The sequence below is a fragment of the Brachyistius frenatus genome, unplaced genomic scaffold (genome assembly GCF_029030835.1).
Source record: "Brachyistius frenatus isolate BFR_SWC_R1_liver_20210118 unplaced genomic scaffold, ASM2903083v1 Contig_490, whole genome shotgun sequence".
Lineage (NCBI taxonomy): Eukaryota > Metazoa > Chordata > Actinopteri > Embiotocidae > Brachyistius > Brachyistius frenatus.
In genome coordinates, this window is record NW_027211089.1 from 1 (window position 1) to 113258 (window position 113258).

Here is a 113258-nt window from a genome sequence, read left to right on the forward strand (position 1 = left end):
AACATCTCAACATCTCAACATCTCAACAACTCAACATCTCAACAACTCAACTCAACATCTCAACATTTCAACATCTCGACAACTCGACATCTCGACAACTCGACATCTCAACAACTCAAAATCTCAACAACTCAACATCTCAACAACTCAAAATCTCAACATCTCAACAACTCAACTCAACATCTCAACAACTCAACTCAACATCTCAACATCTCAACATTTCAACAACTCAACATCTCAACAACTCAACATCTCAACAACTCAACAACTCAACATCTCAACAACTCAACATCTCAACAACTCAACATTTCAACAACTCAACATTTCAACAACTCAACATTTCAACAACTCAACATCTCAACAACTCAACATCTCAACAACTCAACATCTCAACATCTCAACAACTCAACATCTCAACAACTCAACATTTCAACAACTCAACATCTCAACAACTCAACATTTCAACAACTCAACATCTCAACAACTCAACATCTCAACAACTCAACATCTCAACATTTCAACATCTCAACAACTCAACATCTCAACATCTCAACAACTCAACATCTCAACATCTCAACAACTCAACATCTCAACATCTCAACATCTCAACATCTCGCAGCACGAGAGTCAAATTCTTACAACAGAAAAAAAAACTCCCTTTAAACTGGGAGAACATTTGAGTGATTTTAATGTGCAAATGATGCTTTTTGGAGCTTTGTTGAGATAACAGAACAAGTAAACAGCATCATTTCCTCAAATATACATTTTTGTTGAATATTTTATTTGGTAAAAACTGTTTTTACATATTTACTTTTACAACCATCTACTTTAACAAAAATTAAAAAAATTCAAAATGCTTCCGAGTGAAATTTAAATGTGTATTACATCATCTACATGTGCACAACACTGAATAATTGTGAATACTCACTAGTGTGTTTCACTCTGAACACAATACCAAGCAAACTGAAGACGAGCAACACCATCTCACAAACTGAATCAACATCAATATCAAACATCAGATCTTCACCGTTACAGATCTGATCAAGTTTGCTTTGAGAAACGTTCCCGTGTGTGAAGATGCCTGAAGACATCAGACTTTCTTTAGTTTTGATCGTTACATGTGTGAACAGATCAGGTTTCAGACATCTGGGCTTTTATTTATATGTCAAAGTGGGAGAGATGTTTTATTAAAGAAGGTCAAATAGATTAAACACATTTCCCAATGACTCATACAGCAGCGTATAAAAAGCTTAAGATTTTATAACTTTACATTCCACAGAAATGTCATCAAGTTTAACGACAACTTTCTCTCCTGATGTTTTCAATGTGTCCCCGTCATCATCTCTCAGGCTCCACCTCCACCTCCATCATCAAAGTTCTCTCTAGTGGCAGCTTGTGTACGAGGCGTTCAGGGGACGTCTGTTCATTGTAGGGACAGAATATAACCACGATGTGTGAAGCCATTTTCTTTTGGTTAAAATATATTTTATAGGTCTGGTATTAAAATAAATATCTTGTTCAAAAAAGATTGAAAAATGTCAATGATTTCCAGCCATTTACAGAAAAACTATTTTACTACTTTGAATTTCCACACGAATTCCCCAGATGTCCCCGTTTGCCACGAGCACTCAAACGCAGCACGCCTCGGTGGATCCCTGTGGAGCTGGAGGTTGTAAAAAATGTTTCAAGTATCCACACAAACATAACGAGATCTGTGCACACACGTTTATTAACCTGTAAATAAATACAAAAGGTGTCTTGGTCTGTGGACGCTTTTTGAAAGTTCCCAGACCTGTGAAGTTGAATTTAAAAGGTGAGACCAGCCGTCTCCTGCTCGCCTCGTCTTCAGACTGCTGCTGGTGTTCAGATGTCTCACCTGTGTTCACGTCGCCCACGGAGGCCTGTTTGAACAGAGAGTACACCTGCAGCATCTCCTCATCCGCCGGCTTCGCCTTCAGCTGCTTCACCTCAGCTGCTGCTGCGTCAAACTTGGCCTGCGGAGGAGAGGGCGACAGTCTCGTAACCACGGCAACACCAGCGGTTTGTCCACACACACACACACACACACACACACACACCTTCTCTACAATATTATACTCTAAACTGGAGCTGAATGCAACATGTGACTCAACGACTGAAGTCCGAATCCACCAAGTTGACTTTCATCACCAGACCGACCTCAGGAACACGGCCTTATGGGTAGCCTGAGGTGGGTTCAGTGGGCCACTCCCCTGAGAAATGTCGGACTGTCCCACCTTTCCTCTCGCTGGTGAACTTTGCCCTACATACACCAGCGGCCACGCACACGTCATCCCGGTCTAATGAACGAATAAACGGAGAGCTCATAACGGCGGGGGGGAGGGGGGGACGTTTCATAGATTACAGAACAAACACGCTCTTTTACTCTGTTATACGGAGCGCGCGCAGGATAACCACCGACGGGATTACCGACGGGATTACCGACACAACCGGTTACAGCAATCTTTTGTTCGGCACGTGTTCGCTTGAAGAAACCGGACCGGAGGCTCGCTAAAAACTAACGGCTATCAGCTAACGGCTTCCGTTACCGCTTGTTTAACGGGACGCGGCGGAAGATAAACAAGCGGTTCGATTTCCTCCAACCCATTTCCACCCACCTGGACGTCAGCCATCTTCAGAGTTCGGGTGGTACCGGTGCTGCTGGCGGCTCCGCGGACAGACGGTGGAGGACAGACGGTGGGGGACCGGAGGGAGTCTGAGGTCCACTGTCCACCTGGCTCCTCCCCCTCCCTCTTCCCATCACCGCGACCAGTGAGCTCGACCCCCGTGCGCCTGGACACGCCCACCCTTCGACGCTATTGGCTGACTCCAAGACAGACGTGCTGTCCCAATCATTCATTGGGTGGCGTGAACTTTTTAACCAATCACGCGTCTGGAACAGTCAGACCGTTATGAAGCATTTCATGTACGGAAAACAGGAGCCGCCATCAAGGCACGTAAACGTACGCCATTAATTTACAGTCAATAATACACTGATAAAAACTGGAGTAAATAAACGAAGCGATTGAGGAAATCATCTCACCAACTTCAGGTTATTACACAAGCAGAACAAAAACGAACAAAGTAGAGCAGTTTCTGTTGAGGCCGCAGACTTAATAAAAGAGTTCTAGCTTCAAGTCTGAAAAATGGTTCTGATCCAGAAGTGTCTTCAGCTGCAATAAAACGGTGAACGCAGCAAATTCACTAATGTTTCTTCACTTTTGCCAAGACAATCCATCCACCTGCCAGGTGTGGCACATCAAACGGTTTGTTTCACAGGTGACCTTTGGACTGGACCGACCGTCAGCAGCCGTGTCAGTTCAGCTCGTCGTCCTCGATGTCTACCCGGTAACGGGGAATGGTAGACAGCGTGAGCTCCTCCGTACCCATCTGAAAATAACACAACTACTTGCCTGTTGTCAGAAATGAAAACCTTTTTTCTGCTGAACACAGCCCGGAGGAATCCTCATCATCATGGTGGTTCTTATTCCATCCTTTTACTTCGTGATATTGCGATATGCTTCACATCCACCGTCTGCTCTTCTGCCTGCTGTGAACTGAGCTTATGGGTCTTATAGTGTAATACCACCGAGGGCCAACAGGGGCTGGCTCCCATTCAAAACGTGTCAACTTCTCCCATCAAATACAAAGTCGGTAAATGTCCACGAGTCATTATGACGTCATCATCTGCATTCACTTCTTATTAGTTTTCCGGAGGTCCATCTGAAAATATTTCAATCATTGATTAGATATTAGGCCTACATTTATTTATTTTTTTCCATTTTTGGGGGCATGTCAGTTTGATTGACAGTCCTGTGGTGCAGTCAGGTTACAGCTATCGGTGGGCGGGGACGTAGTATCGTCAGGTTTCCAATCAGATCCTTAGATACACAAGTGTCATTACACATCTTTATGACCTTTTTAAGGACAGATTATAAAAACAATTTAAAAACATTTTTATTGTGTATTTAGACATGACAAGATGTTTAAAAGAGAATAAAGAGGTGGTTTGTTGGTGGTGTGTCTCTGACAGGAGATCAGGAGGTGGATAGATGCTGAGGAGTAGCTGCTTTATTTGCACATTTAAAACACTTAAAATATTAATTAGTAATCCTTCAGTTAAATTCTTTAAAAAAACCAACAGGGAACACAAAGTCCAGAAACCAGACGACACAGTAGAGCAACGATACGCAGTTTCTGTTGAGGCCACAGACTGTTTCTAAAAGAGTTCGTAGCTTCAGGTCTGTAAAATGTTTCTGATCCAGAAGTGTCTTCAGCTGCAATACCAGCGAGTGCCACTAGAGGTCGGCTCCAAAAAGCCTCCGGCTCCATAGACTCCCATTCAACTTCTCTCATCAAATCCAAAGTGAATAAAATGTGTCCATCAGTTATCTCGGTGTTGTTAGCTAAAGTCACTCCTTCTTATTAGTTTTCTGGAGGTCCATCTGAAAATAATCCCTCATTCATTAGAAAAGAAGATTCAAGAAGACCTGTTTTTGGGGGCGTGTCTGTTTGATTGACAGGCCTGTGGTGCAGTCAGGTTACAGCTATCGGTGGGCGGGACGTAGTATCGTCAGGTTTCCAATCAGATCGGTCAGATCCACCGTCGGCTCCTCCCCCAGCTCGTCCAAATATGGTCACTTATGGCATAAAAAAAGCAAGATGGCGGCAGCCAAATTACCGAACTGGAGGCTTCAGAACACACAAAGCAACGGGTTTGGTCACTGCTGGCTTCTGATTGGTTACAGAGACATGAAGACGTTGTTTCTGGTTCTGTCGTTTACTTTTTCCTGCATGATGAGTTTTAAGAAGGAGATCTAACTTGTGCTGTGTTTTAGGGGCAAAATGAAAGAAGGGAAACAACTGGAGCCTGACTGTTCACATTATTCAGTCTTCTCAGCAGCCAGGTGCTTTGCTGCATGCATGTTCTTAAAGATGTGAGATGTGTCATACGGCGGATCCTAACACGAGGATGTCTTATTGAAGTGTCCACATGTTTATTTTGGTGACATTGGGGGAGAAGTGAGAACCAATCCCCTGAGATGAATGTGCAGCCGAATGTTAGTTAATGAACAGTTGAACTCACTGGCTCCTGTGGGTGAGGTCGTTGTGTCTCCACTCCTGGACACACATCCCCCACGTGGTTCTGCTGCAGATTTTTCTCAAGCTCTCCTCAGTAATGCGTTTTTGTTCTACTTGTGCGTTGGGAACATTTTCTGTGGTGATTTAAAATTGAATTGAGTATTTAGACCTAACCTAACCTAAAAATTAAAAAAAAAAAAAAGACTTAACAAACTGGTTAAGAAGGCCGGCTCCATCATTGGTTACAAACTGGACAGCCTGGAAAAGGTGGTGGAGAGGAGGACGCTGAACAAACTATTGTCCATATTAGATAATCCTGACCACCCTCTCCACCTGCTGCAGGGACAGAGGAGGACGTTCTCCAAAAAACTCCTCCAGCTCCGCTGTCACAAGAACAGATACAGGAGATCATTCCAGATACAGGAGATCATTCCAGATACAGGAGATCATTCCTGATACAGGAGATCATTCCTGATACAGGAGATCATTCCAGATACAGGAGATCATTCATACAGGAGATCATTCCTGATACAGGAGATCATTCCTGATACGGGAGATCATTCCTGATACAGGAGATCATTCCAGATACAGGAGATCATTCCAGATACGGGAGATCATTCCAGATACAGGAGATCATTCCTGATACGGGAGATCATTCCTGATACAGGAGATCATTCCAGATACAGGAGATCATTCCAGATACAGGAGATCATTCCTGATACGGGAGATCATTCCTGATACGGGAGATCATTCCTGATACAGGAGATCATTCCAGATACAGGAGATCATTCCTGATACAGGAGATCATTCCTGATACGGGAGATCATTCCTGATACAGGAGATCATTCCAGATACAGGAGATCATTCCAGATACAGGAGATCATTCCTGATACAGGAGATCATTCCAGATACGGGAGATCATTCCTGATACAGGAGATCATTCCTGATACAGGAGATCATTCCAGATAAAGGAGATCATTCCAGATACAGGAGATCATTCCTGATACAGGAGATCATTCCTGATACAGGAGATCATTCCAGATAAAGGAGATCATTCCTGATACAAGAGATCATTCCAGATAAAGGAGATCATTCCAGATACGGGAGATCATTCCTGATACGGGAGATCATTCCTGATACAGGAGATCATTCCAGATAAAGGAGATCATTCCAGATACGGGAGATCATTCCAGATACAGGAGATCATTCCTGATACAGGAGATCATTCCAGATAAAGGAGATCATTCCAGATACGGGAGATCATTCCTGATACGAGAGATCATTCCAGATAAAGGAGATCATTCCAGATACGGGAGATCATTCCTGATACGGGAGATCATTCCAGATACAGGAGATCATTCCAGATACGGGAGATCATTCCTGATACAAGAGATCATTCCAGATAAAGGAGATCATTCCAGATACGGGAGATCATTCCTGATACGGGAGATCATTCCTGATACAGGAGATCATTCCAGATACAGGAGATCATTCCAGATACGGGAGATCATTCCAGATACAGGAGATCATTCCTGATACGGGAGATCATTCCTGATACAGGAGATCATTCCAGATACAGGAGATCATTCCAGATACAGGAGATCATTCCTGATACGGGAGATCATTCCTGATACGGGAGATCATTCCTGATACGGGAGATCATTCCTGATACGGGAGATCATTCCAGATACAGGAGATCATTCCTGATACAGGAGATCATTCCTGATACAGGAGATCATTCCTGATACGGGAGATCATTCCTGATACAGGAGATCATTCCAGATACAGGAGATCATTCCAGATACAGGAGATCATTCCTGATACAGGAGATCATTCCTGATACGGGAGATCATTCCTGATACAGGAGATCATTCCAGATACAGGAGATCATTCCAGATACAGGAGATCATTCCTGATACAGGAGATCATTCCAGATACGGGAGATCATTCCTGATACAGGAGATCATTCCTGATACAGGAGATCATTCCAGATAAAGGAGATCATTCCAGATACAGGAGATCATTCCTGATACAGGAGATCATTCCTGATACAGGAGATCATTCCAGATAAAGGAGATCATTCCTGATACAAGAGATCATTCCAGATAAAGGAGATCATTCCAGATACGGGAGATCATTCCTGATACGGGAGATCATTCCTGATACAGGAGATCATTCCAGATAAAGGAGATCATTCCAGATACGGGAGATCATTCCAGATACAGGAGATCATTCCTGATACAGGAGATCATTCCAGATAAAGGAGATCATTCCAGATACGGGAGATCATTCCTGATACGAGAGATCATTCCAGATAAAGGAGATCATTCCAGATACGGGAGATCATTCCTGATACGGGAGATCATTCCAGATACAGGAGATCATTCCAGATACGGGAGATCATTCCTGATACAAGAGATCATTCCAGATAAAGGAGATCATTCCAGATACGGGAGATCATTCCTGATACGGGAGATCATTCCTGATACAGGAGATCATTCCTGATACGGGAGATCATTCCTGATACAGGAGATCATTCCAGATACAGGAGATCATTCCAGATACAGGAGATCATTCCTGATACAGGAGATCATTCCAGATACGGGAGATCATTCCTGATACAGGAGATCATTCCTGATACAGGAGATCATTCCAGATAAAGGAGATCATTCCAGATACAGGAGATCATTCCTGATACAGGAGATCATTCCTGATACAGGAGATCATTCCAGATAAAGGAGATCATTCCTGATACAAGAGATCATTCCAGATAAAGGAGATCATTCCTGATACAAGAGATCATTCCAGATAAAGGAGATCATTCCAGATACGGGAGATCATTCCTGATACGGGAGATCATTCCTGATACAGGAGATCATTCCAGATAAAGGAGATCATTCCAGATACGGGAGATCATTCCAGATACAGGAGATCATTCCTGATACAGGAGATCATTCCAGATAAAGGAGATCATTCCAGATACGGGAGATCATTCCTGATACGAGAGATCATTTCAGATAAAGGAGATCATTCCAGATACGGGAGATCATTCCTGATACGGGAGATCATTCCAGATACAGGAGATCATTCCAGATACGGGAGATCATTCCTGATACAAGAGATCATTCCAGATAAAGGAGATCATTCCAGATACGGGAGATCATTCCTGATACGGGAGATCATTCCAGATAAAGGAGATCATTCCAGATACAGGAGATCATTCCTGATACAGGAGATCATTCCTGATACGGGAGATCATTCCAGATAAAGGAGATCATTCCAGATACGGGAGATCATTCCAGATAAAGGAGATCATTCCAGATACGGGAGATCATTCCTGATACAAGAGATCATTCCAGATACGGGAGATCATTCCAGATACAAGAGATCATTCCAGATACGGGAGATCATTCCTGATACAAGAGATCATTCCAGATAAAGGAGATCATTCCAGATACAGGAGATCATTCCAGATACGGGAGATCATTCCTGATACGGGAGATCATTCCTGATACAGGAGATCATTCCAGATACAGGAGATCATTCCAGATACGGGAGATCATTCCAGATACAGGAGATCATTCCTGATACGGGAGATCATTCCTGATACAGGAGATCATTCCAGATACAGGAGATCATTCCAGATACAGGAGATCATTCCTGATACGGGAGATCATTCCTGATACGGGAGATCATTCCTGATACGGGAGATCATTCCTGATACAGGAGATCATTCCAGATACAGGAGATCATTCCTGATACAGGAGATCATTCCTGATACAGGAGATCATTCCTGATACGGGAGATCATTCCTGATACAGGAGATCATTCCAGATACAGGAGATCATTCCAGATACAGGAGATCATTCCTGATACAGGAGATCATTCCAGATACGGGAGATCATTCCTGATACAGGAGATCATTCCTGATACAGGAGATCATTCCAGATAAAGGAGATCATTCCAGATACAGGAGATCATTCCTGATACAGGAGATCATTCCTGATACAGGAGATCATTCCAGATAAAGGAGATCATTCCTGATACAAGAGATCATTCCAGATAAAGGAGATCATTCCAGATACGGGAGATCATTCCTGATACGGGAGATCATTCCTGATACAGGAGATCATTCCAGATAAAGGAGATCATTCCAGATACAGGAGATCATTCCAGATACAGGAGATCATTCCTGATACAGGAGATCATTCCAGATAAAGGAGATCATTCCAGATACGGGAGATCATTCCTGATACGAGAGATCATTTCAGATAAAGGAGATCATTCCAGATACGGGAGATCATTCCTGATACGGGAGATCATTCCAGATACAGGAGATCATTCCAGATACGGGAGATCATTCCTGATACAAGAGATCATTCCAGATAAAGGAGATCATTCCAGATACGGGAGATCATTCCTGATACGGGAGATCATTCCAGATAAAGGAGATCATTCCAGATACAGGAGATCATTCCTGATACAGGAGATCATTCCTGATACGGGAGATCATTCCAGATAAAGGAGATCATTCCAGATACGGGAGATCATTCCAGATAAAGGAGATCATTCCAGATACGGGAGATCATTCCTGATACAAGAGATCATTCCAGATACGGGAGATCATTCCAGATACAAGAGATCATTCCAGATACGGGAGATCATTCCTGATACAAGAGATCATTCCAGATAAAGGAGATCATTCCAGATACAGGAGATCATTCCAGATACGGGAGATCATTCCTGATACGGGAGATCATTCCAGATAAAGGAGATCATTCCAGATACGGGAGATCATTCCAGATAAAGGAGATCATTCCAGATACAGGAGATCATTCCTGATACGGGAGATCATTCCTGATACGGGAGATCATTCCAGATACGGGAGATCATTCCGGATACGGGAGATCATTCCTGATACGGGAGATCATTCCAGATAAAGGAGATCATTCCAGATACGGGAGATCATTCCAGATACGGGAGATCATTCCTGATACGGGAGATCATTCCTGATACGGGAGATCATTCCAGATACAGGAGATCATTCCAGATACGGGAGATCATTCCAGATAAAGGAGATCATTCCAGATACAGGAGATCATTCCAGATACAGGAGATCATTCCAGATACGGGAGATCATTCCAGATATGGGAGATCATTCCTGATACAGGAGATCATTCCAGATAAAGGAGATCATTCCAGATACGGGAGATCATTCCTGATACAAGAGATCATTCCAGATAAAGGAGATCATTCCAGATACAGGAGATCACTCCTGATACAGGAGATCATTCCTGATACGGGAGATCATTCCAGATACAGGAGATCATTCCTGCCGACCGCAATTAGTCTGTACAATAACTCACCTCTGGCAAAATCCATCACATAACAATAATACTGTTGACTGTGTTTCTTGGTTGTTTGTATATAATATATATATAGATATATACTGTACTGTATATACTGTGCATTTTATATTTTTACTGCTATTTTATTGCTTTTCTATTGTTCTATTATTATCTTATTGCTTCTGTATGCTGCTGTAGCGAAAAAATTTCCCCTCGGGGATTAATAAAGTAACTACCTAACCTAACCTAACCTAGAGGTTTGTTCAAGCGCCAACCAACAGTGACGTTAGCCACTGGTTTGGAACTTATCGTTATGAAGCCACCAGTTTGACTTTGCATAATAATAATACCATAAGTGACCATATTTGGACAAGCTGGGGGAGGAGCCATCGGTGGATCTGACTGATCTGATTGAAAACCCGACAATACTACGTCCCGCCCACCGATAGCTGTAACCTGACTGCACCACAGGCCTGTCAATCAATCAGACACGCCCCCAAAATATTTTCAGATGGACCCACAGAAAACTAATGAGAAAGAGTGACTTTAGATAACACCAAAATGATTGTGGAAAAAAATGTATCTACGTTGTTGTTTTTTTACTCATGACCAAAGACACAGAGTGCAGTGAATATTACTCTGTTACCTTAAAAAGAACAACATTAAAACCACTTTAGCTGTCAGAAAAGTTTATTCAGCATATTTTAAAACAACATTAACAACAAATGGAAGTCCTAAGTCAGGAAAACAGATAATAAAAATAAAAAGGCACACTAGTCTGGTGCATAAGCTTCCACTTTAAATAGAACCCCACAAATCAAAACTCTTCAATATAAACATGATATCACGTTTTATTTATTTTTTGTTCCAGCATGCTGACCTTTGACCGCTGTCCTTTTCCAATCTCTGCTCTCACCAGGCAGTTTTGGGGTTTGCTTTAAAGAGACCGTATTCGTCTTTACCGAAGAAGGCCACTTCTGTTTCATTAGCTGAAAGGACAAACAGACATGTTAGCGTCAACACGGTGCTGAAATCATCCGGGTCAAACCTCCGGGGCCGGAAACTATGCAGAACTTATTATATTACCTGTGCACACTAAATAGAAATCTGTGCTCTCAGCATTTTTGACAAATGAAATGTTCAAGGCTCCATCGGGGTCAAACAAAGCAAAATTCGTTGGATTTTATGAAGGAAATACTTGAAAAAGTCTAATTTCTCAGAAACAATTTAGTTTTGCCAGAAGAAACGTAAACAAACGAATCAGAATGATTTTATTATTCTATTCATCTGGTAAAAAAGACTGACGAGTACTGCGGCTGAAAAAAAATCCTACACTTCATCTATATTTAGACAAACAGGTTCCAGGAAAGTAAAAATACTGAATGAGTAACTATAATTAACAACTGTAATGACAACGTCTATATGCGCAGCAGACTGTTTGAAGCAGTTCGCCTCGTCATCCAGCAGAGGGCGCCCTAACTATCCAGCATGACCTATTGCAGCCCCTATTCGCCCCAGTATGATCATCAGTGATCAGACGGAGGTAAAAATGGAGGACGCTAGCGAGTAAAGCCGGGCAGAGCTAAACATAACGACACCCAAACCTCTGAGAAGCAGTGAGTGGAAATATTTCCAGTTCAACACCGTAGAAGTCACCAACAAAGATTCACTGTTTATAAAAGTGTTCGTAGATTTCGGGTCTAACAAATGAGGCCAATGCAGAAGTGTGTTAAGCTGCAATACCACCGAGTGCCACTAGAGGTCGGCTCCAAAAAGCCTCCGGCTCCATAGACTCCCATTCAACTTCTCTCATCAAATACAAAGTAAATAAAGCCAAAAGAATTCATGAATTAACGGACAGACGTCATCCTTAAATCCTTCTCACGATGGCTGAACAAAAGGACGAGAGAAGGCAGATTGTTCACGAGTTCACAAATATACTGTCTGGAGTATTTATTGGACAACAATGACAAACTCTTACCGACGCCAGCAGCTCGAAGGGTTTGGCCGTCTTGCAGAATGAGCTTCTCGTCGTCCTCTAAGCTCATCACCAACTCATTAGTCTGAAAATAAAAAAATGACACTTTCATTGTGCGTTACGTCGAGCTAACAGCATCTTTTAAAGTTAAAGTGACTCTGAGCATCAGGATTCTTCTTTGTGAAGGCGTGTCAGCTCCTCGGCAGCTGTGACCGTGTTTAACTGGCAGCTTCTAACATTAAAGGATGGACCCTTCTTATAAGCAGCTGTCACTCATCAATATGTTATGTGTCCATTAGAGCTCCACTTCATCATGAGCTGCAGGAAAACTGGCTCAGCATGGGAATATATGTGAGAATCACAATTATCATTCGATTTAGCATAATAAAACTGGAGGAGAGTTTCTTTTGGGGATCAGGCAAGAGAATGAAACGCACATATTAACTCTGGGAAGGGATCGAATAGAGAAAACAAAGGCAATAACTTTATACATAAAACATTTAAACTATCACGACGAACAAATAATGCATGTCTCAATAATGATTAAACACATTTGATATGTTGTCTTTGATCTATGTTCAATTAAATATTAGTTTACAATCCGTTTTCATTTACATTTCACACAGCGTCCCAACTGCTTAGTTGTACATGATTGCACTAAACATTTGTGTTAAACTGTAGTCTAATTATCAAGTTACAGCCTTCATGTGGAAAGTGACCCGAGATGCTTATGTTGTGATTTGGGCTTTTATAAATAAAACTGAACTGAAATAAGATTTTCTTTTTGGAAGACTTTTGCTTCAGTGGGTTTTATTCTCTAAAATTCTTACTTTTGTCACAATTCTAACTCCATAGACGTCCGCAGACGCCCGCAGACGTCCGCAGACGCCTCCTGTCCCTGCAGCCTGTCACTTCCTTCAGATAGATACCTTTGCTCCATGAGCTTGATGGATGATCTTCATTGTGTCTGAAAAATACAAGAGAATGGAATCAGATGCAGTTGATGGATTGGATGAACACACTGATTTATAATCATAATTACCAGTACAACACCTCAACTCAGCGATTACTGTTTTAAATGTGTTTTTATGCTTCTCAGATGCAATAATGTGACAAAGTGATTGTACAGGTTTGAGGTGTGGCTGGTAGCACACAAGTGGCTCTTTTGACTCAATTAAAATATATTAATATATGATAATAAAAAGCCCAACTGGCACTTTGACACGTTGTCTGATTACATACTCACACTCAACAGCACATTGCTTCAACAATCAACTGTCAATAAAAATAGAGTCCGGCATACGTACCATACGGGTGTTTCCTGAACGGAGGAGGGAGTCCTGGTCTCGTAGAAATATCTGGAAGACATCGGTAGGTTTATCACGACTTTATCCTCCGATTCATTTTCAAAAACACACGTTGTTTCAACACATTCAGGTCACCCACAGTTTCACTCCAAGTAAGTCAGCAGCGATGTCAGAGGGTTGTTCAAGAACACTGATGTCATTAAAGAATCCCTAAAGACTCCTTTAAAGGCTTCATGAAAAGAGGTTTTGTCTGTTTTCTAATCACAGACCTCAGCTGGAACTTTGTCTCCTGATGACACAGAACAATCGATCTGTAATTCACATATCAGAGCGTGGAAGTTATTAGACGTCTCACAGCTCCAGCAGGGAAACGCATCAAGATGCAGCGAAACAAAACCCGTCATCCGTTCAGCCATGTTGCTCAACTGGAAGATCTTTAACATGTTCACACACCGGTTCTCATCAGAGTCCCGGACAAACCTCAGGTACGTCCAGCTGTCCTCACACCTGCCATCATCACCACGGTGACTGTGGTCTGATCGGATATCAGTGCAACAGATGAGGCTGTGACAGCGTGACCTGCATGACTGAACCTTCAGACATAAACAAATGAACCTACGTTATCGACTAGTTGTTGAATGAACATGAATTAAACAGCATCTAAAGCTCTTATTTTGACAGCTGATGTCGTCCTTCTTTCTATATTCCAGTCACAGACGGTCTGTTCTGGAAACATACGCAGCTTTTAGGACCTTTTATCACCACGGTTCTCCAAGTTCAATAAATACATAAAAAAGATTAGAACTAAAATATTTCTGTGATCTGCAGCAGGATTATTATCACAGTGATTACATATTTATTCTGGTATCAGGTAGTGCTTAAAAAAATAAAAGGCATTTTTCTTTCTCGAGTTGCAATTTTTTTTAATTCATGCAATTTTACACTAAAAAAAACTCACTTAAAACTCCACAAATTACATCACAAATTTTGAGAAAACATTTTTATCACAACAATCACAAAAATACTGAAATCCTGGCACGACTGCACATTATTTTTCAGACCCAGACGTTACGTCCACTTTAACATTCACTCTATATATTATATGTATGTAATACGGCTTGAGACGAGTTCAGGGACCGTCTACAAAGTACAACACTGAAAAAAAAGAGCTACAGCAAAAACATTTATTATCTCCAACCTCATTCAGTGTCGTCATCAAAATCACTTCAACGCTCTCCTGCTGGTTTGGAAATTTTGAGAAGCTTTTTATTTGGAAAAACTTGATGATTTCACATACCATAATCTCCTCTTGTTTTTTTTTTTTAATTTAAATCCTAAAAATTATGAGACAACACTTCTTTTTTTGTTTTTCAAAATAAGACGTAGAATAACCAAAGTCATTAACACGTGAAGGGATGTTTGTGACACTAAAATTAAATGAAATTATAGAAAAGCCTTGAAATCATGAAAATGAAGTAAAAGCACACGATCCTAAACTAAGTTTCATAGTAAAACCAGCAGGAGGTGATTGATGTGTGACGTGAAATTCAAGAATGAAGCCCTGGGAGAATGATTGACAGCTGATGGATGTGAACAGCAGCTGATTTGAGTCAAACACTTAAAGCTTGTTGGTCAAATCCCATTTTAATTTGATGATTTTACTGTATAAGGATGGTTGTTGAAATATAATGTTTGTTCAGTACTTGGCAATAGTTGTTGTAAAGATTAAACTTTTATTATGTTCTATAAAAGTTTATTTTCCAAAGCCAGACAGACTTTTTCCTGCTTATTACTGTGCACACACGTTCTGAACAGTATGAACAGTACGTAAAACTCAAGAGTGTCAAGAGACACAGAAACCTCCCGGCTGATGTGTTTTCCACTAAATCACCTTTATATCCACTATATCACCTGTATATCCACTATATCACCTGTATATCCACTATATCACCTGTATATCCACTATATCACCTGTATATCCACTATATCACCTGTATATCCACTATATCACCTGTATATCCACTTTATCACCTTTATATCCACTATATCACCTGTATATCCACTATATCACCTGTATATCCACTATATCACCTGTATATCCACTTTATCACCTTTATATCCACTATATCACCTCTATATCCACTATGTCACCTTTATATCCACTATATCACCTGTATATCCACTATGTCACCTTTATATCCACTATATCACCTGTATATCCACTTTATCACCTCTATATCCACTATATCACCTCTATATCCACTATGTCACCTTTATATCCACTATATCACCTCTATATCCACTATGTCATCTTTATATCCACTATATCACCTGTATATCCACTATATCACCTGTATATCCACTATATCACCTGTATATCCACTATATCACCTGTATATCCACTTTATCACCTTTATATCCACTATATCACCTCTATATCCACTTTATCACCTTTATATCCACTATATCACCTTTATATCCACTATATCACCTGTATATCCACTATATCACCTTTATATCCACTATATCACCTGTATATCCACTATATCACCTGTATATCCACTATGTCACCTCTATATCCACTATGTCACCTTTATATCCACTTTATCACCTGTATATCCACTTTATCGCCTTTATATCCACTATATCGCATTTATATCCACTATATCACCTTTATATCCACTATATCACCTCTATATCCACTATGTCACCTTTATATCCACTTTATCACCTGTATATCCACTTTATCGCCTTTATATCCACTATATCGCATTTATATCCACTATATCACCTGTATATCCACTTTATTACCTTTATATCCACTATATCACCTGTATATCCACTTTATCACCTTTATATCCACTATATCACCTGTATATCCACTTTATCACCTTTATATCCACTTTATCACCTGTATATCCACTTTATTACCTTTATATCCACTATATCACCTGTATATCCACTATATTACCTTTATATCCACTATATCACCTGTATATCCACTTTATCACCTTTATATCCACTTTATCGCCTGTATATCCACTATATCACCTGTATATCCACTTTATCACCTGTATATCCACTTTATCACCTGTATATCCACTATATCACCTGTATATCCATCCTGATTATTATAGTCTCTGCTCCATCCTGATTATTAGTCTCTGCTCCATCCTGATTATTATACTCTCTGCTCCATCCTGATTATTATACTCTCTGCTCCATCCTGATTATTATAGTCTCTGCTCCATCCTGATTATTAGTCTCTGCTCCATCCTGATTATTATACTCTCTGCTCCATCCTGATTATTAGTCTCTGCTCCATCCTGATTATTAGTCTTGGCTCCATCCTGATTATTAGTCTCTGCTCCATCCTGATTATTATACTCTCTGCTCCATCCTGATTATTATACTCTCTGCTCCATCCTGATTATTAGTCTCTGCTCCATCCTGATTATTATACTCTCTGCTCCATCCTGATTATTATACTCTCTGCTCCATCCTGATTATTAGTCTCTGCTCCATCCTGATTATTATACTCTCTGCTCCATCCTGATTATTAGTCTCTGCTCCATCCTGATTATTATACTCTCTGCTCCATCCTGATTATTAGTCTCTGCTCCATCCTGATTATTATACTCTCTGCTCCATCCTGATTATTATACTCTCTGCTCCACCCTGATTATTTTAGTCTTACAGTATTATAGTGTTTTTTTTTAAATTATTTTTTGTTCATCAACCTGTTCCGTGACTCCCGCTGTTGTAAACGGACTCACCGTCTCTGACCAGCTGCATGAAGTCCTGCACCGTCTGGTCCAAGGGGACACCGTGAAACACGACAGGTTTGAAGTTTCTGTGCTCGAAGGACCGGACCAGCCGAACAGTGACCACCGCTTCACCGGACATATCTTCCCACCGGACACTCCGCCGCCACGTGCACCGATGAACCCGCGAAAAGTTCTCTTTGAACGGCCCTCCCGGTTAAATGTTGTCCTTCTGCTCGGTTTGAGTGTGTTCAGCATGTGTTCCGAAACAAACTATCTACCGGGCGGAAGGCCATATTAATCAAACACGTTCAGCTATCAAGACTCGACGAGTCGATGACCGAGCGCCGCGTTTGTTGGCGCATTCCTTATAACAGTAGCGCCACCTGCCGTATCGGAGTATGAAGGGCATGGTGGGAACAAAGAGGCAGTTACTGGTGGTTTTACGCTTTTCTTTTGTTACCTATATTAAAGCATTTCACAGGGTAAATCCAAGATATGTTGACCTTCGGCCAAGAATTGAGTTTGTGCCAGCCGCAAACAGCCGACAAAAAGTCCATAGATTTGAGGTTGTAAAAACAGTAACCCTATTAAACATTTTTTTTGTATTGTATCATCAGGTTTAAAACATCAGCAGATCTGTATTAGTACCCCTTTAAGTAAGGGCATTGTTTAGGTTATATCATTGATTATAATAATAGTTGGAAATGACGGCTGTTATTTGAACCTCCAGGTCATAGAGGTGATGCTTGTATGGAGCCTATCATTTCTGCTGGGTTGTGAATATATACAGTAGGGTTACTAGTGAACATACTTTTTTGCAATTGTTTTGAATTGAATACAAATGTTACAAATAATAACATCAGATTTACAAATTTCAGCAAAGACTTATTATATTTTTGTGAAAATACCACGACTTTCAGGATATTTTGGGTTTTTCCCGTTGAAACTATAGTCTTTCTGATTTAGCTCTTCTTCACTTTGACCGGTCAGTAGGCATGAGAATAACATCCTCTTAGTGAGACCCAAAAACAGAACAACAGTTGTTTCTCCTTTTTTTTAGGCTTTTACGAACACAAGACAACCGGTCGTCTTTGCAGATTTATTGCATATCAAAAATCAAGAGAGTTGGTTTCCATGGAAAGCATCTCGGTGGGACCTCACCTATTTTGGCCTGTACTCTGGGGCTTCACATCCACTCTATTTTAAACATTTTTTAACCTGTGAAGATTCCCCACCATCGTTTTTACTCTGATCCTAGTTCTTGGTACCACTGTCCACTCGTTAGTGCATTCCTGAAGCAACACTGCTTGCGTGACTTTCCACAGAGCAGAGACAAGACGCACTTTTTAACTTCTTTCAAATCCAATACAGACACTTCATTATTTTACAGTGAGCCCTTTAATTTACCATTATTTCCAGAACTACGAGAAGTAAGATGAAATAATAAATGCTTTATTGTCCCTTATGAGTTTATTTAAACTTTGATCACACCTTAATCACATTATTTAAATGATTACTGATAAATTCAAATGAATATATATCAGCCAGTGTCAAAAACATCGCTTCAGAGGCCCTTGGTGGATTCAATTCTTGTTTCCAGAGGTTGGACCCCGGCTCCTCCCTCCAGGACAACATGCACTTCACAAAATACAACAAGATTGGTGGGAGACCAGCTTGCAGTCCTTCATGTCTCAAATCAAGTAAAGGTAAGAAATTATGATCCTAAAATCTCCTAATCTGACTCAGTGACCATGTTATCAGACAGAAATATTATGTACTGTGGTCTGAACCGGCATCATAACATGGACCGTCCTGGTTTGTCCTGCTGCCCCGAAGAAACTACTGCAAAAACTTTCTGTAAAAAACAGCTTTAACTATCTTATCTTGAAATCATTAGAGCACAGACACAAAAATAACTGGTAGAATGAACACAATTTAAATGTCACACATTTCACACACACACACACACACACACACACACACACACACACACACACACACACACACACACACACACACACACACACACACACACACACACACACACACACACACACCAAGTACAATCAGTACACAATACTTTCATATTATGCAGACATATTTGTATTTAGCAAGCCAAACGTGCCTGGTGGATTCCTTTGAGTGTAGTAAGAGCGACACCCAGAACATGACAGGTTGGTCCCGCTCCACATGCTTGTTGGGTCACTGGAGAGACGTGGAGGAACGTCCAACTTCAGCATGTCAACGGGCCGACGACGTGACAGAATGGCAGTTCACACTCTCATAGAGAGAAATGACACATCTGGGATGTCCAGATGTTTTTCCCTTAATATGTCTGTCGCTAAACATCACCAACATTTAGAGAAGGATGTGCTTCACTGGACCTCGCTGGTTCCTGGTTGTTTGAGGGCCGGTGTCGTGCACTCTCCCAGCCCTGGCGGATCTTCGCCAGTCTCAACATCAGGCACGGCAGAGCCAGAAAAATCCGGCCAACCAGGACGACACAGGGGAGGATGAGGGCCAACAGGTAGACTGGGGGCAGGTAATAAGGGTAGGCACTGGGGAAGAAGGCGAAGTCCCAGCCGAAGAAGAGAGTGTGCATGGTGGAGAGGGTTAAGGCAGCATAACCAAGTCCTGACTGGAGACACAGAGAGACACAAAACTCCTCAACAGTCATTCAGAAAATCTGAGCAGGCAAAATCTAACAAGGGAAATTGGATAATTGGGACAAATTCTTTGATTACTGGATGAGCCAGTCTTGACAAGTCATTACATTTACAGCAACTGGGTGATACATTATACCAACAACATACAACGCTTCCAAAAAAGTTGGGACGCTGTGTGGAATGTGTATATGTATATATAATATGTAAGAAAAAGAAAACATGCAAATAATGTAAACCCATATTTGATTGAAAATAGATGATAGATAAAATTGAGAAATTTTATTCTTGTGAAAAACATCTGCTCATTTTGAATTTGATGGCAGCAACACGTCTCAAAAAAGTTCTGACAGAGTCAACAAAAGATGGAAAAGTTGTGTAAAAGAAAAAAACACCTGGTGGAACATCTAAAACCTAATTGTGTTGCCATGGCAACAGATCAGTAACATGATTGGGTATAAAAAGTCTGTGAGAAAATAGTGCAACGATCTAAGAATAATGTCCCTCAACGTAAAACTACAAAGAATTAGTGGATTTCATCGTCTACGGTTCATAATATCATTAAAAGATTCAGAGAATCTGGAGAAATCTCTGAACACAAGGGACAAGGCTGGAAACCAATATTGGATGGTGGTGATCTTCGGGCCCTCAGGCAGCACTGCATTAAAAACACACTATTCTGGAGTGGAAATCACTGCATGGGCTCAGGAACACTTGTGAAAACCATCGTCTGTGAACACAGTTCATCGCTGCGTCCACAAATGATGTTAAAACTCTCCAAAGAAGAAACCAGATAGAAACATGATCCAGAAACACCGCCGCCTTCTCTGGACCGAGATCATTGAAGATGGACTGAGGTGAAGTGGACAACTGTCCTGAGGTCTGATGGATCACAATCTGAGATTCTGTTTGAAAATCATGGACGCTGCATCCTCCAGGTTAAAGAGGAGAGGGACCATCCAGCTTGTTATCAGCTCAGTTCTAAAGCCAGCATCTGTGATGGTACAGGATGCATTAGTGCACATGGCATGGGTAGCTTGAACATCTGGAAGGAAGCATTAATGCTGAATGATATATTCAGGTTTTGGAGCAACATATGCTGCCATCCAGACAACGTCTCTTTCAGGGAAGGTCTTGTTTATTTCAGCAGAACAACGTCCAACCACATTCTGCACGTATTCCAACAGCATGGCTCACTAGTAGAAGAGTCTGCTGATAAACTGGCCTCATGCAGTCCAGACCTGTCAATCATTGAAAACATCTGGAGCATCAGGACATGAACAATACAACAAAGGAGACCCTGAACTGTTGATCAGCTGAAATCCTTTATCAGGCAAGAATGGGACCACATTTCACTTTCGAAGCTTCAGAAACTGGTCTCCTCAGTTGATGCAGCTCAGTGGTGAACATGATCCTGTCACAACTTTATAGAGACGTGTTGCTACCGTCAGTTTCAAAATGAGCACATATTTTTTATAAAACAATAAAATGTCTTTCAACATTTGATGTGTTGTCTTTGGTCTATTTTCAAATCAGTATGAGTAAAAAGGACAGATTTCAGACATGGCACATGGTCTTTATTCTGTGCAAAGATGTTTCCAAATTCCCACTCAAAGTTCATTTGAGGCTTCAGTGACTGCAGACATGTGTGATGTGCTGCTGTGGTTGGACTAAGAACGCATCATTGCACAGCCAGTGTAGAGAAAAGAAGTGAATGAAGCCACCATCAACTTTATCAACAGATACTTGGACTCTAACCATGAAGTGCCATTAACGAACCAGCAGCCCAGAAAATGAGTCATGTCGTTATCTGCTGACCTGAACAAACGTGAACTCCCTCCAGTTGAGGGCGTTGCCCACCGAGGGCAGAGAGGTCAAAGCCAGCAGACTGAGAACTCCGAATCCCAGAATGCCACAGGACAGGTAGAGGTCGGACCTCCACACCCGCTGCTCCACCCAGGAGTTTTCAGCACCATCTTTCACCTGAGGACGAGATGACGGTGAGCACAGGACCACCCGACAGGTACGTACACACAGGTGCATGGTGTCTGCTCACCTGGCGGTATGCAGCGTTCAGGAGCGCGTACCCTGCAGCCTTTCGCAGCGTCAGACACATACTGTACACAGCGTGGAGGACAGCGCAGAGGAAGCTCAGCAGGCCCAGCTGCTTCCGCCTGCACAGCCAGCAGTCCAGCCAACCGGGAAATCTCATGTATTTGGTTCCTCTGAGCAGCTGGAAGGCAGCCGCCAGCAGGCCTGAAGACACACGGCAGACATGTTGAGAGCTTTTCAGACAGCAGAGACACTTCCAGTCAGATCCAACGAAGTCAGAGAAGAGCCGGGCGCCCTGTTGCTATGGCTGCCATCAAATTGGAAGAATGAACTTTTCATTACATGTACCGTGATTGGACCGATGAAATGGATCAAACAGCTCTTTATACTCGTCTTTCTGTCTGAAATATTTTTTTTGTGTGTGTTGTCTTCCTCCCGTTGTTCTGCTGTTGTAACTGCTCACTGAGCCGTTCTACCGAGAGAAGCTTTACTCTTTCTAGATTTTGTAATCCTTTATTTTTCTGTTCCTCTCTCTTAAACTGTGCACATTTTAATCTTCACTTGAAACAAGCCTCACTTTGAAACTACCAAACTGAGGTTTTTTCTCATGTCGTACTTCGGTACTTGTTGTCCTGGTAGTATCTGGAAGTTTTGATTGAGTTCAGCTGAAGAAGGTGAGTGTGACAGAGCTCCACCACAACAGACCATGAGACCAGTGAAAGTCGACTTTGTAATAATCTTCTGTTTTATTCCATTTTCTCTGTTCTGGTGCACATAAACACACTGCTCTGTTTCATGATTCACACAGTGCCTGAAAAGTAAAGACCTGATGAGTTTGGAGTTATTGTCTGAAGTGATGATAACAGGAGGGAATGTGAAAGTCAACTTGTGTTTTATCGTTATTCATTCATTATTTATTCATAATCATTTGTGCTCTGAGACTGTTTGTCTTGTGTTCTCTGAGTATTTTGGGATCATGGTGATGTGATTCAATCTGGACCGGTCAACATGTGTCTTTAGCAACCATCAACCATCAGTGATGTCATCAACCATCAGAGGTCATCAACCATCAACCATCAGTGAGGTCATCAACCATCAACCTTCAGTGATGTCATCAACCATCAGTGATGTCATCGTTGGTTTGTGAACATTATGAATCCTCCAGTTCAGATTCTGTCCGTCACCATCTTTGCTAGTTCGGAGCTGTTTGGAGCAGGAAGTGACCATATTTGGACGAGCTGGGGGAGGAGCCAGCGGTGGATCTGACTGATCTGATCGGAAACCTGACGATACTACGTCCCGCCCACCGATAGCTGTAACCTGACTGCACCACAGGCCTGTCAATCAAACAGACACGCCCCCAAAAACAGGTCTTCTTGAATCTTCTTTTCTAATGAATGAGGGATTATTTTCAGATGGACCTCCAGAAAACTAAGAAGAAGGAGTGACTTTAGCTAACAACACCGAGATAACTGATGGACACATTTTATTCACTTTGGATTTGATGAGAGAAGTTGAATGGGAGTCTATGGAGCCGGAGGCTTTTTGGAGCCAACCTCTAGTGGCACTCGCTGGTATTGCAGTTTAAGACAGCTGGAAGCTATGAACACTTTTACATCCAGTCTGTGGTCTATATGTGTTGCATGAAGAGGTCAAAGATCAGGTGGTAAATGTGAATCAGTGCTCTCTCTGCCAGGTTTATCTGCTGACTGTAAGTTTTCTGTTTGAGAGTCCACAGCGGCTGCTTTGTGTTTTTGAGTGAGGAGGCTGTCTGTGGTCAGAGTGGATGTGGGTTCGTGCTGCGACTCTTAAGGATTTTATACACTGATGAGTATTGAGTGACCATTGTGTGGCAAAAAAGTGGTTTTATTTTTTAGCTCTACGAATAAAGGCACCAGCCAATCACATTATGCATTTCAAAAATCATTGCATTAAAAAATCTCATAAAAAATATCTATCCGTGCAGGTTTAATTTTTTTGTATTGTTTAACATTATAGGAGTATAGCTGAAATAACTGAGTTCCCTGCCAACTGTGATTTTACTATGCAGTGGCCTCCTAGCTTTATGATCTGTTCCATACCTGGCAGATAGACGAGAGCCAGTGTAACCAAGGCAACCGCCGGCAGTGTCTCATTCACAGTCACCAGTGGCAGCTGATAGAAGTTGTTCTCTCCCTGATCGAGGTAAGGCAGCAGCACCTGCCTCAGGAAGAGGTAAAGATAGAAAAAGAGGAAGAGAAGGAACGTGGCCAAGATGGGACCCCCCCAGGTGGGGAAGAGGATGAGCGGGGCTTCCTCAATCTCTCTGGAGGCACGCAGACCCCCCCTGTCCACGGGGCTGAAGCCCAGGCGGCGGGCCAGCTGGAGCACCGTGGCTTTAGCGTCGGAGCAGTCGCTGCAGATCAGGACCTGGAGGAGGGTGAGGGATGGACACCGGACGTTCATAGCTGGCTGTCACACTGAACACAAACCTCACGAGTCTCCACATCAAACTGTGCTTTGGTATAATTATGATATTGTGTGACAGGTTTGAGTTGAGTGTGAGAAAACAGTAACTTCACGTGAGAACCACGGCCCCGCAAAGGCAGACTGAAGAGGCTCTCCAATAAAGATAACATTATAGTCACACACCAGGTCAGAGTTCAGTCACTGCAGCCTGCAGCCATACAGACACACAGCAGCCCTACACACACACTGAGTACACACACTTATTTCTGCTTCTTAGACCCATTTTATAATTACTGCTGATCAAAGAGCTCAAGGAAAAACTTTAAAACTGTTTTACAGCAGAAAGTCAGATGTTATGATAAAATATGTAGTTTCTGCGTTTGTAGCGCTGGTGTGACAATAAAGTTTTATTTTTAATCTCATTTATAGTCTGTTATATTATGGACTATACACTTCACCACAACAGGGAAAAATAGCAAATCCCATCTGTTGTTGCAACAGTGACGTCCTCTGTATCAATCAGTGATGGAAAAGTTTATGGTCCTTTCATACTTCACCTGAGCTCCATCCTCACCTGCCTGCTTCCATCGTGGTCTGCAGCCTGCAGGGCCCAGGCAGAGATGACGTTGAAGCCCTTCACCACCCTGCTCTCCGGGAACAGCTCCGCCAGCCTCTCCGCGTTGGACCGCTCGCCACCGCTCAGCCTGGCGGCGCTGCTCACGTCCACCAGCACCTTCCCCGCCAGCCGCTCCCTCAGCGCCGCCAGGGTGTGGTAGTGCTCCGGGTAGACCGCAGCGAACACCACCGTCTCTGCAGCCTCCGCGGCCGCCCGTTGCGATCGCAGCTCCACCGCGTCAGGAAACAGACCCCCGGGTACGCGGCGTGGGTCGCGGCTGCCCACCGCCACCCTGAAACCACAGGCCACCAGCCGGACTGCAAGGGAGCGGGAGAAGTCTCCCGACCCGATGATGCTGATCACAGGGCCTTCCGGGCCCCGCGGGTCTGACTGCTCAGAGGCACAACTCGCCAACAAGGGTGTCTTCATTTCACTCGGCATGAAGGTCTGTTAGGAAGGAGGAGGTCCGTTAGAAAGTAAAGTTACACGTCAGAGATCTCAGTGATCGGAGGGAACTGGGAGAAACCCTGTGATGTCAGTCTGCTCTTTCTGGAGAAGCAAACACAGCTACGTCAAGTAAATTGCAGTGTTTCCCACAGCTTGACGGTTTACTTGTGGTGCGAACCAGACCCAGTTTCACTGTGATTATGGGTCTGGTTCCGCTCCATAGAGACCCATCCTGCTGGGCGTCGACCTCGGGTTCATTTTGACCAATCAGCATGCGACAAAACAGTCCGACACGCTGCCACCGCTGTTGAAACATGTTTACGCTGCGTTCGTCACTGTCACCAGCTGTTCAATCACAGGGAAGGAGGGGTGGGACAAACGCGGTTAACCACTGGTTGGTCTGCTGATTGGTCCACCCTTCAGAGCTACCAGACTGTTATCACAGAGAAGTAACCTGACAGATGCTGGTGGCATCCTTCCATCAGCACACCAACAGACGGGACTCTTACTGTGTACTACTGGAGTCGTGTTGTTTCAATACATGAAAACATACATTGAATATAAATAAGTTGGTAGCTTCCGGCTCTGAAAAATGGTTCCAATCCAGAAGTGTCTTCAGCTGCAATACCAGCGAGTGCCACTAGAGGTCGGCTCCAAAAAGCCTCCGGCTCCATAGACTCCCATTCAACTTCTCTCATCAAATCCAAAATGAATAAAATGTGTCCATCAGTTATCTCGGTGTTGTTAGCTAAAGTCACTCCTTCTTATTAGTTTTCTGGAGGTCCATCTGAAAATAATCCCTCATTCATTAGAAAAGAAGATTCAAGAACACCTGTTTTTGGGGGCGTGTCTGTTTGATTGACAGGCCTGTGGTGCAGTCAGGTTACAGCTATCGGTGGGCGGGAAGTAGTATCGTCAGGTTTCCAATCAGATCAGTCAGATCCCCCGCTGGCTCCTCCCCCAGCTCGTCCAAATATGGTCACTTCTTGCTTCGAACTAGCAAGATGGCGATTCATAATCATAGACATACAGTATACACGTAGGCGCCGCATTGGCCTCTGGATCGTTCGTCAACATGGCCGCCATGTTGGTCAGGGCATCTCTCAGTAGACACAACGGGAGGAAGGATGGTGGAGTCGTGTGCTGCTTGGATTGTTCAAATCGCTGCACAATTCACGTTAGATCTCGGGCTCGAACCTCCCACATATATTTGGCCACGATAACATTACGTCAATAGCTAACGTTAGAAAATCTGCTCTATTTGCTGTCTGAACACAGAAGAGTGATAAACAACCTGGTCATCACCATGGAAACTATCACCATGGAGACCATTACAGGGACCAAACAGAGTCATTATTATTTGTACACGACATTTCTACGTGTTGTTTTTAGCAGATAACGTTTAAAACAGCAAACTAACGACAACAAAGTAGCGGCCGTGTGGGAAGATTGTTAATGCTTTACGTTGTCTGTCAATATAGTAATTAGTATTGTTTATTAGTGTTGTTAATTAGTATTGTTTATTAGTGTTGTTAATTAGTATTGTTTATTAATATTGTTTATTTGTGTCTGATCCCAGTGTGTTTCCCTCTATTTTGTCCCTGATCACCTCTCCTCATGTGTGCTGTCATTTCCCTGTCTGTTTGTGATTGTTTGCCACGTGCTTGTGTTTTGGTTTGTGTTCCTCCACAGTATCCTCCTCCAAGCTCCGCCCTCTGACGCGCCTCGCTCCGTCAGCACAGCTGTGCCTCATCTCCACTGATCACCTCCAGCTGGATTTAATACCCCGGTCTTCAGTCAACTTGCCATCCGTAGTCCGTTAAACTACCCGACATCCCGTCCCGTGAGTCTGCCCGTCTCCTTGCCTGAGATTTCCGGTTCTGACTCCCTGTCCGATTCCCCCAGCGAAGCCACGCCCACCTAGCTGCGTCAGCCTGTCGCTTGCTGAGGAGGACCTCGGGATTCCCCCAGCGAAGCCACGCCCCCGGTGCGTTCTGCCTGCCTGTCCGTCTGTCAGCCGCATTCGCAGAGAAGCCAACTTCCGGCTCGGATCGGAGTAGCGCATACACGCGCATTTGGACTTCAGAGACTGGTTTGTGTTGGTGACCACAGCCGTCCACGTTGTGGACAGAGTTTCTCCCCTGTGCTAGAGAGGAGATCAGAGGAAGAGGAGTTTTCTTCCTCTCTGTTGGACTCAGACTTTTGGTGTGTTTCCTGTTTGCTATCTCTGCCTGGGAGAAATAAATACCTGGTTCCAAAGAGACTTTGCTGTGTGTCTATATTTGGGTCCGTTTAAAAACACACCACATAACAGAACGGACTGACTAAATGAATCCAGCAGCTGCAGCAGGATCACCTCCTGCAGATCACCTGCAGAGGGCGACCGTGGACCAAGGAGTTCTCCTCGGTCAACACCACCACCTGCTGCAGGGTCTGTGTGACTCTCAATGAGCCATCGGGTCCCAAGTGGCAGAGTTTATACGGGACCTCACTCTGCTTCGCCAGTCCACCAAGATATCGACAGCTGTGGACTCTCCGTCGCCCAGCGAGTCGTTTGTCCCATCCACAGAACTTCTCTGAGTCTTCAGACCCGACGACAGCGTTGTCAGCTCCGGATCAAGGTCACCATCCCCGGCAAGCGATCCAGACGCCATTAAGACCAGGGAGTTGGCTCGCCAGATCTTACAGGGCGGCCTACGGAGCAACGACACTGTCCCTGCTGTTCCTGTTCCTGGATCTATTCCCATCCCTGTTCCTGTCCCTCCTGTTTCTGTACCTGTCCCTGCTCCTATTCCTGTTCCCGTACCGGTACCTGTTCCTTTCCCTCCTGTTCCTGTCTTCGAATGGATCGCCGACGCCGGGCCACTAGCGTCCAGCCCGGTCGACGACGGCGCCCCTCCGTTTCCTGTCGCCAGAGGGGGCGCCGACACCACACCTCCTCCGCAGACTCAGGAGGTGCCGATGCAGCTGGGACATCCCTGTCCCGGGAGGAGAGAGAGCGACGTCTCTGGTCCGGAACCTGCCATTATTTCACCCCCAAAACAATGGGCAGACAGAGAGGCTTAACCAGGAGCTAGAAGCCATGCTCCGATGTGTGACGGCGGCAAATCCGTCCTCCAGGAGTCGTCACCTGGCCTGGATAGGGTACGCGCACAACAGCCATACCTCCACGGCAACAGGGCTCTCACCTTTCGAGGCCTCCATTGGCTACCAGCCTCCCCTTCTGCCCAACCAAGAGGCCGAAATTTCCATCCCGTCTGTCCAGAGCAACTATCGCCAGTGCAGGAGAGTATGGAGGGAGACTCGTGCCGCCCTACTTCGGTCTTCCGAACAGAACAAACGCCTGGCTGACCGCCGTCGCACCCCCACTCCCACCTATCTCCACGGCCAACAGGTCTGGCTTTCCACGAAGGACATACCCCTACGCACAGAATCCAAAAAACTCTCCCCCAGATACATTGGCCTGTTTCCCATCGTTTCCATTATCAATCCAGTTACTGTCAAACTCAAGCTCCCGCAGTCCATGAGAATCCACCCTGTTTTCCATGTGTCCCTTCTCAAACCCGTACACTCCAGTCCTCTGAACCCTGCGGCCAAACCCCCTCCACCCTCCCGACTCATCGAAGGCGGTCCGGTATACATAGTCAACCGCCTCCTGGATGTCCGTCGACGAGGTAGGGGATACCAATACCTCGTTGATTGGGAGGGGTATGGTCCGGAGGAACGCTGCTGGGTTCCACGCTCCCGAATTATGGATCCGGAGCTACTACGTATGTACTATCGCCTTCACGCCGACAAGCCTGGCGGTTCGCCAAGAGGCTCTAGCTGACATAACATTATTAGTACTGTTTATTAGTGTTGTTTATAAGGATTGTTTATTAGTATTGTTTACTAGTGTTGTTTACTAGTATTGTTTATTAGTGTTGTTTACTAGAGTTGTTTGTTAGTATTGTTTATTAGTGTTGTTTGCTTGTATTGTTTATTGGTGTTGTTTACTGGTATTGTTTATTAATGTTGTTTACTAGAGTTGTTTGTTAATGTTGTTTATTCGTGTTGTTTACTTGTATTGTTTATTGGTGTTGTTTACTTGTATTGTTTACTAGAGTTGTTTATTAGTATTGTTTATTATTATTGTTTATTAGTATTGTTTACTGGAACAACTCATTAGTTCACCCTAAATTAACCATCACATGCCTTATTTTTGTGTTGAGCAGGTGTTTCTCTTCCTTTCAGACCGAGTTTTTACAATCTGATGAAAATGAATCTTTTCCACCGTATAGTAATAAATGACTTCCTGTCAGCCTGATGTTAAAACACTTGAACGACTGGAGATTATAGTAGAACTATACAACTCATTAAACTCGGCTGTTTTCTAGACTTTTATTTCGTTTTTGCTGGTTTGTTTGTTTGTATACAGTTGTGTGCCTGTCACGTGCAAGAGATGCTGTTACATTCAGGTACTGTTGATAAGCTCCGGCTCTCTTATCTTTCTTGAACTGCAGTGCAGCTCTCAAGCACACTTCTCTGACTTTAAATTTCTAGACCAGGTTCAGATCCAAAACCACACTAGAGTACTTTTACACTCTACTATCGTAGTATTATAGCTCCTATACTATCATGTACTATGTTGTCCAGCAGTGGTCCAGCGCAGTGGACGCAGATCTGCTTACGATAGACTCAGTTTCCTCTAACTGGTGGAATATTGGCAGATTTCTGTTTCCCGAAATAATAAGTCTTAAGAAAAATGGTACTGGCCGAGCTGTGAATCAGGAGCTGACTCCATATATGTCTTTATTCTTGAATGAGAAACTGATGTTAAAGTGAGTTAGGTGTTCACTTTAATGGAGGTCTAGAAAGAGTTTACTGACAACCACAGAGCCTGTTATCAGCTGTTAGCAAACAGCAGCATGATGAAAGGACTTAAAGTGACTAAATGAATATGACTTACCATCTTCTGTCGAAGCCAAATTGAGGACAATTAAATATATTTACATGAGTCAACTAAATATTGCTGTTAATAACTTAAGGGTCAATTATGCAATGAAGTCATTTCGTGTTCTAAACACCAAGCGAGTCAGCTGAGCTCCTCGCGCACAGGACAGTGGACCGTGGCTGTCCCGTGGAAGAGATGCCCCGCCCTTTGCTGCATTCAGGTACTGCGCGTGAGCTCCGACTTTTGGGTTTCATTATAGATAGACGGATAGATGGATCGATCGATCGATCAATCAATCGATCCCACAAGGGGACATTTTTTCGCTACAGCAGCATTTATAGATATCTTAGAAAACATCAGACTTGAAGAGGGAATAAAGGAAGAAAAAGAAAAGAAAAAAACAAATACAAATCGGAAGGAAATATTGTACTTTTTCTTGTGCTACGTTTATTGGGCTGCTTAATATTAAGTTAGTGTCTACCTTTTCTTTGTCTTTTACTTTAAAACCTTTAATATAGTCTCAGATCTCAGATCAGTGGTTGGCAACAACTAAATTTAACTTTTTATTTTTTTTTATTTTTTTTTATTTTTTAACTTCCTTATTTGCCTTAACAATAACCCCCCTGAACCAGCTACTGTCGTAAAATGCTGCTAAAATCAGATTTATAATATTAGTTTTTATCCTCATCATAATCAAAAACACAAAAGAAAATGCTGAAAAGATATTTCAGTAAACTCATGTCAGACCCAACTGATGAACACTCCTCGACCCAGCTGACTGTATGTCAGCTACACAGGAAACAGTTCCCTTGTTATAACAGGAGGGTCTCTGTATCCTCCACATCCTATTTTAACAGGGGAAACAGATTAACACAACACATTTGAACTCTACTTTAAGCGTTTATGTGCGACAGCCCAGTTTTTACTAGAGTCTCTGACGGCATCGGACAGTGGATGATAACCCTGCTCCCTGCGGTGCAGTCCACTGATAATGCAAAGGTTTTATAAGAGTGAAACAGCGACATACACAGAGCTCTCATACACAGTGACATGTCAGGAAAACGAGTGATACAACAGCACATGACGTCATTTTTCTCCACTGGGTGTCGCTCTTCTCCTGCAACACACAGGTGTGACGAGGCGGTTTCCCCCCACTGTCAAATCTACTGTTTTTAATGTAGCCGGATGTTGATTCTCAAATTTATTCTGAACAACAACAACAACAACAACAATAATAATAAGGCCTATCCTTTATAGAATATGTTTTTTTCTTTCTTAGTTACCTGCTGTGCCGTGAACAGACTTAATACAGTGAACCCTCGCTATAACGCGGTTCACCTTTCACGGTCTCGCTGCTTCACGGATTTGCATCGTGCATTGTGTTCTGCATTCTGATTGGCTAAACAGTCTCTCCGCTTCTTCTCTACCTGTTTGTCAATAACGTTGCGGTTTAATATGTACACGTACGTAAAACAGCTTGCCAAATTAAAAATAATCGATGGTGGCATGTCGGTTTATAAGAATCTTTTTGCCCAGAAGAAAAAAGAGCGACAACAACTACCGATAACTATGTTCTTCTCTTGAAAAACCACACCTGCACCGCCGGCTTTAGAAGAAAGAACCGCTGCAGAGCGGAGTCAGGATGCAGCGGCTCAGTCAGAAGAGCAGTGAAATACACGAGTCACTATTTGTCCTACTGTACTTTGTATTTGTTTTCATAATCATTTTTCATTTCCTCCCGTTCTAATCCAATGACTCGGGTCGCAGTGGGGCGGTGCCGATCTCAGCAATTTGAAGCCTTCAGTTCGTATTGATGATTCAAATTATTATTTTACAGTACAGTAGTTATTTGTTAAAAAAAAAACATTTATACAGTACTTTTATTTGTTAAACAAATGCTTGGGCCTGTAAAAAGGTTTTGTTCTTTGGTTTCAATGTATTATGGAGTATTTCATTGTATAATAATTGTAAAAAAAATAAAGGTTACTACTTCACGGATTTCACCTATCACGGTCTCTATTTGGAACGTAACCCCCGCGATAAACGAGGGTTCACTGTACTTATTTAACTGTGGTCAAACTGCTTGGGTGTTATTTCAGAGTGCTGTCCTCCTCATATGTCCTGAATATGACTATACAGCCAGAAAAATCAAAACTTTGAAGACCGTCGTTTCTTGTCCAAAGGTTTAGTGAAATTAAAGATGTCAGGATCCCTGTCTGACCCTGGTGTCTGTTTGGTCCCCAGTCACTTCTCCTCATGTGTGTCTCTCATGTCTGTCTGTTTGTTAGTTTTCCCATGTGTTCTGTGTCTCCTGTCACCTCCCATGACCACACCTCTCACCAGTCTGAGCAGCTGCCACCACTCTCCCCAATCACCACCTGCAGGTGGCTCATTCCACTGATCACCTCACTGGACTATATGAACCCGGTTTCTGCAGTCATGAGTTGTCGGTCCATACTGCTAGTTAGTTACTGCCAGTGAGAGATTGTCACTACAAGTCATCCACTATCTGTTGCCAATCATACCAATCCGTCCGTTCCTGTTCCTGTCAGTCAGTCAGTCAGTGCTATCAGTCAGTGCTATCAGTCAGAGCTCCCAATCTCGTCTGATCTTGGAAACTAAGCAGGGTCGGGCCTGGTTAGTACTTGGATGGGAGACTGCCTGGGTATACCAGGTGCTGCAGTGCTATCAGTCAGTGTTGCCCGGTGACTCCAGTACCCAGTCTGTTGCCGCTCCCGCTGTGGAGGACCTCGGGATTCCCCCAGTGGAGCCACGCCCCGCTGCATTCAGCCTGCCTGTCTGTCTGCCTGCTGCTGTGTCTAAGACACTGCCTGGACCAGAGCTGGTGCCGGACGGATGTCCGACGCCGGACCACCAGTTTCCAGCTGGGTCGAGAACGCCGCTCCTCCTGTTTCTGTCTCCGGACGGGTCGCCGACGTCGGGCCACTATCTTCCGACCGGATCGATGACACCGTCCCTCCCGTTCCTGTCTCTGAATGGGTCGTCGGGCCACTAACTTCCGGCCGGATTGATGACGCCGTTCCTCCCGTTCTCGTCTTCAAACGAGTCACCGACGCCGGGCCACTGGCGCTCAGCCGGGTTAACGACGCCGCCCCTCTGTTTCCTGTCGCTGGACGGGTCGCCAACACCACGCCTCCAGCTCCTGCTTCTGGCTGGGTTGACGCCCCGCCTCCAGCTCCTGCCTGCAGCTGGGTCAACACCAAGGTCTAATTAAAAAGGATTTATTATACAACTTCTCCCAGTAAATGATTAAATGATAGATGTGTTTATGAATGAGAATGTACAAATTACTTCTGTTTACTGATGAAGTGAAAGAGGGAATTTGCTACCGGGCTAACGGATAAAGAACTGAATGAGTGAAATTTAAGTCGATAATACTATTTTAGAATTCGCCACCCTAAAGAAATGAACCAGCCTACTTTGTGATGTGACCACGGGCCGGAGACGGGTCCAGATGGTGTCGCTCGGAGGTCCGGTAGATGGGAGTCGAATAACGGTGGGTTTCCTCCCGTTCTCAGCTTCCAACCCATTCATCTGGCAGAAGCTGGCCCTCAGGTCCCATTGAGGTTGTCAGGCAGAGACGTCTCGGTCAGGCGGGACGTCTGCTGGTTGAGACTTGGGTCAGCGATTCACTAATTGTCACTACTTATAACTCTGATGAACACTTAGAGCTGGCCTGGACGCAGCGTTGACAAATTACTGATCGCGATAGAAGCTCGTCAAAATGGGTTGAATTAAGTACATGATCAGCGAAGTTGTTGACGTACTCTAAGACTTTGATTATTATGCGCACTAAAGCTTAACAAAAAGGCAGATATAAAAATGATTAAGTCAAAACTTTGTGAAACTCAAATGACTGAAAACTAAAACGAATCTTTAAATGAATCTTGAACGAATCTCAATGTAATCTAAAGCGAATCTTGTGATTTTAAAACAAATCTGAAGCGAATCTAAAAGAAAAACTAATCATGATGATCAGCTTGAGTCTCTCTTTTAAGCTAAAGAGGATGGACAAGGATCAGGGTGTCGAATTTCACCTTATTGATACCCCGTCTCGGGGAGAGGAGGGGGTGTCATGAGGAGGAAGTGTCACAAAAAAAGAGGTGAGGCGGTTCTTGGGGCTGGCAGACTATTACAGATGGTTCATCCCAGACTTTATGGAGCTGACCAGTCCCTTGACCGACCTGACCCGGAAAGGTGCCTCAGATCCAGTCCAGTGGACGGAGCAGTGCCAGTTGGCGTTTGAGAGGGTGAAACGGGCTCTCTGTGGGGAACCAGCTCCCAGTTTGTGTTCGAGAGGCAGAAACCCTCTCTAGCTTTAAGATTAGACTCAAAACGTTCCTTCTTGATAAAGCCTATAGTTAGGGCTGGCTCAGGTAGACCTGAACCAACCCTTCATTATGCTGTTATAGGCCGAGGCTGCTGGAGGACCTCGTTACATGCTGAGCTTCTTTTCTTTCCTCCTACTCTTTAACTGACTCATACCTCACCATCTTTTTCTCTCATAGTTTCTTATTATTATCTGTTGTCTCCATTCAGTTCCTTCACTCACGTAGTTTCTGTTCTTTCTTTTCCAGATGTCCCGTCATGTCTCTGCTCTGTGATTGTCGTCTCCACCAACAGTTCTTCTCTTCTATCTCTATGCTGTCCTTTTCTCTCTCTGCTCTCCTCTCACCCCAACCGGTCGAGGCAGATGCTCCGCCCACCTTTGATCCTGGTTCTGTCGGAGGTTTCTTCCTATTAAGAGGGAGTTTTTCTTCTCTCTGTTGGAGGTTTTTCTCCCTTAAAGAGGAGGGGTTTTTTTCCCTCCTAGCTTATGTAGGAATTGTTGAATTGTTGGTTTCTCTGTATAATATTGTAAAGTCTTGCTGTAAAGACTTTAATGTGTTAAGTGCCGTGAAATAACCTATGTTGTGATTTGGCGCTATATAAATGAAGTTGAATTGAATTGAACCACTCCTCCACACCCCTAACTTCTCTCTCCCCTTTACCCTGCAGGCTGATGCGTCGAACACAGGGCTCAGGGCCGTTTTGTCCCAGCAGGTATGGGGGGTCGACTGTCCCATTCTTTACATCAGCTGGAAATTATCGGAGAGGGAGGCCAGGTACAGTACGGTGGAGAAGGAGTGCCTGGCCATCCGGTGGGCAGTCGACTACCTGCTGGGACGCTCATTCACCCTCTGTTCGGACCACGCTCCGCTGCAGTGGCTCCACCGCATTAAGGCGGGGCGTGGTTAGCTCGACTGCAGGGGGGGAGAGAGGGAGGGAGTGGTTCAGGGAACGGTGCCGGGAGGAGGATAATTGGCGCAGCTGAACTGAATCGGGGGGAATTGGTTTCTTCCCTGATATAAGTGAGCAGAACCTGGTGAGGGGAGGAGGAGGAAGCAGCCTGGAAACGGACGCTCGGAGGCTGGGCAGGAGAGCGCCGACACCGGGTGTAACAGAGTGTGTGCAGCAGTGTGGATCACTCAAAAAAGCGAAACCATAAACCAAACTTTGTGGCTCAGCGTGTGTCGTCTGTCTACAGGGACCCCCACGGTAGCTCAGACGTGCTACACGGACATACAAGAGGAAGTGGAGGTGACTGTCAACTGTTTGTCACACTGTATAAAAGCTGAACTACGGAGGAGAGACTTCGAGCAATGCTGGACACCTTTCTTTGAGTGTACATGTATTTGCTCCTTCTTGCAAGAATAAATGTCCGATATGTTTGATTTTGAATCCAGCCTCTCAGTAATTTTTCTAACATAAATTGGTCCTTCGAGCCAGATCCCAACATCTCCTCTTCTCTACAGAAGTAGCCTGAAACCGTGCACGGGGGGGAGTCTGGGACTCCTGAGGAAAGACCTCCGCCCTGTTTCTTTATTGAAACAGTTTGGACATTGGTGAGGCCAGGACTAAATGGAGAGAGGAGGGGTGACAGGATACTAGGTAAGGGTGATTCACCATTAAACGTTGGACACCCGGGTAAGACTTTTTTTTTTTTTTTTTTTCTAAAGAGTTAGGTCAGGGACCTACTAAAGAGTCTGAGTAGACCATATAAACTAAAGAGTCTGAATAGACTAGGTAAACTAAAACTCACATGCGCAAAAGATAGGTCAGGGACCTACAGGTAACTACTTAAGAAAACTTCTGGAAGATGTAATACAAATAAATAGATACTGTGAGTGTCCAGTTGCTCAGGTGAACTCCATACAAACTGGTTGGCTCACAGGTAGCAAAAATGGGATCATGCTGTAGTAAGATTGAAGAGATACCTTTGGAGGGAGACATAACACGCATGCACTCAAAAGGTGTGGATAACATAAAATGTTTGAAAAAAATGGGAAAAGGAATACAGATTCAAGGGAAAACTGACAATGACAGCATGTAGAGAGTTGACAGAGAAGATGGAGAGCAAGTGTGAGGGAAATAAAAAAAAAGAAGGAAAAGGAGGTTTAAGAGAAGCAAAGGAATGGCTGACGGGCAGAGAACAGGAGAAAAGGGATGGAAAGGGAGAAGGAGAAACCAGAAAGAAGAAAAAAGAGAATGCAGAAAATGAAAGGGAAGGAGAAGGGCGTAAAGCTTTTAATGCACCAATACTATATCCAATAAATGAAATGCATTTCTCCTGGAAAAATGATGAGGATGATGATTATGTGGTACAAAAACGAACCAACATGGGACCGCGGCCCGATCCTCCTCCGTACCCTAACATGGGCGACATCCCAGTCGGAGTTGATCCCCCCGTTCCGCCTATTCCGCCTCCGGCTGCTCAGCCAGCTTCTGTCTCCGAACCAACGACACCGTCACCAAACTCCATTAAACTACAAATTACAAAATTAAAATGGTGCAGTGGAGCAACCAAACAAGTACACATGACCGACAAGAAGGCAAGCTGATACTCCCAAAAAGTCTATATAGATATGCGGCCCTTTTGAGCCAAGGGATAAACCATGTCTCAACAGGAGGGATGGTATCTATAATAAACCAAGCATTTACAACATATGGCTTTACAAACTACTAAAATGTTTTGTTTGGCATGTATTACATGTGCAAAACACAACCCCCAAGGAAACATGAGACCCACAAGGGGCCGGTTCCCTACACCAGAGTATCCAGTCCAGCATCTCTGCATGGATTTTATTGAATTAACACCATGCGAAGGAAAGAAATATTGCCTAGTTATTATCAACACCTTTTTCAAAGTGGGTAGAAATATTCCCAACTAAAACACCGGATGCATTGACCGTAGCAAAAGCGCTGACAAGGGACATTATACCACGATTTGGAATACCAGAAAAGATATTTTGCGACAACGGGACACATTTCGTGAACAACATTATAAAACACCTAGCTACAGCTTTCGGGTCACAGTAAAGAGATCACTGCTCATACCATCTACAGTCAGCAGGCCTAGTGGAAAGAACTAATGGGACGATCAAATTAAAATTGAGAAAGATGATGGCAGAAACAGGGTTGAATTGGATGAGATGCATTCCACTGGTAACATTAAATATGCATATTCTACCCGGTGTAAGAGGCATCTCACTGTTTGAAATGATACACGGACATCCCTGTCACATGCCACAACTTGGACTTTTTGTGGACAAGAAAGAGCCCACTGACCAGACGACTGCAAACTACATGGCCAAAATGTTAAAAAGAAAAGATATTATGTCGTCTTTTGTCCCTCCTACGCAGGTGGTGGAAAACCAGTCGATAGACCTAAAACCAGAGGACTGGGTTTTCATTAAGGTGATAAAAAAGAAATATTGGACCTCCGCCAGATGGGAAGGAGCTTTCGAGATACTCCTGGCTACCTCAACAGCAGTTCAGATTGCTGAACAGACCTCCTGAATACACCCCAGCCACTGCAGAAGGATGAGACCTTTGCCTGAACCACATAACAGACATACCAGATTAAGTAAGGCGGCATTCCCCTGTGGTGAAGTCTGGCTACAAAAGGAGGTGATACCAATAGGGGTACTTGTCTCAAACCAGTGAAGAAACCAACAAACACCCTGGCGAGTAGGTTCTGGTGAGCTTATTTTGGTACATCTGTGGATGGACAGTTCAGCTACAATGACTCAAGGCAGCATCACGTGGCATCCATTCAGGAGGATAGGACTCTGTGGCCTCAGAGGGACCTTTTGTCTTCTGACAGTCACAGCTCTGCTTGTAATACTCCCTATATCCCGGTAAGAAGCCCAATATAACATACCTGTTAATTAGACGACAATACCACAACAGGACCTCAGACTACTGACAAAGTTCGCCGCACTAAAAGGGCATTTGCAGGGGCTGGTGGAGAATATGCAAAGAACAAGGATCAGTACTGGGTACAGGGAGCATTAATTCTCACATTCACGGAAGGGCAACAGGCCAGTCCATCATTTGAGGCATGTGCGGTTCTTCCCTGCAAGGGGAAAGACCGTAACTTAGTTTGGTCAGACAAATATCTGTGTATGGTGTGCCAAAAGACTGACATAAGAGACATGTGCATGAGCTGGAAACAGGTCATGTGGACCACTAGCTCAAAGGGCTATGGGTATCCAGTACATGGTAGCATCTGTACCGACCTAAAACAACGACTATCTCTGATTAAGGGATCTACCGCACCAGGTTGCCACATACGAAACTGCAACACCTTAATACTGACACTGAAGAATCCAAAACAATGTGACTCCAGACTGTTAGTACGAGGGGCAGATGTACCTGGGACAGATCCAAAGGGCTTGATCCAAATAAATATAGTAAAACCAACCGCCACGGTATCCCGCCAAAGCGTTGCAAATACAAACTCGCATGTAGATCCTGTAGTCCAACGATTGAAAATAACTAAATTTACAGATGTGGTCACTAGAGACGGGATATGGTGATACCAATATGTGGCTACAGTGGATGCAGTACTCAACTCAGATGATGGGCAAAGCTGACTGCATTGTATGCTCTGAGGCACGCCCACACTTGGGTACTATACCACTCCCATACAGCCTGCACAGCGATCCTGCAGCTTTCAATTGTATCATGAGGCTGTTCTCCAGCGCCAGCCTGCCCACAAATCCCTTTTGTCACTTCTATCATTACCAGTTTCCACCAACATCGCCCACCACCAAACCACCGTTCTTCACCTCCTATGCAGGAAATTATACCTGCCTTCGTCGAATATTGGAGGGTGGCCGTTTGGTGGGAGACATGCACAAATCTGACTGTAATATCACCCTTGAGATGGACAACATCCGACACGCACAGCAGTGTACCCACACCACAGGCCGCACAGACATATTTTGGTGGTGTGGCACAAAGACTGTATTTAGCACTGCCCTTGAATTGGACAGGCATCTGTGCCCTCGTCCAATTGGTCCAACCGCTCTACATGTTGCCCGCAACCCCCCGGACATCGAGACAATTAGAGAATCCAGGGCATGGCCCCGAAAGGAGGGTCAAGCGCTCGACTCCTCCAGCCACATTTGACCCGAATATATATATCGATGGAATAGGCAGTCCCAGGGGGGTACCTGACAAGTACAAAGCCCGGAATCAAGGGGCAGCTGGGTTCGAGTCTTTATTCTTCTGGTGGGTAACAATAAATACAAATGTTGACTGGATCAATTACATTTATTATAACCAACAGCGTTTCGTCAACTATACACGTGATGCTGTTAAGGGCCTCAGCGAACAGCTCGATGCCACTAGTGTTATGGCATGGCAGAACCGCATGGCATTGGACATGCTGCTGGCTGATATGCAAAATGTTTGGCTCTGTATGTTGTATGTTTATTCCTAACAATACAGCACCAGATGGATCTGTCACCAAGGCTCTGCGGGGTCTTACCGCTCTAAGTGAGGAACTTGCTGTAAATGCTGGGATTGATGATCCTTTTTCCAGGATGATGGAATCTTGGTTTGGAAAATGGACAGACCTGTTCCTCACCTGTTTCACTAGTGTTGAAATAGTAGCAGCCATACTTATTATTTGTGGTTGTTGTTGTATTCCCTGTATCCGAGGATTGATCCAAAGACTAATCAATGTCACATTGACTAAACAGGACACACTTTATATGCAAATTCCTACAACTGACCAAACGTACGAGACCACTAATACGACACCGACTCCACCTACGACTGAACCACCCCCTTATGACGACGTATTTGTTCTCCTCCCTGGAGAGCAGGACATGTTCTCAGACACTGACATGTGACAAAATAATGGATCCCAGCTGAAACTTGAGAGAAGTAGCAATGGAGATGATGAAGTGTCAATGACTGAAGTCTGGTTGAACAGTATACAACAACAATTGTGTGATCAATATGATTTTCCGAATGATGATTCTTTTATTGTCATTTTTCAGTACATGTTATACCTTGTATAAACAGGAGGGATATGATGGAAAAATAATGAACTCGTCATACTTGTCAAATGTTTGTCTATCTGTTGCACAACATGGTTCTATAGTCTCTGTTACAACGTCTCTACCTTTATATTGTGACCTACGACCTCACTCAGTACTATCTACAAAACCGGACATACAAGAGGAAGTGGAGGTAACTGTCAACTGTTTGTCACACTGTATAAAAGCTGAACTACGGAGGAGATACTTTGAGCAATGCTGGACACCTTTCTTTGAGTGTACATGTATTTGCTCCTTCTTGCAAGAATAAATGTCCGATGTGTTTGATTTTGAATCCAGCCTCTCAGTAATTTTTCTGACAGTTAGGGCGGATGGCTCCCCGGCCTAAGTCGGGCGGTGGGGGTATGTGGTGGCGGGGCGTGGTTTTAGCTCAGCTGCAGAGGGGAGAGAGTGAGGGGGATGGTTCAGGGAACGGTGCCTGGAAGAGGATAATCAGCCTAGCTGAACCGAGTGGGGACTAATGAGCACAGCTGATCGGGATGTGGACTAATGATCTCTCTCCTATAAAGTGAGCAGGGAGAAGGAGGCTGGAGAGAGGTGAAGGCAGAAGGACATGACCAGCACTCGGGGGCACGGCAGCAGAGCGTGGGCGCAGGGACCGGGAGTGAGATTAATGAAAATAAACCTTGTTAAAAGGGAGACCTGTGTCTGGAGCGCATTTTGTCTGAGGAACCCACCCACCGTAGCATCGGACCCATTACAAATAGATAGGTTGATCTGATCTAATATGGAAGTATTAATTAAAGGGAAGACTTCCTTAAAAAGTTTAGTTGGGATGAGATCTAACAGACAGCTAGAGGATCCAGATGAAGAAATAATTCTAGTTAACTCAGAGAGCTCAACAGGAGAGAAATGTTCCAAGTTTACATCTGGTCCTACAGTTGCTTTCAGGGCTGCTGTGTTTAACATCACATCAGTGATGGCGTCAGGAAGGGTCGGCCCGATTCTCTCCCTGATAGTAAGAATTTTATTAGTAAAGAAGTTAATGACGTCATTACTGCTGAGAGCTGAAGGAATAGAGGGCTCAACAGAACTGGGACTCTTTGTCAGCCTGCTACAGTGATGAAAAGAAACCTGGGGTTGTTCTTGTTGTCCTCTATTAATGATGAATAATATAAAGTCCTGGCCTTACGAAGAGCTTTCTTATATATTATTAGACTCTCCTTCCAGACAGGTGAAATTCTTCTAAATTAGTGGAACTCCATTTCCTTTCCATCTTTCTAGTCGCTGCCTAGCAGAGCGTAGTTCTGAGTTGTACCATGGAGACAACTTCCTCTGGTTCATGACTCTCTTCTTCAGAGGGGCGACATCATCTAGAGTTGTAGCAGAGATACTGCAGTGTTTTCTACCAGATGATCCACTTGTGTGGGACTAAGATCAACGTAGATGTCTTCCACTGCTTTAACACACGGCATCGAAGAGGATAAACATGTAACTGCTTCCTTAAACTTGGCCACGACATCATCTGACAGACATCTACTGTAGTGGGATTTATTCCCACATGCTGTGTCGTCCATTATTGTAACTTCAAATGTTAATAAGAAGTGGTTCGACAAAACAGGGTTTTGAGGAAATACAATTACATTTTCAGTTTCCATCCCATCCGACATAACCAGATGGAGGGTGTGGTTACCACGGTGACGGGTTTATTTACATCCTGAGAAAAGCCTATAGAATCTAATAATGAGCTGAAAGTAGAACTGAGGCTGTCGTTGTCCACGTCAACATGAATGTTAAAGTCTCCCACTATCATCACTTTATCTGAACTCAGCACTAAATCTGATCAAAAGTCAGAATTCAGTTAGAAACTCTGAATAAGGACCAGGTGGGAGATAAACAACAACAATACAATCCGTTTCTCTGCTTTCCAGTTTGGGTGAGAGACTAAGAGTCAGACTCTCAAATGATTTATAATTAAGTTTCGGATTAATTGATAAACTAGAGTGGAAGATTGCTCCTCCTCCTCCTCCTCCCCCTCCTCCTCTTCCTCCTCAGCCTGAATCTCTAGGAATATGATAATGAATATGACTGGGAGGAGTTGCTTCATTAATCCTAACATATTCTTCCTGTTGCAGCCAGGTCTCTGTGAGACAGAGTAAATCAATCTGATGATCAGTTATCAAGTCATTTACTAACAGAGATTTAGACCAGAGAGATCTCATATTTAATAGTACCGACTCTGGCCCCGGGAAGACATCTGTCTCTGGCCCCAGGAAGACATCTGTCTCTGGCCCCGGGAAGACATCTGTCTCTGTCCCCTGGTTTCACTAACTTCATGTTAAACAGAGTCTCCAATAACCAGAGTTGGTTTCTCAGCAGGTGTTTCACAGAATGTGGAACATCAGTTGGAGACGTGAAGGTCGGTGGTGAACCGTGGGCTTCTTCTTAGGACGATGTCTCCTTCGTACTGTCCCCCAGCCGCCCGGCTGTTCGGGTGCTGCAGGGGACCGGCTGACTAAACCTGTATCCTGGACAGCTGTACACCTCCTCCCCCCTCCTCGTCCCTGATTAGTTCCTACTGCTAGCTGGTTGTTTAGCATGGTGCACAGCAGTGATTCTAATTCTGTGACCTTGGCCTCCAGAGCCCTAACTACACTCCTCCTCCTTCTCCTCCTCCTCCTCGGTGACCTTGGCCTCCAGAGCCCTAACTACACTCCTCCTCCTTCTCCTCCTCCTCCTCGGTGACCCTGGCCTCCTCCTCCTCCTCCTCCTCCTCCTCCTCGGTGACCCTGGCCCTCCTCCTCCTCCTCCTCCTCCTCGGTGACCCTGGCCTCCAGAGCCCTAACTACACTCCTCCTCCTCCTCCTCCTCCTCCTCCTCCTCCTCGGTGACCCTGGCCTCCAGAGCCCTAACTACACTCCTCCTCCTCCTCCTCCTCCTCCTCCTCGGTGACCTTGGCCTCCAGAGCCCTAACTACACTCCTCCTCCTTCTCCTCCTCCTCCTCCTCGGTGACCCTGGCCTCCAGAGCCCTAACTACACTCCTCCTCCTTCTCCTCCTCCTCCTCCTCCTTAGATTTAACAGGAGAATTGTTCAAGAAGAGAAAGTGTGAGTTTTAACTTGAGATTAGAAGAAGTGGAGAGAGTTAAGATACGTATAATTCAGGAAGAGAAGCTGAAATAACAGAGAGAAGTAACACTAGTCACAATATTTGTAGACAGGAAGTGATGCAATACGCTCACCGTGACGTCAGACGAGATTCTGACGAGGTCATGAGGAGGGGGTGTCATGAGGAGGGGGTGTCATGAGGAGGGGGTGTCATGAGGAGGGAGTGTCATGAGGAGGAGGTATCATGAGGAGGAGGTGTCATGAGGAGGGGGTGTCATGAGGAGGGGGTGTCATGAGGAGGAGGTATCATGAGGAGGAGGTATCATGAGGAGGAGGTGTCAGGAGGAGGAGGTGTCATGAGGAGGAGGTATCATGAGGAGGGGGTGTCATGAGGAGGAGGTATCATGAGGAGGAGGTGTCAGGAGGAGGAGGTATCATGAGGAGGAGGTGTCAGGAGGAGGAGGTATCATGAGGAGGGGTGTCATGAGGAGGAGGTATCATGAGGAGGGGGTGTCATGAGGAGGAGGTATCATGAGGAGGGGTGTCATGAGGAGGAGGTGTCAGGAGGAGGAGGTGTCATGTATAAAAGTCTATTGTTTCACTTCACCAACATGTTATGAGATATATTATTATCACAGATCACATTTTAACGATGAGGTCATTCTACCTAATTAATCAGATAGAGAGGTGAGAGAGGAGAAGAGTGAGAGAGAAGAGTGAGGGAGGAGGAGAAGAGTGAGAGAGGAGGAGAAGAGTGAGAGAGGAAGAGAAGAGTGAGAGAGGGGTGAGAGAGAAAGAGAAGAGTGAGAGAGAGAAGAGTGAGAGAGGGGTGAGAGAGGAAGAGAAAAGTGAGACAGGGGTGAGAGAGAAAGAGAAGAGTGAGAGAGGGGTGAGAGAGAGAGAGAAGAGTGAGAGAGGGGTGAGAGAGGAAGAGAAAAGTGAGAGAGAGAGAAGAGTGAGAGAGGGGTGAGAGAGAAAGAGAAGAGTGAGAGAAAGAGAAGAGTGAGAGAGGAAGAGAAAAGTGAGAGAGGGGTGAGAGAGAAGAGTGAGAGAGGAAGAGAAGAGAGAGAAGAGTGAGAGAGGGGTGAGAGAGGAAGAGAAGAGTGAGAGAGGAAGAGAAGGTAGGTAGGTAGGTAGGTAGGTATATACTTTATTAATCCCCGAGGGGAAATTTTTTTCGCCACAGCAGCATACATACAGGAGCAATAATAGAAACAATAGAATAAAATAATAATAGAATAGAATAATATAATAGAAAAGCAATAAAATAAAAAATATAAATATAAAATATAAAATGCACAGTACATACAGTATATATACAGTACATTAAATATCTATATATATTATATACAACAAACCAATAAACACAGTCAACATATATATATATATATATATATATATATATATACATACGGTACAGTATATATCTATATATATAATATACATATAATATACAAGCAACCAAGAAACACAGTCAACAGTCAAGAGAAGAGAGAGAGAAGAGTGAGAGAAGGGTGAGGGAGGAGGAGAAGAGTGAGAGAGAAGAGTGAGAGAAGACTAAAAGGTTGGATACTGTCACTTGTGGCAGAAGTTTGGGTTTTCATGAGGTAAAAGGGTGATAAAGAAGATCAGAGGAGTTTACCAACAGTTCACATCCTGCAGGCTTGTGGGAGTTGAAATCAGCTTGATGGGTCCTGCTGAGATCAGAGTGGCGGTGAGGAGATGTGGTGCTGGCACTTTAAAGCAGGTTCGCTACACATTCAATGATCAGATAGATAATCGAACATAAGCGAACAGTCTGGTGACAGCATTGATCTCAGCTTGCAGGATTGAACCGTCCTGTCCTCCTTCACTGATCACCACCTCCACCTGTAGAGAACAAAGGTGAACTGAGCGTGTGCAGAAACGTCCTCCATCAGCTGTCAGTCAGTGATGCAGCACATCAGAATAAAGAGCAGCAGGACTTCAGTCCTGAGACATGAGACATGGACAGGAGACAGGAGTCATGGACAGGAGAAATGAACAGAGCAGCAGGACTTCAGTCCTGTTCAGAGCAGCAGCAGCAGCCTGCTTCCTTACAGCTCTCATGTTCACGTGTTGGAGAGAACACGCTAAGCTCCGAGCTCACCAACCTGCACACAGTGTGAGGAAACAAAGTGCTGAGTCCTGATTTCTGGACTCCAGCAGGTGTTGAACACCACATGGTTCCTCATGGAAAGCTGGTTCTGTGATGTGCAGGCTGCAGTCAGACTGATCTCAGAGCTGTTCAGGGTTCCAATGAGAGAACCAACAGTCTGAGATCAGATGTGATGGACGAGGACCTTCGTCTCTCTACTTCCTGTCAGGCCGGCAGCCGGAATCAGCTTTACTTCCTGCACGCGTGAACTCAACAACAACAGTCGTCTCCATAGCAACTCAAACGCATCATCGCGACGAGCATCGGGCCGATCCGATTGGTCGACCGTTGTCTCTCTGTCTCCTCTCACAGCTGAACTGAGACGGTTTTCAGGAAACACTGGATCTTTGATACCAACTGGGTTTGTTACATCACTGAAGGCAGCACGGAGAGATGGACAGGAGACGTGAACAGGAGACATGGACAGGAGACGTGGACAGGAAACATGAAGGAGCTGCAGCTGCTGATTAAACAGAGAAGATCTACAACAGGAACAGACAGTGAACTTACTCCAGAGTCTCCAGACTACAGTGTGGACTCTCCAGAAAACCACACAGCTGCTTCACTCCTGAATACTGCAGCTTGTTTCCTCTCAGGTCCAGATGTTTCAGATGTTCCAGATGTTTCTGAAGGGAGGGGTTGGACTTCAGAGCTGAGACCAGAGAATCACAGCTGATCTCTGACAAACTGCAGCTCCTCAATCTGAATGAAGAATAAAAGCTGTGAGTTTAGAATCATTCAGTGTTTCATGGTGTGTTCAGAGCTGAAGAAGCTTCACAATGTACAAGTTTAGAAAATGGAAACTCCAAACAGCTGCAGGTTGAAACAGTGAAACAGAAGCAGTGAAGAAGAGCTCTCATTAATATGAAGGACAAGATGCTGCTGCTTCAATAAAGACGGAGTGACTTCAGCTCTTAAACTCTGCAGCTCCACCAGCGGCTCCATCGATACAAACTCATGTTGTCCAACAAACTGATCCCAGATTCCTCTGAAGATCCTCAAGTTTACAAAGAAAACAAACATATCGACTGAATGTGGAAGAAAAGTCCATCAGATGATCCAAACTACATCTACAACATGTGATGTGATCTGTTTGAATATTTCAGTCCAACATCATCACATGACTCCAGACCAGTGTGAACAAGCACATACTGAACATTTATTTGTTGCAGTCTGATGTTGTGAAAAGATTTAGCTTTTAATTTCAATGTCAGACTTTAAGGTGAAAATCCAGAGTTTCATAGTGTCAGGATCCCTGTCTGACCTTGGTGTGTCTCCCTCTGTTTGGTCCCCAGTCGCTTCTCCTCATGTTTTCTGTCAGTCCCTTGTCTGTTTGTTATTGTGTCCCCATGTGTTCCCTGTCCTCTTCTCCCCGCCTCCTGTCACCTCCCATGGCCACACCCCTCACCAGTCTGAGCAGCTGCTACCACTCTCCCCAATCACCACCTGCAGGTGGCTCATTCCATTAATCATCTCCCCGGACTATATCTGCCCTGCCCCTGCAGTCATGACTGCTCGTTACTACGTTACTAAGTGAGAGGTTGCCACTACCAGTCATCCACTATCTGTCGGCAGTCATACCCGTCGGTCTCTGTCCGTCCGTCCGTGTCTCTGTTCCTGTTCCGGTACCTGCTCCCCAACTGCTATTAGGAGGTGGAGAACAGCTGATCTCGGAAGCTAAGCAGGGTCGGGCCTGGTTAGTACTTGGATGGGAGACCACCTGGGTATACCAGGTGCTACAGTGCTATCAGTCGGTGCTGCAGTGCTATCAGTCAGTGCTGCCCGGTGACTCCAGTACCCAGTCTGTTGCCGCTGGCTGTGGAGGACCTCGGGATTCCCCCAGTGGAGCCACGCCCCCACTGTGTTCAGCCTGTCTGTCTGCCTGCGGTTCGCACCAGCTGGCGTCGTCTCTGGTGAGAGTCGGTGGAGTTTCCCTCCCGACTCAGGAGGAAAGACAGAGACTTTTGGTACCACCCTTGTACATACAATAAAGACTGTTTCTGAACTTATCCTGCCGGTTACCCAAGTCTGTGTGCCTGCGTTTGGGTCCAGATACACCTCACAACACACAGTTTCACAGTCGATCATACAGTGAAGGATGTTTCTTCTTCTATGAAGGTTTTAAATGTGGACGTTGCTCTGCCAGTCAGTGGACTAAACCAGAGAAGAAGAAAACAGACTTTCCCCTGAAGATCCTCAGTGTGGATCAGTAGAATATCAGCTGATGTCTGCAGTTTAGTGTCACCACAACTTTCACATCATGTTCATCTCAGCACAACTAAAACATGGAGTCTTACTTCAGAGTCTCCAGACTACAGTGTGGACTCTCCAGAAAACCACACAGCTGCTTTACTCCTGAATCCTGCAGATTGTTGATACTCAGATCCAGATGTTTCAGATGGGAGGGGTTGGACTTCAGAGCTGAACCCAGAGAATCACAGCTGATCTTTGACAAACTGCAGTCAATCAATCTGAATAAAGAATAAAAGATGGAGATAAAGATAAACAGATGAGTTGGACTGTTGACACCGACATGTCTTTTCATGTCCATGTGGACATGTGAGTGTTGTGTTCAAACACGTGTGAACTCCTGTGCTCAGACAAACATGCAGACGCTTTATTATTTTGTTTCTGTTTCAGTCTGAAGGTCTGAAGCTCATCAGGACTTTTCTGAAAGCTCTGAAGTTTATTCAGATTTGTGCTCAGAAATCTCCAACATGAACTAAAGTGTGACACATGAACAGAGAAGAACTGCAGCAGCAGCAGTCAGTGAACTGACCTCAGAGTCTCCAGACGACAGTTCGGACTCTCCAGACCAGCAGACAGCAGCTTCACTCCTGAATCCTTCAGCTGGTTGTTGGTCAGGTCCAGATGTGTGAGGTGGGAGGGGTTGGACTTCAGAGCTGAGGCCACGACTTCACAGTGAGTCTCTGAGAGTTCTTTACATCCTGTTAATCTGTGATGAGAGAATAAATAATATGTGTTATTATAAAAGCAGAAATCAGCGTTATAAACAATTCAGTTTGATTTATTTAACACTATATCAAAACTTTATTAATCTCAGAGCTCTTTAACAGAGTAAAGTTCTTTCTACAGAACCGCAGAACATCCCAGAGAGGAACCCAACAGTTCAACATGAGCGACAGCTGGAAGGAAAAAAAAAAACTTTAACAGGAAGAAACATCCAACAGAACCAGAACCAGAGGAGAAGAACATCTGTTAACAGAACCAGAACCAGCGGTGGAGAACATCTGTTAACAGAACCAGAGGTGGAGAACATCTGTTAACAGAATCTGAACCAGAGGGGGAGAACATCTGTTAACAGAACCAGACTCAGAGGAGGAGAACATCTGTTAACAGAACCCGAACCAGAAGTGGAGAACATCTGCCTCGACCGGTTCTTCTGTTCTCATTTACATCTTAAACAGCGTCCCAACGTTTTATGAAATGGGTTTGTATCTGGAGATCCGGCTGTTCCTGAAGATTTCTTTCTTATTGTTGAATTGGAGTTGAAACGTGAGAATAAAAGAATCTGTTATTTCTTCCAGCAGCAGTGAAGAAGTGAAGAAGTGAAACCAGGTTGTACAAACACTCCCTGAGATTCTTCATCTCCAAACTGTCTCTGAAGTGGCCGAGGCCTCTTAACGTCCTGCTGGATCAGATCCACTGACAGCTGGGAGCTTCTCTGGGCCTCAGACACAGTTTGACTGACAGCAGCTGTCGGATCGAGTGACACAAAGTACCATGAAAACGTTCAAGGACTCAGTGAAGGTGAGAAAGAAGATGGTAGATTTACAGGACTCAGGAATGTGTGGGAGACATTTCTAAACACCGGCAGACTCCACGATCATCAGTTCAAACAACTGGACATAAGTACAAGTTACTAGGAGGAGGAGCCACATCACCGAGGTCTGGAAGAAGACCCAACTGTCCCTCAGCAGAGAGGAAACTGGTTGGGATGGTCAGGAACAAGCCAAGAAGCAGCGAGGCCCAGATGGACCATGAAGTGGAAGCTGTTCAACACCAGAGTCTCCGTCTACAGTCAGCTGAGTTTTCCACTGCAGAGGACTGAGAGGCTGCCGTCCAACCAAGAAGCCTCTGCTCCAAAAGAGACACCTTCAAGCTGGACAACACATACAAACCTCACTTCCACTTCATCAGTGACCTGAGTGAAGTGACTGGATTTCACTGAGAGTTTATATTGTAGCGGTAGTAGTCCTGAATGCAGCTCTGTTACCACCTCACTAAATGCTGCATCACATGTTACAGGCTATTGTGCTGCTTTCTTTTTAATATCATGACAGACTTCACGGACACAAACTGAGCTCTCTGTTCACGACACCATGTGACAGCTGACGTAACACAAAGGATCAGAGCTGAATACAGCTCAGTGTCGTCAATACCCATCAGTTGAAAAAGGATGGATCGACCCGACTGGAACATCCCAACTAATGATCTACTGACAAATGAAAGGTTCACAGATCATGTAGAAATACCTGCAGATCAGCAGAAGAACAGTTTGACCATGTGATCAGCATTAATCACAACCAGCTAGAACAATCTCCATTTGAATCCTCACAGCTTCTTAAACAACACAACTGACCATCAGCTGTTTGAACTAAAGAAATACATCCTGTGTGTCTGTGAAGAACCAAACTACTGATCTGATTGATCACGTTAATGATCACATGTGGACTCACCGAGCCGTCCTGCAGTTCCTCACAGCTGGGATCAGTCTCAGTCGTCCCTCTGGTGATGTGTTGTACTTCATCAGGTCCAACTCATCCAGAACCTCCTCTGACATCTGCAGCATGAAGGCCAGACCTGAGCAGTGGATCTCAGAGAGTTTCTTCTCTGATCTGTTCTCTGACTTCAGGAACTCTTGGATCTCCTGATGGACTGAGAGGTCGTTCATCTCCATCAGACAGTGGAAGATGTTGATGCTTCTGTCTGGAGAGATGTTATCACTGTTCATCTCCTTCAGGTTGTTGATGGTTCTTTGGATGATCTCTGGATCGCTCTCTTTATGACCCAACAGGCCTCCTAACAGTCTCTGGTTGGACTCCAGAATGAGGCCATGAAGGAAGCGAACAAACAGGTCCAAGTGGCCATTTTCACTTTGGAGGGATTTTAGCATGACTCTCTTCAGGAAGTCATCTTGAGATGGGTCTCTGTCATCTTCTTCCAGGAAGTCATCGTGAGATGAGTCTCTGTCGTCTTCTCCCAGGAAGTCATCGTGAGATGAGTCTCTGTCGTCTTCTCCCAGGAAGTCATCTTGAGATGGGTCTCTGTCGTCTTCTTCCAGGAAGTCATCGTGAGATGAGTCTCTGTCGTCTTCTCCCAGGAAGTCATCTTGAGATGGGTCTCTGTCCTCTTCTCCCAGGAAGTCATCGTGATATGGGTCTCTGTCGTCTTCTTCCAGGAAGTCATCTTGAGATGGGTCTCTGTCGTCTTCTTCCAGGAAGTCATCGTGAGATGAGTCTCTGTCGTCTTCTCCCAGGAAGTCATCGTGAGATGAGTCTCTGTCGTCTTCTCCCAGGAAGTCATCGTGAGATGAGTCTCTGTCGTCTTCTCCCAGGGAGTCATCGTGAGATGAGTCTCTGTCGTCTTCTCCCAGGGAGTCATCGTGACATGAGTCTCTGTCGTCTTCTCCCAGGGAGTCATCATGAGATGAGTCTCTGTCGTCTTCTCCCAGGAAGTCATCGTGAGATGAGTCTCTGTCGTCTTCTCCCAGGGAGTCATCGTGAGATGAGTCTCTGTCGTCTTCTCCCAGGGAGTCATCGTGACATGAGTCTCTGTCGTCTTCTCCCAGGGAGTCATCATGACATGAGTCTCTGTCGTCTTCTCCCAGGGAGTCATCATGAGATGAGTCTCTGTCGTCTTCTCCCAGGGAGTCATCATGAGATGAGTCTCTGTCGTCTTCTCCCAGGGAGTCATCATGAGATGAGTCTCTGTCGTCTTCTCCCAGGGAGTCATCATGAGATGAGTCTCTGTATTTTTTTCCCAGAAAGCCCTGCAGCACCTTTTTGTTCCTGTTGGTGAAACAGTGGAACATGTAGACCGCAGCCAGAAACTCCTGAATGCTCAGATGAACAAAGCAGTAAACCGTTTTCTGGAAGATCACACACTCTCTCTTGAAGATCTCTGTACAAACTCCTGAGTACACTGAGGCCTCTGTGACGTCCAGACCGCACCGCTGCAGGTCTTCTTGGTAGAACATGATGTTTCCTTCCTCCAGTTGTTCAAACGCCAGCCTCCCCAGCTTCAGAAGAACTTCCCCGTCAGCCTCCATCAGCTCCTGTGGACTCGTCTCGTGTCCGTCGTACTTCTTCTTCTTCCTCTTGGTCTGAACCAGCAGGAAGTGTGAGTACATGTCAGTCAGGGTCTTGGGCAGCTCTCCTCTCTGCTCGGTGGTCAACATGTGGTCCAGAACCGTAGCGCTGATCCAGCAGAAGACGGGGATTCCACACATGATGTGGAGGCTCCTGGAGGTCTTGATGTGGGAGATGATGCTGCTGGACCGCTCTTCATCAGCAAACCTCCTCCTGAAATACTCCTCCTTCTGGGCGTCAGTGAAGCCTCGTACTTCTGTCAGTCTGTCCACACACTCAGGAGGGATCTGATTGGCCGCCGCGGGTCGGGAAGTTATCCAGACGAGAGCCGAGGGAAGCAGATTCCCCTCGATGAGGTTGGTCAGCAGCACGTCGACGGAGGACTCGTGAGTGACATCAGCCAGCTTCCTGCTGCTGAAGTCCAGAGAGAGTCTGCTTTCATCCAGGCCGTCCAAGATGAACAGAAGCTTCCAGACAGCGAGCTGCTCTGCTGAGACCTTCTGTAATGTTGGATGGAAAACACGGAGCAGCGTGAGAAGACTGTACCGCTCATCTCGGATCAAGTTCAGCTCCCTGAACGACAGCAGAATCACCACGCTGACGTCCTGGTTCTCCGAGCCCTCAGCCCAGTCCAGACAGAACTTCTGCACCGAGAAGGTTTTTCCAACACCGGCTACGCCGTTGGTCAGAACCACTCTGATGGATCTCTGATGGTCAGGGAAGGCTTTAAAGATGTCGTGGCACTTGATTGGAGTGTCTTGGAGGATCTTCTTCTTGGTCTCCAGCTGCCTCACCTCATGTTGGGTATCAACCTCTTCACTCCGTCCCTCTGTGATGTAGAGCTCCGTGTAGATCCTCTTCAGGAGGGTTCCACTTCCTCTTTCATCACTTCCTTCAGTTACATGTTCACATCTCCTCCTCACACTGATCTTATGTTCATCTAAAACCTGCTGCAGACCAACATCTGGACAAAGAAGAGAACATCTGTCAGACTAAAGAAAGAGAAGCTGCACATAAACCAAAGACAGGAAGAGGAACCTGGTTCAGTTCTGTTGGATTTACAATCATTTAAATGTCTAACAAACGAGACGGTATAAAACAACAGGTCCAGTTTTCAGAACCGAGTCCTCAGCAGACAGATGGACAGTCTTACTTTGTACAGTGCTGGTCTGACTGTCTGTCTGCGGTCCAGGTCTGGTTCTGGATCTTTTTCCACACTTTGGACAGGAGGAGTCTCCTGATGGAGCTGACTGGTCCCAGTAGGAGGTGATACACCGTCTGCAGAACCGGTGTCCACAGCTGGTGGAGACGAGATCCTCCAGGACATCCTGACACAGAACACAGCAGGACAGCTGCTGGTCCTCAGAGACACCCCTCCTCTTCCTCACTCTGTCAACATATTTCTTCATCACTACAGTAATCTGATGATGGTTGTTCAAACTATCAGGGTTGAATGTCTAGAAGCTCAGAAGACCCAGAGGACAGTAAAAGTGAAGCTACTTCTCTGTTTGGATTCAGCAGTCAGTCTGTGATGAAGATGATGCTTCCTTGTGTTTCCACTGTCCTGCTTTCAGATACTCTGATGAGCTGCTCTTCCTGTCAGGCTGTCTCATTAAAAACTGAATGATCTACCTGCAGTTCTCTATTGATACAAACACTTCACTTCCTGCTGCCCCTTCACAGTAAAAGCCTTCCCCGTGTTACAGTCAGTGTGGCAGTGCAGCCTGGGTTAGTTCAGTCTGAACTCAGGTCAGAAGAGCTTTAATAAACTGAGACAGAGCAGGAACTGTGGAGGCTGTGGCTCAGATGGTAGAGTGGGTTGCACACTAATCAGAAGGTTGGTGGTTCAATCCCCAGCTCTTTCTGTCCACATGCCTAAGTATCTTTGAGCAAGTCACTGAACCCTAAATTGCTCCCGATGGTGTAAGTCGCTTTGGATAAAAAGCGTCAGCTAAATGTAATGTAACTGTGGTGACTCTGCTTTTTTCTACATCATTCTTTTTATGTTTTCTTTTCATGTCTCTGCTTCTGTCAGCGACCAAATGAAACATGAATGAAACACAAATATTGAAACCAGAGAAGCCGTCTGAATCAGATGTTGTTTGCAGAGAAACTTTATAGAAGTTCTGCCCTCAGATGTTTGTTCTGGACCTCAGATCAATCTACTGTCTGATGGAGAGAATCGAAGCTCAGAGGTCCACTTACTAAAGCTTTCAGGTATTTATAGGCTCAAACATATTTTCAGTGCAACAACTGAAATACTTTGTTGAAGTGTGAAATGTAAAATAGGTTTTCTGGTGTTCTGCAACAGAAATACGTTAAAACTAAAATCCTCCTGTTTCAAACTGCAATAGTTCTGCTTCATGATTACAAATATTTCAGGAGATCATTTTAACTTCATGCTCAAATAATCATCTTCTATCTGGTCAGTTTACAACAACACAACTCTTACTTTGTGTCTGAAGGTCCTGGTTCAGGACTGAAGGTCAGAGGATGTGCTTTGGACTGATCACTCTTCAGAGACAGACACATGGATCCTGGAGACGCTGCTCTCTGGCTGAGGAACTTATCTCTGCAAACACAAACATATTTTTATTCATTTTGTTCTGACCTGTGAAACAAATGAACATCAACAAAACATGAATTAAAATAAAACAAAGTCCTGATTGTAACAAACAGCTGCTGATGTTTCTGCACTTCTTGTCCTTATTGATTCTTTCCCTTCAGTTCAAGTTGATCTCACACATGGAGGTCTGTCTGTTTCTTTATTACCATGATGACAGTGAACACCACATCCTGCTGCAGGCTTCATCTGACCACAACATGATGCCCTGAACTCAGTCTATCTGCAGCATTCAGTCCCCTTTCTAATGAATACTGTATCTTTATCCTGACTCAGCATAACTCACCACTGTTAACAGTCAAACAATGTTGCTCAGACAAAGTCCTCAGTTAATCTTTGACAGATGAAACTCTCTACTTCGGTTGTAGAGTTGTCACGCGTATGGTCTCTTTGCTGACTCATTTTAGTGTGCAGGGATCTGATTGGCTGCTGCAGGTCAGGTTATCAGTTTGGAGGTTCAAAGGTTTGTAGCAGATCTCTTACTCTGAGTCTGAAGGTCCTGGTTCACAACTGAAGGTCAGAGGATGTTCTTTGGATCGATCACTCTTCATAGACAGACAGATGGATCCTGGAGACTCTTCTGTCCATCTGTAGAACTGATCTCTGCAAACACAAACATGTTTCTGTCTTCATGTGTTCACTAACTTTAATCAATCAGGTCTCTAGTTTTGTCAGGATCCCTGTCTGACCTTGGTGTGTCTCCCTCTGTTTGGTCCCCAGTCACTTCTCCTCATGTGTGCTGTCAGTCCCTTGTCTGTTTGTTATGGTGTCCCCATGTGTTCTGTGTCCTCCTCTCCCCGCCTCCTGTCACCTCCCATGGCCACACCACTCACCAGTCTGAGCAGCTGCCACCACTCCGAGCAGCTGCCACCACTCCCACTGATAACCACCTGCAGGTGGCTCATTCCATTAACCACCTCCCCAGACTACATCTGCCCTGCCCCTGCAGTCATGAGGGGTCGGTCCATACTGCCAGAGAGAGGTTGTCACTGCCAGTCATACCAGTCCGTCCATTCCTGTTCCTGTTCATGCTCCTGTTCCTGCTCCCGTTCTGCTACCAGTCGGTGCTGCCAGTCAGTGCTGCTCGGTCACTCCAGTACCCAGTCTGTTGCCACTCGCTGTGGAGGACCTCGGGATTCCCCCAGCGAAGCCACGCGCTGCGCTCAGCCTGTCTGTCTGCCTGCTGCCATGTCTACAGCTCCCTCCCAGACATTGTCCGGACCAGAGCTGGTGCGGGTTCGCACCAGCTGGCTTCGTCTCCAGTGAGTCGGTGGAGTTTCCCTCCCGACTCAGGAGGAAAGACAGACTTTTGGTACCACCCTTGTACAAACAATACTGTTTTTGAACTTATCCTGCCTGTTACCTGAGTCTGTGTGCCTGCATTTGGGTCCAGATACACCTCACCTCATAACAGGTTTCCTCTCAACATGTCTAATAAGTGAATCATTAACAACAATCTCTTACTTTGAGTCTGAAGGTCCTGGTTGATGACTGAAGGTCAGAGGATGTTCTTTGGACCGATCACTCTTCATTGACAGAGGGCTGGATCCTGGAGACTCAGCTTGGTTCTCCTCTTCCTCCCCACAAACACTCATCTTCTGGACTTCAGTCATTGTGAGAGGAAAACCAGAAACACTGACTGAGAGCTCATAACACCGGAATCAGGACAAAGCGTGTGTTTAAGAGTCCACACACAAGTTTTAATCTCTTTCTTTCAGCCTGGTACATTATCTCTCTTCTCTTCATTTTCTTCATGTTTCCATCACTTCTTTTCCTCGAAAATGATGTAAGTATGAGTCACGTGTCTTTCAATTCAATTTTATTTATGTAGCGCCAAATAAATAACATAGGTTATTTCATGGCACTTAACACATTAAAGTCCTTACAAAAAGACTTTACAACATTATACAGAGAAACCCAACAATTCCCACATAAGCTAGGAGGGAAAAAAACTCATTTTTAAAAGGGAGAAAAACCTCCAACAGAAAAACTCCCTCTTAACAGGAAGAAACCTCCAACAGAACCAGGATCAGAGGTGGACGGCCATCTGCCTCGACCAGTTGGAGTGAGAGGAGAGCAGAGAGAGAAAAGGACAGCATAGAGATACAAGAGAAGAACTGTTGGTGGAGACGACAATCACAGAGCAGAGACATGCAGCTCCATGACGGGACATCTGGAAAAGAAAGAACAGAAACTACACGAGTGAAGGAACTGAATGGAGACAACAGATAATAAGAAGAAACTATGGGAGAGAAGAAGATGGTGAGGTATGAGTCAGTTAAAGAGTAGGAGGAAAGAAAAGAAGCTCAGCATGTAACGAGGTCCCCCAGCAGCCTCGGCCTATAACAGCATAACTAAGGGTTGGTTCAGGTCTACCTGAGCCAGCCCTAACTATAGGCTTTATCAAGAAGGAACGTTTTGAGTCTAATCTTAAAGCTAGAGAGGGTTTCTGCCCCTCCAACACAAACTGGGAGCTGGTTCCACAGGGGAGGAGCCTGAAAACTGAAGCTCCGCCTCCCATTCTACTTCTGGAAACTCTAGGAACCACAAGTAGACCAGCGTACTGAGAGAGAAGTGCTCTGCTAGGATTATATGGTTCTATAAGATCTCTAAGATATGATGGAGCCTGGTCATGTAGGGCTTTGTAAGTCATCAAGATCATTTTAAATTCTATTCTTGATTTCACAGGAAGCCAGTGAAGAGAAGCTAAAACTGGAGAAATATGATCTCTCTTGCTAAATCCCGTCAGTACTCTTGCTGCAGCATTTTGGATCAGCTGCAGGTTTTTAATGAGTAATTTGGACATCCTGACAACAAGGAATTACAATAATCTAGTCTAGAAGTAACAAACACATGAATGAGTTTTTCTGCGTCACGCTGAGGATGATTTTCCTGATTTTATTAATATTACGTAGATGAAAGAAGGCAGTTCGGGAGATTTGCTTTATATGGTGTCTAAAGGACAAATCCTCATCAATGATGACTCCAAGGTTCCTCACAGTTTTGCTGGAGGCCAAGACAACGTCATCTAGAGTAACTAAGTGATTACAGAAAGAGTTTCTGAGATGTTTAGGACCAAGTACAAGAACTTCTGTTTTGTCTGAATTTAGAAGCAGGAAGTTTTTGGTCATCCAGGCCTTTATGTCTTTTAGACAGGCTTCAAGTTTTACTAACTGATTAGTTTCATCTGGTTTTATAGAAAGATATAGCTGAGTGTCATCTGCATAACAATGGAAGTTGATGCAGTGCTTCCTGATGACATCTCCTAATGGAAGCATGTACAAAGTAAAAAGTATTGGGCCTAACACTGAGCCTTGTGGAACTCCATAACTAACTCTTGTTTGTCTGGAATATTCATTGTTGACATGGACAAACTGGAATCTATCTGATAAGTAGGATTAGAACCAGTCTAATGCAGTTCCTTTAATCCTCGTAACGTCTTCTAATCTTCTAATCGTTCGGGCTGGCTCAGGTAGACCTGAACCAACCCTTAGTTATGCTGTTATAGGCCGAGGCTGCTGGGGGACCTCGTTACATGCTGAGCTTCTTTTCTTTCCTCCTACTCTTTAACTGACTCATACCTCACCATCTTCTTCTCTCTCATAGTTTCTTCTTATTGTCTGTTGTCTCCATTCAGTTCCTTCGCTCGTGTAGTTTCTCTTCTTTCTTTTCCAGATGTCCCGTCATGGAGCTGCATGTCTCTGCTATGCGCTTGTCGTCTCCACCAACAGTTCTTCTCTTCTATTTCTACGCTGTCCTTTTCTCTCTCTGCTCTCCTCTCACCCCAACCGGTCGAGGCAGATGGCCGCTCACCTCTGATCCTGGTTCTGTTAACAGATGCTCCGCCCACCGCTGATCCTGGTTCTGTCGGAGGTTTCTTCCTGTTAAAAGGAGTTTTTCCTTCCCACTGTTGGACCTTTTTCTCCCTTAAAAGAGGATTTTTTATTTTTTTTTCCCTCCTAGCTTATGTGGGAATTGTTGAATTGTTGGGTTTCTCTATAATATTGTAAAGTCTTGCTGTAAGGACTTCAATGTGTTAAGTACCATGAAATAACCTATGTTGTGATTTGGCGCTATATAAATAAAGTTGAATTGAATTAATCTCTGTAATAAGATCGTATGATCAATCGTATCAAAAGCAGCACCGAGGTCCAGAAGAACAAGTACAGAGACGAGTCCATTATCTGAGGCTAATAAAAGGTCATTAGTAACTTTCACCAGAGCTGTTTCTGTGCTATGATGAACTCTACTGAAAATCTTCAAACAGATCATTTCTTTGTAAATGATCACAAAGTTGATTTGCAACAACTTTTTCAAGGATTTTAGAAATAAACATCAGGTTGTAAATTGGTCTGTAGTTTCCTAAAACAGCTGATTAAGAGTCAACTTTTTAAGTAAAGGTTTAATTATAGCCACTTTAAAAGCCTGCGGTACATAACCAGTTACAATAGATAGGTTGATCTGATCTAATATGGAAATATTAATTAAAGGGAAGACTTCCTTAAAAAGTTTAGTTGGGATGAGATCTAACAGACAGCTAGAGGATCCAGATGAAGAAATAATTCTAGTTAACTCAGAGAGCTCAACAGGAGAGAAATGTTCCAAGTATACATCTGGTCCTACAGTTGCTTTCAGGGCTGCTGTGCTTAACATGACAGATCACATCTTTATAGCTGGTACTCAGTAATTATGACTATTACAGAAACTAAATTAAGAGTATTTTACTGCTGACAGACAGCTGACTCCTCCTCTCCCTGACTAACAGGATCCATGACACAGGTTTAACTGGAAATGAAAAATCTTTGAAAGATTTCTTCCTTTATCAATCAGATGTACAGCGGCCACACATCCAACAGTTTGAACTTGGTGATTTTGTCTCGTGTTTGAATCTGTTTCCTGCTCACGGTGTGAAGCAGTTTCAGAGGAGCTGGATAGGCTGAAGTCTTTGTAACCACAGATGGATCAAACTGATGAGCTCATTCAGACTCCTCTTCCCTCCACAGTCCACAGGGAGAAAAGGGACGGTCAGACTGACAGTAAAATAATAATTAAGTTGTGTTAACACTTACCCTGTCCCGGCAGTCAGTTTTCCTCCTTCTGATCCGCCGTCTCAATATGGAGTCGAAACAAACAAATGAATACTTTCAGTTTCAGTTTTCCCTCCTGTTTACATGAAACATGAGCTGGTAATGTGCCGTTCACCGTTTACAGGAACGTGTGTGTGTGTGTGTGTGTGTGTGTGTGTGTGTGTGTGTGTGTGTGTGTGTGTGTGTGTGTGTGTGTGTGTGTGTGTGTGTGTGTATCAGAGATGAACTTTTTAAAATGATGTGTTTGAGTATCTCTTGTGACTTAAACAGGAGGATTTAAAATACTTTTAGGTCTCCTTCATGTTTAAATCATGTTATGAACAGCTGCTCACAATGTGAACTGAGTCTTATTACCCCAAAACTAACCCAAACTACTCAAAAAAGTTAAGTTCAACTTCATTGTGAGATCAGATCTTGTCATCCTCACCAAGGCTCTCCTCACCACGGCCCTTTCTGGGGGGAAACGTTGACATTGCACACACCAGGGGGCGTACTTCACACCAATGAAACACAGCAATCAATCCGGACCACTACAACTACAGGTGGGTAAAACCCTCTTAACCATTAAGGGGGGCGGAGGATCCCCTTAACTGCCTCTATGGTGCCCTCTGTAGGGCATCAATCTATTAAAATCAACTTTCTAGAAAAAATACTGTGCATATCAAAGAACACTAATAAGACAATATAAGAACATGAAAATAGAGGTTGAATAGAAACTTATCCCGCCCGGTCCGGCAACAAGACCCCCCCCCCCCCCCCCCCCCCCCCGTGGGTCGTGAATAATAGACTTTGTCGTGGAATCCGGAAGTGCTCATGGGGGACCCAACAGCCGGGATGTAAACCCAGCGAACAACCTGCTGGTCATGTTGGCGTGATGTCGTGATGTCCATGTCAGGAAGCTGTGGCAGTAACGACCTTCAGGATGCAGGTCGGGGCACCAGCTGGTTCCCGGTCCCTCTCTATCTAAAGGAGGCGTCCAGCCTCCCCTCCGAGGTCTGGGACGTCTCACCTGCTTAATCGTCAACATTAAAAGTTGCGAACAGCACCCACTCACCTCGCTGCACTTGACACAGCAGCAGGTCAGGTAGCCACACCTCACATCTGGCCATTTACTCCCCACTTTTATTCTCCACAGGATCCTCCCCCCGTTCCCACAGGCGAGACTCATCAGTCAATCAGTACTCACTGGTATGCAGGAAACCTTCCCGACAGGTGTCCACCGGAAGACAGAACCGTCCCCCGTCTGTCCTCACTACAATACGGTGCTCTTGAAGGTCGAAGATCCAGAACCTGTACCTGCTGTCTGTAGAGTGAGGAACGGGAAACTCAGTCACACTCTTTACAATAAAACTGCTTTTACCCAGAAACAATTCAATTATCAGATTACATTTGATCTAATATCAACTTTGTTTAACTGTTGTGGATTTATTCCTACTTCAGTACATAATATACCACAGTATGTTGAACAGATTAATAATCCACATAAATTCGTATGGTATTATGTTCGTAATAAAAGAATAAAATAACAGGCGAACTCTGAGCTTCAGTTTAACCGGCACTGACATTTACTTTGAACAACGGTACAGACAGGAAGAATGTCATATCACTGCGCCTAGTGCTGGAAACACAAGGCAAGGTGTTACTACAGAGCAAAATAGATCCATACACTACATATGGTGTGTTTCAAATAACACCGATAGCATTAACAGGCAGCAGCATGTGATGCTCGTCAAAACCAAGAAACATTCGCTGAAACACAAATCACAAAAATATCAGCAGGAGACCAAAGACAAAGCTGAACTTACAAAAACTCAGACAAAATGCAACAGAGAGAGAAAACTAGTGATGTTACGAGATGTGCCGACGCTTCGAAGCGTGTGTCGCGTAATGGAGGGGGCGTTTCCTCGAAGCGTGTGTCGAGGCTTGCTTCATTTAGGGGAGGAGCCAAAAATGATGACGTCCGAAGCCTCGCTGCCGGCTGTACCACGTGACTGCTTCGGGAAGTGGTTCAGATTTTGCCGGGAGGTTTGACAGCAATATAAACCTCTCAGGCTCCATTCAAAATGTGGGTTGTTGGTGGAGAGTTGAGGTCAGTTGAGAGTTTGGAGAGTTTGGAGAGTTTAGAGAGAGAGAGATAGTTTGGAGAAGTTAGAGAGAGAGAGAGAGAGAGAGATAGTTTGAAGATGTAGGAGAGTGAGGAGAGAAGGAGGTGATAAGATGGAGCCAGCCAGGAAGAGGAGGATTTCCCCTGTGGGATCACTTTGATTTAATAACTCCTAATAAGGTAAATCTAACTCTATTTCAGACACATTAGGTTTGCTTATCAAGAACTGTATTTTTCACAGTTTCTTATTTTATTCAAAGGTGAGGTGTTTATTGTGCTCCAAGGAGTTGGGGTACAATAACAACACCTCATCCATGCTGAGGCGTTACCGTGCCTTGCATGAGAATAAGGAGGAAACTGGAGCTTCACCCAGCCAAGGGAAGTCATTACAATATTACAAATGCACCATCACAATTTTTCCCTGTTCACTTTTGTTTATTGTGTAAATAAAGACAGATAACAGACACTGTATTTATTCTCTTTTAACCAGCCACCAGAAAACCAGAGCTGGATGAAGCCCTCGTCTCATGATAGTGAAGGACACACAGCCCTTCAGTATTGTGGATGATGTTGGATTCAGGGCATTTGTGTCCAAACTGGATCCTAATTATGTCCTCCCTACAGGGCAGGTATGTATGGGTGCATGCATGAAACAAATGAGTACTTTATTGTGTCTCACAGTTCAGCACTATATATTTTTTTCCTTGAGGCTCTGAAGGCCATGGTGGAGGCCAAGTATGAGTCAGGTAAGGAGAAGGAGAAGGCTAAAGTGGAAAAGGTGGCTGCTGTTAGCCTTACTTCGGACATGTGGACATCCACAAAACCAAAAACTGTTGAGAAACTGTTATTTCTGAATAAAAATGAATAAAATGTCCTCTGTCCTGTACATCATTGTCCAAGTTACACAAGCATATTCAGTCCCCTCTTCCTAGTTCCACAAGCACTTCCACTGTCCTCTGCCTGCTTAAGCCCATGACATGTTCCTAAAGTGACAGAAAAACATGATTACACAACCTGCCATATCATATGATACGACCATTTTGGGAAAATTTACACACAGAATACATTCAAAAGATATTTTATTATGCACATATGTGATAATTTATGTACAGAAATTATTTGGTCATACATTTTTGTAATTCATAGTCATTCCCAACAGCCATAACAGACACAAACATTCAATGCATCACATGATGTGGTTCAGATACAGCTGCCTGTCATTCTACACTTGGCCAGTAGGTGGTTTCGTGTGCACATGAAGCTTCGAGAAATGAACCCTTTCTGGAACCAATTGGCTGAAGTGGTTCGATGCCTCATGAGGCTTCATCTCACCATCACTAGAGAAAACTGTCCAGTCTGTCTAAAAAACTGCAGGACTAGTGCAGTGAACTACGGCTGAGGTGGAGAATAGGTCCTGCAGAGATTATTGACCTACATAAAATGGGATTGTGGTGGAGGGGTGTGGTTTGGCTCAGCTGCAGGAGGGACTGATTGGGGGAGTGGTTCAGGGAACCTGGAATTAGCCCAGCTGAATCAAATCCCTGATTGTCCCTTTCTCCTCCTTAAAAACCAAGTAGCAGGACACCAGAGGGCTCGCACTCCTGGAGAGACTGAGCAGCAGGCTGGCTGCAGCCCGGACGTGTGACATGTGCTCAGATGCTCGGCAGGAGAGCACACGGTCACTGATCTTGTTTGTGTTTGGAATAAACACGTTGGAACCTTTACTTTGGCTGGTTGTTGTTCGTTCATGCTGAAAGAACCCACGGTGACGGCAAGATGTTCGTCACACTGGTGCCCAACTTGGGTCTCAGCAGGGAGATGGACGGTCAGCAGATGGGCATGCCGGCGCAGCAGGTCCTCGCCCTAGGATAGATGCTGGGGGAGATTACGGCCATGCAGTGGGACCACGCTGAGATCAACAAGCAGTTCCTGTGGGCGCTGCTGGCCCAGGCAGAGAGGCAGGCTCAGGTACTCGAGGGGCTCGAAGCACGGTCGGCTGCAGCTCTGCCGCCGCCGGCCTCTTCTACGGTGGCGGGGATGGCCCTACATAAAATGACTGCAGCTGATGATGCGCAGTCATTCCTCGACATGTTCGAGGCAGTGGCGGATGCAGGCGGCTGGCCTGCGGCAGAGTGGGCAGTCCGGCTCTTGCCTCTCCTGACGGGGGAGGAACAAACATCCAAAAACATGCACCTCAGGTCAGGTTACCTGGCGCCGCGCTAGTGGCAGCCTGCTGCAGCATCTCCCCCCTGAGAGCCCCCCTGCTGTAGCGAAGACATTTCCCCTCGGGGATTAATAAAGTGACATAAAAATTAATTTAAAAATTTAAAAAACCGGCGGCCTTGGGGCTTCCAGCGGCTGCCAGGAATGTCTATACCGACGTGAGGAAAGCCAACCTGGACCAGCTGGACCTCTCACCGGAGGAGCACTGACGAAGGTTCCGTGAGGCCAGGCTGGAGCCAAAGGACCGGCCCAGCGGCTGAGGGACGCCCAGCGGCTGAGGGACGCCGCAGCCAGGTGGTTGCAACCGGGGAGCTCAGTGGGGGAGCAGGCCTTACTGGAGGTGGTGGTCGAGCAGTTCGTGGATGGTCTTCCAGGGAAAATGGCAGCGTGGGTCCGCTGCCACCATCCCGCCATCAGTTTGGTAGAGGACCACCTCGCTGTCCACCTCAGCGGTCAGGAAGACAGCGGTCGCCCGCTGGCTCCAGCCCAGCCGACTCCCGCCCCTCGGAGGAGGGTCCAGCTACAGCTCTTTGCTCGGCCGCTACCATCTCCGCCGTCTAACCCTCTCCCTCATATCGGGCCTCCACAGGTCCCAGCAGCTACAGGCACCCTTCCCAACCTACAGCGGCCCCTCAGACGTCAGGGCAGGGATGCTGGAGGTGTGGGCGGCCGGATTGCCTGCCCTCCAACACCCTCTGGTGGTATGTGTCACCAGAGCCTGGTTCGGCCCGGGGCATTGGTGGAGGCATTGTGGGTGAAGATTAGGTGCATGCATGGGGATGTTCACGAGTATCCCATTGTGTCAGTGGAAATTAGATACTTGGGGAAAAGCATAGTGTGAAGGTCGCGGTTAGCTCCCGCCTTGCGCACCCCCTAATCTCGGGAACAGATTGTCCCGGGTTTAAGCAGTTAATGGGGCAGTGCGTGGTGCGTTCACCACAGACGGGAACATGCGGTATGTGTGCTGTGCTCAGCGGTGACGCGAAGTTTTCCAACACTGCAGACGGGGAGGGGGAGCCAGCGGAGTTTCCCGTAGAGACTCCACCGGTTCCCGAATTACACTCATGGAGGATTTTCCACTTGAGCAGTCTCATGATGATACTCCGCTTTGCCTTTGACCAAGTGATAAGGATTGATGGTCAGCTGGTGCGTCCTGACGCGGCACAGTCATATCCGCACTTTTCAGGGACAAGGGACAGACTGTGTAGAGTGAGTTGTCACACTAGCAGGACAGGAAAACACCCAGTTGTTGGTGCCGAAAAGCCGCCGGGAAATGATTTTCCAGGTGGGTCACTATAACCCGATGGGTGGCCACATGGGATATGAGAAAACTCTGGACCGGATAATGTCCCGGTTTTACTGGCCGGGTGTCCAGGGGGATGTGTGTCAGTGGTGCGCATCCTGCCCGGAGTGTCAGCTGGTAAACCAGCCGGCCATTCCGAGGGTGCCGTTGCGTCCTCTGCCATTGATGGAGGTCCCATTTGGACGAGTTGGTATGGACTTCATCGGGCCAGTTAGGTTGGGTTAGGTAGTTACTTTATTAATCCCCGAGGGGACATTTCTTCATTTTTTTAATTTCACGCCCTGAGATGCTGGCTGTAGTTACTCCTTGTGGCCACCAGAGGGCGGACAAACACAGGCTCTGAATGTGATGGCTGTAAATGATGTGGTTGAAAGTCTGAAATTAGCTTGTTATGGTCTCGTTTTCCGGTTTAACGTTTATTTTACAACCGTACGAAAATAATTAGAGCTGTGGTGAGTCAGGCTAACACAAATGCTAACCCACTTCACGTCAACCTGAACGCTTCGTCAGTTTTTATACAAACTGCTATCTTTTCTAATCAGCTGGAAGACGTGAGGACACTGTTGACAAGTTCTGACGTTCGCCATCACTGTGCGTAAAGACAGACGTAATGTACTACACTCACACTTCCGGTAAACACTTTCAAAATAAAGGTTTCATACGGAACACGTGTTTAGAGAGTTTTGTCAGACAGAGCTCCCTCTCTTCCCCTCTTACTGTGCTTGTAATTGGGGGAGAATGGATTGAGGGGGGGGGGGTATCTTCACTGAATTTTGGACTTCAGTAGACAATTGTTGGTGGAGGTATGAATAATATTTTATTTTTTCTTATCCATATGCCTCTTAGTCTGGTTCTTTATCAATACTCTTTATGGTTCTTCTTAGAATATTCATATTTTAAATATGATGACATGTTTTTACAGCAGCAAGAGAAAAGTCACTGGCTGCATGCCTTGACTCCGCCCCTGCATGGTTTGACTCCGCCCCTGCATGGTTTGACTCCGCCCCTGCTGCTGCACAGAGCACCAGTTGCCTGTTTATAGTATCTCACATGTTGCATGTCCAAATCACAGCAGCTCCGCCAGTGCACAACCACAGGTCCATCAATACATCCACTGAGGTGGATGCAGACGGGATGAACAGGACCAACAGACAGACACACGTACACAGACCGAGATACGTTGCATTTTAGTACAGACCAGATAAAGAACCTAAAAAACCTGTGGTATTAACTTGTGGCTTTTCATTGCTCTCTGAGTGAAGCGTTGATGGTATTATTATAAACTGCCATGATTTCTGTGAGGAACTTGGCTATGAGCCTAAAATGTAAATGGATATACAGTAATGATTCCTTTCACTATTTCATCCTCCACAGCTTGGCTCTGACAGCAGGCTTCACTTTGGCTGAGTGTTTAATTATCTGATTATGTCTGCAGAGCGCTGCCAGAGGCTGAGTTGCATTTCCCCAGTTTTTATCGGCGTGCAAGCTTAGCAGGAAACAGCTCTGCTGGAGGAGAAGCTCCTCCAGACGTCTCTGATGCAGGACGAGAGCTGTGAAACGGAAACAACACTGAGGTGAGACAAACCTAACGACTACCAATTTCAACTGTGTTGTTCAGTTATTTATATATGAGGATTAATATCTCCACTTTCGTTGGAAATAGGTTAGTAGTTTCCCAGACGTTTATAACTGAGAAAATAAATTACATTTTTACATCTTTAAGTCCTGCGTTCATTTTATGTTTTGTTGAGGCTGATTTAACAGAAGGGAGTCAATTCAACACTTAATGTAAATTCAGTGTAAATCAGTTTGTAAACGGACGCTTAAAACTTGCTGGTAAATTGTTGGTGACAGAGTGACGTCTGTCGTTTCTCAGGAACAAACACATTTTTCTGATTCGAAAATGAACAAATTGTGCGACTGTATTTACAGTCTGAGATTATTCTTCTCACTGCAGATTGGCGAGTAGCCCGGAAGACCCTGAATGTTTGATCGACAGTCTCCACAGACAACTGAAGCTGTGAGCAATAGTCCGGCCGAGACGAGCTCCATCTGCAGTATTTAATTCAGAAGTTTAAATGGGAGATTTGTAATCTGTGTTTTTCATTCTGCAAGAAAGCTTTTTTTTTTGCACTGCTGGGTGAAATAACGCTGCAGGGATTCATGTTGTGCGGACGAAAGAAGTCCTGAATTAGTGTGAATATCTCCTCATTGCACAAAAAAGTTCATCGACCATGCACATGAACAACTGTATGCAATGACAAATATAAAATCTGATATGTTCCACATCCACCAGCTGCTTGTCTACCTCGGGGTTGGGGGGGGGAAATTAATGTCTGTGCATTGGATCTAATTTGTTCAAGTGAATCCTACATGCAAATATTCCTGTTATACTGCATCACATAGTTGTTGTTGTTGTTGTTTTTTACATGCAGCTGTTGTTGCAGGCAGAAAAAGATGCTGCCTCACTTCGTTCTGGGATGGACGACGTTGCTCAGCAGCCTGCAGCCAGCAACTTCCTCTTTAACAAGCAGTAAGTACCAACACAAGACTCAGAACCAGATCATTGGGTCTCACTAACTAGCTGTCACTATAACAGGAGTGAGACTCCTTCTCGAGTCCTTTTCTCTTCAACAACTGAAAAATTGGTTTTCCTCCTTTTATTGCCGCGTGCCCATAAACTCCAGACACTGACAAAGAATCTAGTTTCAGTGTTGTTGAACATGAGGTCTTCTCTATATGTTCCCCGCTGTGGAATGACAAAGGCCAGAGCCTTAATCTGAGCACATAGTGGCTCTTATTTCTGTATTTTCTGTTTTATATGAAACGCCTTTTGAACCAAGAATTCAGATCTCGTGCTGCTTTTCTAACTTTTCTATCAGCTGGTACAACCCTGTTTCCAAAAAAGGTGGGACGCTGTGTAATATGTTAATAAAAACAAAAATGCATATTTTATTGAAAATAGACCAAAGACATCATATCAGATGTTGAAACAGAGACATTGTATTGTTTTATGAAAAATATCTGCTCTTTTTGAATATGATGGCAGCAATACGTCTCAAAAAGGTTGTGACAACAAAAGACTGGAAAAAATGTATTAAGATTAAAAACCACCTGGTGGAACATTTCACAACTAATCAGGTTACCATGGCAACAGATCAGGAACATGATTGGGTATAAAAGATGATTTCAGAGAGGCAGAGTCTCTCAGCAGTGAAGATGGGGAGAGGTTCACCACTCTGAAAGACTGTGTTGGAAAATAGTTCAACAATCTAAGAATAATGTTCCTCAACGTAAAACTACAAAGAATTAGTGGATTTCATCGTCTACGGTTCATAATATAATTAAAAGATTCAGAGAATCTGGAGAAATCTCTAAACACAAGGGACAAGGATGGAAACCAATATTGGATGGTGGTGATCTTCGGGGCCTCAGGCAGCACTGCATTAAAAACACACTATTCTGGAGTGGAAATCACTGCATGGGCTCAGGAACACTTGTGAAAACCATCGTCTGTGAACACAGTTCATCGCTGCGTCCATAAATGCAGATTAAAACTCTCCAAAGAAGAAACCAGATAGAAACATGATCCAGAAACACCGCCGCCTTCTCTGGACCGAGATCATTGAAGATGGACTGAGGTGAAGTGGACAACTGTCCTGAGGTCTGATGGATCACAATCTGAGATTCTGTTTGGAAATCATGGACGCTGCATCCTCCAGGTTAAAGAGGAGAGGGACCATCCAGCTTGTTATCAGCTCAGTTCTAAAGCCAGCATCTGTGATGGTACAGGATGCATTAGTGCACATGGCATGGGTAGCTTGAACATCTGGAAGGAAGCATTAATGCTGAATGATATATTCAGGTTTTGGAGCAACATATGCTGCCATCCAGACAACGTCTCTTTCAGGGAAGGTCTTGTTTATTTCAGCAGAACAACGTCCAACCACATTCTGCACATATTCCAACAGCATGGCTCACTAGTAGAAGAGTCCGCTGATAAACTGGCCTCCTGCAGTCCAGACCTGTCAATCATTGAAAACATCTGGAGCATCAGGACATGAACAATACAACAAAGGAGACCCTGAACTGTTGAGCAGCTGAAATCCTTTATCAGGCAAGAATGGGACCATATTTCACTTTCAAAACTCCAGAAACTGGTCTCCTCAGTTCCCTGACGTTTCCAGAGTGTTGTTAAAAGTGATGCAGCTCAGTGGTGAACATGATCCTGGAACAACTTTATAGAGACGTGTTGCTGCCGTCAGATTCAAAATGAGCAGATATTTTTCATAAAACAATAAAATGTCTCGGTTTCGATATTGATATGTTGTCTTTGGTCTATTTGCAATTACATTTGGGTTTACATGATTTGCAAATCATCCTATTCCTTGTTTTTACTTACATTTTAAACAACATCCAACTTTTTTGAAAATAGGGTTGTACATCCATGTGGGTTTAACTGAATTGTTCGAGTGATTACTGTTCTTGGTCTCACTGGTGTTAGAGACAATGTTTTAGTGTCACAGTGCCGTGCAGGCGTTTGAGGCCCTTTGGATGTTCTGTCATCATAGAGGCCGTCTGGATTATTTGAAGACACAGAAGACACCGAAATTCACAGATGTTCTCTACCTCCTGAGTACTTTGAGAACCTGTGTGAGTGTACCAGGACCACCGGTGCTGTTTAAAGGTGTGAATGTAATAGTGTGTGCCGTGTTGCTCCTCAGTGGGCCTCAGCTCCAGATCCGCCCTCCTCGTTGTATTGGTTGGTGGATCGGAGGATGTGCGGACGGTCAGTACAGCCAATTAGCCAAAAGACAAAGGATGATCTCCCCAAATATTTATTTGATGTTTTTTTTTCTGTTTGCTCCACCTTCCATTGAAAAGGTTTTCATGGTATTCGTTTTGAAAGTAGTCTCGCTTCACTTTTAGAGCCTGAAACCTTTGCACAGTTCTGTATATCATGGCTGTGGATCCGATGAGGCTGTTTACATTCAAACACTGGGCCGACACAAATTAACATGACATACGTAAAAATGTTGTGTGTTTGTTCAGGATTCCCGACGAGCTCAGGCAGCAGGTGGTCACCTCCGAAATGTGAAGTTTTCATCGTTCCTCCTCCTCCGCCTCCGTCGTTTCCTCCAATCAAACAAAAAGCAGAGCTGATGGTGATTAGTTCTCTGTCTCAAACTCAAATACACGTGATTTAGGATCGGATCACTGAGTTGGTCTGAACTTTTCAAGTCCTACTAACAGAGGCGTTCATTTGAAATGTGCGTAAATGTGTTACCAAACCAAATAAATCCAGATGTTTTCATGTTTCCATGACCTAAAGTGAAATCATGTTTGTTTATCTTTGACTGTCCAGGTTGATATAACTGAACTCATCACAGGACCAAAAGGGGAAAAGGTACGGCATAGTTGTTATTTTTCAAATTGGGAACATCAAACAAGAAAGTTTTTTTCATGTTACAACATTTTTTTTTAAGCAGCTACATACAATAATGCACGTAATGGTGTGTTTGCAGGGCTGCAGAGGACCCAGAGGACCCGAGGTACGAAGTAACAAAGGTTATAAGCAATAGTTCATCACAGGAAAAGTTATATCAGCTGTTGTGTGTTTACAGGGTCGGCCTGGTGTGAAGGGTCCAGGGGGAGAACCGGGATTACATGGAGCAATGGGACAGTCAGCTTCAAAGGTCAAAGTTTCTGACACAATTTACTAGTTTTTAAGTAATTTTGGCCCCCCTCCCCCCTGCTGATTTAGGGATGTTTCCTCTGATCTTAATTGGTCTTGTTTGAACTAATTTTCTGAAAGTTCTGCTAAATACAAAACAGCAGATTGATCTAAAAAAAAGCAGATAATTCCAAAATACAAATACAAACATGTGTTCAATGCAGAGCAACTCCAGAGAAAAACATCAAGTACAAACACAAGCTGCAAGGAGCACATGCTGGAGAGGAAACGTTTCCAGGGGGTACGAAAGAGTGATGCACACATTTCGGATGTTTTTTTTTTGTTGCAATAGTCTAGTGTGACTCCAGTGAATATGAAAACAAACAAACAACTTCAGTAACTTCATGACTCAGAGAGGAAAAAGCTCAAATAACAGGAGAGAAAAGGCACAAGAGTCAATGAGATGCAATATAAATGCAGGAAGAATGAAAGTGCATTGTGGGAAATCCCCCAACGGCCACGGCCTACAGCAGCATGACTGAGCCCTGACTACAAGCTCTATCAAAAAGAAAACGTTTGCACTCGATCATCTAATAAAGAAGGTGTCATCGTCCCGGCAGGAGATGAAGGCTGAAAGCTGGAGGCTGAAAACTTTTCTGCCTGGAGGCTGGAGCTCTAGAGGCTGGAGCTCTGGAGGCTGGAGCTCTGGAGGCTGGAGCTCTGGAGGCTGGAGCTCTAGAGGCTGGAGCTCTGGAGGCTGGAGCTTTATAGGCTGGAGCTCTAGAGGCTGGAGCTCTAGAGGCTGGAGCTCTAGAGGCTAGAGGCTGGAGCTCTAGAGGCTGGAGGCTAGAGGCTGGAGCTCTGGAGCTCTAGAGGCTAGAGGCTGGAGCTCTGGAGGCTGGAGCTCTAGAGGCTGGAGCCTGGAGGCTCCGCCTCCCGTTCTGCTTCTAGCAACTTTAGAAAGTACGAGTAAGCCGGCTCGCTGGGAGTACAATGCTCTGTAGAGACGATACAAGTTCTTTAAGGTTCTACACAGCTGGGCCATTAAAAGGTCTATATGAGAGAGTAGGACTTTAAATTAGATTTTTGCTTTGAAGAGAAGGTGTTCTGTCATGTCATGTGTTTCTATCAGAACAACAGTGAACTGTGAGTGAGGCTGACGTGAGTTGGTGTTTCCTCAGGGGGAGAAGGGCGACCGAGGCTGGAGGGGCCTGTATGGAGACATAGGAACTCCTGGGATGATCAAGGTACCGCTCAGCTTGGATTCGTGCTGCATTTGGTTCGTCCTTGGTGACTCCTGAGTTTGGGAAGTTTCCACATTACATACTTCCTGGTTTAGTGCATTTCATATATACTAAACTACTACAGATGAAGGCAGCAGTGAACAGGATACGCTCGTCATCACCACATGTATGTTGTGTTAAGCTACAGATACATTTACCATCAAACCAACACAATGTTTGCCATTTTTTTAATTGTGTTCAAATCATATAGAAAAATTCAGGCTCACATAATTTGCACAAGTAAACGTGTGCTGATTAATACTGACGTGCTGTTGAAGGTTTTCTGCCCCAACAATACAGTGTGTCTGAAGGGCTTCTCTATGACGACACAACCTTCAGACACATCACACACCGTTTCATTTTTACAGAAACCAGCTGAGAAAAAAAAGGTTAAAAAAACAACAACTGTTATTTGGTTTTCACTTGTTTCTTCTGTCGTTTCTACACAACAACATTTTAACTGCCAACGGTTTCACTTGGAAAGACCAGAAACAAACAAGCAGTGTGCCAGAAATTTTTAAAAAGAAAATTCTCCACAAACAACATCACTGGAAAAATGAACACAAAGAAAAAAAGAACAAAAAAGATTAAAGGAAAAAAAGATAGTATCGTGCACTCAATCAAAAACGAGGTGTAAACAGTTTATTACTAAATAATAAGTTGAAACTTCATGTCTCGCTAAGACGTTAATGTTGAATTTGTGGTTTATCTTAACTGTAATATTCTGTTATTCGTGTGTGTTCACAGGGCAGTAAGGGGCATAAAGGATTCAGGGTAAGTGACCGCTGTGCTTCATTCCGTTTTCCACACAAACATTTCCGGAGCAACACACTTCTAATTGTTCACCTTCTTTATGTCCCCTGATGAGGCTGAAATGGGTGTGAAAGGAGGCCGAGGGCTCCGTGGAGATCTGGTAAGGAAGTTGCTGCTTGTATAGATCTGACATGAATGAATTGAGTGTTGTGGACCAGTCAGCCGGTGTGTCTCTGCAGGGCGAGCGCGGCATCACAGCAGCGCCGGGCGAGAAGGTAAAAGTCTCGCTGATGTAAAATGAAAGAGAAAAACGTAACGCATGTAAAGTAGCTGTGAAGGCTCTGCAATGTTGTTTCCAGGGCGACCCGGGCCAGTGGGGTGATGCAGGGCAGATGGGGGAACGAGGACCTGGAGGAGAGCCTGGCGGCAGAGGCTGGATGGTGGGTACAGATGGAAACAGTCAAACCGACATCAACCAACTGATCCTGTTGAGGATTTTATCGATAATAGAGGAGTTCATTTTTCGTTGAGAAAATCCGTTCTTTTTAGCAGATTATATATTATTATTGTAAAGGATGATGAGCGATTATTCAGTCTGTCTTCTATCACTCAGCATCACTGTGGTTTTATTCAAATGAGCTCCAGACTCGTCAAGTGGATGTAGATTGTTTACTGGATGGAAGAGGGAGTGTTAAATGATAGATGAGGCCTAATGACAGTAGTTGGAGCTCGTGAGATCGTGGTTACAATATTGGAAGTCATGTAAAAAACAAAAACAAAAAAAAACAGTTGCTAGGCAACGGCTATGTGGACGGCGTCTAGAAGCCACATATGCTAACAGTTTAGCATGCTAACAGTGAGGAAGATCAACGTTTCCCTCAGACGTAGGCTGTTATCTAAGTTATGAAGACAAACATCCAACTAAACATGAACCTGCATGACCTCTGACCTTTCTGTAAACGTCAGCAAACACGTCATGACTCGTGAACTGGAGACTTGTAGCAGATTTAGAGTTCGGCGTTCGTACTCTTGTTGTGTTAACGGTGAATTCGACTCTGATTGAACGCAGCATTAGATTCAGATATAAAGTCGATGCATTCGCTTTATGTATGAAAGTCTACTTCTCAGTAGGAAGTGCTGTGTAACGTTTGTGCTAACACGGTCCGTAAACCAACAGAGAGAACGACGTACCGTGTTCAGGCCTGAGTATGTTAACGTGCCTCCGATTTACTGGACAAACAAACGGTTTTCTAAGTGTTTGTTCAATCAGTGATTTCATGCGTGAATAAATAACTGTGTGCAGGGGTTGAAGGGACCTCGTGGACCGACAGGGCAGCCGAGTCATCCTGGTCCAGCAGGACTGCCGGGTCTTACAGGAGATCCTGGACTTCCTGGACAAGGTTTGTTGAAACAGGAAGAAGTCCAGTTCACCGTCAGCCGAGAGGAGATGAGATTTAACACCAAGTGGTTGTGCGTAATAGGAAATAACAATAATAATAATAAGTAGATATTCGTCTCTCTAAAACACGTCCTAATGTGAAAAGTTAGGGACAAATCAGAAATACCACATCATTATATGTTTTTGGAATTTTTCCTCTTATTTGGAAAAAACTAATTTCACTCTGAACGTCTTCTTCAGGTCAAACTTCGCTGTCAGGCTGCAGAGACGTGAGTTTACTGACCAGCGATGAGTTTTAACCAGAAGAATGTAATGCGTTGGGAAGTTTGACCAGAATGGCTTCATATATTAATATTATATAATGACTGCAGTGATGACGTGTTAATGGTTTCACATCATCGTTTCCCAACATGTAGAAATAGTGTCTCTATGGTTAAAGCTAATTTTGCATTCTCCCTCTCTGTAGTAAAGATTTGGGTCAACGAGGAGTCACACAGAAAGCTTTCTGCAGCTTTCCCAGAAATATATTTTTACATGAATCACTTTAAACACATCAATGATCCATTTGTAGGAGCCAGCAGGGATCTCTCTCCGTGGCTGCAGCGGATCGGTAGTAGTGACGTGTTGTGCTGATCCACTCTGATTCATGATACCTTGTGTCGTCCTAGTGTTCATCCTCCCCGGCCTGCAGGGAGACTCCGGCGGCCGCGGTCCTCCAGCCGCCTGCAACTGTTCACCAGCTCCAACCTCCCAGCGTCTGCTGGACAGAGTCCCCACGGTCAGAAACAAGAAGCACAAACGTTACTGCAACCGATCGCTAAACTGAAGCGAACGTTGTGTCGTAATCAACTTAAACTCAGCTGCTTAATGACTGACGGGACTGTTAGTCTCAGTGGTGCTTTTACAGCAACAAGTGGCATTTTGTGGTAAATATGTATGAAATGACTAAATGTGATCAAGGACTGTACTGAAGTTCACTTCTGAAGTATTTTTTTTTTTAAGCTACTCACAACTTGTCTGAAAGTTCCTGCTTTCACGTGTCAGATTAGAAAAGTTTATAAGATCTCCTCCAAACTTGGTTGAGACAGTTTCACTTCAATAACCTGATGTCTAATGACAGTAAACAAACTCAAACTTGTGTAGCAAAACTTTGATGTTTTCTTTCCTGTCATCACCCTTCAGATTTAGTGTTAGAGGTCTGATCCTGGACTGGAACCACTAAACTACCCACCGACCTGTATGAAGCAGGGAGAAATAGTTCCACCCTCACAGATAGTTAAAGTACTCCTTTTATGTCAATGCCTGATTTTATTTACATTTTACACAGCGTCCAAACCTTCGATGGAAACAGGGTTGTGAGAGTCTGTAAGTCAGTTACAACCTTACAACCCTCACTGGCCTCCAGTTCATTAAAAAAATACCTTTTCAGATGTTCACTTTGTAAAACAAGCTGGTGTCTGTCTCTCCTCAGATCTTCATTGCAGATGGAGAGAAACAAATGAGACGGCTGCGGGGGGAGAACGTGATGGTGCTGCGAACAGACAGGAAGTCTCTTTACATATACAGCGAGTCTCAGTGGATCCGAGCGCTGGTAACTACAGCCGACAACAAAACACAACGACGCAGCCGGTTGGTGTTTAATCATGGATGAATTCATCCGATACTCCAGATGCTGGAAAGGACATTTTTACTGACAGCAGCAAATTAAAAATAAGCAACTGTGCCTTTTGAATAATACAACATATCTTAGATAACAAATGTGCCTTCTTAGGTGTCATGAACTTTAAAATGTACTTTTAGGCAACCAGTTACAAGGTATAGGATGAATATGGATTAAGAATGTAAAATAGGCGATGCAGAGTTTCATTTGTAATTTCAATGTCTTCCTCAATGACCTTCTTCTCTGTCTTTATCCTGCTTCCTGTGGACCAGGACCGCAGACACTGATCCAGTGGAGGCCGCTGCACTGATCCAGCTGCTCCGAGCACATCAATGGAAATCACATTACTGTCTCTTACTTTCATATCAGAACTAACTGCATGGAACGCTTTTACAATTCAAGAAAACACCTGCTGGTTTAACCTGAGAAGATTTACATAGTTTATATAGTGGTATAACAGTTATAGTAGTCAAGAGCATGCTCGTTCAATTTTAGAGCATGATTTCTTGTTTTCACACTCAAATATTGTACAAATCATACTAAAGTCTCTCATTGGAGTTAAACAATCGCTGCCTGCTCGCTCTTTCCAAACTGTACGTCTGATTTCCTGTGCTCCAGTTTAACCCGTCCTCCATACACAACAAAATGTTCGTCTATTCATCCGTTTTCTTCTGCTCATCCAAAGTCGGGTCGCGGTGGCACGACCAGAACAGAATCCGCAACGCTTAGTCGTAGAGTTTTGTAAGAGATCCACCTCGCATATCACTGCTTGCAGTTTTAATTTTGCTTTTATTTTCTCAAAATATCGTAAACATAACTGGAATATCTGAAAATATCATTTTTGTTTACAGAGGGGTCTCAAATATCTCAAGCTCTGCTGAGAATGTCCACACACTGTAAACATTAAAACGTCACACAATACAAGCAATAATTCCATTCATTGCATTGTGACATCATCAGAACTCTGAACTCCTAACCCTAACCATTACCCCTAACCCTATCCATTACACCTAACCCTAACCATTACACCTAACCCTATCCATTACACCTAACCCTAACCATTATCCCTAACCCTATCCATTACCCCTAACCCTATCCATTATCCCTAACCCTAACCATTACACCTAACCCTATCCATTACACCTAACCCTATCCATTATCCCTAACCCTAACCATTACACCTAACCCTAACCATTACACCTAACCCTATCCATTACCCCTAACCCTATCCATTATCCCTAACCCTAACCATTACACCTAACCCTATCCATTACACCTAACCCTATCCATTACCCCTAACCCTATCCATTATCCCTAACCCTATCCATTATACCTAACCCTATCCATTATCCCTAACCCTATCCATTATCCCTAACCCTAACCATTACACCTAACCCTATCCATTACCCCTAACCCTATCCATTACACCTAACCCTATCCATTACACCTAACCCTATCCATTATCCCTAACCCTATCCATTATCCCTAACCCTATCCATTATCCCTAACCCTATCCATTACCCCTAACCCAGACCCATAACCTTAATCCTGACCCTAACCCAAGCAAATAAATATGAACACCTCGATTTTATTTAGCGATTTTGTCTCATCACTCATGACTGTACAAACCTGTAGGTATTAGTTTAACGATTAACAGGTTCAACTTGGAACAAGGGCAGCCCCGGCACCAGGTGGTTTAGGGGGCGCTAGCAAGCCATTTGGCCACGCCCATGCACAAAACACATATCAGATGTATCGTCTCACCACGCCGGATGTATGTGACGCGTTTCGTGAGGTTTCAAGCATCCTTTGACTTTAAACATCTACTTTCTGTGAAAAATCTAACTTTGCCGCATCGCCATGGCGACGCCCATTGACAAAAACGCACAAAACTTCTCAATATATCATCATAAACATTTTAATACTATTCAGACCCGATTTGATGTGGATGTGATCAACCGGCTCCAACAAGCATGTGAAAATATAAAAACTGTAATTTCCTGTTGCCAGCAGGGGGCACTATGATTGAGTGAATATTACCATACAGGTGTCTTCGGGGTGGTGTCAGAGACAAACAGAAAAACTTTCTAATGAGTTTTAACCAATCATCAACCATCAGTGATGTCATCATTGGTTTGTGAACGTTATGAATCCTCCAGTTCAGATTCTGTCCGTCACCATCTTGCTAGTTCGGAGCGGTTTGGAGCAGGAAGTGACCATATTTGGACGAGATGGGGGAGGAGCCAGAGGTGGATCTGACTGATCTGATCGGAAACCTGACGATACTACGTCCCGCCCACCGATAGCTGTAACCTGACTGCACCACAGGCCTGTCAATCAAACAGACACGCCCCCAAAAACAGGTCTTCTTGAATCTTCTTTTCTAAAGAATGAGGGATTATTTTCAGATGGACCTCCAGAAAACTAATAAGAAGGAGTGACTTTAGCTAACAACACCGAGATAACTGATGGACACATTTTATTCACTTTGGATTTGATGAGAGAAGTTGAATGGGAGTCTATGGAGCCGGAGGCTTTTTGGAGCCGACCTCTAGTGGCACTCGCTGGTATTGCAGCTGAAGACACTTCTGGATCAGAAACATTTTACAGACCTGAAGCTACGAACTCTTTTCTAAACAGACCGTGGGTCTATCAAGGCCCGGTTAGCTGCTGCTGATGCTAATGGATCGTTTTTCAGTTCCAATTCAGTGACTGCTGCCTTCAATAAAAGGAGTCCGAGGAATAACGAAACCTCCAACACGTCGATCAGGAGAAGACATCGTTAACTGCTAAGCTAGCAGACCCGAAACAGCAGGTTGAAGTTCGCAAGAGATTTTACAACACAGGAGGTCGAGTAGAGCAAGCGTGTTAGAATAGAAACACAGAGATTAAATATTGGTCCTTTAGGAAATACTGTAATTGCACTTAAAAAAAAAAAAAATCAGTTCTGTCTTTTATTGAAGTATTTAAAAAAGAGACGACTACAACAATCTGTGTTTCATGAGGATAAAAATGCAATAAGACATTTTAGTGTGATGGTACAAAATATACAAGAGCACTGATGAGCTGAATTGTAAACGGATGAAATGACGTAAGAAAGCATTAAAAAGCATAAACTGCATGAGGGGAAATCGTATTTTCTTCATAGTCTTCGACCAACTATTGGTGGCAGTCTGCAGGGGAAAGACCCTCCGTGTTGAGGCCGACACTAAAAAAATATTTGGGCAGTTTTAAAGTGTGTCCGTGCTTCCCTTTGAGTGTTTCTTAAAACCAAACGGCTCCAGCTAGAAACAGAAGAAAACGTACTGTCAGCATCTTCTAAAAAGACTTTAAAAGAACCAAAAATTTGCAAAATTCAAAGGCGTGGAGAGTTAAAACCCTAAAATCCTGTAAAGCGTGTTGACGTAATCAGTCCGAGTCTCGAACACCAGGAGGATGAAAACGTTCCTCTGAAGAGACAAACGAAGTCGGGCCGGCGCGGCGCCGGTTGGACGCCTCGTCCTCCTCACGGTTTTCCGTCCGTCGGGCGGAGGCGTGCGGTCAGCTCCGCCACCACGCGCCTCATCATGTCTCCCAACCCGTCGTGCATCTCCAGCAGCTGCTGTGGCGAGCAGCCTCGGAGTCCGAGCGCCGACATCCTGCCGGTCAGAGTCTCCACCTCCGACAGCAGCCCGCCAGGACCCGGCTCCGGCTCCAGGTCCGGCGCGCCGGGTCTCTGGTTCTCCAGGACGTCCTGCTCTGGTCGCCCATCCGCAGAAACAAACTCGTCCAGCAGCTCCGTGGCTGCAAACAGAAAAGACGCCTTTGTTTGAGTACTGAAAGGAAAAGCTTGTGTTTATTTGCTCGTTTCACGTCTCCACGGTGAACAGGAGCCGGTTGGATCGGATGAAGATCACAGATGAAGAGAAATGTGACGTGAATCTCTAATGAACAGCTCAAACTCGGCCTGCTGTTGTGCTGAGCAGACACATTGTTTTATTCCCATCTATATAAAAGCTGTCGGGTGTTTTCAGTACAAAACCTGCTGCTGAATTATAAACACACACAGTGCAAAAAACATGCAAACTTTCTTTCAAGAATCCAGCACGTTTCTTACAGTTGCCATGGCAGCAAAGGACTCTCTCTCCTTTGTTAAATAGATCTTTAGTAGTTTTACAAATTTTACATTCAGCCCTTCTGTGGTCTATTTTTATCAGCCAGTCTTTGAATTCTTCATTTTGGAGCCAGAAATTCAGGAATCTACATTTCCCTTCATGTTTCCCTTCGACGAACTGAAAGAGGATAAAACCACTCGGACAGTACCAAGAAATATTGCCAGAAAAAACAAACAAATTATTTGATAAATGGCAAACAAAATTCCCTGAAATTTGCTGCATTGTGGTTTCACTGCTCCCATCTGACGGACAAATGAACAGAGTTCATCCAGCGAGCGTCTCACCCGACGTGGTGTTGTCCTCGTCTGGATGTTGAGGGCCGCTGGTCTCCAGTTCAGAGGTCATCATCTCCGTCTCATCAAAACTCTTCAACTCATCGCCGCCTCGTCCTTTCCGCTACGGGATCACAGTTTAGGTGTCAAATTCACTGAAAGATCATTCGTGTTGTGGCGTTACAGCCCTCCTGCTGTTGCTCTTCATCGGTCGCCGTACCTGCTGTTCGTAGATTTTAAGCGCTTTCTTGACATTGGAGATCTTTGGGGAGCGAATCGGCAGAGTCTTGATTTCACCGGGAGTCAGAGCGCTGAGGTCACCGACCGTTTTGATGTTTCTGGCTCGGACAAGCTGCCCGAAACCACGAGACCTGAAGACAACCGACGGCAGTGGAAAACACCCCAGATGCATCTTTGTGAAGTGGAAAAGTTTCACGTTAATTAAAAAGTAGAAATATCAGAGCCTCACCACATGTTGGAGGATATCTGAGGCAGCACGGCTTCCACCGGCGTGGAGCAGCCCACCAGGGCGGGGTAGATGCAGTCTTTGGACACGGGGCGAGGCTCTTGGCTCATTTCAGCAATCTGGAACAAAAGATAAAAAAAGGAGGCTCATCTTCCATCAGGACGAACAGCCTCCAACAAACCGACTCGGAACCAAACCGGAAAACCGTTTAAAGCCGGCCCGATCAATATTTTGACTCCGAACGAATTCAAACATTGGACCGACTTTCTAACGTTTTGTGTCACCAGCTCAGACAAGAGATCTGCTCAGATTATTATCGGGCTCTTGTGTTACAGGAGTTTACGGGCGACCTGTTGTACAAAGAAAATAACCGGGTCAAATGTTTCAACGCGTGTCCGTTCGGTGCCGGTGAAACACGTCGACACGCGTGTTCACGTCTCACCGAGTCAAATGTCAAACTCCCCTCAGGTAGATCTTCCACGTCAGGACTCTTACCGAGTCGTGTTGTTTCAGATCACAGACAGGAGATGACCTCATCGTGTGAACACGTGTTTATGTTTTTGTGTCCTCTGTTTAAAACTCAGTAAACTCTGATTCTTCTGTCCAGCAGCAGTGAAACAGAAACAGTGTTCAGGATCAGCTGCAGCTTCCTCAGAAGAAACGCAAATTTAAACACGCAAACTAAAATTCCTGATATTCATGGACTTGGACCAAAAAATGATGAAGTTCCCTGTCTGGAAGAGAGTTTTGATAATTCCCTGATATTCCTCGGCTCGTGGGAAACCTGCTCTCTCGCCCTTTTGTCCCCAACAGCAATAGAAACATGTTTTTTAGTAAGCAGGTTGTAGAAAAGCAGCTGAACTGCTACCTTCTGAGCACATTGGCCTCATCTGATGAAGTAAAAATCCCAGTAGCGAAAGAGGCAGATCCACTCATCAATATATACGGTGCTATACTCATCAGAGGAGGCTGGATAAACCAGCCGAACAGAGAGCATACTGGACATGTCATCTTCTCCCGTGTGTCTTCATACCAAACATTTCTTGGAGCTCTTGTAACCTGGACTACGAAGGTTCCTTGGACTCAGGGTGAGCAGGCCCTTTGTTGGAGTGGTGACCTGCTGGAGGAAGAAACAGGACCGTCAGGGAAAAGAGCTGGTCTGAGTGGACCGGACCGGACCAGAGGCGTTACCACCGTTCACACCTTCGGCTGTGGGATGCTGCTGCCTTTGGACCTCCTCGGCGAGCTGGTTCTGACAGCCGGGCTGCGACGATCAATGTCGTCTGCAGTTTCCTGACGCTGGATTGGATTCGCAAAGGACACGCGCCTGAACTGCAACGACACGGAGGAACCCAAGTTACTGTTACCAACATTACAAACACAAAGATTTGATTTTTGGCTCACAGAAGTTGCGTATTGGAAACCCATTTGAACCAAGTGTGTCTGTTACTAACCTTGAGGAGGGGTGAGGGAGTGTCCACCTCCAGCGCTCTCTTCTGGCCCTTCTTGAGAATACTGGTGGAGGGTGAAGCCGAAGGAGACCAGGTTCCCCTGGTCCTCCCACCGTCGGGGCTTTGTCCTACGTCTGGCCGCATGACCGACTCCAGGTCTTTCTGCTTCACGGGAGAATCCTGAAACACAGATTCAGAGATCCTCGAAGACTCGGAGGATGCTGAAGCAGAGCACGCGTCATCCAGATCTGCAGCAACGTGGTTTTCAGTGCTGGCCGTCAGAGTTTTCCGTTTGTTCGGAGACTCCATAATCTGGGTTTGGCCGTCGCCTTCATTCTCCATTGGAAGTGCAGCCTGTTCCTCCCCGCTGGCTTCTGCATGCTGGTTTGAGGTCGACTGCTCCTCCTCTTTTGAAGGCTCATCTGTGCCAGTTGGACACTCCATCTGGTTTTGTGAACGACCGTCTTTAACTTCGTCCTCTACTAGAACGACTGCACGTTCTTGGCGGTCTGAATCGGACATTTCTTTTTCTGTAACCACGTCCCCAGTTTCAGATGCTGCTTCATCGTTCTCCTTTAAAGACTCTGAGAACTGCAGTTTGTCTGTTGTCCCATCAGGGGGCGCTACCGAGTCCACAGCAGATGAACACAGGTCACTGGGAAACTTTAACCGAATCTGTTCATTACTGAGAACAACAGATTCAAGCATTTCCAACTGCCCAGAGTCTTGTGAGGAAGTACGATCACTGCTGGTTTTAGAATCTCTTCCTCTCTGCTGATCCTCGCTGCTCATCTCTACATCCTCAGTCACCTCCAGAGATACATCAGCCTCCAGAGATACATCAGCCTCCAGAGATACATCAGCCTCCAGAGATACTTCAGCCTCCAGAGATACTTCAGCCTCCAGAGATACATCAGCCTCCAGAGATACTTCAGCCTGCAGAGATACATCAGCCTCCAGAGATACATCAGCCTCCAGAGATACATCAGCCTCCAGAGATACATCAGCCTGCAGAGATACATCAGCCTCCAGCTCCAGTGGGGATCGGTCCTTACTCTGCACCTCCATGGTACCTGTAACCAGGAGCAATTCAGCGCCCCGCAAATCCTGAAATTCTGATGATTCTTCTAGATCGGTTTGATTTGTTGCTTCTATGCGTTCACTACATTCCTTTTGAGAAACATCAGCATCGACCTTCTCAGTTTTGTCCTCCTGAAGTTGAAGGGTAAGAGGACTTTGCAGAGAGGCTTTAGATTTCCTCCCTCTCTTTTTGGGGATAACAGCGTTGCCTCTGGCCTCAGAGGATTCAGACTCCGAGGACTCCACACCGGCTACCAGTGCTTGGGAGGACCTTCGTCTTAAATACCTGCCCCTGCCTTGGGAGGACTGGGATTCATCAGACACATCTAAGGACTGAGAACTCTGTGGAGTCGAGCTGCTCCTTGATTTTGACGAGCCGTCTTGTACGTCGCTCCTTCTGGTCCTACCTCCAGCTCGCGTCGTTGCCTGAGAGTTAGACCTACTTTGCCTTCCTACAGAATTCTCACGGTCACTTCCGTCTTGGGATCCTGCCGTCTCAGACGACGCCTTGGTTCTTCTGGATCTACGTTTAGACTGGCTATCAGAAGATGAAGGTGTGATCACCTGAGAGTCTTCTTGACTGAGGTTGGCACTCATAGTTTCCAGCGCCTTGTGTTTGTTTTGGACCCCGGCCACCATGTTCTCGGTCGGGTTTGTTCTATCTTGGGACTTGTCATTAGTTGGAGAGTCCTTTTCCTTTTTGGCCGTTCCTCCAGGCTCAGACTCTTTGGACTGGCCTCCATCTCGAGCTGAAGGCACGACGGTGTGACAATCCTTGTTCGACTTATCACCTTCTTTTTCAGTCTTTTCTACCGGCTCCGACTCCTGAGACTTGCCACCAGTTTGAGGGGAGAGAGTGACCGTCTGGGAGAGTTTCTTTGGCTCATTATCTTTGTCAGTCTTTTCGAGCAGGTCATGGGTGACAGTTTGGCTCGTTTCCTCTTCGTCAGGCAAAACGTTTTTCTTCAGTCCAGCATCCTCCTCCATCTCCGGTGAAACTTTGCTCTGCCGACTGCGCCTGCCCGGTTTGACACGTGTTTGACTGGACTCGGGCTCACCGCCACTTCTCCTTTTGCGTTCCGATTTATTGAGGAAGTTTTGTGAAGAGCTGAACAGTCTGATCTTCTTGCCCTGAGAGTTGGTTTGTCTGGACTCACTTGTGTCGCTCTGAGGCCTCGTTCGTAATCTGTCCCGAACACAGTTGTCCTCGGCAGACATGCTCCTGGTGTTTGATCTGCTTTGCATCGCGCTCTGCTTTGGAGAATCGCTTTCGGCCTTTTCTGCAGAACGTGTCCTTTTACACTGGGTGTGTTTTGAGTCCCGCTGCTCGGCCTCCTCTCCGGGCAGCAGAGGTCTGATTCTGGAGCGGCTGGACCGTCTGGGTTTGTGGGGAGATACCTGGGTCACGGACGATTGAGAATCATCGACCTCCAGTTCAGATTGCTCTTCTTGGTTTGAGAGTTTCATTGTCTCTGATTTTGTGGCCTTTGTTGTATTCCCCTTTACATCAACTTCAGTTTGGGTGTCTGGGATAACATCTTCGTCCTCTGTGGGGTCGCTCGGCAGTCTCTCCGTCAGCTTCACCGGCTTGCTTTTCATTCTAGAGTTTGCTGGCCTTCGAGGGGACTCCGGTGCATCGTCCACAGGGCGCCGAGAGTCCATTTTTATAGTCGGCGTCGACTGGGAACCCTGAGAGTTTGGAGCAGTTGTTGTCCGGGAAGCCTGAGAGGAGAACGTCTGATTGGTGTTCGAGCTTTCTCGGCTGTTGAAGGTCTTTACGAGCGGACTTGGAAACGCGACCACGCTGCTGGGGCTGGCGACCTTCCCGTCAGCGTACTTCTCCAGAGTGATAAACGACTGACGTCGACTGTGGGCTTTCTGGGGCGTCCCCGAAACCAAATCTGAAGAGGCGGAGATGTTGGGATCAGTGGTGTCTTTAGCCTGCACATCCACGTTCTCAGCCGACTCGTCACTTATTGTGTTATCCTCCATAGAAACATCTGCTGAGGCGGAGACCATCTCCTCCTGCTCCTCCTGCTGGCTTCCTGTCATCTTATCTGTATTTTTTGCATCGGTATCGTCTTTAGTCTCTTTAGTTAGAACTTCAGTGTTTTCCTCATTTTCCAAATCTTTATGAGGAGTCTGAAAGAAACCAAATACACGTTACTAAATCTTTCTGCAGACATACAGAAAAAAAGGATATAAAGCATTGAGATTTGCTGTGATCTAACGATGATAATGGAGAAATCAGGAGGTGTTACTTGACACATGCTTGATGTGCGTTATAGCAATGAAGAGATTTCCTTATTCTTTGAGTACGTAACAAATCTAAAATGCCATTTAAATCCTTCGAGGTATATATACTGGTGTGTTTCTGTGCTTATCTGTCATCCAAAACATTATTCTGGGTCTGAGCTGTGAGGTTATTTAGCTCAGCAGGGATAATAACATACCGTGATCGTTCCTAAAAGTGTAAAAAAAAAAAGACAATTGAAGTATTTTAAAATCCCGTTTTGTTTGCTAGCTCAGGTTTTCTTCCATGCCTTCGTTGATTCAGTGCTGCATATCTTGGTGCGCGACTGCCACCAACTGACTGAGACTATCAGAGCAGTCATGTCAGCGCCTTTATTAAAGCTCTAACCGTGTTAGTTTCATGGTAACCTGGAGATGTTACCATGACTTTATTTCATAGGTAAACTTGATTCATACATGCCGTGGCAGCGAGGAAGAACAGGATCTGAACCCACAGAGTGGGCGGAGTCTTTCCCTGATCTCTTTCATTACCTTGTCAGGAGCCTCTTTCGTAACGCCGTCAGCTTTTTCAGTTGTCAGTTTGTTCCTGTTGACAAATAGTTGATAATGAGTGTTTTATTTCCCCACCAGAGCAGCGATTTATTTTGTTTGTGAAAGTTAATGCTCAGAACTTACAAAGAGTCGTCTTGACTCCGTGTGTACTGGCTGAACACGCTGGTATCCAGAGAGGCATCCAGGTTGTTGTACATGGCGGGAATGTCAACCCTGCAGCACAGAAAACAGCAGCTTCACTCAACGTGCACACGTCAACCCTCTCAACCCTCTCAACCCTACAGGCTGTTTTCAGGAGATTTCACTCTGAAGCTCATATCTTGGTCATTGTTGGTGCTGAACATTCATGCTGTATCATTTTATCAGAAAAGTCTGGGCTATCTGAATCTTTCATTATTGAATTTGATAATACTAGGACATATTTTATTTAGCCTTTATGTCAAGGAAAAAAATGGTTGAATTAAATTGTCATGTTTTTACATGTGTCTCACCACAAGATATAGTTGTGTAGAATCTGGCATTATATAAACCATGCTTGTGGGACCCTGTATGACTCAGCAATATACAAATAAATATGTGTTAAGTGCCTGATGGAAAACGGATGTCATGAATGACTCCCAAACCAGGAGACACGACCCTGTGATATGTGCTGATAACACTTGGGTGTCAAGGTAGACCTGCAAATACGTTGATGCTATTCTCATAATACAAAGTAGGATGTAATGTCAGCTCTATGTTGGAGACGGCACAGACGTCAGCTGTTTGTTAAGAACCACATTTAAAGAGGCTTTGTCGTGCAGAGAAACGACAGGTGTCCTCAGAAAGAGTTTGTTCTGCTGGTTCTTGTGATGCAGTATGTCGTGAAGCCGTTCAGCCGTGAGGTTTAAATGACCAAATGCAGACCACACAGATCGAAGGAGAAATCTGACCTTTTAGTCCTTTTCACCTCCTTCTGGTGCTCCGTCAGAACTCTGTCCTTCGTCTCGGGAGGGATAAAGACAAAGTCAATGGAGGCCTCCTCATCCAAAACGTCTCTGCGAGGAAGCTTAGGAGATCCAAAGTCCAGCTTTGTCTGCAACAGTGGAAACTAATGAGGCAATGCATTCATATTATGTTTGATATTTTCATAGTGCATGTTTTCAAAGAGCACAGTACTGTACACTAGAGGAAATACATCCAGACCCTCAAGAAACACCATTTGGTCCGAGTACAAACGTACAGAAACTGGCTTGGAGGTCTTGGTGGAGCTCCTGTCCTTCAGCTCAGCAGCCTTCCCCTGCACCGAGTCCCTCTTCCCCCCCGATGGAAGCGACATCCCGCTCAGTCTGGTCTCCAGCTGAGAGCTCTCACTCTGAACACACGGTGACAAAGGGAGAGTGAGAGCGCTGCAAGTTTAAACCACACCGCTGACGTAAAATAAAAAGATATTTACGACAACTCACCGAACACTGTCTGCTGAGCTCATCTGAGACTGAGACCACCTCAAAACCAGGGAGGATGATCGGGGTCCTCTGTTTCACTTGGCTCAGTACTGGTCTGTGTATGAAAAATGCAACATTGAACACTTTATTTGTGTGAAAGGTTTGGCGTGAAGATTGTTCCCAATCTGGCCTTCTGTGAGTCCTGATCGGAATCCTTTCAAAGATTTCACCAGGTGAAATGAAACCGAGCCAAACCAAACCGGACCTTCACTGAATAAGAAGCTGAACCTCCGTGACCCGACATGAACAGAAAGACATGCTGCCGTTGTGCTGAGCAGACAAGAAACAGCAGCAATTCAGCTAAAAGAACATATTTTACAGATGTTGATAACAACAGCAGCAGCAAAATGCATCACAAGTGGTGAAAAATTCTGTAAAACCCAAAATCAAAACCGAAGTTGGATTTTTATCAAATATGGAATAAATTGTTATGGATGCTGATTACTTTTCTCAGTTTCAGGTTATTTCTGAGAAAACTGTGTTGTTGTTTCTTCTTATCCACGACTGTTCACCGTTTTGCTGCGAGTACAACATGAACATGAAGCGATAACCCGGAGATGTTCACCTGATCTGGTCGGGGTAGGCGAGGCGGGCCGCGTTGGCGAAGGTGGAGTTCCAGAACTGGGTGACGGAGACGCGGAGCTGCTTGTTCTTGTGGAGGAACAAGACGCAGAGCAGCGGGCAGAGCCGAGCCAGAAGTTCATCGTCGTAGGCCACAGCGGATCGGCTCTGCAGGCAGCCGAGGACGTCCCCGAGAAGCTTCTCCAGCTGCAGGAGACGGAGAGGGGAAAGCAGACGGCTGTTACTTCGGCCACTTGAACGACATCTAAAAGGTTTGTGCACCTTCGACGAGGACGGCACCTTCTCCAGGAGCTGCGCGGTGAAGGCGGGCGGCTCGCCGGCTGCCCGTCGGTAGAAAGCGGTGAGAGGTCCGATCAGAGAGGTCAAGGCCTCCTGGACGGTGTTGGCCAGAACGAGGTTGGTGAAGAGAGCAGACAGGACCGATACCAGCGCCAACGCTGTGGTATCAAATGAAGCCTCGGGGGCCTCCAGGTAGACCTGCAGACACTGCAGCAGCAGGTCCTGGAAGCTGGACAGGTTCCCCAGCGCCTTACTCCTCTTGTGCAGCCAGTGGACGGGTGTGTAAGGAGCTAGAAGAGCCAATGTTTTAAAACACATCATTCCTCTAAAATCTACGAGTGAAAGCGGAGATAAAGGTTGGATTCAGTTCTCTTACACTTCAGCTTTTGTTGAAATTGAGGCGTGTACGGCGAGAAGTCCACACACTCCACCATGACCTGGAGGATGCTGGCGACGGCGTTGGCTGTTGAAGGAACCTGGAGGACCGGATAGCAGCAGCACCACAAAATAAGCAAAACTAACATTTTTGAAGTGTAAACTTCCACATTCAGGTTTCCAATTGTGATGTTTTCATAAATTATCTGGGCTTTTAAATTGTTCTCCAATCGGGACGCCGATGCTGATTTTTTATTATGTATTAAGAATCTTTTAAATTGCTTTTTGTTTATTTGAACCTATAAAAAGTGTAGGTATTTATATATATAGTTATTATTTCATATGACCTAACCTGGCTCTAAATGCAGTTAGAGCCGTGGTCGAGTTTCGGCACATAACAGAGTAGCCCAATTTAGGGTACACGGGCCAAATTTGGGCCACACCTTATTTGTTTTGTCCCACCATGGCTTTGACAAGCTCGTGCTTATTCTTTTTATTGCGTTACTACTGCAGTGCTGTAAAATCCCAACTTTAAAGACTCCACACTAAAGTTTGTCCAGCTAAGAAGTACGTACGTGTGTGTGTGTGTGTGTGTGTGTGTGTGTGTGTGTGTGTGTGTGTGTGTGTGTGTGTGTGTGTGTGTGTCCTAAGTCACTGACTTTAAGCTGCGAGTCAAGATGTGATATAGAAGCTGTGAAAATATTTTACAATATAAATGGGCAGGATTACTTTTATTGACAACAAAATAATAAAATTAATCTCACGCAGATGAAGAGTAGTGTTTTAATTATTCAAAAAAAAATCTATTTCAGATTCAGAAAGTACATTTTCTGCAAAATATATTCATATATATTAATGAAATGTAATTTCACATAACATGAACACGTATTTTGGACCCTCCACCCTCCATTTACATGAATTTTTGACCCTTCGTATGCATGAATTGGGGCCCCTGGGGTATTTCTGGAAGTCATTACAGATTGGTTAAAGGCTGCTCCAACAGTTTCAAAATGACCCTGAAGGGCCTGGAAACGACCCCCTACGGAGCAAATACATCCACACAGTGAATGCAGGTCTGGAAACAGCAGGCTCATAATAAAAACACATCTTTGTTGGATGTTCACGTCGGTCCAGAGTTCTGATACTCACAGCGAGAGCCTCTCGGTCCACCGCGGCTGCTATCTTTGCACAGAGCTCCTCGCAGCAGATGTTCTCCTCGGCCGTGACCACCAGAGCAGAGCAGCGGGCGAACACCTTGTACAGCTTGGACCACGAAGACAGCATTGACTTCTGAGCCGCCTAAAACACAGGGATCCCGATCAGGGCGAATCCTCCGGTCATATGATGGTAAACGATGAAAGAAGACGAACAGACCTGCGGTAGCGGGGTGTCACACAGGAGGTGCGTGACGGGGAGCATCAAGGCAGAGTGCATGGCACTGAAGTTATGCTCCAGGGCGTCACCTTGGTTCACTTCATTAGACTGTAAAAAAATTAAAAAAGTTTATGAGGACAAATTCATGTTCTGACATCAGGCTCACTGATTAAGCTTTTAAAAAGCTGAGATCTCTTCACCAATGTTAATTCTCCGTGATGACTTTATTCTTCCCGTAAACTGACCAGTGTTTTTGTAATGTTACGTGTCAGGTTGTCGGTGCATCCACAGGTCTAATGATCATGAACTCTCAGGAAGGCCTCGACGCAGCGTAAACAACGGCCATCACCTCAGAGAGGAAACTAAAACCGGCTTCTCATCTCAGCGGAGGGTTTTCCAAGTTTGATGCCGTTTGTTAAGCCGAGTTAACGGAAGAAGTGAGTCCCATTCTTCTCTTTATGTACCTGTTTGTGTGTGTGTGAGACAGTTTTTTTTGTCGGGGAGGGAGGTGAGGTGGGGGGGGTCATCTCCATCATGATAACTGCTGAGAGAGCACTTATTTTGTAACTTAAACTTAGTTTATAAACTAAAATGGCCGCCCAGCAGTCATCTGCCTCTGCTAACCACTCCAGTTCTAGTTTACATGTATATCTGCCCAAACCCATAAAGGTCTTGAACTCCAGATGACCTTGACCTTTGACCTCCAAAATCTAAGCAGTTCCTCTCTGAGAAGAAATTCCCTCGAGGCCTTCCTGAAAAATTGCGTTCAAATGCATGTGTTGATGTGAGGTGACAGTGACCTTGACGTTTGACCTTAAACCACAAATCTCCCCAGGTCATCGTTGGTTCAAGGTGACTGGATGGAATTTGTTTAAATTTGGCAGTCAGAGATAATATGTTCATGTGAATGTGTTGACATGGGACACAGTGACCTTGACCTCTGACCTTTGCCCCCTTAAATGTAATCAGTTCATCCATGTTTCTGCCCAGTTTGATCTAATTCCCTCAAAGCGATCTTGAGATATCACGTTCAGCAGAAAACGTAACGCCTCCTTTATAAACAAAATAAAACAGAATCAAAACCAACGGCAGCTTGAAATTCAAACCTGTGCGATGGAGTCAGTGAGCGAGCCGACCATCACGCTCCACATCCTCCACAGCTGCTCCTTGGTGTGCAGAGACCCGGCGCTCCGGCTGAAGGCGCCCAGGACCGCCTCTGCAAACGCTAGCGGGGAAGCGGGACCCGACAGGCCGCAGCCAACCAGCGTCTGGAGGCAGTGGAGGAATCTGCAGGTACAAACACCAGAGGGCGTCATTAAGTACAGCAGAGCACGTGATGATGTCATCAACCCACTTTGTTGCGCTTTGTATTTTTTTTAAAAAAAAGTACGAGCTTAAAAAAGAAATGCAAAAGGACAAAACGAGAGCCGTTTTTTAACTGGAAGAAGTATATTTCTATATTAACACCATCTGTTACCGCTGGGCACCAGCAGGAGAAACCAGCCGACTCAGCTGTTATATCCCAGTTAGTTCTCCAGTGTAACAGGTCTAACGCTCACAAGTCCACTTCTATCATAAATATGATAAATATGAGCTCGATGGCACCAGTCTGGCAACTTAGTGGAAAAGTGAGAAATTGTGGAGTTGTGAATACAAAATAAGTCATTAGTTGAAATGGACTTTGTGCAAAACTTGACTCCAAATTAAAAAAAAGCGTCACATGTATATGCGTCAAACCAGATAACGTGGTGGATAAAAGTTCCAACAAAAACCAGTTCGTAAGTTTTATTTAATGAAAAAGTAAGGTGTCCACTCAAACGGTCCCGAAGAACCGGACTTCACCTCAACATATTGGATTATTAATGTTCCTTAAAAAAATGTCAATGTCATTTGCTGCGTATTAAGTCAGAGTCTGTGACTGTAACATACCACGACTACATCCAAACTAGGTGCAGCCTCTTACAACTTGAAGTGTGTGTAAAACTAATTTAACAAAGTATTCCTTATTTCTTCTGCAGGCTTCTGCTTTTTTGTATTTTCCCGGCCTCCTCTGGTTTGTTTCGGTGATGAGGAGGGAGAGATTGTTCTGAGGAGTTATTTTGGGTAAGAAAGCGAGTTTTGTTTGTAAAGACCAATTTAAGCTGTAATAGTTTCAGCAGAGGTTCTGTTGAGGACATTTTTTGAAATATTGCTGCGATGGCTTAAATCTGAGTTTGATTATTGCGATCGCCAGATCGCGATTTCCTGGAGGGAGTGAAGGTAAAAAAAAAGTCTGTGTTGAAAATGGCCTCTTCAGTCAGTCCTTGGACCAAACGAACGAGTCTGGAATGAGACGATCAAACTAAACTCTGGACCCACCTCTCATCCTCCATGTAGGCCGACAGCATGCTGCTGTTGCAGAGGAGCAGGATGAGGAACAGAGCCGGCGTTCCCTGAGGAAAGAAACACCAACCGACCGTCAACAAACCTCTAATGAGCATTTCAGAAATACGTGCTGACTGGGGGACAAAAGAAGAACTCACATTTAACACGTCCATCTTGCCCACTTGATAGGAAGCAGAGCCAAGAACTCTCTGGGGAATACCTTTGACTGTGGCCTCGAAGAGAACCTGGAGTAAACAACAACAACAAGAAAACTTCTTAAAGCTGCAACAGAGAACTGCAATTCAAATATAACAAATCCAATCAGCAGCCACATAACTGACATCGAAAGACTGATGACAATAAATGACGTAACTTGTTGGAGACACGTTTTGAACTGGCATGAACCTTTTCTTACTGAGCTCAAGATGCCTGTTCTGAAGTACAGTGAACCCTCGCTATAACGCGGTTCACCTTTCACGGTCTCGCTGCTTCACGGATTTGCATCGTGCATTGAAATCACATTACGACTATATGTAACGTAGATATATTTAATGTCCAGTTCTATCTATTTCAATTGTAAAATAAAGGTTACTACTTCACGGATTTCGCCTATCACGGTTTCTATTTGGAACGTAACCCCCGCGAAAAACCAGGGTTCACTGTACCTCATAGATCTACTGATATAAACTAGTTGAGTGTTTGATGACTTCCTGTCAAAGGTTGTGGATCTATTTTACCATGACTCTGTCTGCAGGCAGAGCTTCTGAGGTGACGATACCCTGCAGAGCTTGAAGCATCAGCGTGAGCACTTCAGAGCCCTGGCGATCCTTCTTACTGCCTGCTGACAAAGCACAAAGGATATTTTACAAATCCTGCTAAAGAGGGTCAAACACAAAGACCATATATGGACAGGAGGGACATCATCGGGGACAGGCCCCTCAGAGTTTGGTGTTTTCACAGCAGTCCAGACCACGAGGATCTGAACGCTCCAACTTAAACTGATGACGGTGAGAGTGGGTCGGGCAGGAGGCCGGACGAGGTCTCGCTGGTCCTCCTCCTCTGTGACAGAGCCACAACCCAATCAGAGTGCTCTATGTGGTGCTACCCGGCTGGACCCACAGCTCAGAGCCCACCCTGCTGAGCAGCAGCCACAACAACACACAAAGTAGTGATTTCATACCACAATAACAAAAAGCAGTGTGAAACTAACATTTCATGTGTCACTCATCAAGTATTTGGCTTTCTTGACCAAATTTAAGGTTGCATTTGATTCCCAGACTGAACAAATGGCCTTCATTTACATTTCTCTGGTTGTGATCTCCCGTTCACATGAAAACTATTCATGACTAATATACCATCTCTTACCGGACTCTATGGTTAAGTTGACAAACCGGACAAGACTTGTCCATATGACATCCAAGAGGGGATCTGTAGGACACAAAGAGAGAGAGACAACCATAACCATGTTTACATGCAGTCAGACAGCAGGTTTTAGCTTCAGTGATGTTATATTAGGTTTAAGGTTAGGTCGTCTTTTAGGTCTTCTATGAGATCTACACGTTGGAGTTGGAGACGGACTGTGGACACAATTGAATAAGTGTCTATTATTGGTTATATTTACTCTCTTTCCCAAACAGTGTTGACACAGACTTCCTTTACTTGCCTTGGTTACTCAAATACAAAGACGACCTACACCAATACATTAGTGTAGGTTGTGTCGACACTGCTGGAGCCTTTTTAACCCTGAAAACTTTGGAAAATGCTGCTGAGCTCATCTCAGGTAGAATGGACCAACTAGTGTGGACGGGTGGAAGACGCTCTTGAAGACGATGAAGCTTGGTGTCCTGATTTGATCTCATCAGTGAGACCGTGTGCGACTCATCACACCCCTATGACATGAAAACTCTCTGGAGGGAAACAAAGAACATCAACCTTGACTGTAGGTGGTTCATTCAACACAAAACGCAGGTTACTGCCACAGCTGACCTTGTTGACCTGCAGCTGGTGAGCAGATTTATTCTGCATCCCATAAAACTGCCGATAGAGCCGCTGGTATTTCAGCAACTTGGGACAAATCCTGCATCCAGCAGAGATTTCAATCCTACTTGGAGCACCAGTGTCGCACCTGTTCTGGTGACCCAATCGTCTCAGTCCCCGTCTCAAGTCCCCGTCTCAAGTCCCCATGCCCTCTCCTGTCTGACCAGCGCTGCATGCCCAGTGTACGTGGACGGTCAAGTGCTGTGTTTTCAGGCCTGTTAGTGAACGGAGTTCTGAAACGGTACTAAAACTCTAACGCAAGCAGCAAAGTCACAACAAGCTGAAACTATCAGCATCACAACGAGAGATCATTCAGAAAGACCCTGAGTTGACCAATCAAACGAATACAAGTTTAAGGTCTTCACGACCCCACCCACTCGCATGTTTCCCGTTTCTGAGTGGCTCTGCCCTTCATGAAACAGAGATCAGAGGACAGAAACTCGCACAACTGTCAATGTCTGCAAAACGCAGCAGACTCTCAAACTGAGCTGGAAACAAACAGCAGATCATAAATTAGGGTCAATAACATAAATACAATATTTTTGGGGGGACTGCAGCAGAGGGGCGGAGCTAAAAAGAGTGTCTGTCTGTCACTCAGTGAGGGAGAGATCAGTTGAATACCGCGACTCTTCAAATTAAAAGCCCTCCAGTGTCACAGGCTCCAGAGCATACACCCGGTTTACAGAGACGGGCAGCCGGTCCCAGTCGAAGGGAAACACTGAACCTTCCTGTTAAAGCTGATATTTGAATACTTTATTTGACACTTTTCAACTTAGTTTAGCAGCACACAAGCTGCATGCACGGCAGCAGGCGTTTAGGGAACATCTGTAGTTGTAGATAGAGAAAATACAACATAACAGCAAAATTATACTAACAACTCCTGACCTTTCTGCTCAATGCAAAGAGGATGACAGGATTGAATTCAACTCCGTTGTGCAACTGAAAGATTGAGATCCAAGTGAAGCCGTTTACCTGGAGCGTCTTTTCCGACGTTGACGAAGCCGTCTCTGATGATGAAGATGAGCACAGAGGCGTGTTTAGTGAAAGACGAAGCTCCAGACAGGAGAGGCTGATTCAAAGGCTCTGAAAAAGAAGGACAGCCTTGTTCACATGATGATTTAACCAAAGTATGGAGATTTACAGAGGAACAACCAGCCGCAGACACCTGACACAACAACATGGAGGGAAGACCGACACCAGGAGGGTTTAGTGTTCATGTTCGATGGTCAGGAACAGTTCAGACAACCAAAGGTCAGGATGCATCCAACATGACGTCATCTCCTTGAAGCTAACATTGTGGCTAATGTTTCTGTGCTAATTATTTTTGTTTATTAAATTAAAGAGTTTTTCATGGTGCATTCATCTGATACATTTTTGTTGTGAAATTCTGGTATTGAGAGTTTTGTTATATCGGCATCAATCAACGGCCTGTCCCCATTTTTGCAGCAATTTTCCTGGCAACTTATTGTAGGTCAGAAACAGGAAGCGTGAGTTTTCTTGGCTGTGATAAGCGTCTGGTAACAGCCAGACACTGTGAAGGGCCGACCAATCAGCGAGCAGCGCCGGTGGTTACCCACGTATGTCCCGCCCCTCCTTCACTGTGATCGGACGGCTGGTGACGGTGACGAGTGCAACTCTGGGTGACCGGAATAATTCTGCACAAGATAAACGTTCAGCACGTCGTCCAGCTGCTGTCGTGCATTAAAAACAATTTTAACAATATTTTGTATTCAGGAAAAAACCCTTTGGTTGACGCGGTCGGTGGCTGCAGAGTGTCGGCACATTCTGATTGGATGGAACAACTGCAACCGACTCCCTATAGATGGGGGCCACAGCCATATTTCACAGAGTGAAAACTGATATGGTAACACCAGGCTAGAAGATAATGACACCGCTGTCAAGAAGCACATCACCGTCATCATAAGTACATCAACTTTACGTCGACGCTACAGTGTGTAACTTTTCTGAATTGCATGAACACAAGCAGTTTCAGGATATTTTACTTGACATGTCCACCCACAGAAGACTGGAGCAGCGAAATCTCTTCTACTTTATCACCTTTTCGGTTCCACAAAAACAAACCTGTTCAAATCTGAAAGGGAGCAACAGCCCAACAGATCAGTCCTCACTTCATGTCTAATAAAACACGCATTTTGGAGGACCTCTTTTTATAATAACTTTTTTCATTCTTTTGCTGCCAGGTTACTTCTTCTGCCATCAGTTTATGCCCGAGTTGCATTTCAAAATAAAATCCAAGCTGATTTTCTTTGCTGATCCTCAACTGAAGACTCAGGCACCAAATAAAAAGCAGTTCAGCGCAGAGCTCCGACCCACCGAGACTCAGGGTGAGTTTGTTCTTGGCTGCCGTGGAAACAACCTCTGGTCCCATAAAATAGTGAAGCAACATCTCCAGGCCCAACAGCTGGATGGAGGGGAAGGTGGAGGCGACCTGGACGCTGGAATTCAGGCTCATCCGAGATGTATTGGCTGGACTGTTGAAGCCTGAGAGCCCAGAGAAGGAAACAAAAACTACACATTACACCTTTCACTGCCGGGAGTCCAGTCCTGCTGTGAGCTGGTGTCTCTCAGGGGATTGATAGGCGGATGTGGAAGCCTACCCGTCTTGGGTGTGCCAGGTGCAACAGCACCATTTTGATTGACAGGTCTGGAAGGAGTGCCAGAGACAAAAGAGGATTCGGGTCCGATGGTGCACTGGAGCAGCGGTACAGAAACCTGGAGACACAAACACGGTTCACCAACTCCATAACGTTACACCTGAAGTAGCTCTCTATGAAAACTGACAATACAACATATTTCAGATCTATATCCATCTACCAACAGATCATAAACAGGGAAACATCCACCTCGTAAATCCACATTTCAAGGCCTTTTCAATTCAAAACCATCTGATTCTAATTATTACACTTCTGCCCCTTCATTCATTTTTATTATTTTGTATTCTTTTGTATGAGTGGGTGCGACAGGTGAGGGCGGGGCTACAGCAGCAGTTTGTGCTGTCTCACCTGATCAAAGTTGGGAGACAGATTGGGCCCAAGTTGGACCACCAGGTACCACCAGACCTCCACCTTGGTGAGCAGCAGAGCTTCTGTTCTGACATGGATGGATGTGAGCGGCTGCATCAAGAGCTTCACCCGTTTGGCACTGGACAGGATGTCTTCAGGAGGAAGAGGAGAGACCATTTAAAACCTCTGTTTGATAACTGAGTACCTGTGCCGTTCAAACACAGGATTAGTTTAGTTTGAGGGCTAAAAAACACAACTTGCACCGCCGAGTCGCTCACCTGGATTGAGAGCAAAGTTATCGATGAGGCTCTTCCAGGCGATGAAGGCAATCTTCTTAATGGTCGGAGAGGAACTGCGGAAACCGAGCTCCTCCAAGTGCAGCAGAGAGTTGATGAAGGGACCTCCTCTGTGCAGCAGCTGTGGAGGGAAGACATGTCAATCTGTCCCAGGTGTCTGGATATCAGTCTGTCTAAATCAGGGGTGTCAAACATACGGCCCGCGGGCCGGCTCTGGCCCACCAGGGGGTCCAGCTCGGCCCGCCGGATGACTTTGCTAAGTGTGAAAATTACAGAAAGACATAAATTCCATTTCTATGAGAATATGGAGGTTTATGAGTACAAACGTTTTGTTATTTATTTATTTATTTTTTTTATTTATAATCGATCCAGTAATTGCTTCAAAAACAGCGTAAATGCGATTTCTGCTCTGGAGGCAGCAGCGCTCGGTGCTAGGGAATCTGTAGAGGAGAGCCGGGGCAGATAAACAGTGGGCTGATGTCTGAGTTTTTGGTCTTTATGTTTCTAGTTTATTGTAGAAAGACCTTAAAATAGGGTTTATCATCCAAAAACCTTCACCAATGATTTAAACAGAGAGAAATATTGTTGTTATGAATGCGTTATTATGCTATGAATTTACTGGTCTGGCCCGCCTGAGGTGAAAGTGGGCAGTATGTGGCCCCTTAACTAAAATGAGTTTGACACCCCTGGTCTAAATGCTCTGAACGTTGTGAAGAGGAACCGAGAACCAGAACCAGAGAAAGTTCATCCACAAACATGTTGCTGAACACATCATCCCTCTTTCTTTGGTCAGATAAATTAAGACATTTGAAGATGTTACATTCAGAGTTCCTACTCTGAAGTCAAAGTTCAAACTCCGACTTTCACCGACTGAGAAGCTGAACCTCCTCGACCTCTAACAGAAAAACATGCTGCCGTTGTCACATCTGTTAAAAACAGGCTGACACATGCCCCCTGGCTGATATTCAAATAAAATAAATCCATGTATAAATACTGGCTGCAGAGTCAAAGAATTAACTAACAAGAGTAATTAGCTCGCAACTTAATAAATTACATGTTTAATTTGTGTCTGATTATTAACGCTGCCAAACATCCATACTGACAATAACCAGCTAACTAACGTTATAGATACAGACATGGAAAATATTACATGCACAATTAACTGATATTCCAGAACTTGTCCCATAAAAATGATTAAAATCCCTGAGCTGCTGTCTGGAAAAGAGGTTTTGAAATTCCCTGACCAATGTGAACTTTGTGTAAAAGACTTTGGGAAATCAGCACAAACATTTTTCACCATTTTCTGCCCGTTTTTTTAAAAAATGACTCAAAAAAGATTAAAAATAAATTCACATTACAGTGAACCCTCGCTATAACGCGGTTCACTTTTCGCGGTCTCGCTACTTCACGGATTTGCATCGTGCATTGTGTTCTGCATTCTGATTGGCTAAACAGTCTCTCCGCTTCTTCTCTACCTGTTTGTCAATAACGTTGCGGTTTAATATGTACACGTACGTAAAACAGCTTGCCAAATTAAAAATAATCGATGGTGGCATGTCGGTTTATAAGAATCTTTTTGCCCAGAAGAAAAAAGAGCGACAACAACTACCGATAACTATGTTCTTCTCTTGAAAAACCACACCTGCACCGCCGGCTTTAGAAGAAAGAACCGCTGCAGAGCGGAGTCAGGATGCAGCAGCTCAGTCAGAAGAGCCGTGAAATACACGTGAGTCACTATTTGTCCGACTGTACTTTGTACTTTGTATTTGTTTTCATAATCATTTTTCATTTCCTCCCGTTCTAATCCAATGACTCGGGTCGCAGTGGGGCGGTGCTGATCTCAGCAATTTGAAGCCTTCAGTTCGTATTGATGATTAAAATTATTATTTTACAGTACAGTAGTTATTTGTTAAAAAAAACACATTTATACAGTACTTTTATTTGTTAAACAAATGCTTGGGCTTGTAAAAAGGTTTTGTTCTTTGGTTTCAATGTATTATGGAGTATTTCATTGTATAATAATTGTAAAAAAAATAAAGGTTCCTACTTCACGGATTTCACCTATCGCGGTCTCTATTTGGAACGTAACCCCCGCGATAAACGAGGGTTCACTGTACACACAAAAAAGAGATAAACTTCAGCTACGAGAGAGAAAGAACAGACGTTTCTGTCCTTTCCGTTCATCATGGAAACCTTTTTTTTTTTTTTATGCCAACACCAGCTGGTCCAAAGATTTGTGATTTTGCAGAAGTGTTCTTCTGTTCTGGACTCGTATTTATAGACGTCTACGCTCCCTGTGAAATGGTTTATCCCCCGCAGGCCGACGTGAGGAGGCCAGTGGGAGGAGCCTTTACTACCTGATGTCTTCATTGTCCTCCGAGCTTTTAATGGAGACAAGCTCAGCCATGAACTCCTTAAATACTGTCAGCTGATCAAAGTCGTGACGAGAAGGAAAACACTTCAGATCACTGTTATAGAAGCAATAACACGCCGTCCTGCGCTGCACTCGAGTCCTGCATACAGGTAGAAAGAAAAACTCTCAACTCACTATGAGGACATGCAAGAACCAGAGTAGAGGAGATAATTCTTCACGACTGAACTCCGACATTAGTGAGGAGAAAACAAACCCGCTCCCTGCTGCAGTCATCCTGATCCACAACAGTATCAGAAGGACGAACATATAAATCAGAGTTATGTGGGAACAAGAGGACACAAAAACCCTCAGCGTCAACAAAACGCCTTAAATCTAAACAGGACCCGAGTTACGTACATTTTCCCTCCCGGACCAGCACTCATAAAAACGAGGGGAACTCAGGAAGTGATGATGATCACGTGAAGTTTGTACCCGTTAGTCATCAGGGTTGGACCTTCCTCCTGCTACAAACTCAGCCTCACACATGCAAAACATGCAAAACGTGCCTTTGGCAGGACAAAATGGGATGTCAGACATTTTCAGGTGATTTGTTGAACAGGGTTCGGTTTCTCTGGCGGGTCAAACGTCACTTGGAAATAAAACCGTTTCAGAAAATGAGTATCAGCTTTTAAAGGTTTGTCAGAAATGGAGCTCAAAGTCTCAATCTGTCATCGAACAGATGTGAACTGATTCAGAGACAGGAAGTTTAAGATGTTCCTGAAGGTTGCAGTGAGTCTACTGTGTATTGATCTACTAACCCGTGAGCGCCAGGACGCACACATACAGTAAGACATGAATACTTTACCTTCCCGAGCAGTTTCACAAATAAGGGCCAGAGCTTCAGGACGTTGGTTTCATTCTTGGACATGAAAAGTTTCTGCAGTTCTGGGATCAGTTTCTGAGGAGAAACATGAACAAGACAGCAGAGTCATCACACAGCTCAACTCGTTCTCACCACGTCACTCTTCTGACTAACCTTTAAAAAAAAAAAAAGATATTTAATCGTTAAATATTCAACTGTTAAAAGGGCAATCTGGAAGACGTTTACTTTAAAACACATCGCACCAGTAGATGGTTCAGGGATTATAGTCTTTAATCTACCATGATATTTTTAATTTTCAGAATTATTTTCATCCTGGTTTTGAATAATCACTACACCAACACCCTGACAACATCTGTCTTCCAGGTTTGACAGAATGAATTGCTTGTTAGTAAATTAAAATTAATTGGACTTTTACAGTGTGATTCTTTATATATTACAATTATTCTCAAGAAAGAAACGCATCACTAAAAATACAAAGACATTTCAGTGTATTTTTAGTTGGATCAGCAATAGATCAGTAATGACAAACAAAACAACTACTAACTGACATCAGGAGAAGAATATTTAAATTCCACCAAACTGCAGAAACTCAGAGAGGTGTTACATTGAAATGTGTCCCCCATCAGATTCTGTGAATCACCCCTTCACTCCTCAAGTCTAAACCCGACCAACCCAGCAGACGCTGTCCATCACAGATGTCAGTGCATCTGTCTGGACGTTGCAGTGACTCACTAGCGCCCCCTAATGTTTCTGTACAAAGAACCACAACCTCTCTGAGCTCTGCCGCCCTCCAACACACGAGGAGATACTCACTGGGGACATCATTGGTTCGATAACAGCGGCCACGTCCATCTGTTTCTGCAGGAGAAGAGGCATCCCCATTTCCAAGGCGGCGGCAGCCCGCAGACGCACCTTGGAGGCTGAGTGGACCACCAGCGGGACGACCAGCTTCGCCCACTGCACCGCTCGGTCGCCCATCTGGGTCGGCACCTGCTCCAGCATCCTGCACACACCACGGACACAAAAACCACAGCTCAGCAAAAACAAAACACGATAAATGATGCTTCATTGAATATCACATTTCAACACGGTCATTACAAGTACACATTCATAAAGAACAAGGAGCTTTTGACCGGCTCCTCTGCTGTAGTTAAAACAGCTGGTGTCCAAACTGATATCTGGTCTGATAACACTTGTTAGAGGAGGATCAGATCCGACAGCATGCGAGTGACGTCGTGTTCAGAGGGCTGTTTAAAACTGGCCCACTTGAACACTACTAGTTCCTCTGACGGCGAGCCGAGACATTAATAGGAAGTACTGGAGGTTAGAATAAACTGAATTCATGTTTTTACCTGATGACAACGTTCAAGGCCTCGTGCTCCATCACCACAGACTGGACGTCCTCTCGGCTCCACACCTTCTCCAGAGTTTCCACTATCAGCGACACCTGGACGGAAGAAGCTACGTGGTTCAATACACAACGACCTTTCACCCCTGACATCACCACCGCTGCTCCATCTTGGGCCACATTTGCCTGGATTTAAATCTCTGCTCACTTTTTTGGCAACGACATCTGCATGAAAGCTCTGTTTGGAAACGACCCACAATGCTCTGGTGCACGTGTTCTTATCGGCCGACTTCACCACGAGGAAGCAAAGCGCCGACAGTATTTCTGCTGCGAAGGTTTCTGGAGAACAAACAGAAGAGGATCAGCCGGCGCGGCGGTTACATGTTTAAAATGACGACGAGTGCGACGTATGACGGGAACGTACCGGGCACCGCGGAGACGACGTGAGCGTGGTACACGCAGAAGCCCAACGCCTGCAGGGCGGCCTGGCTCAGCTCGGCACTGGAACTGCTGATGTGAACCTGGAAACCACACAAGGCAGAAACACTGAGCTATCACGGATGAAGAGATCTGCTGTAAAAAATGAAACACGAGAGGCTCCCGCAGCTTTTTAATGTCGTAAAACAGTCCCTCCAGGATGTCACCGAGTTCTTCTGTGATTGGTGCGATTAAAAATGTTTGATTTTGAGGTGGATATTCTCAAAAATTGCGATGAAATTTGTGGAGTTTTTGAGAATTAGAAAAGATTGGAAGTCGAGATAGAAAGATTTTATCTTTTTCAAAGCAACACCTGATAAAAGAATAAATATGTAATCACTGCCTTTGATAATAATCATGCTGTACATGAGAAATATTTTAGTTTTAATCTTTTTTTTTTTTAACTTTGACCTATTTATTAAACTTAAGAGAACCGTGAGGCTCCATGAAAGTGACGGTCTGTGACTGTTACGAGAACAACTGGCGGCCCTCCAATCGGAGGGTCGGCGGTTCAATCCCCCGTCGGTTGAGCTGGTTTCGGTTTCCTCCGGTGGCTAGAGTTGTTTTTTTGTTGTGTTGATTGTAAATGAGGATTTTTTTGTTGTTGTTGTTGTTAATAAAGTGTGTTTTGTTTGAAAATAGTTACTTTGACTTGACGAGCCTTTTTGGCTGTTTAAATTTTTTTTAATTGCAAGCTCCCGCAAATATTGCAGAGTTGGCTTGAATGTGTCTTAATTATTGCGAAGGTGATTTCTGGGAGGGACCGGTAACTGTGAACACAACACTCACCAGAACGGCTTTACCCAATCGGCAAAAGTGCTTTTCAACAGCAGGGAGAAACTGGCGGCCTTCTTCTCCGCTGAGCCGACTGGAAAATAAAATAATAAGCTGTTCTCTCACTCGTAACGAAGGAGAAACTCCGTCCTCGAACACGAAAGCAGGCGACTTACTTAGCGATGGTGAGATAGGCGTCCGTCTGCTCGGACGGTCCGGCGGTGGCGTCCTCCAGAGTCTCCAACAGAGGGAGGAAGCTGGAGGTGCTCGGAGGCCCTGCCGACACCATCATCATGACTCACCTCCGTCAGGCCTTTGACGAGGAGATGGAGGAGAAAACACATGTTGGGAACATGGTCAGCGGTCTGAACCCAGATCCTCACGTCCTGCGTGTCGAAGCAGTCGTGAGTTTCAGAGTGAATGTGGCGAACGTTTGCAGGTTAAAACAAGAGAGCGAATCAATGAATGAATGAATGAAGAATCAGGAGGCAGGACCGGGTCTCTGAAATCATAATTAAACAGCACGGTAAAGACCAGGCTTGTTGACAGACAATTAACTCGTAAAAATATATGTTTAAGTTGTTTATAAAGTACAACACGGTTTTGTGCTTCTCAAAAATAACGAGCATTTGATGGATCAACCAAAAATCTTCCGGATTTGGAAAGATGGTCGAATGAAGAGGATTTTTTGTATTTTTATTAAACATAATATTGGGCTGTATGAGCTCTAATTATACAAAAGTGAGTCAATAAATCAACAAAAACAGAACTGACCGGCTACTTGATAATAACGTCTTTTAATTTCAGCCGTCATACAAGCATCTTCATGTAAAAAGCAGCTGACTGGCGGTTAACCATGAATAAACCAGCCGTCCGGGATCCTTCTCTCTGCTGGCTGCGGTTACTATCTCCATAGCATTTTGTCCTGATTCTTTTACCATGTTGATGATTTCTTCACCACTAAAAGGTTGTTTTGCTCCTCCAAACATCGCATAGTGTACAAGTTGTAGAGCAAATGTGACTTGACTACTGACTGGTACAGTGAAAGTGTACAATGACATTTATTCTCCTGCTTCGTGGAAGAACTTTCTCTTATTCATCTATTAAGTAGACGCTTTTAAAAAGACATTTCTGTTTCTTTTATCTCGTGTAAAGCAGATGGTGTTGAAAGGTGCCATGAATTTAGACTTCGCTGGCACCTAAAGAAGAAATATTCAAGAAGAAAGCCGATGATGTGTTCACATACCTGAGGGGAATCAAACTGCGGCCACCCTCCACTGCTGTGGACGGAACAGAACAAAGTGAGGACGCGGACGCCAACATGTCGACGATGTAAACACGGTGTTTGCGGGTGAAAGTGATGTGATGTTAAATGCTGCCAGAGGCCACGAGTCACGTTTAAGGACCCGCAACAAGTCTACCGGTGTCCCGCTGCTGCACGCGACACGGAGCAAACCGGACTTCCCCTCGTTCAGACCCAAAACCGGCGAGCTTCTCTGGTTAGCAGCGCTAGCAAGCGAGTCCGGAGGGAGCGAAGTTTCCTGCACGGACGAGCGGACGACCGGCGGCTAACACGGCCGCACACCTCCGGGCCGGTGGTGGTTGGACTCACCGACACACCGACTCACCGACAAACCGACAAACCGACACAGCTCACAAACATCAAACATTGACACTTTGCTTGTTTGACACAACACACCGGCGGCTCACCTCGCCCCGAGTTGTTGGACGGACACACAACACACCGGCGGACTGTCCGGTCAACACACCGGCGGACTGTCCGGTCAACACGTCACTTTCCGCCGCTTTTACGGTTCCGTACTTCAGCTTCCTTCTTCGGCTGCTCCGCTGCTCTGCTTCCCCGCGAAATTTGCTGGCGCCAAACCACCAAGCCGACGTACAAAATTACCTTTGACCCCTCTACGTCACACTCAGACCGCCCCTTTTTTACCTTATAAGGAAAGAGAGCATTAGTATCAATAACAGCATCCTGATGGTGCAGGGTTCAAAACTCTTACTTACTGTCACTAATAATAACCAAAGCAGCCGCTTTTTAAACTGTTCGGTTGAACCGGGTTCAGCTGGATGTACCTGGGTCCATCAGTACATCAGGCAGCCTGACACCTTCACATCAACAGGCACTCAAATTAGTAAAACAATTTAATGCTGCCATCAAAATAAAATTGTCCCTTTCTTATTAAATATTGAGTTTTTAAAATGTGACAAAAACACCTTCACTTTCCACAAAAAGAGGTGTGATCCAGATGAATTCAGTCCCACAGTAATGATGAAGTGGTCCCTTCACACCACTTGCAGTCATCATAATCATACGAGTCTTTGGAGTCTGATGCAATGTAGGTTTATTGAAAATTAAAGGTTTCAATAGAGAGCAACTGCAGCTAAAGAGCCAAGAACGTCCTTTTTAACTGGTGATGGTCTGGACTTTGTTCTTGGGCTTCACTATCTGCTCTCATTTGTTCTGAAACAACGGGTCCTATCTAACAGTCCATGGTCCCGAGACCACCTGACATTCAGGAAGCAACATGTACTCACGTTGTCTGCTAACGCTGTCTCATGATTGACACACAGTCCAGCTATTCTCAGTTTATACAGGAGCAGGTGATTCCTTCCCGCCCACTCCACAAAGTCCTCCACTACTGCCCTGTACTCGTCCTCCCGTCCATCCCTTATACATCCGACCACTGCAGAGTCATCAGAGAACTTCTGCAGATGTCTTGACTCTGAGTTGTTCTGGAAGTCAGTGGTGTAGAAGGTGAACAGGAAGGAGACAGAACAGTTCCCTGAGGAGCTCCAGTACCACTGACCACCGTATCAGACAGCACACTGCCCAGACGGACAAACTGTGGTCTGCCTGTCAGGTAGTCATTGATCTAGGAGACGGTGGACGCGTCCACCCCCACCACCCGCAGCTTCCCACTCAGCAGCAGTGGTTGGATGGTGTTGAATGCACTGGAGAAATCAAAGAAAGTGATTCTCACAGAGTCACCGGTTCCATCCAGGTGAGACTGAGCTCGTTGCAGCAGGTAGATGATGGCGTCGTCCACTCCCACACGAGGCTGGTACGCAAATTGCAGAGGGTCCAGAGAAGATTTCACCAGCGGCCTGAGGTGGGCCAAGACCAGCCTCTCCAGCACCTTCATCACATGAGATGAAGTAGTATGGCAAATGGGATAAACTACGTGGCTTGAAACTACTGGTTTCAAGTCACTTTGTGTGGACAATTTCACAGGAAACACAATGTTTCAAAAACAGCCTTATCTCAGTGAGAGAAGCTGAAGGACAGCGTAAAACTGCATCACAGCGCCACGGCTTAAAATAAGAGTTTAAAATCAAGTTTCTTAGTCTGTAGAATGGCAAATGGGATACACTACATGGCCAAAGTGGTTTCAAGAGAGAGCGAGAGATAGTATGTGTGTCATAAAAATGCATTAATGAATAACACATTACTAATCTAAAATGTACTTGAACACTTTAACATAAATGTGGTTTTTAGTTAGGTTTTTGCAACAAAACCTCTTTCTGCCTTTCAGGCAGAACGTCCCTTGGTAAAACTTATCCCGCTGCTTTTGTATACCAGATAACACCTACTAAATAGTGATTGGGTTAACACATTTGTGATTGGCATTTAAAACGACTAATGGTATCGAGCGCATGTTGTAATGGGTGTTCCAGTGTTGTAAATGTGATCGTCTGACAGGAACTGACTGTTTTGTATGTTGCATCATTTTTAACTATTAGACTGTAATTTATTGTAATTTATTAAAAGAGGAAATATAAAATAAAAAGGTAACCTTTAACACAATTCTGATGAGGACTGCGTGTGATTTTACCTGTCTGTGCCCTAGATCAAAGGTCTTCAACAGGAGGTCCTAGGGGGTCCGCGGAGGTACTGCAGGGGGTCCGTGAAATTTTTGGTTGATTCGACAATTTTTCTTTTTTTTTTTCCTAATTCTTTTTCCACAAATTTAAATGTCTTTAAATACACATTAACATGAATCCAACATATTGTAGCAAATGGATAAATGGAGGCAGAAGATGTTATCTTTCAGTCAGAAATGCACACATTCAGCGACACAGGAGCTCTCTCAAGCTGGACACTGATTCACTCACAGCGCGAGACTAGCCTGCACCTGTCCCTTAGATAATAGCAAATCCTGTTGTTTTTAGGCAATTTATAGCAAAAAATAGGGTTAGATTATGTTGGACAGATTATAGCCCAGCCTGTTTTTGTTTTTTTTTACCCGTTGAAATACTTTTAAAGACCCAATATTACCAAAATAAAATAATGTAGTTTTTCACCTGCCAAAAAGTGATTTCAGCTCCTGCCTGTTGACTGAAAGGTTGTTTCTGTCTGAAAATGCCTAGATATCAATAAGGAGAGCCATATTGGGAAAACTGTAGTTCACTCAGTCCTTTTTACCTGCTAAAATACTTTTAAAGGCCTATTATGACAAAATATGGCAGTTTTCCCCTAACAAAAAGCAATATAGCTCCTGCCTGTTGACTGAAAGGCTATTTCTGCCACAAAGTGTCTTGATTTCACTCTTTAGAGTTATGTTTAACCTTTTAAAAATACCTAAGCCTCTGCTCAAAAATTGCATACCCATAATAAAAAGAGTATATTTCAAGGTCTATTTGAATAATGTTGGTGTAATAACAAGGGAACACTTGTGAGATTTGTTCAGATGTGTAAATATCACTATATATGTCCATATTTTAACAATGCTAGGTCTTCACCCTGGCCCCCAATTGGGGGCCTCTAGGGCTTAAAAGCTTAAAGGGCTAATATAACTAAATAATGAAGTTCTTCACCTTCACCTTTACATAAATTATTCAAAAATGTATTAAATCATGATGATCCTAATAATATATATATACATACAAAGTTTGTGTCTATTAAAAAAATCGAATCCACTTGTTTTGTAGATGACTTGACTGACGTGTCATTTTGGGGGAGCAGGATGGCGATAATTACTGGGTATCTACTTATGTTTTACCTGTCTCTCATGTTAAGTTTAAAAGGGAGGACCATCAAAAAGGATCCAAAGATTTTTTCTAAATTCCACAGTTAACAAACCAAACATGACTTATTTTATTAGTTGAGTAATCTGTAACCACTTTTGTCTAGCTATTTTGCATTTAGTTTTGGGTTCTTACGTTGTCTAATTTAGATTGGATGGGACATTTACCCACGGTGGTACCACAGGAGCTGCGCCGAACTAGGAAAAGGAACACATTCATTTGTGAAGCCTGCCAGTGAAATCTGTACCATCCTGTGTAAATGTATTTACACAAGTATGTTGTACATAGGTTTTGAATGTGTATGTTGTTTATAGTTTCTACACAGGTATGTTATATATAGTGTTTACGCAGTTATAGTTTTTATCATTGTGTCGTTGTGACTGTTCATTAAAATTTCAATGTTGCACTATAAAAAATATCTTGGTCCATAATCATGTATCACGTAACCCATATGTTTTATGGGTTGGATTGGACCAGGTTTTAAACAGGTATAAAGGTAGTGAGCTATAATCTGTCCAATATAACTGAGTGAAATCAAGGCATTTTGAGGCAGAAACAGCCTTTCAGTGAACATGCAGGAGCTGAAATCAGGGGGAAAACTGCCATATTTGGTTATATTGGCCTTTTATAAGCATTTTAAACAGGTATAAAAGACTGAGGGACCGTTATATCTATCTAATATAACTCTAATTATAGATATCAAGGCATTTTCAGGGCAGACACAGCCTTTCAGTCAACAGGCAAGAGCTGAAATCCCTTTTTGCAGGTGAAAAACATTTTTAAATCAAAAGCAGTTACCCAGTAATAGTCACCACCCTGCGCCTCTGCAAAATGACTTGCCAGTCAGGAGATATATCTTTCAGTCAACATGCAGGAGCTGAAATCACTTTTTGGCAGGTGAAAAACTGCTTTATTTTTTATTTGTTGTAATATTGGGTCTTTAAAAGTATTTCAGCAGGTAAAAAAACCCAGTCTGGGCTATAACCTGTCCAACATAATCTAACCCTATCTTTGCTGTAAATCGACTAAAAACGACAGGATTCGTTATTATCTAGGGCACAGAGCAGGTCAAATCACACGCAGTCCTCATGAGAATTGTGTTAAAAATATTATAGAGATTATACTGCCTCTTTTAATTAATTACAATCAATTTCAGTCTAATAGTCAAAAATTATGCAACATACCAAACACATGGAAATCAGCATAGCCTATCTTCACGTAAATGTATGCGAAAATAAGCAGTATTGCAAACACTTCTTCGTCCAAAATTGTAAAAGATTACGTAAAAAGAACCCATACAGTTTCACAAAGACATCCTTTGCTATTATCATAGATATAAAGTGACTGTATTTCAACGTTATTATGGTTAGATCTCAATGGAAGCTGCTTTAAAAGGCTCCTGCGGAAGACGACACCGGTTTGAAGGCGTTCGGGTTTGTGGACGGTTCAAGAGGAACAAAAACACCTTCTCTCCAGCTCAGAGTGGCCCATCCGATTAACAAACGATCTTTGGATAGCCGTGTGTTTGTCAGCGATGTCAGAGACATGTTTGTTTGAGTGACTCCTCTTGCAGTGAGACGACCTTCGGTCCGGTCAGCTGACACCGACCGTTGAGCTGCCTGCGACCAGCCGGTGTTGACGCCGTCACGGACATCAACTCTTCTCTTCACCTTCAGGTTGGAAACGTCGCTCGTGTTTGCGGGATGCTGACATGTTCTGATTCAGCCTGCGAGCGATGAATGAAACGAGCCCGGAGCGGACCGGACTGACACCGGCGGAGGTTCTGTTCACCTCGAGCTGCCGAGCCCCTGTCGGGCAGGTCGGAGGATGGAGCCGCGGCTGAGCGGGGACGGCAAGTCGTCCGTGTCCTGGTTCCTCCTCGGCCCGGCTCTCCTCCTCTCCCTCCTGGCTGGACCGGCGAGCTGCCACGAGACCTGCCGACACCGAACCGAGCCTCCCAGCCAGGTGAGCCGAGCTAACACAGCTAGCATCCGCTGCGTTGGCGAAGTCACGTCTCTGTGTAACAAGACTGTCTAACCCGGTCCGTCAGGGGCTCCACGAACCTCCTCCATTAGAACCTCCTCCATCAGAACCTCCTCCATTAGAACCTCCTCCAATAGCTCCTCCTCCATTAGAACCTCCTCCATTAGAACCTCCTCCAATAGCTCCTCCTCCATTAGAACCTCCTCCATCAGAACCTCCTCCATTAGAACCTCCTCCAATAGCTCCTCCTCCATTAGAACCTCCTCCATCAGAACCACCTCCATTAGAACCTCCTCCATCAGAACCTACTCCATCAGAACCTCCTCCATTAGAACCTCCTCCATTAGAACCTCCTCCATCAGAACCACCTCCATTAGAACCTCCTCCATCAGAACCTCCTCCATTAGAACCTCCTCCATCAGAACCTCCTCCATTAGAACCTCCTCCATTAGAACCTCCTCCATCAGAACCACCTCCATTAGAACCTCCTCCATCAGAACCTCCTCCATTAGAACCTCCTCCATCAGAACCTCCTCCATTAGAACCTCCTCCATTATGAAGTGAGCAGTTTGTGTTTGTGACTCATTAAACATCAGGACAGAGTTGAGTTAGCTACCTGAATGAGATTTACCAGCAAGCTAACAGGCTAACATTGAGCTACTTTGTTCCAAAGAGGGTTTAATGTGTTCAAATGTAAAGTAGTATATTTACTTTATATATACTACTTTACATATACACTATAAAGTAGTATATATACTTTATATATACTATAAAGTTGTATATATAATGTAAAGTAGTGTATTTAATATAAAGTAGTGTATTTAATGTAAAGTAGTGTCTTTAATGTAAAGTAGTGTCTTTAATGTAAAGTAGTGTATTTAATGTAAAGTAGTGTATTTAATGTAAAGTAGTGTATTTAATGTAAAGTAGTGTCTTTAATGTAAAGTAGTGTCTTTAATATAAAGTAGTGTCTTTAATGTAAAGTAGTGTATTTAATATAAAGTAGTGTATTTAATGTAAAGTAGTGTCTTTAATGTAAAGTAGTGTCTTTAATGTAAAGTAGTGTCTTTAATGTAAAGTAGTGTCTTTAATATAAAGTAGTGTATTTAATGTAAAGTAGTGTCTTTAATGTAAAGTAGTGTCTTTAATGTAAAGTAGTGTCTTTAATATAAAGTAGTGTATTTAATGTAAAGTAGTGTCTTTAATGTAAAGTAGTGTCTTTAATGTAAAGTAGTGTATTTAATATAAAGTAGTGTCTTTAATATAATGTAGTGTATTTAATATAAAGTAGTGTCTTTAATGTAAAGTAGTGTATTTAATATAAAGTAGTGTATTTAATATAAAGTAGTGTATTTAATATAAAGTAGTGTATTTAATATAAAGTAGTGTATTTAATAATGTAAAGTAGTGTCTTTAATATAAAGTAGTGTATTTAATGTAAAGTAGTGTCTTTAATGTAAAGTAGTGTATTTAATGTAAAGTAGTGTATTTAATGTAAAGTAGTGTATTTAATGTAAAGTAGTGTCTTTAATGTAAAGTAGTGTCTTTAATATAAAGTAGTGTATTTAATGTAAAGTAGTGTATTTAATATAAAGTAGTGTATTTAATGTAAAGTAGTGT

General features: G+C 44.5%; 5 protein-coding genes across 10 annotated transcripts; 1 reads left to right on the forward strand and 4 right to left on the reverse strand.

Moving 5' to 3' along the window:
- Positions 1-11120: 11120 nt before the first annotated feature.
- On the reverse strand, positions 11121-17813 carry cunh2orf76 (chromosome unknown C2orf76 homolog). The gene is made up of 5 exons (XM_069687779.1): positions 17510-17813; positions 13734-13784; positions 13356-13393; positions 12430-12511; positions 11121-11437 (listed from the first exon to the last, which is right to left on the reverse strand). The coding sequence occupies exons 1-5, from the start codon at positions 17637-17639 to the stop codon at positions 11361-11363; spliced, it is 378 nt and encodes a 125-aa protein (XP_069543880.1). The 5' UTR covers positions 17640-17813; the 3' UTR covers positions 11121-11360.
- A 779-nt stretch (positions 17814-18592) lies between these two features.
- steap3 (STEAP family member 3, metalloreductase) lies at positions 18593-31215 on the reverse strand. Its single transcript, XM_069687780.1, has 6 exons — positions 30675-31215; positions 25238-25726; positions 24297-24624; positions 22220-22419; positions 21982-22146; positions 18593-20138 (listed from the first exon to the last, which is right to left on the reverse strand). Exons 1-6 carry the CDS (start codon positions 30675-30677, stop codon positions 19842-19844), a joined length of 1482 nt encoding a protein of 493 aa, XP_069543881.1. The 5' UTR covers positions 30678-31215; the 3' UTR covers positions 18593-19841.
- A 1507-nt stretch (positions 31216-32722) lies between these two features.
- On the reverse strand, positions 32723-60379 carry LOC138614378 (protein NLRC3-like). Its single transcript, XM_069687781.1, has 13 exons — positions 60322-60379; positions 56717-56855; positions 55736-55855; positions 55082-55201; positions 53783-54018; positions 51807-53593; positions 50998-51455; positions 49077-49253; positions 48595-48768; positions 46808-46999; positions 45764-45990; positions 34100-34282; positions 32723-33868 (listed from the first exon to the last, which is right to left on the reverse strand). The coding sequence occupies exons 2-11, from the start codon at positions 56845-56847 to the stop codon at positions 45978-45980; spliced, it is 3408 nt and encodes a 1135-aa protein (XP_069543882.1). The 5' UTR covers positions 56848-56855; positions 60322-60379; the 3' UTR covers positions 32723-33868; positions 34100-34282; positions 45764-45977.
- A 7061-nt stretch (positions 60380-67440) lies between these two features.
- On the forward strand, positions 67441-78033 carry LOC138614375 (acetylcholinesterase collagenic tail peptide-like). 5 transcript variants are annotated; one of them, XM_069687776.1, is made up of 16 exons: positions 67441-67543; positions 67927-67989; positions 68405-68502; positions 71022-71134; positions 71335-71376; positions 71495-71521; positions 71594-71665; positions 72825-72890; positions 73674-73700; positions 73795-73839; positions 73919-73954; positions 74039-74119; positions 74983-75079; positions 75747-75856; positions 76550-76669; positions 77011-78033. In XM_069687776.1, the coding sequence occupies exons 1-16, from the start codon at positions 67506-67508 to the stop codon at positions 77023-77025; spliced, it is 1050 nt and encodes a 349-aa protein (XP_069543877.1). In that variant the 5' UTR covers positions 67441-67505; the 3' UTR covers positions 77026-78033. The 5 variants fall into 5 exon arrangements, with proteins under 5 accessions (XP_069543877.1, XP_069543875.1, XP_069543876.1 ...); XM_069687774.1 differs by lacking the exon at positions 77011-78033 and having other exon boundaries at positions 76550-76958; XM_069687775.1 differs by lacking the exon at positions 77011-78033 and having other exon boundaries at positions 68417-68502; positions 76550-76957.
- A 2117-nt stretch (positions 78034-80150) lies between these two features.
- Positions 80151-106687, reverse strand: rif1 (replication timing regulatory factor 1). Of its 2 annotated transcripts, none has more exons than XM_069687772.1 (34): positions 104789-106687; positions 104628-104706; positions 103786-103882; positions 103570-103700; positions 103366-103460; positions 102827-103016; positions 101996-102088; positions 98760-98898; positions 98482-98633; positions 98077-98191; positions 97793-97960; positions 96431-96541; positions 94787-94849; positions 94159-94259; positions 93580-93666; positions 93416-93489; positions 92164-92344; positions 91058-91165; positions 90833-90982; positions 89685-89784; positions 89309-89598; positions 89013-89215; positions 88409-88502; positions 88186-88317; positions 87896-88038; positions 87090-87179; positions 86946-87000; positions 83085-86303; positions 82834-82962; positions 82664-82750; positions 81634-81749; positions 81385-81535; positions 81177-81288; positions 80151-80521 (listed from the first exon to the last, which is right to left on the reverse strand). In XM_069687772.1, exons 1-34 carry the CDS (start codon positions 104905-104907, stop codon positions 80244-80246), a joined length of 7452 nt encoding a protein of 2483 aa, XP_069543873.1. In that variant the 5' UTR covers positions 104908-106687; the 3' UTR covers positions 80151-80243. The 2 variants fall into 2 exon arrangements, with proteins under 2 accessions (XP_069543873.1, XP_069543872.1); XM_069687771.1 differs by having other exon boundaries at positions 94159-94262.
- Positions 106688-113258: the final 6571 nt, after the last annotated feature.

What these genes read in the sequence shown, in the direction of transcription:
- cunh2orf76 (XM_069687779.1), bottom strand. Translation starts at nt 17,639, where the DNA reads ATGTCCGGTGAAGCGGTGGTCACTGTTCGGCTGGTCCGGTCCTTCGAG. An exon ending in CATGCAGCTGGTCAGAGACG is followed by an intron (nt 13,785 to 17,509) that starts GTGAGTCCGTTT and finishes GATGTCTTCCAG; the next exon opens with ATATTTCTACGAGACCAGGA. An exon ending in ATCAAGCTCATGGAGCAAAG is followed by an intron (nt 12,512 to 13,355) that starts GTATCTATCTGA and finishes TTTTATTTTCAG; the next exon opens with ACTAATGAGTTGGTGATGAG.
- steap3 (XM_069687780.1), bottom strand. An exon ending in GGCTCTCGTCTATCTGCCAG is followed by an intron (nt 22,420 to 24,296) that starts GTATGGAACAGA and finishes GTGTGTCTTCAG; the next exon opens with GCCTGCTGGCGGCTGCCTTC. An exon ending in GGGAGTTCACGTTTGTTCAG is followed by an intron (nt 20,139 to 21,981) that starts GTCAGCAGATAA and finishes CTGTGTCTCCAG; the next exon opens with TCAGGACTTGGTTATGCTGC.
- LOC138614378 (XM_069687781.1), bottom strand. Translation starts at nt 56,847, where the DNA reads ATGAGTGTTTGTGGGGAGGAAGAGGAGAACCAAGCTGAGTCTCCAGGA. An exon ending in CCAGGACCTTCAGACACAAA is followed by an intron (nt 54,019 to 55,081) that starts GTAAGAGTTGTG and finishes ATATGTTGACAG; the next exon opens with AGTGAGGAAGAGGAGGGGTG. An exon ending in TGTCGTCTGGAGACTCTGAG is followed by an intron (nt 48,769 to 49,076) that starts GTCAGTTCACTG and finishes TTCTTTATTCAG; the next exon opens with ATTGATTGACTGCAGTTTGT.
- LOC138614375 (XM_069687774.1), top strand. Translation starts at nt 67,506, where the DNA reads ATGCAGGACGAGAGCTGTGAAACGGAAACAACACTGAG. An exon ending in CAGGACCAAAAGGGGAAAAG is followed by an intron (nt 71,377 to 71,494) that starts GTACGGCATAGT and finishes GTGTGTTTGCAG; the next exon opens with GGCTGCAGAGGACCCAGAGG. An exon ending in GAGGGCTCCGTGGAGATCTG is followed by an intron (nt 73,840 to 73,918) that starts GTAAGGAAGTTG and finishes GTGTCTCTGCAG; the next exon opens with GGCGAGCGCGGCATCACAGC.
- rif1 (XM_069687771.1), bottom strand. Translation starts at nt 104,907, where the DNA reads ATGATGATGGTGTCGGCAGGGCCTCCGAGCACCTCCAGCTTCCTCCCT. An exon ending in GCAGCATCCCACAGCCGAAG is followed by an intron (nt 82,751 to 82,833) that starts GTGTGAACGGTG and finishes TTCTTCCTCCAG; the next exon opens with CAGGTCACCACTCCAACAAA. An exon ending in TTAAAATCTACGAACAGCAG is followed by an intron (nt 81,289 to 81,384) that starts GTACGGCGACCG and finishes GTGATCCCGTAG; the next exon opens with CGGAAAGGACGAGGCGGCGA.